The sequence below is a fragment of the Copadichromis virginalis genome, linkage group LG23 (assembly GCF_057382275.1).
Source record: "Copadichromis virginalis isolate Kocher_CV1m ecotype Utaka linkage group LG23, C_Virginalis_male_GT1.1, whole genome shotgun sequence".
NCBI classification, from domain to species: domain Eukaryota; kingdom Metazoa; phylum Chordata; class Actinopteri; order Cichliformes; family Cichlidae; genus Copadichromis; species Copadichromis virginalis.
The window spans coordinates 1,462,900-1,606,445 of record NC_140639.1 but is presented as its reverse complement, the minus strand read 5'-3'; the positions used below and the strand labels follow the sequence as shown (position 1 = coordinate 1,606,445).

The 143,546-nt window shown below is 43.8% G+C and overlaps 3 protein-coding genes and 2 long non-coding RNA genes across 13 annotated transcripts; 3 read left to right on the top strand and 2 right to left on the bottom strand.

Annotated features, from left to right (window-relative positions):
- Positions 1–29,791: 29,791 nt before the first annotated feature.
- On the bottom strand, positions 29,792–32,306 carry s1pr4 (sphingosine-1-phosphate receptor 4). The gene is made up of 2 exons (XM_085449460.1): positions 32,192–32,306; positions 29,792–31,538 (listed from the first exon to the last, which is right to left on the bottom strand). The coding sequence occupies exon 2, from the start codon at positions 31,384–31,386 to the stop codon at positions 30,142–30,144; it is 1,245 nt and encodes a 414-aa protein (XP_085305586.1). The 5' UTR covers positions 31,387–31,538; positions 32,192–32,306; the 3' UTR covers positions 29,792–30,141.
- An 8,590-nt stretch (positions 32,307–40,896) lies between these two features.
- Positions 40,897–96,608, top strand: myo9bl (myosin IXb-like). Of its 8 annotated transcripts, none has more exons than XM_085449492.1 (44): positions 40,897–41,499; positions 60,544–60,764; positions 60,904–61,123; positions 61,469–61,978; positions 75,001–75,095; positions 78,196–78,258; positions 79,271–79,370; positions 80,535–80,635; positions 80,947–81,076; positions 81,163–81,252; positions 81,398–81,514; positions 81,624–81,758; positions 82,080–82,201; positions 82,304–82,445; positions 82,533–82,728; positions 83,167–83,242; positions 83,656–83,748; positions 85,665–85,778; positions 86,534–86,573; positions 86,668–86,790; positions 86,882–86,962; positions 87,110–87,220; positions 87,385–87,510; positions 87,600–87,749; positions 87,831–87,991; positions 88,086–89,180; positions 89,274–89,340; positions 89,454–89,569; positions 89,701–89,813; positions 89,904–90,088; positions 90,171–90,278; positions 90,379–90,549; positions 90,642–90,683; positions 90,757–90,868; positions 90,963–91,036; positions 92,132–92,324; positions 92,402–92,530; positions 92,623–92,728; positions 92,866–92,997; positions 93,297–93,420; positions 93,592–93,642; positions 94,233–94,348; positions 94,446–94,582; positions 95,017–96,608. In XM_085449492.1, exons 2-44 carry the CDS (start codon positions 60,607–60,609, stop codon positions 95,571–95,573), a joined length of 6,882 nt encoding a protein of 2,293 aa, XP_085305618.1. In that variant the 5' UTR covers positions 40,897–41,499; positions 60,544–60,606; the 3' UTR covers positions 95,574–96,608. The 8 variants fall into 8 exon arrangements, with proteins under 8 accessions (XP_085305618.1, XP_085305615.1, XP_085305610.1 ...); XM_085449489.1 differs by lacking the exon at positions 83,656–83,748 and adding an exon at positions 94,693–94,747 and having other exon boundaries at positions 95,017–95,080; XM_085449484.1 differs by lacking the exon at positions 83,656–83,748.
- A 2,612-nt stretch (positions 96,609–99,220) lies between these two features.
- On the top strand, positions 99,221–107,784 carry use1 (unconventional SNARE in the ER 1 homolog (S. cerevisiae)). 2 transcript variants are annotated; one of them, XM_085448153.1, is made up of 9 exons: positions 99,359–99,396; positions 102,538–103,009; positions 103,189–103,238; positions 103,462–103,540; positions 103,641–103,793; positions 103,943–103,958; positions 104,089–104,110; positions 104,195–104,357; positions 106,364–107,784. In XM_085448153.1, the coding sequence occupies exons 3-9, from the start codon at positions 103,210–103,212 to the stop codon at positions 106,544–106,546; spliced, it is 645 nt and encodes a 214-aa protein (XP_085304279.1). In that variant the 5' UTR covers positions 99,359–99,396; positions 102,538–103,009; positions 103,189–103,209; the 3' UTR covers positions 106,547–107,784. The 2 variants fall into 2 exon arrangements, with proteins under 2 accessions (XP_085304278.1, XP_085304279.1); XM_085448152.1 differs by lacking the exon at positions 102,538–103,009 and having other exon boundaries at positions 99,221–99,396.
- Positions 107,785–131,461: 23,677 nt separating this feature from the next.
- On the bottom strand, positions 131,462–132,640 carry LOC146679900 (uncharacterized). Its single transcript, XR_014918158.1, has 2 exons — positions 132,306–132,640; positions 131,462–131,710 (listed from the first exon to the last, which is right to left on the bottom strand). It is a non-coding gene; the product is annotated as an uncharacterized LOC146679900 (long non-coding RNA).
- Positions 132,641–139,147: 6,507 nt separating this feature from the next.
- On the top strand, positions 139,148–141,568 carry LOC146679899 (uncharacterized). The gene is made up of 2 exons (XR_014918139.1): positions 139,148–139,502; positions 140,282–141,568. It is a non-coding gene; the product is annotated as an uncharacterized LOC146679899 (long non-coding RNA).
- The last annotated feature ends 1,978 nt before the right edge of the window (positions 141,569–143,546 follow it).

Here is a 143,546-nt window from a genome sequence, read left to right as displayed (position 1 = left end):
AGTGCAAAAAAAATAATAATATATAATATATCTAGTAATAATATGGTGCAAAAGAGCATTTACAGGTTGGTGTGTGCGATGGTTTGGTGGTGTAGGTCAGTGTGTTTGCGCTTTGTGTTGGTTAGTCAGTCCAGTCTCAATGTTTTGAGGTATTTGAGTTAAGCTGAGTGATAATGTTAGTGTATGTGTGTGTGTGCGTGTTTATCAGTCAGTCCCTTTTTGCTGAGGAGACGGATGGCTTGTGGAAAAAAGCTGTTGCACAGTCTGGATGTGTGTGCCCGAATGCTTCGGTACCTTTTTCCAGATGGCAGGAGTGTAAAGAGTGTGTGAGAGGGGTGTGTCCGATCAGCCACAATGCTGGTGGCTTTGCGAATGCAGCGTGTGGTGTAGATGTCCTCAATAGAAGGTAGAGAGACCCCGATGATCTTCTCTGCTGTTCCCACTATCCGCTGTAGGGTCTTGCGGTCTGATATGGCACAGCTCCCAAACCAGACAGTGATTTGCAGACAAACATGAACAACTACAGGGAAAAACCACTTCTGTAGCAACCAGTGCTTGTATAACATGTGGTGGACAATGTGCACATCAAGTGATGTCATGTAAGAAACACACTGAGGGCTAATCAGTGTGTGTGTGCCATGAGACACAGGAAACAGGGTGAAACCAATCCCTGACAGTGAGACAAAGGACCTCCAAATTAAAACAGGAAGTAGTTTAACAGGGAAACACAGAGATGACGACTTTACAACAAGAGCACAAACTCATGAGAAAAATCTCTTTGTTCCAGCTGCTAAACACTGCAGCCCCCTGTGGTTAAATGGTAAATGGCCTGTATTTGTATAGCTTTACTAGTCCCTAAGGACCCCAAAGCGCTTTACACATCCAGTCATCCACCCATTCACACACACATTCACACACTGGTGATGGCAGCTACAACCACCTCCAGTAGGCAACGGGTGAAGTGTCTTGCCCAAGGACACAACGACCAAGACTGTCCAAGCCAGGGCTCGAACCGGGAACCTTCCAAGTACAAGGTGGCTGCCCAACTCTTGAGCCACGTTCGCCCCTTACTAGCTTACTACTACTTACTAGCTGGTCAAATATTAATATGGAAAAGTGCTGTATCAATGCAGGACTCACCTCAGGACGCATCGTGGTGCTGCAGGTCAATTAAACCCTTGTTTATAGGCACCAATCACTTCAGAGTAATGTATCTCTGAAGCTAACACTGATGCACTGAAAGCCAGAAAAACATTAAAACAGCTCAGCATGTTCCTCCCATCATCGTTCAGCAGCCTTGTCTCGGGGTGCCCAAAGCCAGCGAGCAGTAGCCATTTACAGCATCGACTGTCGCAGGCCACAGAATGACAAAACGAATCACTGGTGCTCACAGATAAAATACAGACTATACTTCAATTATGAGATTGTCTCATTTTCATTGTTTCACAAAGAAAACCCAAAGTGAAGGAGTTCACGTATCTGGTGTACTTATTTCTGAGTGAGGGAGGAGGGCAGGGGGAGATGGACAGACAGATTAGAGCGATGCCCTCAGTTGTTGTACCGGTCTGTTAAGGTAAAGAGAGAGCTTTTGATTTACCTGTTAATCTACATTCCTGTTGTCACCTATGGCCCCATGGGCTGTGACACAAAGAATGAGATGGGAGATAGAAGCAGTGGGAATGTTTCCTTCCAAGGCTGGGCTCTCACTTAGATCATTTTGACATCTAACATGTCCTGGATTCCTTCTACTTGAGGTGTTTTGGGCAAGATTTGCTGGGAGGACACCCAAAGATGACCCAGGATACAGTGGAGAGATTAGGTCTCTCGACTGTCTTGGGAATACCTTAATGTTTCTCTGGAGGAGCTGAAGCAGGTGGCTGAGAAGAAGGAAGTCTTCTCCCCACAACCTGGATAAGTGGCAGAAGATGGATGGATGGCATTGTTTGGTTACTAATACAACCTTTCATAAAATTAAACGTAGAACAAAAAGTAATCCTCTACCAACTGCAACATTTCCTTGATTACTACTGTTGACTGTCCTTACGTGCTCTGCAACAGTAACGACAGCAGCCAAACCTTTGCTCGTGTCTATTTCTGATGGTGAGGGACTCCTACTGGATCACCCTGCACCAAGCACAGGAAAAATGATAAAAGGGGGTTCCCGCTGGTTTATAATGTGACTCCTGTTAAACAGTCAGTCTCCAGGTGCTGGTATAGCTCGCTGATCCAGAAGCACAGGTTTGATTGTGTCCTGAGGCAATTCCATGAGTGTCTTCCTAGTTTTCCTGTCGTATCCCAATAAAGGCTAAAAACGTCAGTCTGTGACAGCTGGAGTCAGAACATTGGTGGCGCGCACTCGAACAGCTTTACGAACCACAAACCAAATTGTTGTGTGGACGCCTGTGCAAATAAAACCTACAATGTGTGGACAGCGAGGTACAGCTGGAGGTAAATAAGAAAATATATCTTTATGTAATTTTGAGTGACTGTTGCAGAAAACGCCATTTGGAGAAACAGAGTGCACCAGTATCCTCCTCTGCTATCAGGTCAGCACTTAGAAAAGTGAGGACTGAAAACCCCCAAACTCTGGAGTCTAATTTTGTGCAGTGAAATGACAGATTGCACTGATAAAGTATGAAATTGTGAGTTATTGTAGGAAACAGGAGAACATTGCAGGGGCTGTTCTCGTCCTCCAAACTGCTGCTGTAAGATATTATCTAACTTCAAAGGGAACACAAGAGTTTAATTAATAAATGTTATGTCTGGACACGTAATACCCTCTGAAATACTGTCTAATCTTTGCTGCTGCCCTCTAATCATTTTAGATTTACACAGGGAGCAGTTGGAGCCACTGCAAGCTGCTTCCAGCTCGGAGGGGCATCATTAGTATGTCCTTGCTGCATTTTATACAAAACGTGTTCCTTATATCTTCTTCTCAGTGGCATTAAATCCTACGTTTTAACAAAGTTGAACTATTTTATCAAAACCTACTTTTTATGGCAGTGACTGTGCTGTAAAAACACTTCAATAAGGACAGGAAAGTTGTTTTGGACTCACTGTTTTGGGGATAAAAGTCGTGACTTTCTACTTACAAGATCTGCAGGGCCTCCTGTCACTCTGCGGTGTCAGACTGAAAGGCCACGTCCCAAACTGCTGCATCGTGCCTGCTGATGAAACACTGCCGACCCTCCGCCGGCTGAGCTGACAGAGTGATTTACTGGGTTGGACACAGAGATGCCTGGACTATAAGTGGAGGTCGTTCATTTTTTCCATGATTCTAAGTTACAAAATCGGAGATTAATTGCACATTACACATTGATTTAGGTGGATAAAGTAAACTTTGGTTTAGAGTTGGCTAGTTGTTAAATCTTTCCCTCTCAACCAATGAAAAGCTTTGTTTTCTCTGGTAGCACTTTCTATTACAGCTTGATAATAAAGGGGTAATAGTTGGGTAACAAGGTGGAAACAAGAGCGTAATAATGTGGTAATATCTAAGCAGCTGGACTCAAACCAGGAACCACTACACTATGGAGGCATCGCCTACAGCGGTAAACAAGCATTACTTTAAAAGCTAAGGGAAGGACTGTCTAAGTCACACTTTGCACAGATTCGCTCAGAGAGCAGTTAGCAGGCAAGTTGGCATCTCCTGTGGATGTGGCCACTAATCTGAAATTTGGTGGTTTGATCCCTGGATGTGCAGCAAAGGTTCGTTTTAGTTGCGTTCGTTCAGAGCGCGCAATTAGACATAGAAAGTGCTTATTTAAATGCATGTATAAGACGTGCTACATAAAGATCTTTGAGTGCTCAAGGCCCTACACATGAACTGGTCCATTCCCAAGAGAAGAAATAGCCCCGTATGCAAGAGGAGAGGCCTGACATCAAACCCATCGCTTGCTCACTACCAGTGGTTGCTGGGCCGGTGTGTAGGTGTGTGTAACAAGTTGATTTCAGTTGCAAAGCCTCAAAACCCTGTCGTTCAAGCATCTTCATATCTGGCTTCAAAGCAGCAGCCTATAACGGATTTTTTTTAAAAACGTGGTCTAAAGAACTCACATTTTCACACTGTAGACTGTACGCATGCCATCAAAGCACAGTAATTGACTTCATTTTTAAATAAAATGACTTAGCATAGTCCCATTATCGAGTGAAATGAGTGGGAACAACTCATCTGATCTTTCCTTTAGAATTTGTGAAAATTTGCTTCTTAATGTTTGCGACCATAAGTGGTTAAATGGCTTTTCTGCCCATTGCTGTTTCATTGATTCAACAGACTTATCTCCTGCAAAGGCACATTAGACCATTAGTCCCGTAATAGCGGGTAAACATTGGAGACAATCGCAAGGCAAACAGAGAAACACAATCGATGCCTCTCAGCTTCCAGAAACATAATCCTGCACCTGGACTCCCTCAGAGTACCCAAGCACCTGTGTGAGGAAAAAGGAAGGAAAGAAAGACTGTGTCCCTTTAAGGGATAACTCACAGAGGAAGAAGGAAAGGCTGCAAAGAAGGAAGGAGAGGAGGTGTCTATGCATACGTGTACATGTCAAAGTGATAGACACTTGGGCGAGAGATGGAGAAGGAGAGAGAGGGGGGAGAAAGATAAGCAGAGAGATAAAGAAGGGGAGACACAACATTGCATTAGACACTAAAAGCCATACATCGCTCACTAAAGGCTAATGCAATTGCCACACAATAAGAGCGTCTCAGCGGAGGCTGTAAAAAGAAAAAAACTAGAGAGGGGAATGTAAGAGGAGAGGCAGGGAGGGAGGGGAGGAAGGAGGAGATCTGGCAGCTCTGCCTCCAGACTCTCATATGGATCTCCTGGGACAATGGTTGAAAGTCTCTCTCTACTGTAACTCCTGACTGTGTGTGTGTGAGCGGCTGAGTGGCTCGCTGTTCTTGCTGTGTCTCCAGAGTGATTTATCAGGTTTGCAGGGAGGAGAGACAGAGGGAGAGAGGGGGAGGGAGACAACTCCAGTAGCAGGCAGGCAGCAGTTACCAACCAGCTGGCCGGGTGTGTTAACTCCACATCTGACCTCTATGGGAACAGAGCGATCTCCTCTCCTCTCCTGGCTGACTGTGGGAACGAGGAGAGATCTTCATTTCCCCCACTCTCGCTGCTCCTGGCTGGGCCATCGAGCTCGGGGACAGAGGAGGACATGACAGGACAGGACAGGACAGCTTTGGGAGCGAGATCTCAAGTGGGAGAGCCGAGCTCTGAGGATTTCACCGCCGAGCAGTGACTGGACCTCGCTGGCACCGCCTGGCTGTCGGTCAGGCAGCGATGCAGTTGTCTAGTCAGTCATTAGCCAGTCAGAGGGTTAGTTAGTCAGCCGGGGAATCGGTCAGTGGGGTCCTTCCCAAAGAGTCAACTCTTAGTGCATACCCTCATCTGAACTCTGAGGTGACTCAGACTTGCCATGTAGCTAGAGCGGACCTGTGGGCATGGTGAGTGGCAAACACCCCTCTCTGTCTCTCACACACTTTTTGTCTTCCTTCCGTGACTTCGGTGCTCCTTTTCCAAATGATATTAGTTATGCTCTCTTTGTGTTTTTCCTTCCATGCATCTTCCTTTGGCAGCTGACTTTTCACAAACGCGAGATAACACGTTTGATCAAAGCCATCGGTGTGATGTTACGGCGTTTATCCTGCCACGGTTTGATCTTTTAGGGAAGACGGTGCATCTGTCTGTGTGACAAACAAGTAGTTGGTTTTTCAGCTGGAGAGATCTCACACGGGCGGTTTAATCTGGCTGCTTGTTTCGGCTTAAATGGAAACTATCATCTCCCTTTAGTCGAGGCTACTTTAAAGCGCAACACTGTGGATTTTATGATGCTAAATCAATAAAGGCTTTTATAAAAGTTGAATAAACCTGGGTTTTATTTTTGATCCCTGCAAAGAGAAGAACAGATATTTCACACATACCTGCGTGCAGACACACACACACACCTGCATGACTTCAGGCTGCTGTAACAGCACTTTTTCTCAGAAAACTCATGACTGAGGGAGGTTTTGTACAACGCCATAATCTCAGCACTATTTGGAGAAGGAGTTTGATTTGATAAACTATCCCTAAAGCCAAGTGCACAGAACATTTTTGGACAAATAGTTCAAATATTTGAACCTGCTCCAAGGCTTTATCTGGGTCTGCTAAATCAGTCAGTTGTTCCCATGTGCAAGAGACATGTTACACAAGGGCAAGGCTAACGTGCTCAGAGAAGCTGTTTAAATGGAAATGTATAGTATTTAAATTAAATTCTGCAGTATATATGTGCGATATTGTCTTAAGTTCTTTATGGTTGATCGAGCTAATAGAAAAGAAATGAATAGAGTTTAAAGTTAATGGAGCACTTGCAACGTTAATCGGAGCATGAATTAATACCCGACTCTGCAGCTGTAAGCATCTTTTTGTGACTTTGTGCCATTAGTTTTGTTTTCCTGCCCAGCTGAGGCGTATAATTGAGTCTCGCAGCTCTCATCAGCCCTCCAGTATAAAACCAGCGACTATTTATCCAAACCAAGTGAGCAACACAGAGCCACCTGCCCAGCACGAAACAGAATATAACAACCCGGATAAATGAACATCTGGGAGAAAAAAAAACACTTAAAAAATAGAAATGTCTGGGAAAATGATCTCACACCAAATATTACAGATATTACAGATTTCTCACCCCCTCCGCCCGGAAACACGATCTGCTTTATGAAAGCCAAACGTTGGAAATGTATCAGGCCAGCTGTGTTGTTGCAAAAGAGTTAACTCTTAAAGCCTGCGTGACCTAAACCCGGTCAGACACAATCAAGATGCAGACGTTTTATTTTTACATGCGACGCATGGTTAAATTAAAGGACTTAAAGGGGAACCTGCTCTTATTCACAGCTCATCATTTCTTGGAAACCATCAGAGTCATCCTGATTATTCTGGGCCCTGTTCCTCCTCCTCCTCAGACATAGCCGCTAGAAAAGATGGACGTAGCTACCGTGATGTCACCCGCTGGTTTCTGGAGCCTTGAGATTGTTTTCACCATCATCATCATCTTGTTGTTTTGAAACCAGATGTGACGAGCGAGGGGCGGGACTGACAATGAAACCGCACGCTCATTTGCTAATGACTTGTCAGTCAGACGTTGTAAGGCAGCGCACGTTCCCTGAATAAAACTTTCTAAAGCAGGACTAAAACTGACCAAATGACCTCAACGTTTTATTCATTCTGCCCAAAATGAGCGACTGAGCTCATAAACCCAGCAGGAAAGTTGAAGTCTGCAGACTTTTATACGCTTTTTGAAACCGACGCGGTCGCTCAGTTCCCACCTTGGCTTCACTTTTCAGCCCTCTCCTTCTTGCGTCCTTTTTTTGTAAAGTCTGTCGACTCAAACAGGTTTCAGCTCCTCTTTTTCTAAGACCCGCCCTCCTTTTATGCCAACTTTCTTCTGATTGGTTGCACCTCAGAAACAAAAGATCGTGAACAATAAAGGGGTGGGGCTTCTGTCGTCACTGCCATAGCTGTGCCCTGAGATTACCATATTGAGGTTATCGCCTCTTTGTGATGTTAGGCCATGTTTACTCTGAGCAGCCACCTTTAACAGCTGTTTGTATACTATACATATAATTTGTATGTGTGTGATTTTAAATCCGGCCTTCAAACTCATTATCTGACTTTCATCTCCACAGACAAACGTGTCAGTAAATATTTTCATTCATCGGAGTCAGATGTGTGAGCAGATGTGTGAGTGCTCACTTAACGTTTGAGCAGCAGGAAATTAGGGGAACCCACTTGAACTGAAATTACATGCAAAATAATCGGGACTGAGATTTTTACAAAAATGCAATCAGCGCATTATCCTCTCGTCTCTGCCTCTGAGCGCGGTTTGTGACTCATTGCCAGAATAAGGACAGAGAAGTCTGAATGATCCACGGCTCCTGGCAACATTTGGACCATATTTCTATGCTGTATTGTTCCAAATATTTCACTAGAAGCATCAAGTAAACGCCGTCCGATTGCCTTGAATGACAACTCTTGGCTTAATGTATCCATAGCATGAATTAGTATTTGTTAAAGTGCTCTGATGGGATGACGCAGAGACGCGTCAGAGATGATTGTTGGGATTGAGCCATAAAATGAAGTTATTGCTGTGAATCATCAAAAACTAGGCTAAACGTTGTATAACCTTATATTAGGCCAAGTCACCGACCTTTTAACCATTTTTATTACATTCAAACAAGCGTCTGTGTGTGTGTTATGCATGCAGCTTTACCGTTGTTCCTGCTCTTTACTTGAACATCGGCCTGGCCTGGTTAGCTGGTAACTCCCCAGGGGTGTTACAAAGGTGGCCGCTTGGTAGCCAGACTTGCCTTTGAGGTCTTAGACGGCGACGCTGTAACTCGAAAAAGGCCGAACAGCTCAGATTCCTGCTCGAGGCAGATGTTGACATGGGCGTTGTCTCCTGAACAATGAGCAGATGTTTGTTATTTGGGCTCAGCTGCTAATTTTGTTGTCGTTTGATAGAGTCTGTGTGGGAGTGGGAACACGCGTGTGTGCGTGTGGTGTGTTTTCCCCTGCAAATGCACTCTGGTGTGATTCCACAGTAGTTTGTTGTGCACATGTGTGTGTGTCCGTGTGTGCAGCCACATGGTCCTTCTCTCTTCTCTGATGGTTTCCCTGCACTTTGTGTGCCCGCTGCTTCCCCTCAGATCAACTGCAGAATTTTAGAACGTACAGGACAGCATGGTTTCCCTCAGCTCTTTCAGCACAGCCGTTCGCCACCACAGAGAATTTCTGTCTGAACCGAGGCAATTACAGCGCACATCCAAAGCCATCTTAGCCAGGAACCAAATGAAGGAGCCTTTGATAGCGCTCCGACTGATGCATATTTTATGACCAACCAAGTAGTAAACAGCTTGCCTTGTTGGCGCTGGAGCGAGACTTTAAATGCAGGCCTGTTTGCACACAAGCGCACACATCGGCACGGATACATCAGCGCGCACACGCGTGCTTAAAAGCTTGTGCACAAACTGACAAAGACTTTTCAAAATATCAATTCAGCCATTTCCTCTTCTGCCCAACGACTTGGCGACAGCGCCAGCTCCATTTCTTTGCTGGTCACTGATTTCATAATCAGTTTTGTTGTGCTATGCCTGGCTGCTGCTGCTGCTGTTTTTTTTTCAGAGCTGCAGGCGCAGCAGCAGCGGCAGCAGTAGCCTTCAATTGAAGCCATGTGTGGTGGAAAAACAGGCCTCGGTTTGTGGAGGGATCGCATGCTTGGAGTGGGAGGGAGCTTGTCGGTTACAGAGGTCACAATCCAAACACGCCAACTCCTCCTGGCCTTCTCACACGCCATGCTGACGGATGCATCTCAGTAGTCAGTCGGGGCTCGCTCCCAAGCCTCCTTCGCAGTCGCACAAGCAGCTAGGTCAGGATTTTATTCTTCGAGCTGTCTAAAAGTACAGCGAGACCACTTCTAGGGTGTGGCACAAATTAAAATAGTGAGTGGTTTAGCTCGGAGCAGTAAGAGGCTTTATTAGAGTTAGCTTTATTAATTGCAGCGATGATAAATCCCGCCGTCCTCAGACGAACCCGGCAATCTAATGTCACCATGTCTGCGTTTATCTCCCCGAGTGCTGCGTCACCTGGCCTCTCTTCTTCCTCGAGCACCACACTGTGCCATCATTTGTGCGTCATTTTTTGTCTCAGTTTGCACCGATGCCTCCCCCAGGCTTCAGCTCCTCTCAGGTTCTTGCTGAGAGTCTTTCCCTTCCAGTCAAAATGTTATCAGTGCAGCCACAGCTATTAGCTAATAGCTGAAATAGCTACTACTATCAGATTCAGAGAGGCTTTAATGCAGCCGTGCCATTTCCGTTCATGCATTATAATCGATCATGTTCCTTTCAGAGCAGAGGACCAGATCTTTTGTCTTTTTCATTTCTGCTGTGTTCTTATGAGGTGAGTGAGCTCCTCTTTAAAGACAGCACTCATGTGCTTTAGCACCAGGTACTTTTTAACGTATAACTCCCAAATCTGTTTAGTCTCTGTCCTTTTTTGTTGCTTTTCCAAGAAAATGTCGGTAGTGATTGATTTTGCATGAAATTACATCTCTGCCAAATTGCATTAACGCTAAGCAAAGTGGATTATTGTTAATGGGACATGTGAAAAAGCTCCAGCTTGATGTCTGCTCCTTTCATCAGTCACATGTGAGGGCTGGTTTATTGAGAATGAGTGATCTAATGAGCTAAATAATGAAGCCCAGACCCAACGAACACTGGTAATGACTTTTTAATGCCCGTGGGGTCTTTAGTTACCTACAGACGATAGATTGGTTGAGCTCGGAGGGGGGGTTACCTGTCAGCTGTGTCCTATATGTAAAAAGGGGTTGGAGATAATGGTGGTGGAGACTAAAAGCCAGCGGTTACTGAGAAGGACAAGTTGCGATAGGTGTTGAAACGCAAGAATAACAGCGATCTTTCCTCAGAGGCGTTCACAGGATGTGGCTCTTGTTTGTACACAAAAAACGACACCGTTTCTTTTAAAGACGGGAAAAAACCTTTGGAAAGATTTCACAGCCCGAAGCTGCTTTGCTCAGCGACGTTGACCAGTTCCTGAGTAAAACGAGGAAAGTTACCGACACCTCTAAAGCAGAGGCATACTTGAAAGGAAGTGTAACATGTCAGATTACAAGTATTTGTTCCAAACAGCGACACTTGAAAGGAGAGGGTGAAAAGCTTCGTCTCAATGTTGTCGAAAGGCGGGAGCAGCGGCATCGTTTCAATATGCTGACAGTGATACATATTTAGGTCAAGTCGCTCCTTGAAGACAATGGCAGCGTTTCTCTTGGTTGCTCACACGTGAAGTCGTGTGAGGAAACGAAAAAAGAAGCTGAAATCCGTGACTGAGTGAGCTCGGTGTGGTCGTCAGTTCTGTAAAGTTGCACAAGTTTTAGATGGGGGGGCACACAGCACGCACTTTAATCATAGCTTAGTGGAGACAACAGTCATATTATAGACTGCTGCATCAAAAAGAGCAAGGGTGGAGCTTGAGCCTGACTATATGGCATCCATAAACCAAAACGTTTCTAATGCAATCTGTTTTATTTGCTTGTATAGAGAAAGCTTTGTAACATGAAGCATCCCAACACACCGCAGCCATTAGAGCCTGAGCAATGCTTGGGAAGCCTGTCTGCAGATGGGCTGCTAAAATATGCCTTCAACACTTATGCAAAGGTTAGTTAATCTGTAGAGAGCACAGATTGAAGAGTCCTGGGAGAAACTGTAAGTGCACGACTGCATGACTGGTCTAAAACGACCCCATTCAGTTCATGTTGTGTGGCTGAATTAAAAAAGCTCTAAGAGGAAGAATGAAGTCACCGAGTACTCGGTAAAGGTGATCATGCAGGCAGTCTTTTCAGAAAATGTCAGTTACTGGCCTTCTGTCCAGCATTTTATTTGCTTGGTCGTCCACCACATGGTGCTGGATTGTTGCAGATGCTACTTGTGACCGAGTGGTTACACGATAAGGAAACTGGCAGTTTGAAGCTGTTTGCAAAATGAAATGACAGACAGTCAAAATTTAAAGCTGTTCAGCTGCTTGTTAAGAAATATCTAATCAGCCAATCACACGGCAGCAGCTCAGGAATTTGTAGACTGAGCGTCAGAATGAGGGAAAAAAGTGACTTGGAACGTGGCACAGTCGTTGGTGTCAGACGGGCTGGTTTGAGTGTTTGATGAGCTGCTGCGATTTCCCCAAACTAAGGTCTGGAGGGTTCATGGAGGACGGTCGTAGCTCTCTGGGTAAAAAGACCTTCCTGGAGTCAGAGACAGAAGAATGTCCAGACTGCTTCAAGGCCAAAGAAAGGCGACAGTAACTCAAATAACCACAAGTGACAACCAAGACACGAAGAAGAGTATTACTGAACGCAAAACACGTCCTGCCATGAAGCAGATGGGCTACAGCAGCAGAAGACCACACTGGGATATTTTCAGGCACTTTTAAAAACTTTTTTCCAGCAGTTCGAGTCTCATGGTGAAAAGTGAGCATTGTTTAAATGCCGGAGCCTTCCTGAGTATTGTTGCTGACCATCTTTATCCCTTCTTCTACTGGACAACATGCCTTTTCACAAGGCTCAGGTCATTTTAACCTGGATTCATGAACAGGACATGAGTTCAGTGCACGCTAACGCCCTCCACATTCACCAGATCTCAATAGAGAAGTGGTTGAATTAGAGATTCAAAACATGGAATCAAGAAATCTTTTTCAAACCATGTCGATATGGACCTGAAGAACGTTTCTAATAAAGGGGCAAATGTAAGTCTAATTATAAATAAAGTCACCACTATGCTGAAAGAAACAGCGATATCCAACGCTGCACTTTCTCACACGATTCTTTCTTTCTTGTTTCCATGTTTCGCTCTCAGCACTTTGTCTGCGTTTTATAAGAGAAGGCTGACAGATGACAGCGGCACCAGCGTGTGAGATGCTGGGTGACGTCAGCTCAGCGTTCACGTGTGAAACTTACACCTTTGGTCACCACATGCATCACGACATCTCCCCTGCAAAAACAAAGCCAACCGACAGAGTAGAATTACCCAACAAAGTGATTGTTTTTAGCAGATGCTGTGGATTTTTTCATGTCTGCATGTTATAGATAAAGTGTGTGTGTGTTCCTGTCTAGCTATCTTTGTGAGGACCAACAGTCACTTGTGAGGACACACAACCTGGTCCTCACAAATTTGGAGACATTTAAAGGCCTTTTTGAGGCTCAAAATGTGGTTTTAGTGTCAGGGTTACAATTTGGTTATGGTTATGGTTAGGCATTCATTTTTAATGGTTAGGGTAGGGTTAGGGAAAGCATTATGTCAATGAAGGTCCTCACTAAGATAGCTGAACGGGGTTGTGTGTGTGTGTGTCCTCACCTGGCTCTCGAGCTCAGCGTTGCCTCCTTCAGCCTTTCGCCCAACAAGCAGATCGTCTAAACTGCGTGAATGAGGTCAGTTTGTTCGGCTGAGAGTGCACACCTTGCGCTTTCTAAATGCGGTGACTGGTTCACACCTCCAGCCTCACGCACAACGAGAAGCTCCTTGAGGCTGTGAATTATGTTTGTGGACACTCACACAACGTGGAGGCATCACATTTACACAACAACGACGATGGAAAGCAGCTGTTTTTGAGCACCTTCTAATGATTATTTTTGAGGTGACATTTTATTTTCACCATTATCGCGTCTAACTTCCGCGTGCCACCCTGTGATTCGGCCCGCTTGTCAGAAAATATATCACCAGTAATTTAAAGCTGACAGTAACGTCGACAGCTATTCTCACAACTCGAGCTTCACACCCTGCAAACAAACCGTGACTCACATTTGTTAGAGGACGTGACCACTCCCTTCATTCACTCGCACTCACTGTTTTCTCCTTTTCTCTCACACAGATGCACGCAGACACACACAGACGCGCTGCAGCTCATGCATGCAAATGAACGGCGCGCGCGCACGCACGTGCAGAAAGACAATCCCTCATTCCACTTTACTGTTCAGTGAAGCACAACTTTATGTTCAACGTCTCACAAGCTCGACAAACATATTTATTCATGATTCCTTAGCAGGGAGGGGCAGAGTGTTAACTCTGCCTGACAGGGCAGACATATTTCTCTGTCTGGAAGGATTCGACACGCCTTCGTTAGCTGCACAGCGTGTACTCGGGCTCCGCAGGCCATTTTTAAAAATGTGTACAGAGGCCTTTGGGGTCCTGTAATGTCTTTTGTTAGCCGTGGGGTCATTCTGAGACTTGTGGCGCAGATATTTTTAACCTCTGGTTAGGCTGAGCCATTAAAACAAGTACAAAGTGCTAAAAAACTACATTCATGTTTTAAAGTTCAAAACGGTTCCCATGAAACGTGGCATTCCCAAGTGACCTGTGCAGGGCTGGACTGGTCATCGGGCGGCCGCTCGTGATTTTTCGTTTTTATGGGCCGATGGTGTTTTATTTCTTTTCTTTTTTTTAACGGTATAAATGAACGGTGGTGGATTGGCCAGTTGGTCATGGTCGACTCTGGGCTGGACCAATTACAGCCGAGGAGGTCGAACTTTAAAGTTGAGGTGAAATTCAATCATGAAACTGATTAATGATCAGCTGATCGGCTTTTCTCTCTGCGCCAGAAAGAAGAAACCAGCAGATGTCGCGCTAAACAACAGCAGCACGTTTGATCAGCTGTTGTTAGAATTTATTTAATATTAATTTCTAGTATCAGCTGATGTTTGCTGGAGCCACAGCTGTAAAGCTGCTGGTCATGATGTCGGTTTGGATATGTGGTGAGAGGGAAACATGAAGATGAAACCAGGAGATGTCCTTACTGGATCATCAGAGCTGAACAGGTGATGGAGAAACAGGTTTACCTTTTAGGTGACATGGATGAGTTGAAGTTATGAACTGTTTCTGAGAGACAAATAACACCAGGATCCTTTTTTAAGCAGCTGACATCTGGTAACTGTGCAGGGGCGGGTCTAGCAAAGTGTTGCCAGGGGGGGCAGGTAGGGCATTAACAGGGAGAGGGGGGCACAAAGAAATACTTTCTTATTCTCATTTAAAATGTCTAGCTTTTGTTAAATAATTATCTGAATCTTACAAACAAAGTTTTTATCTGATGTAAAATGAAAAATTTACCGAGTGTATTCAGTAAATATTAAGTCTAGTATATATCCTAGTAAGTTATAGTATTCTTTCCTTTGGGAACGTACCATCTGTGCAGGCTGCGATTCTGCTGAAGAAAGATGTTGAATCTATTTAATTGCTGGAGAAAAATAATCGATTTCTTTGCATTTGTTTTATACGTGCATTAAATTAAAAACATTTTTGTCAGTTAAGCATCTCGAGGCAGAGGTGGGGGAGTGGTTCCCTATTTTTTTTCTTTTCTTTTTTTGCTGGGAGTTGGCAACCCTATTAGTGAGGTATATGTAATTATAAATTAGGTTGTTTTATAGTTTTGCTAAGTACTGTTTAGAATACCAGAATAGGGAGGATGGTGTAGGTTTAAGTTTATTATAAAGGCTTTATGGCTTTAATACCATGGTGGGCTGGTCACTAGTCAAAATGCTCGGGCTGATCTTTTGTCCCAGTCCAGCCCTGCCTGTGGGCTCATCATTTATTTATTTATTTATTTATGTAGCACAAACTCACAAAACTCACCTGAAGGTGCTTTATATTCTAACATAAAGAGCCTACAATATCAGGAAGAAACCCCAACAATCATACCCCCCTCCTATGAGCAGCACTTTGGCGACAGTGGGAAGGAAACCAGGCTCAGGGAGGGGCGGGGCCGTCTGCTGCGACCAGTTTCGGGTAAAGTTGAATAATTATTACTGATTAAATACAGTGGTGACGTATGAACGCAGAGTGAAGAAACGCAGTGCATCATGGGAATCACTCCGCAGCCTGAGCCTGTGATGGCGTGCCTGATCTTAAATGTAGAGAAAGTGTCCGAGGCTCTGTCTCTCATTCTGCTTTCATTGTGTCTCATACTGAGACTTATATTACACAATGTGTACTCAGCAGTGCAGGTTATCATCATCTCCAATCAAACACTGCAGCTTGTGCCCTTATCTAAACGGCGATTGCAACATCTGACTGCGGGTGTTTTGCAAAGATTTAGAGCTTGCTGAGTGTCTGACCCCGCCTCCTCTACACAGAACAGTTTGTCTCCATACTCCATGCCAAACAAACAGTAACCTCATGCACCAGTGGCATGTGATTTCATTTAACATACTTGTGTTTATTAGTTGAAAGCACCTTGATTGGTAACTTTGGTAACACTTTTTTCTTGGTTTACCGGAGGCGGTTGGGGTTTGGGTGGGTCGCCTAGCAGGATTGAGTAAAACATGTTCCACTTTTGAGTGAAGGAAGAATTAGAGACTGTAATGATTTACTTTTTTATTTCTTTTGACTCATCGCTTGTTTATTTAGTTATTTCAGAGTAACGAATTACTTAATTTGTTAGTGTTTCTTTCCCCCGCGTGTCTCTTTTGGTCTGATCAGTCACTTTATTGGTAAGTTTTACTCTGTTTCTTACTTCTTCAGCTTTTTGTCTCCATTACACATTCGAGTTCTGCTTACCTGCTTTTACTTAAACATCCATTTAACCAGGAAGTGAAACTCCTGGTTAAACAATCTCTTTTCATCAGCTGCGTTAACCTATCGTGTCGTGTCCCTGTGGTGGGAGAAAGTGGTTGGCGTGGTGCTATCATCATTTGTCATCACTGGGTAAAAGAAAACCTGCGTTTAAAAAACCCAGCAGTCCCTCAACAGTCCGCCTACTGTGAGGGAGAAATTTCCGAGAATTTTCTCCCTGAGAAAATTAATTGGACGGCAACTGTTGAAGGTGTGAAGTGTGCACTGTTCCACACTCAGGCTTTGGATCGTTACGGGTAAACCACACAGGTTCTTGTGGTGACCTTTGTGCAGCTGTGCTTGCAGTGTGCGCACATAATGGTACACAATTTGAGGCACAGCAAGTGTCTTTTATGTACCTGTGTTGGACTATTTTTCTTTTTGTGGCTCACCCTTTCACCCACCAGGTACTCCAAGAAGTTTCCAAGATGTAGTCTGACCGTAAAAGTGAGATTTAACAAACCAGCCATAACACGTTAATCAGCGAGGCTTAGAAATGCCTCTCCGTGAACTCGCTGCTTTCTTTAGCCTGAGAGTTAACGATCAGACACGAGGAGTGGCTTCAAGCTTCTCATCCAGCTAACAAAGGGAATGAGCATGAGACAATTGGGTTATATCGCTCATCTGATCTGGATTAGCATGATGGAGAAAAGTCTCCATGGTTTCGGCTCTAAAACTGAGGGAGAGGAGACGGCGGCGACGTACGAAAAGCAATAAAGGCGAAACTGTTGAGACTCTGCCCTAACCTCCCCCTCAGTGCTGCTCAACAATCCTGTCATTATTTCTTCCCCACCAGGGTGGGCCTGGAATTTTCCCTGAAAAACAGCATAAACAAGAACAACAAAGGATAATAATACACGGTGACGTTATCATTTTGCAAGAATAATAAAAAAAATGTTAAAAAAACAAGACAAAAAAACTTTTTTCTTCTCCTGTGTCTCGTGATCTGCACTTGGGGGGGGACCAAACCCTCCAGTTTAATTGGACACAAAGCAGAACCGAGTCCCTTTGCTGTACTTGTTGTTGTTCTGTTTAAAAAGGAGCAGATTTCCTTCTGGTGCCTGTTATCCTGAGCTGACATTTCACGGTGTGTATACTGACTCCAGGAGGACCAAACGCTCTGCGCTGCCTTTGCCATTTCAAACAAGCGATGTTTTATTTTTGCCCTCCAGTTCCTTTAAACAAACTGACCAGGTAGCTGGCTCTGCATGTTCCGACTAGTCTCCACATCTGCTGCTTCCTGCTGATCTGTGCAGCAGAAAGTCTGCAGAGTCATTCCTCTCACCCCGCAAATGTAATCTTTATTTCTTTGTCACAGATAAGCTGCATCATCTGTCACTCCAGGGTTACAAAAGCGAGATGAAGCGAATCACAGATTATCAGATCAGTTCAAGCTCTGATATACAGCTTTTATTCCCCAGGAGTATCTCAAATCTTCTTTTTCCCTTTCTCCACCTTTCTTTTAGGTCACAGGTGCTTCACAGCTGCTGTGGGAAAAAGGCATCTGGAGCCCACGAGGACGTAACCTTACAAAGGGCAGGGGAGGGCGGATGCAGCCTCTCTATCTCGGCTGTGGTGGGGAGGGTTCCTGGCACCGTGATTTGATGCACAAAGAGAAACAAAAATCACATTGCCAGGGATTTCCACTCCTTCACAGCTCAGCTGGTGACCCACCGCACTGTTTCCATCGCGGGTTGCTTTTGTGTAGCCGTCCTAGCTGCTCTGATTGGATTCAGTTGATTTCTGATGCTGGATGTTGCTATGGAGTCAAATATGGGTGAAGTTAGATACGGCGATCAACTCTCAGCAGACTTCTCACAAGGAGAGCTGTGACATAGCACAGAAAGTGTCGAAACGCTCACGAGGCTGCCGTTAAACGTGCAGCTGTCTGAAATTCAAACTCTTCACACGTCTCGTCTTTCAAATACGACAGGAAGTTGATGTAAATGCACGTGAGGGCCGTGCAGCTTTACGTGATAGAACTAACTTTTGGAGTCAGCTCACGTTTCAGCTCTCGGATTTTAGATTTAAACACACAGGGAAGCGGCCCTGATCCTACACCGGCAGCACGCTCCGAAACACAAAAGCGAACCTCAACATCCGAAGCACCGCAGGCGCTAAAGCCACCAACTTTACCGGTGAGCAGTCACGTAAAGGTCTGCGTGAGGCTCTGGTCCCTCGAAAGCCTGCCACCCACTTGCTAAAGGCACAGAGCTTAGCTAATTGGTGAGCATTGATCCCTGCTATGTGTTGTTCACAGTGGCTAAGTTCAGTGCCTGAGGTGAAATAGTGGATTCGACGTTGGGGGATTTGTTCCGCTGAATGGAAAGAACCTGATGATCTCGGATATGAGGAAAGAAGGAGGGAGGAGAAGGGGGGAGAGATTAGGTGGGAAAGGGAGAAGCTCGGCTCACGGCTCTAATGTGGGCTCACCTGCTTCTGTGGACCAAAGGCAGCGTGCTTGTGCAATATGGTCCAGAGGTGAGACAAGCTGTACTGTTTCTTCATTTGCCTGCAGCAACAACTGTCTTCTTACCTCTAACATCTGGCAAGAATCATGGTGCATGCCAAATATATTTGAAATTGTTTGAGCGAGGCCATGTGACCCAGGTTTAATGTGTTCTTGCAAATGCCTCAGATTGCATCTGGATTAGGAATGTGGTGCTAAATGTCAACTGTACCTGGGCGTGCCACTTCACGTCCGACTGAGGTAGCTTAGGACGTCAGTGCCAGTGTTTAGCACTAACCTTCCCACACTTTATCACCCTTAGCTGAAAGTCTCCCAGCTTTTCCTACGATAAACTAGCTGATTGATTTCATGTTGGTCTGAGCTGTCGCTTAATTTTTCTTGGGTGGATTTTTAGCAAATTAACACCAGTGCAAACTAAGAAGTAAAACCCTTTTTTCCTGAAATAAAAGTGTCTTAAGTGATCACAAATTCTCCTGCTGCTCACTGTGAGCTGCGTGACTGCAGTAAATTTGCCTATTGCTGCGTAATTCACCCCGAACTTGGTGCTGCTGTTCTAACGCTGCGTGCTGCTATGATGTGAGCAAAAATAAGCTGCAGCACTCAGTTGTTTCTGGGCTTTGCCCTCCTGTGCCTACTGAACTGGTATCAGTGTTATACCTGAAAACTGGCTCAGTTCAGCAGGAACAGGAGTGGAGCCTACAGACATGCGACAGCTTCGAGCGACAGCAGCGAGACCGAGATTCAGCTGTTGTTGGTTGCTGTGTCAAACTGACGTGATGCTCGCCTCGAGTCAAAGGCGGTGATGAAATCCAAACCAGAGTCCCCAAACCTGTCAGACTGAAGCTTGACGTCTCCGTGGAAGTGCGTCCCGACTTAGACGACTGTGCTTTCCTTCGTCGACGTGTAAATGTTTCATGAGCCGATGGGTTGGTGTTTGTGAATACTCGTACATGCTAATGAACCCAGTCCTGTTGTTCTGTTCAACCTTCATCTTTCTCCTGCATTCTCCTCCTGAGACGCCTGCAGACACGCCCCTCGAGCTTCACCTGTGTCGTCTCTCTGTCTGTGCCGTCAAAGGCCAGACTGAGACTAGGGCTCATTGTGAGCTAATCCCAGTGAAATGTCTGCTATGTCTGTGTAATGGATTTCAACCAGCAGCCCCACATTGTGAGCGAATGGGAGTGTGTGCAACTTGGAGCCACAAAAGGAAAAGTGCTTGAAAATTTCATATCCAGAGGAAAGTGGAAGCTCATCAGTAAGCGTGATGAATTTGCTCTTATCCGGCACCTCCACTGATCCTGGCTGCCGCCATAAAATTATGTTTCCATTACTTGAAATTTCTGCAGATAAATGTTCCATTCAGACCTGGAGGAGATTACCCAGTGAAAAGGTTAGAGAGGGGTTTCTCTCTATCGGTGATGCCGACTTCAGGGCATTGTTTCAGCCAGGTGGTACCACTGACAAGTTGGCTATGATTTGTGTAAGTGTTCAATTGAACAAAGTGTTGAGTAGAAATGGTGCATGAAGTGCATTCTTCTAAATGTCAGCATGTTCATTTAATGCATGATTTATTCTGATGTTGCAGGTGTTTCGTTCCAGCACAAACCCAGCACTGACTGAATGCAATAAAGTTTAAATGAGCCTGAGAAAGAATTCTGGCATTGCTTTATTTCTATTCAGTGTCAAAAGATAACATCGCTTATCCCCGGGTACAAAAAGCATGTTGCAGCAGGAAAGAACAAAGACGAAGACAATAGCGGCAATCGGGAAGGAGACGAGGCGAGACCTAAGCCTAACGGATGACAAGAAGAGGTTAATGGAAGATAATTACAGAGTTTTTAAAACAAAGAAAATAAAAAAGACGCACAATGTTTGGATCAAAGTTATTTCTGAATGACTGTGAATATGAAAGATGATATAGTCACGCTGATGCTTCTGAGCATTTTAACCACGTTGGGTTTTATAGAGAGAAAAGTGACCAAATTCTAGCAAGATGGCGAATTTTTAAGTTATTAGCTGATGATAGCATCACATGGATATCTGCTACTTAGTCCTGAGTAACGTACAAATATAACACAAGCATAAAAAGTGCAGTATGGGCTTCAGCACAGCAAAGCACCGACACCACAAACACGGTGATAATGCCTCTGGCTCCAGCCTCCTGTGTCAGCGTTGACCTGTCAGTCAAAGCAGGCCTTCCCTCAGTAATGCATGCCTTTAAAGCTTAAAAGTGTAGATCATAAAAAATATAGCTGGTCTTGTATCAGGCTGTAAGACATTTGAGTTTCCTTTCAGCCTCAAGCGGTTGTTGGAGGAACTTTTTGCCACTTCAGCACAGATATTATTTTTGTTGACACCCGGACTTAATCTTACGCTGCTGAGTCTCCCACTCGTTCTTCTTCCTCATCAAATTGCCATGCCAGCATTAACCCACAACGCACCTCCACCACTCACAGCTCCCAGAAAGCAACGGGCCGAAAGCAGACCACATCTGCTGCTCGCTTAAGAGCCACATATGGCCTTGACTCATGGGCTGGACTCGGGGTGAGTGTAGCTGTGTCACATAAACCACAGCTTCACCTTATGTGGTCCAGATGTCAGGTGTGTCCTGACATTTGAGCCACATCTGTCCCACGCAACATTTTCCATCGTCGTGACGGCGTAGCGAATGCCAGAAGTCACACGAACGTGTCTGCTGATTCAGTCAGAGGGTCAGAAATGTTATTCCTGTGGTGGAGCCATGAGTCGCACGCCTGAAGCAGAGATGTGTTAGTGCTCACCGAGGCCTGTGAATGAATCCACCTTTAGTGATTCAACGCTGTGTTTAGGTTGTGAATACAAACGTCGTCAGTAATCATTTTTAAACAGTACCGAGCTTTTAAACAGAGGAGAGATTCTTGATTTCGCCGTCTCAGGAAACACAATTTAAATGTAAAGTTGACTTAATAAATAACATGCTGTAAAAACAACAGTTTACATTTTAGCTCATCTTCTGTTACAACTTCCAGGCTTTTTACATTTCACATCAGTCCAGGTTCAACTTTCCGTCTGAATTAAAGCGAATTAAAACGGCTGCTTCAAAATGAAAAACATGAAAACACACAGGAAGTCTCAGGCACCCAGACCGAAGCCGCCAGCTCTCCTCTTAGTCTCCATAGCAATGTCAATATCCCTTTTATCTTCAGGCCTCAAAGGCTGACCAGATTTCATGATGTGGCTGCTTTATTGAGCCTGATCTACTTTTCTTGCCCCCTTCGCCATTCAATCAGCGTCTGTGTGGTTCTGGCCCATGGCTGCGAGCGCGGCTGGGTAATTTGGTTTAAAGCTGAGCAGGAACATCTGTTCTACAAAGCTTTAGCTCCTTCCGTTCCTCGGGCCTCATGGAAACAAACGACGCCAGCGGTCAGCTCGCTGCTACGTAACATCAAACCTGCAAGTCACCGCTCGGAGCCTCAACCCTCTCGTGAGATGAGAGAGTGACGATTCTTTGAAACACGACACCCAAATCTATGAAGTCGCGTAGGATTTATTGTTCGACTGACTAAAAACGCTTCATTGTTTTCACATGTGCCACAGACAAAGTGACACTCAGAACACGTCTATTATGGAGCTGCAGCGCGTGCACGGTTACAAACATGTTTATCACGGATGTAAGTCCATAAAAATGAGCATACTTGTGCAGGACGTCAGCCACCTTACAACCAGTGCTGGGGTTGTTAACGCAGGATGTTTATCGATTACTCAGCGCAGAGAATCGTTTGCTGCACTACTCGTTACATTTCGTTTGACGTTACTCCATAAAACGGCCTTTGCGTTAGCGTGCAGTTTGTGTGGACGCTTGTAAAGTTGCGTTAGCATCATAGCATGGCTGCTTATTAATTTCACCATTGTACTTTTGTCCTTTCATGCACTAAAACCAAAGTAATGCTCATATCTCCACTTGTCAAAGCTGTCGACCACTAAACCATTTCCTTCTTCGTGTGCACCAGACTGACTCTGTTTTATTTCCATTTTTTAATCCCCGTCCAGTCAGCTGACTGCAAGTTTTCACAGATCTTCAAAGCAGCCAAGGCAACAAGTTCACTGCACGTGTGCTTTCCACCATTTTCCTCAGTCTGACTGTAGTCCTAGTCTAAAAGTAAGCTTTGCTGTCAGGAAGCCAGATATACAGAAACGTTGTGTACAAGTGGTTTATGTAACTGTAACTGACCTCTGACCCTAAGTAGCGATCCTCCTCTCACAGTCGTCACATATGCACCTTTGTTTAAGGCATTAAACTCTGCACACGATTAACTCTGTAGTATCGTGTGCAGAGTTAATATTGTAAAGGAGGGGTGTTGTGAGCCAACCACAACATTTTCCTAAACCAAACCAAACAGCAGGACAGCAGAAGTTAATGTCACGTACGAGAAGGGCGACACAAAACTCAACATGAGCAACTTGCGACTCGCACGTCTGTGCATCTACGTAAGGTTCTCGTGTCAGCCTGTCAGAAGCTAAAGATTAGGATAAGGTTGCCTCCCTTCACAAGATTAATCCATGCTTACCTAGTTCTTTAAGTGTGAGCCTTTGTGAGCGTCTATATGCGACGAGTTGGTTGCTGTGAGAAACTCACAGAGAAACTCAAAGCCTGTGAAACCACTTTGGCATAACAGCAGTATCTGTGCCAGCGTGTAGCTCATATCCAAGGTTTTTGGATGGTGTTTGGAGTACCACGATATGTAGATCACACACTGATGAGGAGGAGGAATTGCAAGCCTCATCATCAAATCAGTATTTGCCTAAATCTGCTGCATTAGAGCAAAAATGGTAGCTATTCAGCGATGGATCGCTAAGGTTACCTACTCGACATCGACATGTTGAGCACGTTAGCCTCACTAAGCCTCAGATTGTTTTCCACATTTCCAAAGGAGTCTCCCGCAGAGCCCTCTTCACGTCCTCTCTTTGGAAACTTTAGGAAACCGAAGCCAAATCATCACCCTTGGAACATCTTGCACAGCACAATTAGTTAAGTGGTCACGCTACTCCGCCACAGCACAGCGAGGCCGAGAGAGAGGATTAAGAAAAGGGAGTAAACACGCTCACATATATTCCCAAGGTTGACGACAAAGTCAGCGCAGATGGCCGACATCCAGCACCTGAAGAGAGAACGGTTGTCTTTGGTCATTTTATTCCACACTAAACAAAGAAGGAAATTTTTGTCTGAAATTATCAAATTAAAAAGAAAAAAGTTGCTTAATAATTGCCTCTGTGTTGTCAGTGTGTGTGTCTGCATTCATTCATATCTCATAACCTGGAGCCAGTCTCCTTTGTGTCCGCTGTCCAGCTATCCAGAGTCTGATAAAGAGGAAACAGCTGGTCTCGGAGCGCCGTCCACATGTTGCCCATATTGGCATCAGATTAGATCTCTCCACAATGGCCTTTTCTCTTACTTATTATTTTGTTATGATACAGCGTAAAATGCACAATGAAGACAACATGCAGCGCATTCCCCTATAATTAGGAAGCAACTGAACACAATTTGTTGTTTAGGCGTCTCTTTGTTCTCCCTTGTTCCTCTTCGTCTGCTTTCTTTCCCAGTTTATAGTGTGTGGATGAGCTACAGTATGTTTGTGCACAGCTACAGACATGATTCATTAAAAAAAGAAAGAAAGTTGAGCGCATTATCATTGCAAGATCCAAAAGTGTTCCCGGATTCCTCCGAAAAGAATTCCTCAGCCAGGTGCAGTCAACAGAAACCACCATGTGAGGATAAAGAGGGCTGTATGCAAATGTTTGAGTTTTCCATCCGGACATGCAAAGAATACGCCCGTCGTCTTTGTTCTACTTGTTGACATGCCAAAAGGAAAATGGCAAGCACCACTGATTGATTGGGTGTAATTATAACCCCGACACTGGATATTTGCACAGCCATTGTTGATGTCTGGCTGCTGAATTGTAAGCAAAATTCTAAATAAATGGGATTCTTACTCCTATAGGGAGGCGTTTATCCCTATAGGAAAGGGCCTAAAGTTCCCTATTGCTGCCAGGTGTGTGTGTGTGTGTGTGTGTGTGTGTGTGTGTGTGTGTGTGTGTGTGTGTGTGTGTGTGTGTGTGTGTGTGTGTGTGTGAAGACGACCAGATACCGACTGTCTGGCCATTACTGATGTCAGCTCCGCTCTAAGAACTATACATGAATGTTCTCGCGTGCACGAGCACCTGCTTTGGCAGAGTGATATTTTCATAGTGCACGCTTGCACACAAAAGAGACGTGCTGCATAAAATAAATGCCGGGATCGTGCTGTGTGTCGGTTTATCAAAGGTTACTTAAACAGCAGCCACGTCTGTTACATGAAGTAATTATTACATTCATGTATAACACAGTTATACGTCTAACAGTTCCTGGCTCATACTGAACGTTACTGAAGTCGATGTAGTTTTATGATCTTATTGCAGCTACATTGTAACCAGTGTTGGGAAGGTTACTTTTAAAATGTATTCCATTACAGATTACAAATTACATGCCCCAAAATGTATTCTGTAACGTATTCCGTTACGTTACTCAATGACAATAACGTATTCTGAATACTTTGGATTACTTAATATATTATCATGCTTTTTACAACAACGTGAATGTACTATTGCTGTGTGATTTATTACTATTACTGAAGGTCCGCGACTCTGAACTGTAGTAAAGGGACCTCTGACTAATACGGCGGGGTCCCTGTCGGCTCGTAGCCGAAAACTAGCTTTACTTTGTTGTGTGGGTCAACTTTTCTTAAATCGACTGCCAGGTTGCGATTATGCAAATGTGTTACGATAGCAAAACAATGAGACAGTTTGACCGTCTCCAACTGGATTATCTCGAGTATTCTGATGTGATTTCCCTCCATATTCAGCCAGAAGGAAACAGAACAAGATTTTGTGGGTGTGCATGACAACATATCAGCACAACAGGAATGATAATCCTTCCCCCTCTCAACAGTGAGTCAGTTCGTTCCTGTAATTTCAGACATTTATTACATTAGAGGCGGATCCCACCCTGTCTTTAAACAATGTGCAGTGCTTACATGCTGCTGTCTGGACCGAAGCATCAATACGTCCTCATGTTTCTCTGAACAGCAGTGAAATCATATCTCTGAAGATCCTTTTCTGTAGCTTTGAAACAGCTGCTACACGTTTTTTTTATCCATTATGGGCTGAAATACTTTGTGGTCAGTTTGTTCACAGTGATAAAAAGCTTTAGACACACTCCTGGAATTATCTGTGTCCCAACAACATATCGTTTATCGTTCTCCTTCAGCCTCAGAGCAGATCATTTGTTTGTGCCCTTAGTGAAATGCATCCTAAGATGTTTACTGAGTTGAAGGAAGGCAGAAAATTGACTTGGCCCTCAACTGATCACTTCCTTAAATCTTCTGAAAGCACCATCTGGTTTTAAACTCCAAACGAACGCGGCTGTAGGACGACAGAGAGAAACCGGACGGTGCAGAATGTGAACCTAAACTCTGACTTCATGTACAGATTGGGTTCGTCGCACGAACACAAAGACCACCTCTCTTTCAGTCACACTCACTGATCACTCTATTAGGTGCACCTTGCATGCGTTTGAGGACGGTGAACTCATCGTCATGTTCAAGAAACCAGTCACATGGTGTGTTGTCCTGCAGGAAGCAGGTAAACATATCTTACATATCTATACTATTGCTAATATATATTGTAATATATCTATATCACTAAAGCACTTCTGGATGGATGCAAACTGCATTTCGTTGCCCTGTACCTGTGCATGTGCAATGACAATAAAGTTGAATTCTAATTCTAATTCTAATTCTAAACAGGTGAACACCAGCAAAGTTACACAGGAAGGCTGTGACATTTAAACCATGCTCAGCTGATACTAAAGGGGTCCAGAAGTGTTGCTACAGACATGGATCCTTGCCTTTGTTACCTGGGCCAGCACGCAGCTCTATCATCACTAGCTTAGCGTTAGCATGCTGTCAGAACAGATGCTTGCAAAGAGTTGCATTCACTGTATAATGCAGTTATTTCTGTCCTGGGTGCAGTTTGCACTTTACCATCGTGCTCGTGTCCTTTTGTGAAATAAAAATAACAGTAACATCCACATTTCCTCCCCTCAAAAGCTGCACCACTCCACCAGTTTATTTTTATTTATTATTATTATCATTATTTGTTTTTATTTGTTTGGCATGGACTTGCTGCCATGTCATTGGCCGATAGTGTATGCTGCTGTTTTTCAGGACTGAACTAAACTCCAAACTTTGTCTTGCTGGGGCAGAATGCATGAACTGTGCATTTCATCATATTTGGGCAAAAATGCAGGACTGGTTTAAGAGTCGATAAAGATATTTTGGATAATATGAAACTGGACTGATCTGCAACGTATCTTAAAAAGCGCTGACCTAGTGGAGCATGCTGCACACTTCTTAGATCCACCCTTGAATTCTATATATGACCTGTGACTCACTTTCAGAAGACGGGCCTTTGGGTGGAGTATTCCTTGATATTGATTTCTGTATTAGTCAGCCACGCATCTCTGCAAGGAAACTAGAAACGTGTCACAGAAATGACGTCAAGGCTGAAAATGAAAGACAGTTTATAAAACGGTGTCATTTCCCTTCAGCAGTACGGCTGTACGGACATGTAGCAGGATTGTCTTTACGAGCACATCCCGAGTGAGTTCCTGTTTTTCTTTTCTTTTCTGGGCTCTTCTTACACCCAGTCCTTCTGCACCACATGTGCCACCGAGTTGTCGCAGTGCTGATAGCAACCAATCACAAGCTCCCCCATGTAGCTTTTTTGCCTCACCCGCTGCCTTCCCCTCTCCTCAGACAGTACATCATTAGCTGTCTGCTGAACACCTGGAGGCAAAGCCAGCAAGGTAATTATTGAGGGCATAGCCACGTCTGCACGCAACCGTCATTAACCCATCGTACCTCATTTAGAAGAGTGAAAAGGCCTTGTTGTTGTAAGAGGAGAACGAGAGAGCAGCAGCATGGATTGGTGATCAGCCCGTGACACGTTACAGAAATGATACAACAAATGTCTCTCAGGCTCGAGCTAATAAAGCCTGGAATTTGCTGTTGCTTTTTCATCAGGCAGCCAGACCTGGAGCCATGCCAGGACCAAGGATGAGGGAGTTTTATCCCCTGCACTTAACGGCAGAGATGCAGGATTTCATGAAGAGGGGGGAATCACACAGACACACACACACAACTAGCTATAACTTGCTCGGTTCCCCAGCCACAAAAACAAAGCAGACGAGAGAGCTTAGGGTATCTGTGCATGTTTAACCTTGAGCGTGTGCACGTGCATCTTTTATGTGCACGACTACATGTCATTATTGGTCATTTTACATTGATTTAACGCTGAATAATGAGCGTGTGTGTGTGTGTGTGCATGCTTCCTGCATATTTTGCCACAACACAATCACCTCAAGCTCTGCGTGGGCGAAAGCAGGATTCTTCCTTCCTCACCTTCACCACTACATTTCCAGTCGACGCTGACGAGCCCGTGCAGCTTTCAGATGTCATGAACGGGAATGCCTGCATGACAGACTGCCAGGAGCCTGGAACATCTCTGAAATCGTTATTGATAAGCAAATGTTTTTAACTTCAGGAAGTCGTGCCAGGTGTGTGAAACAAAGAAAGACGAGGCAATAACTCCTGATCGGCCTAATATCATGTGTTATAAGACTGAAGTCTCACCCAGCATGAAATGTCTTTGAAAGACCGTGTGCTGGTGCAGTAACTACTTCAGGTCATTATTAGACAATAGACAGAAAATCCCAGTATCATGTTTGAGCTTTTAAACACACTTCCTGGGGAGCCTAATGGAACTGAGGCTAACTCTCGGGGTATAAGGCTTTATTGCTCTGGCCTACGGGGACACTTTGAGGCATTTAATGTCTGCAAAATCTAGCTTGGAAATTCTAGGAAAGGGATTAAGCCTATTTGCCATCTTGCCTAATCTTTTTTTTATCGCCAACACGGGTTTGTGACTCACTTACCACACTGGCTCTTATCAGTGCACCAATCCACTTGCAGTAATTTGTAATAATCCATCGTTCCTACTGTTTCAATAAGTCGTTCACTTTCTAACGCTGTACCCGTTTCATTTTTAAAGAGGTTTTTTAAATGCAATTTTCGTTTTAGCGTTGCAGGCAGACGGGACATGCTTCCCAGCTGCACCAAGAATGTCATTTTCGTGCAACAGTTGAGTCACAGCGTGATGACTGCATGTAGTCTGTGCCTGCTCAAACAACACCAGCCTTCAAACGATTAGCAGAGAATTGCTTGATAAATAATAACTGGAGATGCTTCTTTCCTGGTCATTAACTTTAAGAGGACTTATCATGTAAACAGGTCTTTCTTTTAGGATATACTTCAAAAACCTGAGAGAATTAACCATGATCTTATATTAAGAGTGGGAACTTCCAAATCTTTTGAACCACAGATCGCTTTGAGTTTTACAGCTAGTGAGAAACCCCCTGTCGCTTGGAGTGATTGCACTGATTCTTTTGTAAAAACAAATAAAGCACTTGCTGGCATGCTGCGCCTTTGCAGGACGGCAGACGACTACTTTTGATTTGTAAAAATACTTTCCTCCATCTCAGATCAGTGTGCGTCAGCAGGAGAAATACAGTACAGTACAGTAGCCTGTATAATTTAAGGGTACATACTATCTGCTGAACCTTATCTCCTCGTGCTGCCAGACAGTCATAATGAATTTATCAATTAGCCCTGGCTGGTATGCCCTTGGGGCTGCAGTCCCAGCCCTCACCTCCTCCACTGAACTCCAATCAGTCATCCTGTCAGAAACGCAGGAAATGGCGAGCAGGCTGGAAATGGCCTCTTGAAAAGCCTGTTAGGAAAAGCTTTTGAAACTACAGAAAGAAGCATTACATGTACAGCGACATGCCTGCAGAATACAGATTAAGCCTTCTTTAGGCAGACTAAAATAATCATTTAAACGAGCTGGAATTTGTATATTTGGTATATTTAGTAAATCTAGAATTGATATTAAGGTCTGTATAATGTCCGCTTTCAGTCTATGAAGGTTTAAGTGATACTGAATCATCTGATCATTTGCAGGAGGGGGTCAAAGCTCTGATGAGGTGCCTCCCTCCAGAGGTAAGCAGAGGTACTATCCTACTGAAAAGAGCAGGCACGCATGGATAAAGCAAAATAAACTTTATTTATATTTCTTACACAGAAGAAGTACAAAAAACAACTTAAACATACATATTTTATATTCACATAAACAATAAGTGCAATAATAGAAAAGTACGGTGAATGTAAAATATCATTTACAGTTACAAAAGAATGCATTGTTATGCAAAAAAAATAAAATTTCTTGTAACATTGTTGCAAACTGGAATATTTTGAGGATATTACTGGAGCGTTTAGTCAGCAGTGCATGTGCATTTCATGAAGCAGTGAACATTCAAACCAAAACTGTGAGGAAACGGTTAGATGTGTATCAGTGCACACAGGTTGGTTTACTTGGGAGGGGAACGTTGTGGTTTAACCACTTGAAACTGACAGGCAGCTGGTGGTGGTGCTCAGCCTATATTTTCTAGGTGCCCTGCGAGTTTTGCTTGGGGTGGATGGCGGGGAGGCCACACTCAGGTTCCTGACCTTATTAAAACTGTTCCTCAGACTGTCCCTCCTGCTCTCTGAGGTGCTGCTGGTCTCCTTTGATGTGAATGTGTCTGGGTGGCAGAAGCCAACCCTCAGGCAGCAGCAGCAGAGCAGCTCAGCGATGGCTTTTCTCATCTCGCTGCTGCCCAGGGCGTAGATGATGGGGTTCAGGCCCGAGTTGAAGACGGCCAGGGAGATGCAAAATTCAGCGCTGAACAGCAGTGCGCACTGGCGGGAGACACAGAAGAAATCTACCAGTAACAGCATGAAGAGCGGCCCCCAGCAGAGCATAAAGACCCCGACAATGGTGATAACAGTCTTCAGCAGAGCTAAGGAGCGCTTCCGACTGCGCTGGGGCGCTAGCTGAGCACTCTTGTGCACGTGGCAGTAGATGGCACCATACAGCACACCGATAGCCAGAAGGATGAGGAAAAAAATAATGAGAGAAAAAAAGATGTAAGTCTTGGAGTAGAGAGGAAGCAGGGTGGAGCATCCATCCAGGCTGCACACACAGTTCCAGCCCAGCAAGGGGAGAAAGCCAATAACCAGCGCCAAACCCCAACAAAGCGCCACCAAGCCATAGATTCGATAGTAGGTCTTTCTGGTTGACTTCTGGGGAAGTGGCTTCATCATAGTGGTGTAACGCTCCACAGCAATCAGCAGCAAACTGAATATGGAGGCTGCCAGGGCCACAAACAGCATGCCCTCTCTGAAGAGCCACAGAGCAGGCGTCAGGCGAAAGGTCTGGCTGCCAGACAAGCAGATGTTCACCAGGTAAGCGGCTCCGGTGAGGAGATCGCTGAGTGTGATGTTGGCAATGCAAACATATACCCAACGACGGCTGCGGCGGATGCGGGAGATGACGGCCACCAGCACCAGGAGATTCTCCAGGATGATGATAATGCTGAAGAACAGGAAGACGGCCACGGAGGCACTGATCTGGTTCTGGGAGTTCGCGATGGTCCTGTTCTGCAGACGGCCGGTGTAGTTGTAATGCCTCAGGATCACGTGGTTGATCCCAGTTGCAGCGCTGGTGGCATTTGGTGCCATGCTGTTGCTCTGGTAGGTGGGTATGTTGTACATGTGAGGGCAGGAGGAAGGGGACGTGAGGGAGGCCAAGGCACACATGATGGGAAAACTGAGCCGGCCGGTCGGATGAAGGTTTTGGGTGAGAACAGGCTGAACCGAGCTGCACGGGAATTAGTGCGAAACTCCTGTGAATAAACAGGCTATGGGCGCACTCTAACCACTGGAGCTCGCTGCCTGTGAGCAACAAACACCTGAGAATAAAAGCAGAAGAAAACAAAGAAACAATAGTGATTTCTGTATGAAAATCAAAGCCATGAACGAAATTTCCCTCACTCTCAGTACTGCACTCTGAGACGCTTCATTGCAAAGTTTCAGTCAGTTTAAAAGGCCTCATTTAAATGTCTCCCGAGCGCTACAGTCTCCACCTATCTGCGGTTAACACAGGATGAGTGAGAAATGGGGGCATTTAAATCACCACATGAAGGAAAAACATGGTTTTTCTTATCAAGAATGCAAAACAATAATTGCTTAAAATTCCCACGTTTAAAATTAGCGAAATTATAATAAATAATTACCAACAAAAAAAAAGTTTTTTTTCTTTATATATATATATATGTGAATATATTCAAAAATATTTGAAGAAATGCAGCTTTGCCGTTGTGTTGAAATTGTATTCAATAATATCTGAGTGGAAAAAATATATATTTGAACATTTTACACCAAGTTTAATCTTTATAGCAAATGTTATAATTAATTAATTGACTGGCGTTTAATTGGAATTAATGTTTAAAAGTTATGGGTGTAAATTGATTTTTTTTCCTGTTATAATATAAATTTGATTCGATTTGAATTTGACTTCACTGCAGAGCTGCAGTGAGGTGAAGGTGCAGTGGTGAGTGCTTACCTCTGGCCGTTCTTGGTGATGCTGAGTGTGTGATAGTGCAGCTGCTGTCGCTGACTAAAGAGTTTTTTGCAGTACAGTCTTACTTACATGGGGAAGTAAGCCCGACACACCCAACACACACACACACACACACACACACACACACACACACACACACACACACACACATTCACACACACATTCACACATGCATAACAGAGAGGCTGCACATGTTCCATCACTGTGTAATGAGAAAAAACAAGTGATCATTTACTCGTCTCCAACATTTTTTTCTGGTTTATTAACCTTCTTATTTATTGTTTCCCAGGATGTCGCACATTGTTACCGCTACTGCCAATCAAATCTATTGCTTAAGTCGCTCTATGGCCTGTAACGGGAAAGACGGTTTCAAAACCCGTGCCAGTTGTAAACTAGTTGTAAATTTTTGCTATGCAATAAGGATATGGGGAAAGACCCACTTGCACTGGCCTCTTGCTGAGTTATGACAATTTCTTTTCTCAAATATAAGTAAGTAAAATAAAAAGGAAAATACAAGAGAAAAACAGGAACTCAGGTGCCCCTCCCTGTAGATAGTGAGGTTTCATACTATATATCTTCTCTTGCAGCTGGGGCTGTTGGCTTGGGTGTGCAGGCCGCACTTGCATTGTTCACACATAGCCACCACGCATGAAACCCTTGTCTTCAGCAAACCCCCTACCATGCACCAGTGGGCCCCCAACCACATGCCACGAGGCAGACATTACTGCTGAAGCTGTGACCATTTTCAAACCATAAACACACAAACACAAGAGACGCCCTGCAAGAAGCAGAAAGCAGAGGCAGACCCCAGAATTAAGAAACCAAATTTCAGATATGAGCAAAACCAGAGCTCGTGGCCGAACACGAGTGACGTTTTCAAAGAGCTGTTGTTGTGCATTTAATGCTCCAGAGCCAAGCAGGCTGTAATTGTGCTGCCAAAAAAAGTCAAATGATACCAATCATACTGGCGCCCAATTATTCTTATAAGCAGATATCTCTTTTCATTCTCGCAGTCGCCTGCGTCTGCATGAATTATTCCAGTTTGCACGGTTTCTTTAACAAACGGCGAGACAAGGTCGCCCATGCATATATATTTGACCTACATTGTGTGTACTGTAATTAACTACATCATTTCTGTGCTGTCCCCCTGCGAGACTAACACAACTTCTCCTTTTTTAGTGTTGAAGACATGTCCTCCATCATGGTGGATAGAGGACTTGTGTTACTCTGTATAGATCTAAAGGTGGTGGCGAAACTGTTATTGTGAATAAACTGAGGAAAAAGAAAAACACCCGGAAAATGTACAACAAGCTACAACATCCTGAGGTGTCAACAACACCCACGACTGTTGAAAACGCCCTTACTCTGAAAATACAACTTCAAAGCACTCCATAACCACAATGTGCGTATCTGGCCACAACTGCATGAGTGTGTGTTTTTTCTTCTTCACTCATAAGCAGTCCAGCTCTGCAGGTCTCCACTTCAAGGGATTTAAACAAAAGTGCGTCCTCAACTATGACCAGCGATATTACTGTGTTTCCAGTGACAGCCACCAAATTACTGCCAAGCATCTTTTACTTGTGTGTGTGCTGCCTGTGCAGCAGACTCAGGCCTGCAGAGGAAAACCTATACCAGCATGCAAACTAAAGCTAAGGTGAAAATGCATGAATGCAGAGGAGAGCAGCTGATAGGGAATCAGTTATTCTAAAGAACAAGTCACCATGTTGCTACAATATCGTACTCACGAAATTTGTTCTTGCCAGGTCTTTGTTTACGGATTTCAGACTTCCTCTCTTTCTTCATGAGAAAATATAATCGACGGTGAGCACTTTCATGCCTTAAACACTTTGCAGAGTTAGGAAATCCACAACGTCCTGAAGGCCTATTTTTCTATGGTGAACTTTTGTGCATTTTTCAAGTTTTCTGTTGAAATTAACACAAATGTGGAGTGTGCACTTTGGCTTGTTTTTGTTGTTGTTTTTTTCCTGCAGTGGTTAACCAATGAAAGATTAAAAAACCCAGAAAATTGCTGTTGTGCCAGTTTTTACATCAGATTATTGACTGTTTTCACCACAGCCAGTGTCACTGACATCAATAACCTTTGATGAGTGATACGAGTGATTGAAAACACCTGCGCTTTCTTTGCTGAAGGCGTCATTCTTAAAAGCAAAGTAGTGATAACAGCAGTATTCGTTAGTAAGATGCAAGTTCACCCAAGGAAGGACTTGGAGTGCAGTTTCAAGACAAGCAATGCAGTGTTTCCATTTTATTTAAGTCCAAGTTCTTTTGACAGAAACCGACAGTAGAAAAGTCGTTTATAGAGTCACTGCACAAAGGAAGACAGACTGGTCCACAACACGGACCCTGTGAAAGATGTTTCTGTAACCGGCTGACGTCACCTGCTGATTTGAGAACACCTGTTGTGAAAGCTCGAGCTGAACATTTTACCATCAACATTTCGGTATTTCGAAAGTGGACCTGATGAGGAAGGAGCACATCTGCCTGTGAAAGCAGTGACACTCCATGCTTATTGGCTAACAACTTCTAATCAACAAGTCACAGCTGATGGACGAAGCCTTGACAGTCTCCCGTTTTGACTCCATTTATAACCAGAATATAAAAACTTATATTCACTGTTCCCTGAAACTAGTGACAGAGTCCAGCAATACATCAGGTTTATTGAAGTCACGGGTGGAGGGGTGGGGGCTCCCATCGATTCCTGTGCAACTACTAATCTTTTTGCAACCAGTCGCTCGCCTGCTGACCATTTAATAGAATGCAGGGGAAACGGGCAGTGCACACAGGAAGAGATTCACAGTGACGTGACCACCAGACACTATAGTGAGTCGATGACACTCGGCAGCTAAAATAACCACCTGTGATACAAACTGGGCAGGTTCCAAGTTAAGTGGATAGACAGTCTGTTGTCTAGCTGTTTATGTCACCCATCTCATTAAGTCCTGATTTGACCCTGATATTTGCTTCATCACCATTTTGGCTGTAAAAAAAAAAAAAGGGGGGGGGGGGGGGCATTTCTTTATATTTTGCTAGGAAATAATAAAACCTGTTCTTTTATAGCACTTTTCTACTCATCTGAGCACTCACAGCACAACTTGTTCATTCACCCATTTGCACAAGCACTTTGTCCTAACTAACATTCACACATCATTCATACTACGATGGATATTTGGCAGGTAGACTGGAGCAGACTAGGATCAGACCACCAGCAGTAGGTGAGCTGATCGACCACCTGAGCTACAGCCACCCCACAATGGGAAACAGGTGCAAAAATACATGGAAATGCAGTGTATGAGGCAAAAATATAGTGTGAACACTTCGACTGATCTTGAAAGTCAGTGGATTGGGTCAACTGCAGGGCTAGATGCACGTCTCAGGTAGAGATGGAACGATCCGATATTACGTATGGGTATCGGTCTGATACTGACCTAAATCACTGGATCGGATATCGGGGAGAAATAAAAAATGTAATCCGATCCATTAAATATCAGAAAAGCACCTCACAAAACTTGCAACACGGCGTAACTCGGCTCATAACCGTAGCACGTTGGAGCAGTGTGGTCACGTGATAGAGCGGCTGTGTGTATTTGTAGTCTCGCTACCAAACCAGCATTTCATCTCTGAGGAAGTGATCCCAGAGAGAAGTAAAGCAAGTGTGCAAGTTCATCTCTGAATGTTTGTAAAGCCCCACGTTAAGCTTAACAACCGATATATGGAGCGACTGCCTCTTCTTGCTGCTACTTCAGTCATGAAACTGATCAATGATCAGCTGATCGGCTTTTCTGTCGCGAGTCCATGTCTCTTGTTTGTTTTTGGCCCACTTTGCGCCAGAAAGAGGAAACCAGCGGCTGAACAACAGCAGCACGTTTAAGCTTGATCAGCTGTTGTTAGAATTTATTTAATATTACTTTCTACACCAGGATCTTTTTCTACAGCTGACGCTGGTAACTGTGCAGGGGCGGATCTAGCAAAGTTTAGCCAGGGGGGCCGATAGGGCATGAACAGGGAAAAGGGGGCACAAAGACATACTTTTCTTTCTTATTCTCATTTAAAATGTCGAGCTTTTAATAAATAATTATCTGAATCTTACACCCAAAGTTTTAATCTGATGTATAGAAGTCCATTACTGTATATAAGTCTAATATACCCTAGTAAGCTGTAGTACTTTTTCCTTTGGGAACCATCTGTGCAGTCTGCAGTTCTGTTGAAAAAAGATGTTGAATCTGTTTAATTATTCTTGAAAAATAATTTATTTCTGTGCATTTTTTTCACACTGCATCAAATTAAAGTTGATTACGTCGAGTAAGCATCATGAGGTGGAGGGAGGTTCCCTATTTTTTTTGCTGGGAGTTTGCAACCCTATTAGTCAGGTTGCTTAATATTTCTGCTAAGTACTCTTTAAAATACCAGAATAGGGAGGATGGAGCAGGTTTAAGTTTATTAGATTGATCAGTTTTGCTGAACTATGAAATATTTTGTTGTATTTTTTGCATACAGGTATAACAGAATAGCTTTAGTGTTGTTGTTTATTTAAACTTGAGTATGAACTTATACAAAATGCAGCAAGATATAAAAAAAACAGTTTTATTGATTAAAAAACACCATATCGGTTTCGGCAGATATCAAAATTTATGATATCGGTATCGGACATAAAAAAGTGGTATCGTGCCATCTCTAGTCTCAGGTCCCGCGTCAGGTCTTTTTCATACTTCCTTGGAACACGACTCTCATGTGCTGTTTTCTGCCTCTGTAAAGCACTTTGTGGTTTTATCTTGAAAGGTGCTATATAAATAAAATTTTACTTCACTTTTACTTTATCTGCTGTTGATCATTTTTAGGGCTGACACCTCTTTTCTTCTCCACTTGTCCTGTTTCCTCAGTTTCTGTAAGAACACACTGCATCAACATATGCTGAGTTTTCAGCAAACAGCTGATTGGGAATCACCTTGTTGGTGCAAAAATACCATTTTGCGCCTGTCAGACTGTTTTGGCATTTTCCATAGATTCAGCCAGAGAAATGGAGACACATCATGTGTTTTTGCAATAAACAGTCTAAACATTTTAAAATGTGTTCTTTGCAAAGTTGTCTGTTATGTGCACTCACAACACTGATTTATCCCTTCAGTTAGGTATTCACAGTTACTCACGGCAAACATTTCTTTGAAGATAGTCAGGTCCAAAGACTGTCTAAAGAAAACTTCTCCAGAAAGAGCACTGTAAAAAGATTAGCAAAATATAAAGACATTGGGTGGCTCAAGACTTTTGCACATTAGTGTAAATCTGCACAAGATAAAGCGCCTTGAGGCGACTGCTGTTGTGATTTGGCGCTGTGTAAATTAAATTGAAGTGACTTGAACACCGTACTGCAAATTTGGATTAGCTTAGATATTGGTTAACACTTGCCTGTAACCTGTAGCACTCCACCAGCTAGTTCAGATCACATACTTGAATCATTGTTAGACTCTACAAACTGACTGAGACCTGCCATCCTTCTAATTGTTGGGTCTTTGATGTCACCTTTGACATCTACGAGATAAACGTAGAAACAGCTTGATGGTGCAAAGAGCCTGAAGGAGCAGAACGGTGAGTGTAATGACTCATGGCCTTTATTTGTCACCATAGATTATGAAGGTGACACCAGCTGGTGTCACAACAGATGTTTCAGAAGGTGAACATGACTGTTTGGTGTTGAGAGAGCAACATCTGGTGGTGGAAAAGCAATGTTCCTGCTAAGAATAAAAGAATCCAGGAAACGGCTGGACTGTGTGAAGAACTCTTATCTTAAAATCTAATTTTATCATCTCAGTTTTGAGTAAGTTATCTCAGAATTTTGACTTACTTACTCAAACATCTGAGAAAAAAAACTCAAAACTGAGAAAATAACAGAAAAGTTTGAATTACCAAGTTCAAATTTTCAGATAATGAGCCACAAATTTGGCTTTTTGTTGTTGACAGAAGCAGGTTGGCACTGGACTGTTTTAGGATGCTGGAGTTATTTAAGCTGTGGATGGCAGATTTGGTTTTGTTTTTTAAAAAGGTCAATTTTAACTCACAGTTTCACATCTGTATATTTGGAGCAGTGGTTTCATAGTAAACTCAGCACACTTTCTATCACACTGTGGGAAAATCCCCCCACAAACCGCCACACTCTGACAAATAAAACAAAAAAACAATTAAAACAAATGCACAATAGAGCTATGCTAAGCATATTCCCCCATAAAGACTTAAGGTTTGTGTTTAAAATCTTTGTTAGAGACAGCGATAAAATGGTAAAAGAAAGGATGGTCACAAGTTTGAACAAGTTCAAAATGGGCCTGTGGAACGGGGACAATACATCTGCTTTACCTTACTCAAACGAAGTCTGTGCATTTTTCATTTTGTCATTTAAGTGAGGAAAACGTGTATTTTGTGCTTTTTTTTCTCGTGTGCATTTTTATTCTGGTGATTTTCCTTAATCTGGAAAATCTCTGTGCTAATAAGAATGAGGTGCCTGCCAAGTAAGCTAAAGCAATGAATAAAGGAAAATAAAAATAAATGAGTTTTGTTGTCCCTCCTACCAGGAAGTAGCAAGCAGAACAGAACGTACACAACACTGTGTTTAATGTCAGTCTGTTGTGAGTTGGGTTTTCAAGCTCTTCTCTAAGTCTTCTCCAGCTTCTGGTGTTCCTTCTTCCTGATGTTGCTATCACTTGGTATAGCTGCACCTTGGTAGATCCCACACTTGATGGTGATGTCTGCTATTGGCTTGAAGTCTGAACAATTGCTCTACCAGCAGCTGGTTTTGGCCCCTCTGGTATTCCTGCAAATTCCTTTCTGTGCTGAGAACTGAGCCACGTCCGTCTTAGCTCGGGTCCTATGCAGAATACAGTGAACCTGGGCTCTCAAACATTAGGCCTGGGAGCCTGTGTCATTAGACTCAAAATGTGTTTTTCAAGAGATATCTGGCCAAGAGAGCAGCAGGAACTGAAACAAATATAGCATAACAGTTTATTAAAGATCATTTAAGTGGACTGAACACAGAGTAGGTACAATAACCTACATGTGATAATCTAAAAATAAATTTATTATAGCCACTTAGCCATGTTGTCCTGTTCAGCCCTCTTATCATTTTTAATTAAATAGTCATAAAAGTTTTTCTTAACTCACAAGAATTGAATACAGCACCTTTGCATAAGTGTGAATTATTATATGAATAGTGTATTTGGGCAAATATATGAAAATAATTTTTTAAAACTAAAGTGTGTGGTTATTGAAAAGATAGAGTTTAATATTTAAAGTAAAATGTAATATAGAATAAAGAAATTGTATTATTTATGTTTTATTTTTATTTTATTTTCTCATTTTGTAACCGGAAGGTCGCCGGTTCGATCCCCCGGCTCTCTGTCCTGGTCGTTGTGTCCTTGGGCAAGACACTTCACCTACCACCTACTGGTGATGGCCAGAGGGGCTGATGGCGCAATATGGCAGCTTCGCTTCTGTCAGTCTGCCCCAGGGCAGCTGTGGCTACAACTGTAGCTGCCTCCACCAGTGTGTGAATGTGAGAGTGGATGAATAGTGGCATTGTAAAGCGCTTTGAGGGTCTCAAAAAGCGCTATATAAATGCAATCCATTATTATTATTATTATTATTATTATTTAACATTGATATTATCCTATCTCTCTCCATATATGTTTATATATATGTTTGATGGATTTATCATTAAAATTATAAAATAGAGGCTCAGTTCAATTGTATTACTATTATTTATTTATTTATTTATTTAATAAAATTTTTGAAGCCTAAATTGTCCTCTTGATCCTTGAAAGGTTCTGCTATGTGAGCAGTGGCGGTCCTAGCCTGTTTGGCGCCCCGGGCAAATAAAATAAAATAAAATTCAATAAAATTCAAATAAAAATAAATAAATAATTTTTTTTTAAAAAAATCAGTTAAAATGACAATCAATCTAATTGAAACAGTTGCATGTTATGGACTTGGCCTCAAGGATTCGTAGTTTAGATTTAAAAGCACTTAATGAAATAAATTCAGTCATTTTCCTTCTGCAGTTTGTTCCAAGCCGAGGGTGCTAAATGGACAAAAGCTCTTTTACCAAATGGAACAGAAAGCAACAAGTAACCATGCGGACGAAGAGAATACCGACCAGCATGTTTCATTACAAGCAGGGAACATAGATAAGAAGGCAGCGACCCAAGAATCGCCTTATATTTAAAACTGTATAAATGAGAGTTCCTCCGACTTACCAAAGCAGACCGTCCTACCTGAGAGTATAACTCACAGTGGTGAGTCTGAAATTTACGGTTAGTGATGAACGTCAGAGAAGCCGTGATGCCGCCCCCCACCACGACCGTGTCGCCCCTATCAAAACCCGCTACTGTATGTGAGGCCAGGTGTAAAGGTTTTGGAATAATAGTAAACGAAAGATCACCCAGCAGCAGATACATACGGACTGTACAGAGATGACGTCCAAAGAATCCCGAGTATATTTATTGGGTAAAAAAAATCAGACGCTGTTGCTAGGACAACGGAACGCTCCACTAAAACTAGTGGTGTCAGAATACAAATAATACAAAACAAAGTGGAGATTAGCTATTTTAGCTGCTATTTAGCTGCTATTTGCTATATAGCTGCTATTTTATGTAGCTTACGTGAACTAGTCAATTGTGCCTCCTCCCACTGAGGCGGAAAAAACAAACAAACAACAAGAAAACGCGGGTGAAACACAAAGCCTTTGTGTGACACCTGTAGTACCACCGCTAACCCAGCAGGGGGCGCTGCTCTCCTACAAACCCCTGTGAGCAACAGGGTGTCTTTATTGTATAGAATCTGGTGTGTGTGCCTTTTCCCTCAACTTTTTCAGCTCAGCCTGCCGCTGCTGTTATTTAGGCACAGAGAAAGGAAGTAGCGACAGGCTAGCTGGTTAGCCGGTCTGAAATCACACCGCCGGCGAGGAAGGAGGAATTTTTATCCCCCCAAACGATTCTTTGCTGTTTAATGAGCGCGTTTAAGTGGTCTTCGCGTTCCCCTCTCTTTCATTTCAGGTTCTTTTCTCCTCGGATTGAAACCTTCAAACTGATTGAGCTTTGTCTGTTTGGGACTTCACCGTTCTTAGCCTGCGTGCTGTAAATCAGCCTTATTTTCACCAGAGGAGAAAGGAGAGGGGGAAGAAGAGTAGATTATTATTTTGTTTTATTATTATTATTTGTCAGCAGTTGGTTGAATCGCGGGGAATGCTTTTGAGGATTACACCGCGACGATGAGAAAAACAGACGGCAAAGGTACGTTAAAGTCAGTTTGCTTGAGCTCGTAGCTTTTTACGAGCTCCTTCTTTCATTTTGTTTAATGAGAACGTTTTTACAGTAAAGTCCTAAATGTGTTGTAGTGTTTTTACTTTAGTTGCTGTTGCTATGTGTTTTATTTTTAGGGTTACCAGGAACATCATTGACGGAGCTGTTATAGGAAGTTAATGTGAGGCGGCTCATAATGCGTTAACCCTTTCACCGTCCCCCTTCAAAGCCCCATTTTAAGACACGCTATCAGGCAGTATTCCCAGTTTTTGGACCGGTTGTGGTGATAGCAGCATGTCTGTTTGTCAAAGCATGTCAGTGACACCCAGTAGCGGAGCTGCATCCGTTGTGTGAACGTCCGAGAATCGAGGCAGACTCGTTGCAGTGCAGTGTCCGCGGGCCCGGTTAGGTTTCTGTCACCGGGCTTCTCACAATGAAAGGATCCCACTTGTTTTGTGTTGGGTGACATAAATCCAGCCAGAATGATCCAGGAAGTGTCAGCTGTTGTTGCAAACTGTCGTGCATGTGGCACATGAAGACATGAGAGATTGTAGCCCTAATTCATTATTGTTGCACAATCAAAGGTGACGTCTACTCGTACACAGAGCTGTGCTAAAGCTCGAGTCGACCCTCGTTTCTTGTATTTTGGTAGGAAAACGAAGGAAAAGTTGCAGCGATTTATGGAAAAGTGCAACTGTAAATCTAAGTCCGTTATACAGGGCAAACCACAGATGGCCCAATTTTCTAATGAGCCTGAAAACCAGTGTTTGGTATGATTTCTTTAAAGTAGTTTCAGGAATAGTTCTCCAGGCTTGTTCAGAGTTCGTCCTTGGATGCTGATCGCTTTTTATTCCGTTTTTGTCCCGCGGTGTTTCAGTAATGTTCAGGTTCGGGCTCTGGGGTGGTGATAGTGGTTTTTGTGACTCACCTTGTTGGTACAAAAATACTACTTCATGCTTGAAGAAATGGGACCAAATGACATGTTTTTGCAACAGGCTGCTATCAACAAGTGCCTAAAGACACAAACGGCTTCTTTGCCAGGTTTGCTGTGTGGGGATGATACTGATTCATCTTTTGAGTTATGTACCTTTTTTATGCTTTAGTGATTCATAGGTCAGTGACACAACAAAGAAACAATAAGAAGATGGTCTGGTATGAAGGCTGCAGGCAGCTCCAGAAAACTTTTATTTATTTATTTAGAAATTGAAAGTCTAGCTCCTTGGAGACAAAATATAAAGAAATGGGAGATGACCGCATACTTTTTCTGTAGTATTAAAGTATTCTGTGGTACTTTTATTTTCATATCAAGCTTAAATATTGCCTTTATCTCAGGACTGCATTGCAGCGAGCCAAGATTCAAACAGTTAACTGACTGTCTGGCTTAGTAATATCACTAATCACAACCCCTGCATAACTTTCCCACCTCTCATTTGCATCTGCTTTGGGGAACTACTGTTAACTCAGTTTAAAGGAAATGCCTGGTGGTGTTATCTGGGTAACATTTATAAAGAGGTTTCCCAGTATTGTTTAAGTATAGTCATGTCCAAATGTGTGCAGAACCTTAATGAATCCTTTCAGATCACTGCCTCTGTGACGACTGCTACCGTCTCAGTGGTGGGAAAAAGTAATCATACAGCGCAGTATTTACTCCCTCCTTGTTTCTGTCTTTCCATTTCTCATTTACTGAATTGTGGTTTAACTAGAAAGTCCTTTGCTGCAATTTTGCATTCACACTTCCTTTTGACACGCTGGTAATCACATGCTCAGGAATGGGTTGAAATAAGGGGACAGACCAGAAAGTGGAAAATTATAGCTGTCAGCTGGTGTAGGGGTGCGCAGCTTCAAGTTGTTACCTTGTGACCCAGGCGTTATAGAAGTGGGTGGGGGGAAAACTTGTTGACAGGAGGCTTTCAGTGTTTTCATTGCATGAGCAGGTGTGTCACAATTTTCACATGTTGTTAATTAAAAGGTTTAGTATAGAAATATTAATAATGTTGCTGTACGTGTTAAATGACACATTTGGAAACGGTCCCAATGACATGTGTGAGTAGCTTTTACTCGCTTGTATAGTATCATTAGTATAGAAGTATGAAGCTTCTGCATGCAAAAAGAAAGTGTCAGAACAGCTCTTGGACCCTTTAAGAATAGACTTTATATTTATTATTAGTTTTATTATTTAGATAAATATCTGTCTGAAGTACAGACTGTGTGGGAACTGCGGGGTCTTGGATCATTATATTTGAAAATTATTTGGGGATAGAAGGAATCATGACTGGAAGATGAGCTTTGTATGAACATGTGGATTTAAAAAGAGAAATGGAGCCCTTTCTTTATCTCGTATTGGCTGATCCCACATAGACCTGTGACATTATCTCCAGTGAATTATTAAAACAGGTCCAACATGCAGGGGACTAGTGCTTGTTTGTGTTAGTCTGCATCACCTGGTTAGCTGAAAATATAAACTATAATATTGAAGCTCAAAATTGATTACAGTGCAGTTTTTTAACCCTGTAAATTTCATCTGGTTAGGTCCTTTACGAGGCCACAAAAATGCTTTAGTGACAGCCTGTAACCAGTTTTCAGAGTAAGATTACAACAATGTGCACGACTTCATTAGATTTAATGTTGTTTATTGTGCCGCTCAGCCGATAAACATCACCTCATAATTTTATTCTGTGCACAGTCACTGCATGTGTAATATTTTGCTGAAACAAGGTGTTAACCACATTCTCCAGCTGTAATGGGAAGCTTTTGTGGGTGTGTACAGCAGATCTGATTATATGGGACCTGCTGACCGCGCAGCGATGCCAGTTAAACATCAGGATATCGTTGGTGTCCCCGTCTGTCGCGTTCAAAATTAAATGAACCCCCCGATCCCCGAGAGAAAGCTCAAAGATTCGATTTGCATTTATTAAAAATGCTTCCTGTTTTATAGCTATTCATAGAAATGTTGGCTATTTCCAGAAATGGGATGAATGCCACTGTGACTCAGATGTGAACACACCGTGCTCTTTATTCTCACATAAATCCAAAGCAGAGATGCAGTATTACTCGGACTCTTCCCCCACTTTACCCAACTTAAATTTTTGCAAACGGCCAAACCCCCCAAAATTATACAGACCTCCTTAAAATGCATGTAAACGTTCAGCCAGTCCACAGAATGGCCCTCTGCCATCCTTTGAAAGAAAAGAGCCATATGGCCCCCACTAATGGTTTGTTGTCTCCAAACCCCGCTGCAGATCTGACAGTGGTTCAAAGATGGGGGAGGGGACCTAAAGCCAGCCACATCTCCAGATCAGCCTTCAATTTTAATTGTCTAAACATCCTGTTGGATGTAATTGCGTAAAATTGTGAATGTAAAAGATTTGCTTCGATATCGCTGAGCTGTTATTTCTCACGGACTGCGGGAGAGCTAGCTTTCATATTCGGCTTTGACTGATTAAATGTCACTCGGTGTGTTAGTTCTTCCCACAGATATCAGTTTGTAAACCGATAGAGCTGTACAAAGCCATTGGCCTACTTATTTTAAATGTATGTAAAATAAATGCAGAGCTGTGGCTGATTGGGATCATTAAAGTGAACCACATTACAGGAACTTTTGTTGTTTCTAAACGCTGCGCTTATCAAGCTGTTTTCTGCAGCGACACCACAGCCAGGAAGTTGTTTTTCAAGGTTACGAAGGGGTAGAAAGCAAATACAAATATACTGGTATATTTTTACATTGATGTGATGTAAGATTACTTGTGGTTAGCTAGTTACTCATAATCATCTTATTTTGAACTGGTGACTTGAGACGTGTGAGGCTATTTTCTCTTGGCACTCGGCTAAAGCGGCAGTGTAGCTTGCAGAGGATCGGCCAGCACCTCTGCCTAGTATATCTTATCTCAACTGTTTTCATGGTCACATGTTTTGGGGGAGGGTTTCTAAAAGTGAATTACTCAGAAGCTATTTGGTTTCTCACACTACTCATGATCAGAGTGAGAAATTGGGTTAAAATGGCCACTGCATCCACTGCGTTTTCAGTTTTTCAGAGTGTGTCTGCATCCTTCTTTTACTTTTAAAGTTTTCTGACAGAATGAGGACAGGAGAACAGGTTGAGCTATAGCGGGCTGTGGTACCGCTGTGTTTGCTAACAAGTCACTGTTGCAGCATGCGTCGTCTGTACATGCAGCTGGTGTACTGGCATATACAGGCTACCTGTGAAATGATGCAGACACCTGCAGTCCCGTGACACTGCAGAGCAGCCTCAGTAGGTCGAATAGATCAGCCACCGCGGCGATCTCTATATCCTGTAAGCAGTGGGCAAACTTGAATTGAACCGAAAGAATCACAGATTTATTTTGGGGACTTTTACTGTGGATAATAAAACTGTACTGTACAAACTGTGATTATATATAGAGGAAGTTGTTGCACCCACAGCAGATGTTCCTCACAGGAAAATCCCTTACTCTCTCCTCATAAGTCGTAATCAAATCTCATTACTGGTTTTGTTAGCAGGGATTTGATTTGTTTGAGTATAATATCTGTTCATCAACAGGTCATGAATAAAAGGAAAATGCACAGATTTCTGTTAAATGCGCTCACACAATCACTCTTATTCTCTAGCTGTTGAACATGCTCGTGCTGTGTGTTGTCACCCGGTCTACATACTGCAGCATAGTCACGCAGTATAAAACCTGAATGTTTTATACTGCGTGAGGTGTAGAAGGCACTGGTAAGGGCTTGGCCAGGAGAGCCTGACATGTAGAGACGTGCGTGCGCGGGCGTGCGTGCGTGCACATACAATGCTACTGAAGAGGACGGGCTTCACTCTGACTCTTTGTGGGCTCAGGCAGTTTTATAGCATCATCACTCAAAGATGACATACCAATCAGCTGATTGTGATGAGTCCGACTTTCTGATTCCCTTTAGTGTTACTTTTTCACTTGGTAAAGCAAACTGGGAGTACGAATCCATGCAGAAAGAAGAACTGGGACACCAGCATGCGCCCATGTTTGTGCTTTCTGTGCATTGCAGTCTGTTACAGAAAAGCTCCGGCCTCTCTGTGGCAAACATCAGGCAAAAAGCTTTGCTTTCTGCAGAAACTGTTAGCTGACATTTGTAGCATGCAGTCATGGTTTTGTTGAGACTGAACTAGGGAGTGAGTGAACAAGTTGGTTTATGTAAGCAGCCGAAGAGACGCAAAATGAAGGCGAGTGGTGGAGTGTTTCAATTCCAAAAAGTCCTTGGTAACTCTCCTAGTCTGCTCTTTCAATGTGGTAAGCTCAATTTATGGGCTTTATAAATAGTCCCAGCTGTAATGATAGGGTACAAGTGAGGAAAAGGCAGGCTGATCGTTTATGGATGGCCTACTTACAGTGCATTTGTTTGCTGCAACTTATTCTTCTCTCAGTCATCACTGCAGCTGTCAAACACATCACGTCAAGATGAGAAGTCTAATTTGGATTATTATGATTATGACGAATGTGCCAGTTTATGTTCTAAGTGTAGGCGCAGTAATAATCTGTTGGTTTATCCAAAATATACAAATCAATAATTTTCCATAGTAAAAGTGCAAATTGGTCTAAAAGGTGCACTTAAACCTCCAGCAGTTCAAGTACAGTGATTTCGTATGCCATTGGGTTCAAGTCAACGTGCTGCATCACGATTGTTTACATTCAGAGACTGTTTGCGTCACCATGGCAACCATGCGAACAGGCTTTTAGAGACGCGGCAGCTTTTTAGCCCAAACCCGGATCGTTGTCTTAACAAACTTCGTAAATTTTAATGACAATTTGTTAAGTTCATAAGGTGATAAAAGTGATGCAACTAAGGAAAATAAAACCCTGTGGCTTCTGGTGTGAGCAGAGAAATGATTCATGCCATCAAATGTGGATCTTTTCACTCTCTGAGTAGAAAACATACAAATCAATAGATTAGAGGCTGTGTTTCTCTCACAAACTGCTGTGAGGCTGTTTTGTTATATTAGCCGGCTTTCTGATTTCCAGTCTGACATGTCTGGCTGGAGTCTTTCTGTCACTCCTTCCTGTGTAGGAGGTTACTGTCAGCCTGACTGGTTGATGGCTGCGGCGAGCTGTAACCTCTCCCTCCATCCTCTGCGTGGTCACTGATCCCGTCCCTTGGCTCTGGATTATGGGCGACAGGGACACACCCTGAGGCTTTATTTGCTGTTGCTCTGCGCCTGAGTGTCAAATGTTATGGTTAAGCACGGTTAATAAAAGCCGGTCGCATTCTGTGTTGAGTGAATCTATGGTGTGTTCACAGTAGGGCCGCCACAAATGATTATTCTGATAGTCGACTAGTCACCGATTATTCGACTAATCAGATCATCATCCATTGGACGTACAGCATACACCAGCAGCATCTGCTCTTATCTAACTATCATTAGCTTACAGCTTTAAGTGTTTACGGTGCTAACTAACAATAAAGACAAGATGATAGTTTATTAAATGTTAATGAAATTTGCAGATTGTTTCGGTGAAGTTTAATAAACTCCTTGCTATCTAAACTATAACAGGACACCGGAGTAAATTCTCAAGCATCTCACACTTCTGATAATCAGCTGTCTGTTTGACGTTTATTCAGCTGTGTAAAAACTATAACTTTGATCTCAGCCAAACCGATTTACTCAGGAACAAATAAAATTTTAAAAAAAGCCAAACAACAACATTTTAAAGTTATCTAAGTGACTCATATGTCATGTTTAACCTGAATAGCGAAAGACGGCGGTGGGTTTGAAAACGATTAGCCGGGAGTCCGGTGTTCTCACGGGGCTAGTGACCTAGCCCCCGGCTAGCTATCGAGCTAGTGGGTAACAGACGTCTCCGAAAACGTCGGAGCGCTTTTGAAAATATGTGGTGTCCTGATAAACTGAGCAGATATTTGAGGTTTACACAGCTACATTCTCGCCTGAAAATATGTTAAATGTTTATTTTGTGACCCAGAAAGAATAATAAGAGTAATATTCAAACTAACTAGCTGCCGCCATTGTTGGAAACTGAGCTGGGCCGCGCTATGAATTCTGGGACACAGCTTCTTCTTTGGTGTTTAACGGCAGCTGGCATCCTTGTACTTGCAGTGCTGCCATCTTCTGTTTCAGTCCGTTATTACACTCTTAAATCCTGCTACTTATTCCTGCGTCTTTTGTGATCTTACAAAGCTTCAAACGACGCGTCGACTATTAAATCAGTCGTCGACGATTTTGATAGTCGACGTAATCGTGACTAGTCGACTAATCGTGGCAGCCCTAGTTCACAAGGTGAAATCTTAGTTTTTCTACCCGTTTGGTTCTCCTGTATGCTCACCAGCAGGATCACCTTTGTCACGGATACATTTGACTTAAAAATAATACTTAAATAATCTTAATTGCTGTTTCCAAAAAGCACGTTTGTCCCTTATCTCAAGTGCTAAATGTGTGTCTATTGCCCCTGTTGTACTGAAGGCACCTCTGTAGTTTAGCTACCACGAAAGGTCAGTTTAAATTGTTTTTCTTTTAGTTTACCATTTTAAAAAAAGCTCATTTTAAACAACTTCACTCAGATTCTTCAAGTTTCAAAGAGCAAAAAGCAGAAACTGGGTTGGACTTGTTTATATGTTGGTGGAAGAGGACGTTAGCATCATTCCTTAGTCATTCCTTTTGGAATGACCTGAGGGGAAAAAGAAAAGGATTATTTCATCCAGGCTGGGCAGTCTAGGTGACAAATCATTCCTGTTGCCTGTGCCAGGGTAGAAAGAAGCCAGTGTTACAGAGGACATTGGGAAAAGTGGCACAGATTGAGACTTTTGCTTACAGCTTTCCTTACAGCACCAGGTGAAGCACGGGGAATTTTACACAAGTAAAATCCCGTTTGTTCAGTTTGAGCAGATGTCCATTTAAACATGACGTAGTTTGATCTTTGGAAAATGCAATACCACATATCAGAACTGCATTTATTTTTTGGTACAGCTTTTCTTACGTTTGTTAGCTTTTTATTTCATTTTCGTGTGTGTAGCGTGGATGTGTTGGCACAGCTTTGTAGTTTAAGGGTTGAACTGTGTGTCCCATTGTGCCGACTGCAGCTTAGTCTCACCACTGGATGCCTGAAGGGCTGTGGAGAGTAACAAGAGAGGGGAAAGAGAAAAAACCAAAGACAGAAGAGCACAGACGAGGGAGGCATAGAAGAGCCAAGAGATGGAAAGAAAGAGCCGAGCCGAGGGCAGGAACAGTAGACCTCGGCTACGCTATTGGCTGAACTCCAGTCTGCCGTGTTTGTTTTTGCTCTATTTTTACCGTGCAGTCTGACACTGGTCACTGATGAATGGCTCTATATGTAAGTTGCATTTCATCTCACAGAAATCATTCAGGATGTCTGGCTCAGGTGGGAGTGTTAGGAGACATGATGCGGTCCATTAAGGATGGAAGACGAGGACTGGAGAAGAACATGTGCTGTTTGGAAAATAGCTTTAGTGTCTCGTCAGTTGAGCGTAATCCGGGGTTCTTGTGGCAGTGGTCATAAATTTATGTCGTTTTGCTCTTACGTTTGTGTTCGTTAAGCTTTGCGGAAATGTACGTGGGTTGTGTTTGAACAACACGATTCTCGAAGTTGAAACTGAGGTCAAAGCGTGTACGAGACACTGGATGAGTACTGTTAGTGGCTTTAAGGTGCATCCAAATGGTTTAAACATGCTGTTGTGAACCACAGACACTACATCTCACTTTCTTTCCTGCTGTGTTGTTTCTACTATGATCAGCTTTGTAGTACGTGGCATTGTTCCCACCTGTCTGGCTGTTTAAATTTCACCTGATGAACAAAGGCATGCGTCTTGAGTGTGGCATGTGAACTGGCTGTGGGAGTAAGGGATTGTACATATAGTTGGTGCAGAGCAGCGACTATTCTGGTGTTACAATGGAGTCATGTGTTTGGGAGGTGTTTTTAGTGCTGGTAGCCCACATGAGTGAGCGTGTACAATAATCCCCTCTGTTTGCCGCCTTCCCTTTGCTTCCTTTTCTCTCCTTCCTGATTTCTGTCTGCAGCTGCCCCACATCTCCAGATGACATACTGTAGGTTTGTGCTTGCGATAGCAGTTTATTGCGCTAAGAAGGGGCGAAGCGTTTCCTATCTAATAAACACAAGCGAAATGGGCTTGTGTAAACCAGGTTGCATCCAGAAGGTGGACACAGCAACACAAAGCAGCATATTTCACACCAGAAAGCCCCTCAGAAAGATGCTAATGATGACTTCCTATTTTAAATGCGGAAAAAGTCCAAATAGAAACTTTTATTGTGAACTCGGGGTTTTTCCAAGTAAATCTCATTAAATGCTCAAACCTTATAAACCGGTCCATGACATGGGACACAGTACAGTAAATTCATGGAGGTCAGCAGATATTTTCATGAATGATTCGGAGTAATCAGATTATTAATCACTTGGTGATTCAAATGTCAGCAAATGGTGAATAATAGCTTCTGAAATCAAAGTTGCATCTGATCAAATGAAGCGAGTGTTTGTTTTTTAATAAATCACTAAAAATGTAACAGAGTGGAAACATTTTAGCGCGATCTTACTTCATTATTAGTTATTGACCATTTTGTCAAATGTAGAATATATTCAAGGATTAAAGGAGGTTATGCTGGTATTTGTTGTTCTCTTCACCGTAATAAACTTTTTTAGTCTAGGAAGGAGAAACAGCCAGCATCCTGGAAGAGTTCACTGCCGACCAAAACTGGTTTATTAGTCGTACGTGGCTCCAATGACTTGTCCGGAAAGCCCTCCGGAGTAATGTGTCGCCACCAGCCAGCGTGGTTCCCACAGCAAGCCAATCGCACCGAGCAGCAGCTCCTGGGTTGCATTATGTCAGACATGCAACAGCCTCATTGCAGTGCACACGTCGAAAGCTGGGATACTCTTTGCATGTTTATTTGCATTAAGATCACGTTTTCGCTGTTGCAACTCAATGCCCGAGGTTTGAAAAATAAAAAACACTCCTAATATTTTGTGTTACATTCGTAACTGTTTTGTTGACCTTTCTGCTTCACTCGCTGGTGCTTGCCCTCTGGTCTGACCCGCCCGGGTTACAGACTAGTAAAGAGGCATTACATGTAAATCAGAAACACCTGAACACGGGCTTTTTATAGTCCGGAGCGCTTCCTCAAGCTTGTCCGCTCTCCTCTACTCGAGGAGACTTTGCATCTGGACCGAGTTAAACCAGCAGCACCAAATGTTAGACGGTGGGGAGCAGAGGGGGTGACCAGCAGGGGGTCGAATGGGAGGAGCTGGAGGTAACTCTCTGACAGACAATGATAGGACGGAGGCAAAGGGGCACAGCAAAGGGAGCGGTTACAAACCCAGCAGTGCAGATCAGGCTGACGGTTGGTGAGACGAGGGGGAGTGTAAGGCCGTGGCCTGGGCCTCCTGGATTATTGCGGCGCTGTGAAATGTACATGAAGTAATAGTTTACAAATGTCAGCTCTCCTCCACAGCACAGGACGAGAGACGAGGAACACAGCAAAGACTGTAACGTTGTTTTTAAACCTCTGTGGGGGATTTGGGGTCATACCTTCCTCCGAGGGATGTCAAATGAACAGCTGCCCGTTTGTCAATACATGACTCAGACACATGATATTGGGAGTAGCAGATCAATGCGGTGCACTCAGATGACCATGTTATAATTGATTAGCACCGTCCATCACAGCTGTGGACTGCTGGCTAACTCTCATTTGGTTATGGTTTTGAAGAACTGGGCGCTCGCTGTCATGTTAAATATTTATCATCTCTCAGCGGACTTTGAGTTTATCATCTCTAATAATGTCTTCCTCTTCTCTTCCGTGTAGCGGGGAAGATGACTGTGACTGTGAGCTCTGTTGAATGAATGGGATAATATCATCAAGTCAAAGACTGGATCCCTGTGGCTCCTCTCTCCTTTATCCTCCTCTTTAGACGGAGCAGCAGATGCTCCTCGGCTCTGGTTTTATTGTTTGTGGCTGGCCAGCCTGGGAGCTTAAAGACGGAGGGGGAGGAGATGAGCTTTCAGTGCCCTTTTCTTCTTCTTCCTCCACTCTCTCCACAGTTCTCTCTCTATATCTGTGCTTGTCTTATTCAGCCCAGTTGGTGACTGTTGGATGAGTTAATTCCCTGATTGAGGTTTTTGGCCCCTTTAAACAAAAGGCTGTGTCTTTGAATAGACCACATGGCTCTAATAGGAGCCATTCACTGCCATTTTGGGTGCAACTGCACCTCCTATAGAGCCTCAGCCCTGAGGCTGATTTACCACCACTCAGCAGCAGCAGGAGCAATCTCTGTCTGTCTTTCTGAGTGCGTCTGTGAGCATTAGCCAGAAACCACATTCAAAGTTACAAACGCACACACACACAGTGAATCTGAGCTTCCTTTTCGTCGGTGTCACAGAGCACAATGCTGCCTCGCTTTGGCAAAGAGCCAGATCCTCTCATCCCCGTTAGGTCATGCAGAGACAGCGTAGCGGTGATGGATACCTCGGCGGCCCCAGCTCCGCTTTCCCTCGGGACAGCAAAGGCACTTTTCTCGACAGCATGGAGGCCAGCCGCGCAGATGCTCCCCGTAACGGCTGCACGTAGACTCGAGAAGATAAAGTCATTAGAAAATCATCGTAAAACTAATGATTACATTTAAGTTCAACACAGATGTTCAGATTGTTCAACAATTTCCTTCACTTCACAAACACATCTAAAAAAAACAAAACAAAATGCAAAGCTTTATTTAACGTTTTGTCGAGGTTTGGGGATTGTCAGGATATCTGTATCAGAATTATAGATGTCAAAAATAAAGTGGTCGAAGTAAGAAATCAATGAACCTGAAAGGAGAAAAAAACTCCCACCAGCAAACTATACAAACCTAAAGTACACAGTCACGGTTTTGTGGAGGGGGTGTAAACGTGTGCAGAGCTGTATGCAACGTTTTTACAAAACTGCAGAAAACGTTTCATTGTGCTTTGATTGTTTGAACCTCTCTGACCTTTCATGAGTTTGGTTCCACTCTGAAACGTAGACGTATGAATCTGCCAAAGTCTCGTTACACTGTCACTTGGTGAGTCACATCCACAAGCGTCTGCTTTTGACACTCACGATGAGCAGTGTAATCTTCGCTCATTGCAACAATCACTCAGTACGTTTTATGAAGCCAGTAGGTGTAGTGCGAGCAGCTCATGGGTCTGCACACGGTGCGTTCGAGCGCAGCACTGAGCTGTAGGTCTCGTATGTTCTGGTCATCATACATATAAGATGTATGGAGTGCAAATCTGTTACAGCGCCACTGAAGCGTGGCGTCACTACATCTGTATAAGAAGATGCTAAATCTCATGGTATTGTGTGTGTGTGTGTGTGTGTGTGTGTGTATTTAAAAAAACAAAAATCCCAGATATGTAAAGCAAATATCTTCTCAACAAACAAGAATAGCAATAGTAAAGTGCTGTGTGTGATAGACCAGCATAAAAAAGATAACGGAGACGATGTAATATAAATATAATGTAAACAACCTGGTTGTTCCAGCTCTGAAAAAGAATCCTAAGGCTCAGCTTCAGTTCAGTCTCCTCTAACGGTCATGTCCGTGGAGCGTCATGTCTGAGGTGGGAGCTGCTTGCAGCTATGACTCATGGGAAGCATCAGGCATCTTCTCATGGCGCTGCAGAGGAATGTTGGGAGTCCACACACACACTGCTGACATCATAGCCTGCGTCCTTGTGAGTCCCATAGTATTTGAAGTTCATGAGCCTTCTGCCTCATCATATGTGTCATTAAACCATTCACTTCCTGTCAGCTCGTGTGTTGTTACTAATTGGCTGAGATGTGTGTGTCCTGTGAGGGTGTGTGTTGGTGTTTGGAGCTCCATTAGGGGTCAGGTTTACCGTCTGTAGCGCAAAGAGCACAATGTCCACAAGTTTCCAAGTAGGATTATAAAGGCTACACTAACTTTCCATATAAAGGCAAAATATTTATTTTCTCTCTTCACTAATCAGCGTCGTTCCTCGTCTTCTCTGGGTGGACCTTTCTTTGAATGTGGCTGAAGTGGATGGAGGCAGGCGAGGGACTAAGACCTGGATGGCTTACTTCACTTTTCCAGCAAAAATTCTTGTTTTACTGCCAAGTCTTGCTTCTGTTATGATGAAGTGCTTGTTTTATTAAGCTATTTGGTCTCTGTGCAGTCTGTCACAGGGGTAATCGACTTCTTCTGTACTCTTTCCTGGATCGTGTTTATCATCGCTCTTTTAAAATCGTCTGAAACATGACGTATTAGAAGAACCGAAATATTTAGTATAAACAGCGTAGCTCAATGAAATGTTAACCACACAACTGACTTGAATAGTTGTGCAAGCTGTGCATGAACATGTAATGAGTGGGCGAGGAAAATAAATATATCAACATTAGAAAGCCTCTTGGCTTGAGATACTGTAATATCTGCAGGAGGTGGTTTATTAAATAGATGTTCCCCTGGATGTCCAAACCTTTGCACCTGCTACAATTACTTATGAATTTCTATTTGTTATTTTCCCATGAAATGAAGATTATTGGGCTCCTTCAGTTTTTAATATGATACTGATACCTTGGCTGTGAGTATCTGCAGATACCAGGGTTAAATGAATGACTTAACCACTGCTTTCATAATCGTTGTTTAAAATTAAACAAAAGATAAATGCATTGAAAATTAGAAAATGTAGAGTTGTTTCATTATTTAGATTTATTTGCATTGGTCTAGTCATAAGGCGGTTGTGTACTGCTGTCATTTACAGACATGATAGCTTCTGCTTTTGGATGTGACAAGAGATGACTGAGGTGAAATCCTTTTAATCGTCTTGACAACCGAGGCTTCGATTCCACTTATGTTACCATAAGTGGAATCGAAGCTTCCTGAAAAGCATGTAAAGGAGCAATTGAGCAAGAGAGAAGTGTTTTTGAGTACAAAGCTGCTGCAAACAACCAAAGAGCTCTTTGTGTAGCAGCCTGAAATGTCTGCTTTGCTGTTGGCTTCCTCCGCTGCTACTGTAGCTCCTGCTAACACCTGAGGTAGTAACCACAGGGCCCACGTTAGCCTGCCTAGCCTTCTGAGTGAGGAGGGCTGCATCCCTATTATCAACATTTGATGCGAGCCTCCACTTAAATGTCTGCCGGCTTCTTTTCACTAAAAAAATGGGTCACTTCTCCTGGGTTTCTCATGCTTTTGCATGCAAACAAATCAGCTCAGTCACATTTTGCTCGTGCAGCTGAGTCAATTTACTGCAAGCCCATTTTCAAATTTTATTTGTGACATACACAGTCATACACAGTACTGTATGCAGTGAAATGCTTACACTTAAAGTTAAAAATAAAATAACTGTACAACAAAATACACAATATAGAAATATATAAGAATATATGAAGAAATATAGAACAATAACAGCAGCTGTACGAGTAATAAATGGAAATGAAGAAATATACTGTCCAGGGTTGTGCAGTCCACATGTGTGTCTTGTGCAGTGCAAATATGCTTAAAGTGATTTATTTAAGTGACTTAAGTGATAAAGGGATTCAATCAGATGACCACGCAGTGTAGTTGTGCAGCAGCCACTAGTGTAAACAATGTCCAGAAAGTCCAGTGTGTGTGTAAGAACCATATGTGTGGGTCAGTACTGTGTGGTGGTGTGATTGAGAGACCGTATCGCCTGCGGGAAGAAGCTCCTCCTCAGTCTCTCTGTGTTGGTCTTCAGGGAGCGGAATCGCTTTCCTGACCTCAACAGAGAGAACAGTCTGTTGTTGGGATGGCTGAGGTCCTTCACCATCTTCCTGGCCTTGGTCCAGCACCGCCTGCTGTAGACTGAGTGCAGGTCAGGGAGCTCGGAGCGGATGGTGCGCTCAGCTGACCGCACAACCCTCTGTAGAGCTCGTCTGTCCTGCATGGTGCTGTTCCCGAACCAGGTTAAGATGTTTCCCGTCAGGATGCTCTCTATGGTGCACGAGTAAAAGTTCCTGAGCACCTTGGAGGGCAGTCTGAAGTCTGTCAAGCGTCTGAGGTGGTAGAGACGCTGTCGGGCCTTTTTCATGTTGATGTGACAGGACCATGACAGGTCCTGCGTGATGTGAACTCCGAGGTATTTGAAGCTGTATTTGGTATTTGGCTGGACAATGCAGAGGTGGGGGTGAGCGATGTCTGATTTTAATTAGCAGCAGAGCTTGTTATTACTGTGTTCTGCTGCCCACAGTAAGCAGGTAAAAAGCCCCTCTCTATCAGCCCCTCGTAAGCAGCTGAAGTGCCAGGCTAAGCCTACGCAAAGCAGACGCCCCACAGTCTTATCTGAGGAATGCGTGGCATCGTCACCGAGGATCTCCTCTGCAGGGAGGAAGCTTTATTATCTCAAAGCCTCTTTCTCCTTTGATTGTCCCCTGAGACCACTCGTAGATGTTTACTTTTTCCTGCCTGTGTCTGCAGATTTTTTTCTTCTCTTTTTTCTGTCACTACCTTTTTATTTTAAGATATATTTGATTTTCCTTCTGTGCACTGCTGCTCAAATTGAGCTGCAAATCTTCGTGCCTTGCATACGGATACTGTAGCCGTGTGCTTTCTCTGTTAAAGCTAGCGTAGAGAGAGCCGCTCAGGAGTTATTGAAAGATTCAAACCAGACGGAGCTCATGATGGAGGATAATGATTGTGCTGTCCTTTGTGGTCTCTAAAGTTTTGCATGCCTTGGCATTTTACAGGCTTGCATGTTTTTGGGACTGTGGTCAGCAAGCCTGGCAGAGCCACAAGCTCATGAGTCTGAAGTTGCTCTCCTTTTCCTCTAATTCTCAACTGTGGCCTCGATAATTACAGACTTGGCTTCATGAAGATGTCTTTATTGTTGCATTTTTGTATTTCTCCATTTTATATTATGTAGTTTCTTTTGTACGCGTTATAGAGTTAATCCCTGCTGTATGTTTTTTTTCCAGTTAAACTTAAAGTGAACAGATGATGCTCATTTATCACAGAGGCAAAAGAAAACTGCAGGAAACACAAACGACCAATGAAGGCTCCAGATTAACTGGTTAGAACACATCAGTTGCTGGGTAGCCTCGTGTGGTTTGCTTTGCTTTCTTAGTTAATCCAAAACATGAATTTCTTCATGAGATGCTAATTGTTGTGTAATTATTCTTTCTTCAGCAGATACTCCTGCAATTAACGAGTCAGGGAAAAGCCAGAACATTGGCTTTGCTACCGTTGCACAACTGGATTTTTGTGCACATGAAATGCGATGTCATCTTATCTGAGCTAGCCAACTATCTGCAGACTGACTCTGTATTCACGATTTTTGTCATTCACCAAAGAGTTTAATTGAAAACAAACTTTATGATGGGGAAATTAATCATTCATAATTGAGAAACCTCATGTGTCAGTGCCTCCTTTCTGTAGCGGTGCTTAATTTGGGGATTTCTGTGAGTAAAACTTTCCCTTTTTTTGCGTCTGCTTCAATGACAGAAATGATAAACTATCCGTCTTGGTACTTACAGGACTCGAGCCAGGATCGGTTTACCAAAGCCGGCTGTTCACCCTGCAGCGATTTAAGCCAGGTTCACGTTTCCCCAAGAGGGGGCTCGCAGCGAGCGCAGCGTGCATTACTGATGCACAGCCACGCTACGTGATCCATCACCTGCAAACTTTACCCAGCTGCTTCTCCTGTGATTCACACTCAGCTGACCTGTAGATCACTGTTCTGCATTACGTTTGTGATAGACAGCATTAACTTGGATTATATTCTTTGGCTGTGACCCAGCTGGATGTTACAGTGAATCAGTGCTCAGCACTACTTCAGTTCTGCTCCAGGTGACTTCTAATGAATCTGCAATAACAGCCAGACTTTGAGTCAGTGATGTAAAGCTGTCATCGTGCCAGCCTGAGATACTCATACATCTCCAGAGTTGTTTTAGTCTAAAGTAAACAGATTCAAAGAAGTGACACTTTACAATGATTCGGATGCAGTTAGGCTCTGCATGAGTCTGTAACGATGCTGTTGGGGCGTGGGCGCTGTTGACTTTAACAGGGGAACCGCCAATAGAAAACCCGGGTGGCAGCACGTGCGGTCCACCAACTGGAGAAGTGCTTAACTTGGGGGTGGGGTTAAAATAATGTCCCAGCTGATGTCATACAATTCACTTCAAGATACAGCTAAACACACACAAACAGATTTAAAGCCATACAAAGTTTATTTAAAAGACATCAAGGAACCAATAAAAACTCTGACTGAAAACCTCAAACTTTAAAGAAACTTTATTTCTGAGAGAATTCAGATCACCATCTTTTCTTTTCTTTTTTTTTATGATGGTCACAGCGATGTTTGTCTCCAGCAGCAGGAGTAATAATGTTGTTTTTCTCCTGTTCCTGTTTGCAGTCACGCCTCCCTTCATATAGTCTCACACATGGACACTATGTCACTTAAATAGTATTTCTTTGCTTTACGGGCGATAAAGCCCATGATGGAGACAGAGTTTCCATTAAAAGACTTAAACTGCCAGAGCACTAAAATCATCATCATCACTTCATGGTGCAACAAGAAGTTGCAGAAAGTTCCTCTCAGGGTCTGCTGTGTGGGCAAAGCTGTTGCTTTTAAATAGATTTTAGATTGAAACATGTTAATGCAGGTAATAACCTACCTCCCATACTTACAGCCTAAATACACATATCTTCTGCTGTGATAAAAATAGGCAGGTTTCACTGGTTAATATACTGGTAACCTGAAATGAGAGCGTGGTTTCTTCTTTTCTTTTTAAATAAACCTTTGGAACGATGAGATGATGCTGTTGAACTGCAATATTACATCTAAACGGTTTAGCCGATGCTTTGAAAGAGCCGGTGTCTGACTGTGTTGCAGTTTAACTGCAGTAAATGTTACTGCAGTTGTGCCAATCATGTGATTCGTCATGAAGACGTTTGTCCCTTACAGCATGAGGGCGAGTCTGGGAGCTTCCCCGTGGTGATGAAGTCAGTCAAGTCCATAGTAAGGAGTGAACAGCTCTCGGTGATCTGCTGGAAGTTGTGCAAAGACTGTTTTGTGTTGGCAACATGTCAGCAGTGAAAATCAAGTCATTGGCAGATAGAGATGAGTCGTTGTGGTCCAGAGTTGCTTAACTTAATTAGACCTGAACCAAGTGGTGCAGCATACATTACTGTAGTTGTTTTTTAAGACTGAATCATGTGCAGTCATTAGCCCAGTTGTGGCTTGCCCTAAGTGCTCTCAGCATTTGTCTTTGTTGCTATCACTAAGCGGAAGGGTTGAATTCCTGTGCAGCGTCTGCAGCTGCAACTTATGGTTTCCCTAGCAAGGCCGTGTGACGTAAGTGATGTGACAATAATATGCATCTGATGCTTGACAAACGCGTCGTTTTCTCTCTCGTTGAAATGGATGTGTCTGACCTACTTAGATGACTGAGCTGTTTTTAAAGACCGCAAACATGGAAGGGCTTTTTTTTTTTTCAGTCAAATATATTTAAATCAACATATATTGACCTACCAAACTCTTACATTTACTTATATAGAGCTGTCTGCTAGGTTAATCAGCAGGATACTTGGAGTGAAATTCTGTGGGTGAAATTCCACAGATGAAATCTGATACTGAAGAGAAACTATTTCACTTTGTGCTTGATTCATTGTTTAGACCTGTGAAACGCTAAAACGATTTATATTGGAATTCAAAAAGTCATGTTCGTAAATAAGCTCTGGACAATGTGAGAAGAGTTTTTATTTTAACATGTCACGTGTGGGAGGAGGTGGCCTCTTTCACATACTTTGTGACTATACTGGAAATACTTTGACTCCTGTGTGAAGGTGTGCAGGAGGCAAACTGAAGATATTTGCCTGCCACACTCAGATTGAGGCAAATGGATGCGTGCAGTTGTGACCATATGATTGGGTTGGACACATGCACCATCACCTGTTAATGTCTGCAAAGGTAGTGTCACTCCTTTCATCCTTGCACTGGAACATGCCTCAGCTGCACAAGTGTAGTCTTATTCTGTGGGAAACTCAGCACTGTCTTCTTTAGGCTTGACACCAATGTTTATCTGTAATCTGTCTTCTTCAGGTGCTGCGTAGTGAGAGAGAAGCGGTGTGTGCGGCATGCTGAGGCCACACCCCCTGGCTCAGAATGAGTGTCAGAGATGGCGCTGCCAACATGGCAACGACTGCAGGTGGGGGAGGCGGGGGAGGCGGGCAAGCTAACCCTGTCGATCAGGATGGCCGCTCATACATGCTCCAGATCTATCCGAGGTTGGCTGCTTACCCATCCACCTGCTGCAACCTCAAGTGAGTATCTCACCTGGAAAATAAACATCAGCATCAACGGTTTAGTTAGTTTGTCGTTGCTTCATTTATTTTTATGCGCACAAACTTATTGCACAACTTATTTATAGTTGTTTTTTTTAATCTGCCCTGCTTCTATCAGAGTGCAGAAGGATGCAACGGCTGCTTCGGTGATCTCGGACGCCGCTACGGCACTGGGGCTGGACCCCAGACGCCTGTACGTGCTGGCAGAGGTGAAGGAATGTGGTGGGGAAGAGTGGGTGCTGGAGGCCGGAGACCTGCCGGTACAGAGGTTCCTGCTGTGGCCTCGAAAAGCACAGGAGCAACACCCTCAGAGCCTTGGCTTTTACTTCTTACTACAGGTAGAGTTGACAGCACACGACACGTTACAGTCAGCTCAGTCAACGTGCTTCTACTCTCTGTTTCTCCTTTAGTGAGAAAAAACAGCAAGTTGTTAAACCCTAGATACAAGTTTGCAGACTATTTATGGAAAATGTAACAGAAAAGGCGAGAAAATCATTTCTCCAGCACATGTAACAGCAGCATGTGTGAGACGAGTGCTGTTTGGCCCTGGCCTTGATGATTTTGGCCGGTTTGAAGGAATGCAAACAGCCCGGAATATTTTTAACAGTCTCAAGAAATCAGTGTGTCAGTTTGACGAGTAGACGGCTAATACGTGCTGTTTTTGTCTTTATAATTTAATCCAGGAGAGGAATCGTGATGGCTCAATCCGTTATGTCCACCTCCCGATGTTGTCCAAGGAACAGGAGGCACAGCGGCTCGCTGCCAGGGGCTTCCTTCCCCCTCCCCAGGATGATTTTGCAGACCTCTGCAACCTCCCCGTCCTCAATGAGGACAGCATATTAAACAACTTGCGCACACGGTTTCACAAGAAAAAGATCTATACCTATGCAGGGAGCATCCTCATCGCCATCAACCCCTTTAAGTTCCTGCCCATCTACAACCCTAAGTACGTCAAGATGTACGAGAACCACCAGCTGGGCAAACTGGAGCCTCATATTTTTGCTATCGCAGATGTGGCCTACTATGCTATGCTCAGGAAGAAGGTCAACCAATGCATTGTCATCTCTGGGGAGAGTGGCTCAGGCAAGACCCAAAGTACCAACTTCCTGATCCACTGTCTGACTGCTCTCAGCCAGAAGGGCTACGCCAGCGGGGTGGAGAGGACCATCCTGGGTGCTGGACCAGTTCTGGAGGTAAGATGCTATGTGTGATGGCTGGGTCTGTCTCTACTCCAGTGGACAATTTAATTGAACTGTAGCTCAGCTAATTTGAATTAGCCTAGCCTTGCCATGCCTTAAACCTTAGCTGATCCAGCTGCAGGGACTAAAGAAAGTATATTAAAAATGTTTACATAGACCCACGGGTGCAGAAAAAAGATGGTTTGGACTGAGAGCTGAAGTCCACACAGGTTGCCACATCATTAGGCATACGCTTCTTTGTCATTTTTTAATCTATATTGGACCATAATTTACAAAATGAGCATCAGTCTGTATTGAAGAAGACCTGAAATTAGTAATCGAGACTATAAACTCGTTAGGAAAGTGTTTACCGAAGTAATGGGTCACATAAGTTTTCCCATAGACTTCTACACGATCTCACTTCCACTTCCTTAGAACCACTGCAGGTTTAAGGTGCCTCCACATGGGCGTCGCTCCTCAGAGTGCCATACTTATTTACTGCACTGGTTTCAGTCAGTTGCTCTCTTGATTAGGTCACATCGAGTGGTGAGAGCACTTCCTCAGAAGTGACTCATGATTTTGCTTAGACGTACAAAAGCACAGACACGAGATGAAAAAACTGCAGCGAGCTACATTTGGAGATATTTCACAGGTTTATATGTCTGTAGTTATGAATGGTGAAAACATCTGAGCTCATGTCGAACTGAGGAAATCTATTTTCAGGCTGCTGCGTGGGCTAACATGACAGAGCCTGTTTTTGTACAGTGTAAATGTCTGTGGCATAAAGAAAGAAGAAATGAAAAAAAGGGAAGTTGCTTTATTAACACCATCATGTTGCTTCATTGCCTTTGAAAATGCTGTGGGAAGCCAGGCAAGATAAAAGGCTTTGTATTGGTTTCCTATCTGCTTTTGAGCGCACAGATGATTTTGATTACATTTGCAGTGCTGGTTTACGTGGCTGAAGGTAAAACACAGCTTTTCTCTGACTTCTGTCTTTGACAGGAGAAATATGTGCCCGTTTAATTTGGAGCTAAACTTTGACCAAACGGACTTTTGTCAAAGTTTCGGTCAGGTGACCGTACGTGTTCCTGCTTTCTGCTGTGAGAAACTGGATACTTGTACTGACTCGCTCTACAACCGCTGACAGCTGAGACTGAACCAAAACGATAAACAAAGTGAAACGTAGCACTCGGTGTAAGTCGCTGGTGGGTAATTACGAATGATTAAAAAAAAGAATTTTCCATAGTATAAAAACAGCACAGAGGCGTGGCCGGGTCTTTGAACAGCGCGTCTCAGGACAGGAAAGGGCGGTGCTAATCAGATGAACTGCACGACATGCATGCACATATTCAAATGTCCACTTTGGAGCTCATTACACGAAGTCTTCTGTCCGTCAGGCTGCTATCACAGTTTAAAAAAACAACATAAAAAACATAAATCGTGCAAATATGTAGGTAAACGCTAACAGCTGCCTACTTTTACATTGTTTTAACAAAGCGCTGCAGCATAACGTGCAGCTGTTGCCTCTGCTCGAGCTGAAACTCGGAGCTACGTGGCAAAGAACAGAGTCGACTTGGTTTTGTTTATTTTTCATCGGCGTAATGAGAAACGGGGTCTCCTCCACTTTCACATATGGAAGAATTTACCTCTGGTCAGACCTCGAGCAGCATTATTATTGTCAAGTCATTTTCAGCATTCACATCATCGTCTCTTTGTACTCTCTTATAAGCAGTGAGTGTTGTCTTACATTGTATTTTGTAGATTAAGTCAGCTTTGAATATTTTCCACAGTGTGTTAGCCCTGCAGCATCGACTGAATTCACCATGATGCTGTGTGCAGATGATGACAGATAAAAAGCTTCTGTCTGCGGCTGCAATGAGATTTCAGGCTGGAAAGCCCTGCTGCACATTCACCTAAATGCCAAGTAGACAAAAAGCAGAAATCCCACTACTTGTTTTTAGTTTGATAGCCTTCGTCAGAGTGGGGAAGCGATTACTCTCGGTCCTGATTTGGAAGTAAATCTCTACATATTTTTCAGTTTTAATGTTGCAGAAGTGGGGCTAAAAATAAACCTCTAGTCAGAACAGCCGCATGTGGAATGTGGTTTATTCAGAGCACAAAATGGTGCAGAGAAGCGAACCCCCCACCCCGATCTCTGAAAGTAAGTCTGTAGAGCACGCACTGCTTGGAAACAGAACTAAGTAAAAAAAGAAGTTTAACAAGAACTGGCCACAAGCTGTTGGCTGAATGGCAAGAACAGAGGGTTTGCCATAACTTGCAGTAACTCAGTGTGTTCATCTATCATCTGTCCCATCTCTGACGCCACCCCTGACTCAGTATTCGAGCTCTTCCTCACAGAACTGCTGCTGCTTTATTCAGATGCATTTGAATGAGCGCAGCCTGGGTCCCTTGATGTGTGTCACTCTGTCAGAGTCTTTGGTTCTGGATGGCAGGTTGAGGGAAGAAGGGGAGGAGGCAGCAGAGGCTTTTCCCCTTCAATCAGCAGAGTTCTGGTCCCTCTGGCAAACACAGTGCCTCTCTGCCGTTTACTCCCAGAATGCAATGGGTGTGTGCTATGTCAGTCCAGAGCTGTGGTTGCAGGGCCAGACAGGGAGACGAGTTTGGCCTGGTCAGCGGAGGAAATGGCGATCGGGTTGGGTTGCATCTGGGACCGGTCACGCAATCGCCCGGGATATTGACCAGCTGTGCATTTCCTCTTGGCATCATTACAGCAGCTAAAGATGGGTTTTACTTAGAGACGTGGAAACTTTAGTGTTTTTAAGGTTTGCTCCTTAGCGTTAGCCTGCTGAAAGACTCTTCATGTGAAAACGGCTGAGATGGCTGACATGAAGCAAATGTTCTTTACTCAGAAATCAAATGTTCCCTGTATACCAATACCACACAAATGTAATGGGAACCCTTTGGATTTCTGCAGTATTTACTTATTAAATATGGGCCAAATGCCATGCATCCATTTTTCTCCTGCTTATCAAATTCAGGGCAGGTGGCAGGATATGAGGCTAATAGAGGAAGGCGGCCAGTTTCAGATCACCTGTTACCTTAATGTGTGCGTCTATAGGTTGCAGGCGTACCAGGCACATGGCGAACATGCAGTCCAGGCTGAATTGTTGAGTTGATCTCTGTGCTAACGACTTCTCTAAAAGCTTCTTGTAGTTGTTTGTTCCAATTAAGGACATGAGGTTGAATGTGTGAGGTGTGCTGGCGCAACAACTTAGGAAGGGTCTTAGAAAAAGTGTTACAACGATAGCTGAAACTTTTCTGTAGAAAATACAGTTAATTTGTAAGAAGGTGTTCTTTAAACATGAAAAACCTCATGAATAAAAATATCTGCAGCTTGCTGAAATACTTGTTGGTCTGGCCAGTATGGAAAAAACACTGGTTAGGAGACCACAAAGGAAACCACCGTGGCACAAACGGCCACCTGGCTGTCCCGCATCACAATTCTCTTTGGACAGATGAGACAAAAGTCGAACTTGTGGCAAAAATGTACAAAGATGTTTGGAGGATCTCACCCAGCTGTGAAGCACGGCGGAGGCAGCATCGTGGTTTGGCTACTCGGGCTCTCCTTCTACAGACTTGATGTCTCGCCGTCTTTCAAGGAATAAGTATTAAAAATTGCATCCAAACTAGAGCTGGGCGATATGAGATTTTTTCATATCGCGATATGTTTTTTTCATTTCAGGCGATAACGATATCTATCACGATATCAGCCAAATAACTATATTTGTAAGATTTAAATGTGCCGTTGCTCACAAGTAAAATGTGAAATAACCAGCAGCTTGTTTTTATTAAAATATTTATTTCCCATAATAAGTTCAACAGGGTAGATGTACTTAAGGAACACGAGACTTTTTCAGATAAATAAAGGCAAATATTGCAAACTACACAAAAGGCAGCCGCTAAAGCGTTTAAGTTTCAAAATAGAACAAACAAAACAGACTAAATTGTCAATTCCACTTAGAAACAAAATATTAATTCTAAAAATAAATCTTAGTTTGTTTTACAGAAGAACAGACAAAACTGACTAACTTTTGTCAATATCAAATAAACTGAGAACTAAAAGGAAATTCTCAATCTCTCCTTGTTGTATAGCTGAGCTTTTCAAACAGTTGTAACAGTTACTTTAGTCTGACAAAAGCCGAATGACGAATCAGCGCTTCCAGTCAGAGACTGAGCTGCACCGCTTTATTGTATTTCCAGACTTGCTTTCGGCACATTTACAGTGCACGCTGCTCTGTTTTTTGTCAGACTTGAAATAGCCGAAACACCTTCACACTACGGGACTTCTGTGGCTCTTCCGTTCGACAATCTCTCCGGCGTTGGAACCATCATCTGTTTTCTCTTCGGTAACCTTAAATCAACCGAGAGCGTGACCGTTCTCTAGTCGGCGCACTCATTTCCTCCATTACCCGGACGCCACGGCGGCTGGCTGCTTCCCAAACAAATACGCATGTGCGGCTTGGCACTTGTCCTGTACGTAACAAGTCACGTGACGTGACGCTGCGGCTGTGATTGGTTCGGCTCTGCGCTACTTAATTTGGATTGGCTGTTCTTCTTTTTAAGAGGACAAGAGCGATGAGGTCTATCGCAATAGTTACATTTTTCTATTGAGAAAAAGTTATTTCGCAATACATATCGTTATCGTTCTATCGCCCAGCTCTAATCCAAACATTTACAAATTGTCAGAGCAGCAGTCCAAACCCAGAAGCTTAGGAGTGTTTGGGTGAGTCACCAACATAATGACACAAAGCACAGAAGTAAATCAATAAGGTGATTTTTGACAAAGAAGGCGACCCAAAGACGACCGTTCATCCAAGAATTCTTAATAACTAAACTGTCATAGCGTAATAGTTCCTCCTCTTTATTGTTTTACAAGAAGAATCTGGCCTCAGTAATCTGACTGGTCACTCACCCTTTCAGCCTGAGTGATTATTCATCATCTCTTTTACTTTAGTCAGGTTGTGTTTGAGCTGGATGAACCTCCTAAGTAATGAGTGTAGAAGTTCTGGTCGTTTTAAGGTTCGTAGCGCTCACGGCTCTGTCGACGTCGTTAGAGGGTTCTATACTATTTTTAGTGTTTTTGCCCAAATGGAGGAATTTTTACAAAAGGATTTAATTTGGTTCCTTTTTTGGAGGCTGGTCAGGTTACAGCAGTGGAAAGTGTGTGACTGTGTATCTGAACACGTGTGTGTCATCGAGCTATAGGGGAGGCCTAAAGGTCCGGCCCACATTTTGACGAGGTGAGATCATCATGTGTGGTGCTGGCTGCGTGCTGTTGCTGGCAGAATGAATGGCCACAACCTGAAACCATCTGCAAAGCTCCTGTCCTACTTAGGGCCCCCCTTTTTCTATATGCTGCTCTGTTCTTTAATTTTTCAGCCTCTGTCCTGAAAATAATGGAACAAATAAAAGCTTCAAGCTGCAGAAAAGCAATAAAGCTGTGCTTCCACTCGTGAACCGGTTCGACTGGTTGAGCCTCTCTTACGTGGTTCTTTTGGCTTCTTTGTTTTCTTTTGCCAGACTTTAAAGCCATCTTTTTCTTTTTTTGCCAGTAGGGCCTGGCTCTGTTTAAGCAAGATGGCTTTCATATAGGAGAACTGTGCGTTTGAAAGCTGTGGTTAAGAATGATCTTATACTCCTGAGAGGGTGAGATATGCAGCTTTAAACTTTAGAACAGACAAAATATTTTGATTATATTCTGGTGCAGATTCATGCATGCTGGAAAGAGAATTAAAGTCTCTCAGTTATTTAAAAAAAAGTGATAATACAAACAGTTTCTAGTCCATTGCAACACTTTGCTGAATACTTTTCATTTCAACAACACAAGCATATTAGCAGTTAAGCAGCTTGCTCAGGATAAAAGCATGATTGAGTCAATCGTGGTCCCGCAGACGGATGCAGAGAAAGCCAGGCAACGCTGTGCAAACAGTTTTTCTCATGCAGATGAAAGCTCCTGATATGAGAGACTCCATTATTCCTTAGTTATGTCATAAATGTTGTTTCTCTAATGGTCAGTCCACTAGTGAGTGCAAGATCCTAATTTTTAATGCTAAAATAGAATTGTTGCCATCTGTGAATTTATAGAAAAATAGTAAAGCACATTGTTATTTTTAGATACCAAATCAGTTATTTACTTGCATTCCTAAACAGAAAAATGTGTTTTTATGGCAGGTGGTCTAATGAATATGTTCAGCACTGTAAGTAGCAACAGGATGTGTGCCTGCTGTAACACACAATGGATAATGAAACCAGCAGAACTTCAGTTCTTCTAATTGAAGCTGCCTCTGAAAGTGAGTGAATTCCTACAGACGCACAATGCTGCACCGCTCTGTCATCACACTAATAATCATACAGTTATTATCGTGGAATATGTGCTGGCTTAGCTTGTATTGGACCGTACGGTGTGGACAACAACTGGCAGTTATGGCAAATAGCTGTCTTTTTGTGGCCTCGGTGTCTTTTGATGCAATTATGTGATGAGTAATGTGGGTCGTTGTGCGATTAATCGCACAATCAGCCCGTCTAAGAAGGGCACAGATCGGCGTTCGAGTGGAATTCTAGTTTTTTATTTATTTTAAGTGAAAGTACCAGCTGAACGTTTCACCTGTCACTCTCTCTTCTAAATGTGGTCGTTTTAAAATGTGACACATATTCAAAGAAATTAGTTGAGAAATGTTGAACAGTTTAAATAAAGGCGTGAATATAGGTGGCCTGTTGGTTATGTAATATAAAGCTCTGTGCTGGAAGCTTAACATCTTACTCAAGCACATATGCCTTTTTCAGATCCTAAGCCTCCTCCTGCCACGCTCACTCTTTCAGACAGGAAGTTCCTGTTATCCCGAAGCACCAAACAGGAAGTCGCTACGACATGGGAAGTAGCAGCAGTAACTCTGTCTACTGTTAGCTCAGAGTCTTGAGGGGTGTGGGCAGGCCAGAGTATTGTATTGTAGTTCAGGAAGTGCAGAGGAGGCCATAGCATCTGCTGATCCATTGTTTATCTCTTGCTTATGAGTAGTTATTCAGGCTGGGTGGCATTGTGTGTGAGTCTGGGGAAAGCTGGCATTACTGTGATTAAGTCACAGTGCCAGCCCATGAGTCAGCCGTCCTATAAACGCACACGTATGCAGAGGCCTCCTGTAATCATACCGTTCAGCATCTTGCTGAAAAGCAGAACATGCTTCGCCCTGCAGTCCGCACACAGCTGACATGTAGCAGTACATGTCAGCTGTGCCACTTCAGGGTCTATTCGTGTGTTGTGACCACACCACAGGCTGGGGTTTGATGTGGTCCCCATCTAGACATGGGTGGAGTGGCTTAAAATGACTCCAATCTGGTAAAACACCAAACCACAAGAGGAGCAAAACTGGTGCATGAAAACTTTAACATACCTCTTGAACCTTTTCACTTCATGTCCTGCTTAATGTTACTTTTCAGTCCGATGAATCAGCCTTGCCGACTCACATCTATTGTTTTAGATGGACCCAAAAAGGCTCTGAGGTGGGAGCAGCACTTTGGCTTTAGCAACATTTTTTTTCTGCAGAGTGCAACACTGGAAAAAGTTTTATGACCATCAAAGATGATCATCAAAAATTATTCAGCCTGAAAAAATAAGGCATGTCAGAAATCTGATGGCTGCAGTGGGAGGTTCCTCTTGAACTCGGCGCCGAGGCTCTGGACCAAAGGCCTTCCTTCAGAAGCTGCAGATGCGTTATCAGTTATGACAGCAGGCTTGATACCTTCTGTGCAAGGTCATCACACAGACTGGACTGACTGTGGCATATCGGCCGTGATTATCAGAATGAACTGCTGTGGGTTTAGATTGTCTCGTTAAATAAAAGAGGAAATAGTTCTGAAGTCTGTGAACCCTAAAAGCGCTTTAACTTACATCCTGGATCCAGGATCCGGCTCTGTGCAGATCTTTGCATCTGCCGTCCAGGACTGTAGCTCTGTGATGGTGGAGCTGTCATGGATTTCAATATAACCTTCTGCAAAGGGCTGATAGGTTTCTGTGCTCATCAGTCATTGTACCCTTCAGAGGTTTGAGAACCTTAATTAGGTTCTCCAGTATCCTTGACATAGTTTCTGTGCATGAGACTCTCCTGCTGTTCTACATAGCGCTCCAGCATGTCACGTGCTTGTGAACAGGCCATTCCAGCTTCTCCTGCTCGGTTTTCAGGGCACGGCTGGCTGCTGTGCTTCAGTGGACAAACAGGAGCCTGTTTTACTGAGACACACAATCTGACGCCCCAGTTCAGCTGCTGCATTGATTGCATTTGTTGTGTTGTTGTTTCGTCTGTAATAACAGGGATGTGCTTTTGCCCTTCATTTCCATTCCGTCACCGTTTGTCGGCGCGTCAGCGAGACGCTAACGTGTGTGGCCGAGCCTGCAGAGTGACACGGTCCATCTCCGCTGCGATGTAAACAGAAAACTCAGTGGTTCTGCAGGTTAGGGTCAGAGGTTGCTTTAGTAAGAGCTCCACGTGGTGTGGTAAAAATTCCTCATTGTGTCTTTTCTGAAGCGTCATCTGGAGGGGATATTGTTACTTCATTGATACCCTGAAATCCTGAATGCTTTGCAGCAGCTTTAGGCTGCATCCTCAGCTGTGAAACCTCCCACACTCCTGCTTTGGTTGTAGCTTTTAGCCCTGACTGTTTAAAAGCTGCAGGGAGTAGACGTTGTTCTTTCCTACCCGGCTGTCTTCCTTGCGCTGCCAGTAAACACACCGTGGCGATGTCTCCGTAGGTGCCGTGCCGCCGATAGCATGAGCCCCACGTGTTGCACAGTGGTAGCGCGCTCAGTTTATCCGCCGTCATCTTTGGAGAGCACAAAATGCTCCCGCGCAGCAGACTGAAACGATGTTCCTGCTGATGCATCCTTTAACTCTGCGCCTCCTTCATCATCACCGCTTGTTGCCGTTTCCACGACCGACTCGGCAGCTGCGCTCGTCACTTAACCCTAGTTCAGACTAAACACACTTCACAAAGATCAGAATTGCTGACATTCTTGCACTAAATGAGAATCGGAGAAAAAGTCGTGTGTGCCCGTTTCCTCCTTCATGGATTGTGCAGAATGACTCCTCGTGACCCCGCCGGTTGGTTCCTCTCGTGGTAGCTGTTCCTGCTTGCAGATTCAGTATGCCTGTGCTTCTGCGGAGGTGCCAGTATTTTTAGATCCTGTTCCTAAAATATAGACAATTGTGCAGTTTATTGTGAAACTTAAGTTGGGCGCAGATGGTTTAGAGTTAAAAACGACTTTTTACACCAGAGCAAAACTCCATCATTTAGCTTTTAAGTTGGTTTCTGTCAGTTTCTGATTTGCTTTCCAGGCTTTGCTAATAATAGGGAGAATTTGTTACAATCAGCCTTTGCATACTGAAGCGATTACTTTTTCCCCTCGACCACGACTACCACCACCGCTTTATTACCACCATGCATCCAGGAATTGATTTAGTGCTGTGTAGCTGCCAGGTGATAATTGCCCTACTTTTTAAAAGCATAAGTTGCCATTTCTGTGTGTGATTGTTGTAATAATCAATAAATCTAATTAGAAAACTCCCCAAAAATTACTTCTACAACTTTTCTCTGTCCAAACCGGCATCATTGTGTTTGTTTTGTCTAGAAAGATTACAGGAGATGGAAGTATTTGTTTCTGACGTCGACGGCGTTGTGATGCTTGAAAGAATCCGTTCGTTGTCGGCGGTTCAGACGAGCTCGAAGGGTTTAAGCGTAGTCAGTGGGATATATTGGCAGCCTGAAGCCAAGCTTAGAGCAAGAACTGTGCAGAGATGTGGTTGGATTCAATCGCTGCCAACATCATGTGATCTCTCCAAAGCATTTCTCACATTCATGTCAACAACAAAGCGATTATTTTGTCTCTAAGCACCGATCAGCCTCGCCTCAGCGTTATGCCAGCGATGATATAGATCCCTGCTGCTTGGTTTTCCAATGTAACCGGTAATAGATGAGTGTGTCTAAGGCTTCAAAAACATGACAGATATAGTTTTTAGTTTAAACTTTCTGCTGCCAAACGAGTAAACATGTCCACCTAGCACTTTGAGTCATTTCTGCATGAGTGACTGCCGTTGTCCGCTGTGAATGTGGGAACTGGCAGTTGCTGTAGCGAGGTGTCGGTGTCAGGGCCTTGGCAGCGCCTGTGGAAACTTTAACTGAAGCTCTTTTGAACTGTAAAACCTGAAAGGATGCAGCGATGCTCCGGGACACATCTTCACTGATTACAAAGTTGTCTTAACGTTCCGCTTTGGCGTCAGTGTGCACGCTAAAACTATGCAGAAAATGGGGAAATACAACAACTTTCAGGGCAGCAAAGTCACAAAACATCCAATCTTGTGCAAAATCAAACTTTCCCTCCACGCTGGGTTTTCTTTTGTTTTGGTTTCTTCATGTTTATGCAGGCTTTCACTACATCTCATGTTTAAGCTGTGTTTAAATTATATCATGTCACACTCGCTTGTTGAGACAAACTGCTCATAAACTGCACAGTGAAAGACACTCCCCCAGTGTTTTGTGTGTGTGTGTGTGTGTGTGTGTGTGTGTGTGTGTGTGTGTGTGTGTGTGTGTGTGTGTGTGTGTGTGTGTGTGTGTGTGTGTGTGTGTGTGTGTGTGTGTGTGTGTGTGTGTGTGTGTGTGTGTGAGGGAGGAGCTTGTCTAAATAGGGATGTGAGTCTTCAGACTGGTAGGTCTGGCTCTCTGATAAAGTGGGAATGTACGGGGAGTTGGATACCAGTGAAACCGGCTCTCTGCAGGTCGAAATCAGTGAGAAATGTGCGCTGTGTGATGACACGGTCTCCCGCGTATGTTTTTCATTTTTGAGGGACTGTTTTAAAATTCCATTCCTTATGGAGCTGATTAACCTTTAAAGGTACCTGTCTGGCTCTGCTGAAGCTAACATAGGATAAGTCCCAATGATATTTGATGTCCAGTCACTGACAGCAGATTTTGCGGCCTGTCGAAACCACATGTTTTTAAACGGTTCATATCAGGTGGATCGTTTCACCAATATTAAAGCTTGAATGTGAGAAAGGACAAAAACACATCACAACCACTCTGAATGCTTATCTAAATGTCTGTCTGCTTCGTCTATTCACATTTGGAGTTCATACTTTGGATGTGGGCTCATTTAAAATAAATGACTAAACACACAGAAGTGGGCTGAAAGCTCTCTGTATGCAGCGCGTGCACTCGCTGTAGATTGCCAAGGTCCCTTTCACCTAGTTGTGCCTTTTTTCCGCCTCGTTCTTTTTCTGCTTCTTTTATGAACTTGTTGAGGGCAAACCATATTGCGTAAGAGTTCCTATTAGGCCTCGTCTTTCCATAGACAACGTGCAGCGAAACGGCTGCTGTATTTCCTCATACCTGCTGCGCTTCAAACCAATCAGACGAGCTGATGAAGGGCATGTTTGAATACGAATGATGCTGCAACATGTTTAGAATTCCCTCCGTGCAGCAGCCTGGGTCCTGCACAGATTTCCCAGGGTTTGGTGCTGGACACCGAACACATTTACTGACCTTCATATAGGGAATAGAAGAAATAGAAAGAAAACCATTTAAGCAAACAGAATAAAAACAACTGCATGGTTGATCTGAACAAGCAGACAGCTTGGATAAATTGTGTGCAGAAAAAAAGGGGAAAAACCTTCGTGAGTGGGTGAGTGGAGGCCCCGTCTGAGCAAGTTCAGAGCTGCAGACTGTTCTGGTCTCTCACACACACACACACTCACGTGCACACACACACACACGCACGTGCACACACACACACACGCACGCACGCACGTGCACACACACACACACACACACACCTCATGTGAGCATCTTTCATCATCCATCAACAAGTAACAACTCTTCCCTCACTTCCTTCAAGGCAATATTAAAATCACATTTTGAGTTCTTTTTTTGCACTAAAACATAAAAATTGATCAAAGTTGTTCTTGCTTAAAGAACAAAAAAGAGCAGATGAGCGTGCACGGACAGAGCTGAAGCACAAGGGGTGTAAATATGCAGGAGAAAAGAAAATGGGTCAACGGTTCATCCTAAGGAATCTCAGTCGTGTTTGTGTGTGCGTGTGCGTGCGTGTGCGCGTGTGTGCGTGTGTGCGTGTGCGTGCGTGCGTGTGTGTGCGTGCGTGTGTGTGTGCGTGTGCGTGCGTGCGTGCGTGTGTGTGCGTGTGTGCGTGCGTGTGTGTGTGTGCGTGCGTGCGTGTGTGTGTGCACTTGCAGTCTTTTTTCCAATCTTCCCCGACACCAGTGTATCAAATTCACCCTGCGACCGCCTTACAAAACAGAATGTACTTCCTATTTAACATGCATTGAGTCAACTTCCCCTGTGGTGGCCTTGTTTTGTGTTTGTGTGTGACCATGTGAACATCTCATCATGAAGAGGGGGAAAACGTGCTATTCTCGTAACGTATCCGTGCAATAAACAAGGCGCCTCAGAGAGGCTGGGTGAGCCTGGGGTCGTTGCGCCTCTGGCTGGGTTGCAATTGGCCCGAGACCTGGAGAGAAACGTTGGTGTGACACGGCCGTACAGAGGGTCTGCCCCAGCCTCATTTATCATTTCTGACCTAAGCTTTCTCACACACATTGACCCCGAGGAGGTGCAAAGAGCGATTCAATGAGAGTAAGAAAAGGGCAAATTCAGATGAGTTGCAGATGCTTACCCCACTCACTCCCACCCGCTTCTACAGTTTCAGCTTCAAAACAAGGTTTAACCCAGGACTGTGCAGCCTCTTTGTAGTTACGGAGGGTTGTTGTGACTTCAGCAAAGGTCCTGATTCCACTGATGGCTTGAAGGTTAACAGTTTAAAGAAAAGCTGCAGAGGTTTAAATGACTTTGGTAGTGCTGTGTGTTCTGATGTCTTCTCCTGTACACAAGCCCGACTGCAGTTTTAACCACTTAAATTCATTTTTTCTCATTATTTGACCAGAACATTGGGCTAAATTGTTGATTGGTTAGATCGATGCGCTCTGTGTAGTTGACTTTAATCCTCTTCTCTCTTCCAGGCCTTTGGGAACGCCAAGACAGCCCACAACAACAACTCCAGCCGCTTTGGCAAATTCATCCAGGTTAATTATCTGGAGAGCGGCGTGGTCAGAGGGTAAGTAACACCGTGTGTGTGTGTGCGTGCGTGCGTGTGTGTTCTCTACAGCGCTGCGTCTTCCTCTTTACTTTTCTACCGCGTCACATGGGCCTTCCTATGTTCACTGTGTGTATATGGACTGAAACTTGCAACCACTAGCATGTCCTTCCTTTTTCTCAGCAGCCAGACTCTGGTTAGGAGCTGCATCAAAGTCTGGTCAGCCGTGTCACTTCCTCATTTCCTCATCAAGGCAGAGGAACAGATGCTCAGCGTCTTTAAAAAAAAAAAAGGCAACACGTCGAGCTTTAACAGGGCTCTAGACTAACTTTTTGCCATGGGCGTGCCGGTACGCCTAACTTTTTAAAGTTAGGCGTACCGGCACAAAAGTTAGGCGCACACAAATTTTCTAATAATTTATGTAATATAATGTGTTTGTCTGGATACACTGTGCTTTTTCAGCATTCAAAGATTGATGACACCGTGTCAGAGCACTGGCTATGAATTTCAGAAGGATCAGGCCTTAACAGAAAAGTTAGCAATAGTTCTTTTCCTATTACAGCTACATCCACGTCTGTCGTGCCTAGGCTGCTCACTAGGGCTGGGTATCATCACTGATTTCTATAATCCATTCGATTCTGGTTTTCAAAGTCCCGATTCGATTCAACTTAGCCAGAAGAGTCAGAAATATTATAATTCTGATCATTTATCAGTACTGACTTCATCAGAATTGTGAACATCACAGCAGATGCCTTTGTGTGAAAGTAACTGAGAATAAAACACAGAAAAACATGAAGGAGATTTTCCTGGTCTGGCTTTTTATAGCAGATAACCTTAAAAATATTCTACAATGTTCTGCATATAAAGTTTAAATTTCTTCAGTATTGAACAACAGAAAAAAATAGGCTTTCTTGTCCGAGGTCATTTAACTGAAAAAGAAAAAGAAAAGAAAAAGACAGCAGCCACAGCGCTGTGAACAGCGGTAGACTGGTGGGTAATAAGCGAATGAATAATACAGAAAACAGAGATTGGAGACGGAAACTGTTCTTGAAGTACAGAGAGAGAGAGAGAGAGAGCTAGCTGTGCATGAAGTGTGATTTTAATAGTCGTGGAAGCAAAACAGCAAAATTCATGACGACATTGATCAAATGTGAAGCGCAGTTTGCTGCTTCTTTTGCTGCTGGCTCTGTGAATTTTGGTTGGAGAGACAAAACCTGCAGCTCAGAATCAGCGCAAAAAGACGTAATCACAGCGCGGACCGGACGCATCAGGATCGCTGAGCTCCGACAGCGTGTCCGTCTGCGGGCCGTCGGATGAGAAAGCCGAGAAAGACAAAGCTGATCCTGATGCGTCGGTCTGTGTTTACGTCTTTGTGTGGAGTCCGTGTACCTGCTCTCATCTGCTGTTTGGTTGTTGTTGAAATGGTTTTGTGAGCTTTAATCTGAGAATCTGGCGTTTCTGGCAAAACACAGTTATTTAAAAGTCGATTCAGGATTTAATGAATTGATATCGCTTTATTCAAGCTACTCACCTCCCACTTCCACCTGCACTTTCAACTGGACCACGGCCAATCAGAGAGGTCCCGCCCCTTACTATCTCTGATTGGTTTAGTCCACGATAGGGGCAAAATGTGTGTCTGTTGACCACAGGGAAGGTTACAGATTTTTATTTATTTATTTATTTATTTTTTGCTACCCGAACATTTGGTCGCACAGGTGCAACCAAATATTTTTTTTTAGTCGCACCACTGAAAAATTTGGTCGCACTCTAGAGCCCTGTTTAACTGCAGCGAACATTTAGTACAGTGTTCAGACTAATGACTGACACAGTGATTAATTCTCTGGTCCTAAAAATAGGCGGTGAATAAACACGTTGATGCCTGTGCTGACGATGTTCAGCTCCACACTAGGTGGGTATCCCCAGCCTGATAGCACCAGCTCTCGTTGCTCAGCCTCAGCTCTGTAATTCGATCCGAGGAGTCGATTTTAGCAGGCTGAGGCTTTTCTGTGATTCCCACCAAAGATCGTTATCTTGCAGAACATATCATATCTACTCAAAGCACACCGCCCAGCATATTTCACCACCATTATTCTTTCTAGTGTAGACTCTTCTAGGCGGTTAAGGACTCAGGAGGCCACCACAGCTCTGCTCTGTAGACTTGACAAAGGCTGTGTGTCTCTCCGTCTCCAGTGGAGTGGATCAGCAAAGAGGAAGCTGCTGCTCGCCTCGGCTCTCTGAACTGACCGACAGTCTGCATGTTTTTATGCTCTCCGTCTCTCAACCTTCTTCAGCTCACGTTCAGCAAACATCAGCTGTTCTCAGATCAGCTAATGAGTAGGGATTGTTATTGATGCACCATCTGTTGTATTGCTTGGACACCCCTGCATGCCTGTGCACATTCAGACGTTTGCAGAAGCCTCTAACAGGTTCAAGTGCAACTTACCTCAGTATCTGTGGGCAGCGTGATCAGGATTCCCGTCAGACGATCTTGTTTGTTACAATAATAATGATAAACAGCATTTTGTGGGTGTTTTTGTGGTCATGATGGGCACAACTGATTACACCCCGACGTCACAGAGCACGTAAGCTAGCGTTTGAACTTTACGTTGTCTGTCTCTAGTCGAAGCTGCAAGCCGGTTTCTCACAGCACAGCTCTATTCTTAGTGTCAGGACTGGCGTCAGTGCTGTTTTTGCTTGGCTACTGAAAAACCAACTTTGACTTATAAAATCTGATTTGGCAAACTTTATGGCCTTGGCCTGGTGCAGCAGGTAAATAAAGCTGCGTATCTGTCGACTGCAGTGAAAACACAGCCTGCTTTTTCACTGCCCTCCGTCTCCTATTCAGTCAAATACATGAATCCTAAGCTGTCTGCGGCCGGCGTGTTGCTGTGTGATGACACACGTCCAACCATATCTGAGAGCTTTGTTCCCTCTTTGATTGTTCTGACCATCTGCCCTCACTTCCCCTGCTCCTCCCCGCAGTCTTTATTAGCAGCCCACTTTCACAAGTGACCTGGGAGACACAGACACAGCCGAGTGACCTTTTTTAGATCAGATGATTCATCCTCCTTCTGCTTTTTCTCATCCTTCCCCCCTCACTGTGTTTTTCTCCATCTTGCAGGGCAGTGGTGGAGAAGTACCTCCTGGAGAAGTCTCGTCTGGTCTCTAGGGAGAAGAATGAGAGGTGAGGAATGACGGGGTCTTGACCCTCATGAGGTCGTCTTATATAACCAGGACCTGCAGTTGTGTTTATTTGCAGATAATAAACACTGAAAAGCAAGTTTTGACCAACAGTTAAGAAGATTCGTTGCTGCACATTGAAACCAACTCGTCGCCTTGACGCTGCCTCTCGTGTTGCTCACTGCACTGTTTCCTACCAACTAGACTGCTAGTCTGTCGCTGCTTGTGTGACTAATATGCAAACAGTTATTTCACTTTGGTAACTGAGAAACGCAGTCAGAGCGACGTAATCCTGCTTCATCATTCTGTTTTCTCTGTGGGATCTATCAGTGAGTCAAAGGAAGAGGCCGACTGTCACAGATAAACTGACATTAACATCAGTGGTTCCTGCTGAATGCTGATGATGATCTTTAAAAGAAACACAAGATTAAAAGAGTATAATCTAAAAAGTGGGACTGACACTAGTTTATCCTTTGTGTATATGTGTGTCTGCCACATGGAGGTGTGCGTATCTGTCCTTAAAAACACACTTTAAACTCTGGAGCTCAGCTGATGCTTCGTGTGTGTAGAAAAGCCTCCAGTAGCTGTTTTTAGGTGGGAGACGAGCTTCCTGTCGAGGTTTTCACAGCTAGTTTTGGAAAATCTGTTCAGCTACTGCTGCCGATTACGTCACGTTACCCCCCGCCCACTGCCGCCTGCTCCGTGTGCGCCGTTAATCACATAGTTGCAGTTGACGGTGCGTCTGCTGGGTGGTGTTATTGTTTCTTAGTGATAAGTGTGGAAACTCATTACTCCCGTGTGCTCATACAACAAAGCTACCTGCTCGCTGATAGCGCCAGTGGAAAACTTCTGTAAACAGCACCGAGCTTCAGACTTTATAAAGTGTGTTGACTCAGTCTGTTTGTGGCCATAAGCTCGTACATCTACTAATGAACAGCAATGGTATAAAAATGAAGGGAACTTTTTCCCTCAGTAATAACTTGGTGTAAAGTTCATATTTTTTTTTCCTTTTCCAGGAACTATCACGTGTTTTACTACCTGCTGCTGGGCGCTTCAGAGGAAGAACGAAAGGAGTTCAAATTGCTGCCGCCTGAAGACTATTTCTACCTCAAGCAGGTACAGAGTCGCTGCTCCGGCGCCACAGGGGCCTCAGTCGCCCTCCTCCAGGGCCGCCTGTGACAAATGTGATAAATATGGAAATGAACAACATTTGTTTATTTAAAATATTTGTCTGGTGTTTTGGCCCACAGCATCTGCTCGATCTGCAGCTGGGCTTTAGCTAAGATAACATTTAAAGCAGGTTTTATTTAGGAAGCTGCCTGCATCATTTTAATGTTTCATAGCAGGCTCACGTTTTGCTTTTGGTTTTTTCCACCAGCAATGGAAATGTTTCTTAAGTATTAAGGAATCAGATTTGAGTTACACTCATCAGGACGGCTGATGAGCTCATTTATACCTAAAATGAAGCATTTTCAGATAAAGTGTGACGTCTCTTTTGATAGATCAGGAATCAGCAAGCTTTCCTATCTAAACTATTTTCTCCATTTAATTTCAGTCTCCTGTTTTCGGCCCACCAAATAACTTTCCTGTTGATTTTTAACCTTTGAACCTGGTCATGGGCGTGGCCTTTACAGCAGGGGTCAGCCACCCTGAGCACTCGAGTTAATCTGAGAAGGTGCATCAAAAATAAATGGCCGGGCCAGCGGTGCACATCGCAGATTAGCTCGCGTAGACACGTTAGTTGTGCCGCTTCTTAATGACGCTATCTCAGCTAACAACCCCAACTACCAGATTCAGCTTGTAATTGGCTAAAAATCACTCCGCCTACCGGTGACAGAGGCGTTGCTAGCTGGCAGTTTTTACGCTTCAAACGCATCAGGGATCTGTCTGCTCAGCATCAGCACCATGGAAATACACACAAACACAACCACTGATATAGAGCGTTATTACATGTATTGCTAATGCCACGGTTGCTATGGCGCAGTGACGTCTGAGGGAACTTTAGACGCCACTCGTCATCAGAAAGGTGGCCGACCCCTGCACTACAGTCACACCGTGCTTCCCTTTGAGTGACCTGATATATTCATGAATGCAGCCAAGCTGCAGTCCGTGTGTCCTGCATGTTAATGAGCCGCTCTTTGTTCTCTCTCGTTGTTATTCCCCTCTCCTCCACCTGCTTTTCACACGCCTCCGTCCTTCACCCGTGTGTCCGTTTTGCGCTTCACCTTTTTATTTCCATCTCCAAACACTCGATAACTGCCTCGTTCTTGTTCCTCGCAGCAAAATTTTAAGATTGAAGATGAGGAAGATTTGCGTCACGATTTTGAACGGCTGCAGCAGGCGATGGAAATGGTCGGCTTCCTTCCCGCCACCAAGAAACAGTAAGTGAAGTGAAAGCCTCGCTGTTCCACGCAGAAGCATCTTTGCCTTCAGTCCTGTAAACACGAGTTATGTTAGTGTGAGCACTGAGTCACATTACCAGCCCCAGATTACAACAAAGATACTTTTCAGAGCCTGGCAGTCTCTGCAGCTAATGAGCCAATCAGCCAGTTTATTAGAGACGGCGTGCAGCTACTACAATGGCTCTATTCAGTTCACAGCTCAAAGGGACGCTCGGGCTGAAGACCAGCACCACACGTGTCTCATGTTTGTCTTCTTTCTAAAGTGTGTCATTGTTATTATTGTGTCGCAGGATCTTTTCTGTGCTCTCCGCCATCCTGTACCTTGGCAACGTGACCTACACGAAGAAGGCAACGGGCCGAGATGAAGGCTTGGACGTGGGCCCACCAGAGGTCCTGGCAACCCTCTCTGACCTACTAAAGGTAACTTGAATGTGTGTTTGTGACTCCGTGCTTCAGTTTGTGTAGGTGTGTGCGGCTGCCACTGTTAAACTGCTGATGTCACTCAGGTTAAAGAGGAGCTGCTGGTGGAGGCGCTGACTAAGAGGAAGACGGTGACGGTCAACGACAAGCTGATCCTGCCCTACAGACACTCTGAGGTGGGCTCAGGAGCATCAGTGCAGTCTCTCATTAGCGTCTACTTCCTCTTTATTCGTGCTTTGGATTTCTTCTTCCTGTTGGTGTGTTCTGGGTTTTTCTGCCTCTAACGCTCTGTGCATCGCCCCCTCTTTTATCTCCTATCAGGCCATCACAGCACGAGACTCTATGGCCAAATCTCTGTACAGCGCCTTATTTGACTGGATTGTCCTGCGCATCAATCACGCACTGCTCAATAAGAAAGACATGGAGGAGTCTGTTCCAGTAAGAAACACACACATCAGAAAGTGCAAAGACATGAAAAGTCCAGTTAGGTCGCCTCCCTTTGTTCGCTTGGCGCTGGCGTTCACTTGGCGTTCTGGTTGTTTTCCAGTGCTTATCCATCGGTGTCCTGGACATTTTTGGCTTCGAGGACTTTGAGACCAACAGCTTCGAGCAGTTTTGCATCAACTATGCAAACGAGCAGCTGCAGTATTACTTCAACCATCACATCTTCAATCTGGAGCAGGTGAGACGTGCAGTGGACGCTGCACTGTCAGGAGGTTTGCCTTCGAGCGCCTCAGACTCTCTGTTTATAATAACGAGCGTGTGAAGGATGACTCATCCAAACATTACCCGATCTCCGCGGAGGAGAACCGTTATGTGGGAGTTCGTGCTGGTTTATAAATCAAGTTATTGTAATAATATTGCATTTTTGTAGTCAAACATAACTTTGCAGTCACACGATGGTGCAGTTTGTTTCTTTTTGAGACTAAAAATCCAGATATTTGGGTTAAAAGAGCAGCGGTGACACGTTTAACCTCTTAATGCTCTGTCCTGTCGCATCCAGGAGGAGTACCAAGCAGAGGGCATCACCTGGCACAACATCGACTACATAGACAACGTGGGCTGCATCCATCTCATCAGCAAGAAACCCACTGGCCTGCTCTACCTCCTGGATGAGGAGAGCAAGTAAGAAAAGTTTATTTTAATCGACGTCGATTTATCCTGGTTTTCTTTTTCCCTAATCTGTGCTTCTCTCATCGTTCCTTCTTCTCTGTGTCTGTGACCCAGCTTTCCACATGCCACAGATGAGACTTTATTAGCCAAATTCAAGCAGCAGCACCAGTGCAACAAATACTTTGTCCCCACGCCGGTCATGGAGCCCGCCTTCGTCATCCAGCACTTTGCTGGGAAAGTAAAATATCACATCAAGGTAGGGAGTGGAGACAAAAGGACGATTGGACCTCGGTTTGAGTGCCAGGGTTTGTGTCTCACTCGTAACTGCCTCTCACCTCACCAGGATTTCCGGGAGAAGAACACAGACCACATGCGCCCGGACATTGTGGCGCTGCTGCGGAGCAGCGACAGAGCGTACGTGCGGCAGCTCATAGGCATGGACCCGGTGGCCATGTTTCGATGGGGCATCCTGAGAGCTACGATCAGGGGCCTCGCTGCTTTCAACGAGGCCGGTCGCACCTGGGCAGCAAAAACTGCAGGTGTGTTATTAGTGTGAAGACATGCCAGATTAATTATTTAGCACATGATTAATCTTAATAACTGAAATGAATCGTCTGCAAAATAATCTGAATTCTGCAGATGAATTAATTGTTAAGCTGATAATTATAAAAGACTGCATTGGTTTCAGTGAAAGTAAGCGATCTGATGACTTTCACTGCTGCAGTGTCTCTGCTCCGTCATTGTGCACATAGAAGTAATGCAGCCTGCAGAGTTGAGGCTAAAGTTTCTCCAAAACTGTTCCCACAAGTCTGATTTGCTGCCTTTTTATTTGCATTATCAGGATTAAATATACTAAACACACAAAAAAGAGTCATGTGACTTTGATAACACCTTTTTCCTGCCAGAAACTTTGAAATCGAACGGCTTTCCCGATGTTAATAATGATTTTTCTCTCTTGTGTTTGTTCGGGGTGTCAGGTGTTATCCGTCCAGTCACCAGAACTCCTTTAGGAGAGCTTCAGCGGTGCAATACCGCAATAGAAAGAATGTACAAGTAAGTAACGTAATTCAACACGAAACTATGAAACTCGCCTTCTGGGTGTCGTGCTCGGGCTGGTTTTTTAACCTTCAGGCTCTTCTGGAGGAAATCTGTGCCTGTGGACGTGGCAGCTAATAACGGCGTTATTGTCACGAAGCACAGACTGATTATTTTAAACGGGATCAACATAATGTTCACCCTTCATGAAGCTGCCACACACACACACCAGCTTCCTGTTGGAGGTGAAAGATCTGGACCTCCACATTGATCCTTTCTGCTTTGTTACTGTCTAATTTGAATTGAATCCTCAGCACTGGCACAGACGCATCTCTCACCAGCGCCACTAAAGATAAATCCTCCTTCACTTTACCTCCGTCACCCATATCCTCTGTATGTGCGGTTCTCTCCTCTCCGTTTCCCCTCCACAGACGAGCTTCTATGCTCGATTTCTACTTTGATCACTCAGAGGAGCGCCCTCTAGAGGCCTTTGAAGACATCTTTGCTAGCTTTGACAGTAAGAAGTAAGTGAATTTGTTTGGCCAGGGGAGAGACGTGAGACACCAGAGAGCACGAGGCCAAACACGAAGGAACTGCGTTTTGTTTTGTGCCGTTTTCTGAGTTTGCTCTCGTTTACAAACAAAGCGATCATCCGAGCTGTCCAACCACAGCACTCGGATACGTTACATGCTAAAATGTCTGCTCCCTTAAATATGGAGTCAGCCCAGCACAGCAGCCGAACTGAGCTCAGCAGAGTCGTGCTTCGTCTTCCCTCACTGTAAACCCCCAGCTGCAATAATCCCTCTTCCTCGTATTTATTCTTGCTGTAGAGCGCAGGACAGTGTTTGAGCTGGTCCGCTCTGATTAGCCACCTGGATTACTTGCATCAGGAAGCACTCGCAGACACTGGTGCAGGTGCCGACAGCCCTGCTCTCACACACAAAGACGACTGAGAGCTTTCAGAGACTGGAACAAAACCATAACAGATATTTTGGTCTGCTGAGACCTCTGCCTCCTGCTTGCAGGTCTGAAATTATGTTTCAAAAACACCCTAAATTCAGTTTTCACCAACATTCAATCGCACGACGCTTTCCAGATGTGCAGCAGTGAGCTGCAGAGGTTATGTTTCACTGGCACATTAATTGTTGTTCCTTCACTGTCTGACCTCCTGTTCTCATGTCCAGTCGTGGTAAGTACTGCAAAGGTAATGCATGGACTAGATCTGAGGCACGGAAAAGCCCCGTGTTCCATTAACCTCACCGGCCTCTGTTGAAGTACCAGAGGACGTCCAGCAGCCACACAGCCAGTAACAGCCGCAGCATGGAGACAGAGGGAACAGCAGCTCTGCATGTGATCTCACCACAGTGTGTGTCCCCGTGTGTTTGTGCGTGCGTGCATGTGCATGCGTGAGTGTGTGTGTCTCTGTGCGTGTGTGTGTGTCCGTGTGTGTGCGTGTGTCTGTGTGTGTGTGTGTGTGCGTGCGTATGTCTATGTGTGTGTGTGCGTGTGTGTGTGTGTGTGCGTGTGTGTGTGTGTGTGTGTGTGTGTGTGCGTGCGTGTGTGCGTGTGCGTCCGTGTGTGTGTGTGTGTGTGCGTGCGTGTGCGTGTGCGTGCGTGTGTGTGTGTGTCTCTTTGTGTGTGCGTGCGTCCGTGTGTGTGTGTGTGTGTGTGTGTGCGTGCGTGTGCGTGTGCGTGCGTGCGTGCATGTGTCTGTGTGCGTGCGTGTGTGTGTGTCTGTGTGCGTGCGTGCATGTGTGTCTGTGTGCGTGCGTGTGTGTGTGTGTGCGTGCGTGTGCGTGTGCGTGCGTGCGTGCATGTGTCTGTGTGCGTGCGTGTGTGTGTCTGTGTGCGTGTGTGTGTGCGTGTGTGTGTGTGCGTGCGTGTGCGTGCGTGCATGTGTCTGTGTGCGTGCGTGTGTGTGTGTCTGTGTGCGTGCGTGCGTGTGTGTCTGTGTGCGTGCGTGTGTGTGTGTGTGTGCGTGTGTGTGTGTGTGTGTGTGTGTGCGTGCGTGCGTGCGTGCATGTGTCTGTGTGCGTGCGTGTGTGTGTGTCTGTGTGCGTGCGTGCATGTGTGTCTGTGTGCGTGCGTGTGCGTGCGTGCGTGTGTGTGTGTCCGACCCTGTATCTCCCGACCTCTGTGTCCTTTTTTTGCTCTTATAGGGCTTCATAGCTTCCTGGTTGTGTGTCTGTGTGTTGTGGTTTCCTTCTACATGAACACTAAAGGTTTTGTGGGTCATTCTTCACAGTGTGAAAGCTGACGTTTCTCCTGAGTGTGTGTTTTTGGTGGTTTGTTTTCCTAACAGAGATGTTTTGTCACACCCCGCTTTACTTCTTTTCCTTCCCTCCTTCTTTGCCCCTTCTCTGTTTCCCCCCCACCTCTCCTGCTTCCCCTCCCTCCCCCCTGTTTACGCCGATTGTGCGTGTGCGTGCGGTGTGATCAGAAACATGCATGCAGAGATCATCAGCTCCATTAAGAACTTGCAGCTGGATGGTGAGGACCCTCGCAAACTGCTGCAGTCCTGGGGTCGCCTCCGCTTCCCGCGACACGTCCTTCAGTGAGTCTGCAGACAGACCTGGCATCAGCTCCTGCTCAGATCAGTGCAGCTCAGGCAGACCATGCTCATGTTAAACTTTATTTAAATAATAAAGTAGATCACACGTGTTTGGAGCTGGAGTCGATATTTCCAGCAGTGACTAGTTTCCGCGGTCACATTTAAAGCCAGATGATTCCAGTCTGATGTGATTTGATCAAATAAAATATTCATTATTGCGTTTTCATATTGTTAGCTCTGGTGTGTAGGTGCCGAGGTTTCTTGAAGGCTGAAACGCCATGAATACTTTTGCTGCTGCATGAATTTCTAGACTGTTGGCATGCAAGGTCCTTCAGAGCATCTTGTGACGTAATGGCCCAGCAGCCTTGCAGCATGTTACATTTTACAGCAGAAGCAGCGGCGAGGATTTGAAGTTTAGGGTTTTGTTTTTATGCAGTGATGAAAGAGAGAGTACGTCTGAGTACGAGCCTCTGCTGGGCTCATTGTGTAGAGTTACATCCCGTCTCCTGCAGCATACATCCTCTTCCTCTGTCTGTCGTCCTTCCCTCGTCACTCACCTTCTCATCAGTCTTGCTTCTCGCGCTCGTCATTCATCCGATTCAGGTCCAAGCCTAATGTTCATCACTGTCTGCGCATGAAGGAGTCACCCATCCATACTAACCTGGCCTTCACGTACATCATCCGCTTCCTCATTAAGTCGTCAGGCGTTCAGCACTTCTGTCCGTCAGACTCAAAGTTTGTTTCTTCACTTTTTGCAGGAAAAACAAGGGCATCAAAATAAGGCAACCCATCCCAAAGGTAAAGTGTAAAGGCAGATAAACCTGAGATTGTGCTCTTCCTCAGTTTGAAGATTGCAAGCAAAGGAATTCATCTTCCATTTATTGCTCTGCAGAGTTTGCTGGATTCTCGATCTCTAAAGTTCATCGTGAGCCTGACGTTGCAGGATCGCACTACCAAGTCTCTGCTCCACCTGCACAAGAAGAAGAAGCCTCCCAGCATCAGTGCCCAGTTCCAGGTAACTTTACCTGTAACCTTATCTGCACATTGTGCTTGCAAACAATCGCCTCTGCGAAGCTTCGGCAAACCGCTGTTTTTGTTGTCCTCAGACTTCTCTGACCAAACTCTTAGAGACTCTAAACAGAGCCGAGCCTTTCTTCATTCGGTGTATCCGCTCCAATGCTGAAAAGGTAAGCGCGATTCTTTAGTCGTTGATGTTTTCTTTCCTTTTAAATGCAATAACAGCGTAAATTCTTGGTGCTTTTAATAACAAGAACTCGTCACATTGTTACCACTTTGTAAATGAGGATCGTGGGTATTTATGTCAAACTGAGCAGAAGGAGATGCATCTGGATGAAGCCTTGGTGCTGCAGCAGCTGCGATACACGGGTATGCTGGAGACCGTTCGCATCAGGAGGTCCGGCTACGGAGCCAAGTACACATTCCAGGTATTGCAAACGTGCCCTTCCTTTGGGAAATTTACTTCAGGCGCGGAGTTCATATTTTCATGTTGATTAGATGTTAATATTCTGGTCTGTGTCAGGGCACATGTGAAAAACAGAAGTGGAAACTGCTCCACCTGCTGTATTCATATGCTTTTCTGTTCCTGCAGGACTTCATGGAGCAGTTCAGGGTTTTGCTGCCAAAGAACGCGACTGCCTGCAAAGAGGACATCTCAGCGCTGCTTGAGAAGAAGATGGGCCTCAACCCGACCACATACCAGATAGGCAAAACAAAGGTACAACCTGTTACGCTCCTATAAACGTGGTCCTGCAGACACCAGCATCCACATTCGTGATGCCACCCTGGTGTGTTTTGTCCTTTCAGGTGTTCTTGAAAGAGCTCGAGCGACAGCAGCTGCAGGACGTGCTGCACAAGGACGTAATGCGCAAGATCATCTTCCTGCAGCGCTGGGTCAGAGCTCACCTGCAGAGGAAAGAGTTTCTAGAAATGAGGCAGGCGGCCGTCACGATCCAGGTAAACACAGACCCGATTCCAAACTCTGGGAGGTATTTTAAGAACGGTGCTGATTGTTTTCACCGTCGCCCTCTCTCTCAGCGTTCATGGCGTCGGTACCGCAGAGAGGAGCAAAGACGGCAGGCGGCCACTCTGATCCAGGCAGTGTGGAGAGGCCACAGACAGAGATCGGCGTACGCCAAGCAAAGAAGAGGCGCTACCAAAATCCAGGCCCTGGTCAGAGGACACTCTGCACGCAGAAGGTAGAAAACACACTCGGCAGGGCTGCCTGTGTAATCTGCTGCGTGAGAGGTGACGCTGACAGTCTGGTGTCGCATTATCTGCTGTGCATTTCAGGTGCCTTTCAATCCGTGAGGAGAAACGGAAGAAAGAGGAGGAGGAAGAAGAGGCTCGGAGGAGGGCTGCAGAAGAAGAGAGGATGCGAAGGGAAGAGGAGGAAGAGGCAAGAAGAAAAGCAGAAGAGGAGCAAAGGCGAAGAATGGAAGAAGCAGCAAGGAGAAGGGCAGAAGAGGCAGCCAGGAAAGCAAAGGAGCAACGACTTGCAGAGGAACCTCAAACGAGAGAGGACTCGGATATAGAGCTGGTCACTGAGGAGATGCTGGATAAAAACCTCAATGCACAGGGTTTAGAGGAGGAAGAGGAGGGTGAAGATGTTAATAGAAGTTCAAATTCAGAGGAAGAACGTGGCAAAGAGAAAGAGTTGGAGCGTGAGGCAATGCATTCGGAAGCTTGCAGTAACCAAGCTGAGGCTGGACCCCAGCTGGATGAGGAGGAGGAGGATCTGGAGAGCCAAACACTAGAAGAGTCAAAGGCTGATCTGCCCTCTGATAGGCTCATCTCCAGTGCACTTACGCCCACATCTCCAGCTGAGGGCGAGGATAAAGAAGCTAGCACAACCTCCACACCTCCAAACGCTGAACAAAAGAGACCACAATCTTCGACTGTTAACAGGGGCCTGTCAACCAGGAGCCAGGAGAAGAGGGAGCAGAGGAGGCAAAGAGGGCTGGAACACAGCCGCAGAGAGTCCGAGCGAGTCGCCTCGTCTTCATCCACCAACAAGGATCCCACGACCACGCCGAAGAGCAAAAACCAGGAGCCATCGAAGCTAAAAGAGCGCTCAGACAGCAAGGAGCTGGACCAGTACACCTTTGTGAACTGGAAAGTGAAGGAAGACAAGGGAGCGAAGAAGGAGGCAAAAAGTTCTCCTCCCTCCGCCGGTCCTGTCCGTCCGTCTTCATTACCTCTGGCGCCCGCCGACTCTTTGTCGGAGAGAAACGGCCTCAGCGAGAATGTCGGCGCGGTAAATCTGCAGCGTCGGCCTGGGGCGATAAAGGAGAAGCCGGAAAAGTGGAGGGGGAGGAGGAGTAACGGGGAGCTCTCTGAGAACATCAGCCCTTCTCCACCTCAAAGCAGAGAACAGACCAAAAAGCTGTACGTCTCATTCTGCTGGCTGAAGCTACTTTACAACAGTTGGTTCAGTTCGGCTTTTCTTTAATCGATCTTCCTCTTCTGTCTGCGTTTCAGGAATGAAACATTCTCGTCGATCGACAGCTTGTCTCCCGGCTCTGATGCCGGCGCTTCCATCAAAGAGGTATTTTCCGTCGATTCAATGTAAAGTGACCGTTATAGAGAAACGTTTGTCAGTTTGTGGAAACATCTGCGCTCTGATGTCGTGTAAGTAACTGGATATTCTCTGCTGAACAGCTTTCCCCGACTGACAGCTCTGGTGATGTTTCAAAGGGAGGCTCCGTGAGAAAGAGACAGCAGGAGGCTGCCGGGTACCAGGATTCAGCCCACTCAGTCGCATCCACACCTGACAGGTGCCACAGCTGCTGATGGAGTGCAAACATATGTTCTGGTTGCATAAAAAGAAATGAATGAATGTCAGGCGTGTCTGTGACGTGAACTAATGTGTGGTCGTTCTTATGTGTTTTGCTTCTGTGGATCGCAGGCCCAGCGGTTTCTTCAGCAAAATCTTTAAAAAAGGCAAAGATGCCCAGACTCCAGACAACGGGGAGCTGACCTTCGCTCAGACTCTCAACGAGAAGTCGACCGCATGGGAAGGTAAATCGCACAAGAGGAGTAGCTGAAGCTGCTTTGCTCACCTGCTGTAGTTTCTGGCCTTAACAACTCGGGACGCATTCTCTCTTTCAGCCCCGATATCCGGACACGCGCCCCGATCTCAATCCGGTGACCGCGGCGGCAAAGCTATAGGCAGAAATCCCAGCATTAAAATCAGCCGAGCCACACGAGTCTCTGAACAGTGGAACGCCTCGCTGGATCGAGAAATCACCAACGCCAACGAGCTGCGGCACCTCGACGAGTTTCTGGGCAACCAGGTGAGCGAAAGGCGACAAGATGACGGACTCGATGAAGGAAATGAGATTCGCACGTTTCTAAAAGGGTTTTATTCCTCTGCAGGTGAACGATTTCCGCTCCAGGAGCAAGACGCTGTCAGAGACGGAAAACATCTTTGTGACAGCCACCATGCAGTTCAGAGAGAACATCAAAGCCATGTATTCTCTTCCTGTAAGTCTCTGAGCTGCCATCAAAGCAGCTTCATCACACGATCAACGTTCACCCTCACCATCGTCTCTTCTTCCTCGTTTTCCCTCCCGTCTCCTAACAGAAACCCACCATCGGCTACAAAGGTCTAATGTCAGGCTACCAGAACAAAGTGATGCACCTGGCAGGGAGCAAAAGGAAGGAAGAAGTCCAACTGGTGGTGAACCTGTTCCAGTCGGTGCTGGATGGTTTCATCAGAGGAGAGATGAAGAAGGAGGAGGCTGAACCTGCAAAGGTAAAAACAAAGCAACTCGACTTGTTCAGCCTCGTCACTGCGAATAAGAAAAACAGTGTTCACACCTGTGATTTGTGCCTGTCTGTCGTCAGCCCGCCAAAGCGAGAAAGAAGAGGAGGAAGAAAGACAAAAGTGTAAGTGATGCAGCGTTTGACGTCTTTTATCACAGTAATGATTTTGTCTTTAATTGATTGGTTGTCTTTTCAGGTGGAAAATCCGCTGGATCACATTTTCAGTAACTATCAGGTCAACATTATGCAGTCATGTGACCAGTGTACTTCCTACATCTGGGGCATGGAGAAGGCCTACATGTGCAGCAGTGAGTGAGCCCGACGAAGCGTTTTCAGCACAGCATGCTGTAAAAGACTCAAGTTCAGCTTCGACTGAGTTCAATTCTTAATCTTTTCTCACAGATTGTAAAATGGTGTGCCACAAGAAGTGCATCTCCAAGATAAACATCGACTGCTCCACCTTCTCTGCCAAAAAGGTGGGTTTTCATCATAGACTGTAAGTAAAGGATGGCTGGTTTGCATTTGCCCACCAAAGGTTAGACCTGCACACTCCTGCAGCATGTCGGTGCAGTGGTTCTCCTCCTCCCACCGTCTGCTAACATTCACATCTGGTTAATCCGTGATTTGAAGTCGTGGATGAGAGGAAGACGAAGTGTTTAAAGTTTGTGGAATACTGTAAACGAGTTAATCCAGTGTTTTAAATGATTCTCATCTACTTAAAATTACCTGCTGTTCCTGTTAACTCAATTTAAAAAACACAAACATAATAAAAATGATGTGCTAGTTGACATTGTGTGTAAATGTATGTTCAAAGGTGGTGTGTAGTCTAACCTGCACGGAGAGGTCAGGAAGACTACGAAATGTCACTCCCTTTCATGTCATAGCCACAAAGTAGCCACGCCCAGAATCAAACCTCACTTTGTTTTTAAATGTAACCATAATTTCCTATCATCATGAAGAAGTTTGAAACTCATGTTTGGGACCATGAACTCATCACGAGACGTTCACTGAACTAAAGTCGAGTCATTTTTCTCTCCAGTTGAGGTTTGTTACCATCAGCGTTGCCCTCTACTGGCCATTGGAGAGAATGCAGTTTTAAGAACATTGTCTTCGATTTGCAGTGGTATCCATCTTTTATATACAGTCTGTGTTGTGCATTAAATAAAATACAGGGCTGGGTTAGTGATTAGTCATAAACACTGTGCATAAAAAGTTTTCTAATCCAGCCCCTGTTCCACTAGCTTTGAATAAAAAATAAAATTTTCTAATCAAGTCATTTTTTTTCTGCTGGTCTTTTTAAGAAGCATTTTTGCACTGTCGCCGTCGGCTGCATATTTATCTTTGATCATAGACACGCAGTGTTTGAAAACGTTAAATAAAGTTAATGAAAGCGGCCCTTCGGGAGGAAGCAGCTGCCTGGGAAGCACGCTTCCACGTGTTCAATAATATTTGGGAACATGTTTTTATATATAACAGCGCAGTGAAGTTTGTAGTGAAGAATGTGTGATTCGGATGTTGTGGGTGGATCATGGCGAGGTCCGACTGACCGCTGCCGTCTGGTGACTCCACAGAATGATGACGAGTTTACCGGGCAGCACTTCGGGGTGCGTGTGTGTCACCTGCTCAATGAAAAGAATCCGGTACCGATGGTGCTGGAAATGATGCTGGAGCACGTGGAGATGCACGGCCTCTACACGGAGGGCATCTATCGCAAATCGGGCTCTGCCAACCGGATGAAAGAGCTTCACCAGAAACTGGACACAGGTCAGACATCAACTTGGTTTCTGCTTTTTCTGACTCCTAAAACGACATCGCTGAGCTGACGACGACTTTGTGTTTAGACCCCAACTCGGCCTGCCTCGAAGACTATCCCATCCACACAGTGACAGGCTTGGTAAAGCAGTGGCTGAGGGAGCTGCCAGACCCACTGATGACCTTCACACATTACAACGACTTCCTGCATGCAGTCGGTGAGGAGGACGTTTCTCACTAGTGCGCTCGTGTCTTTGCATTTTTGTCTGTTTTTGAAGAATTGATTTTTGTTGCATTTTCCTCTCGTCAGACCTTCCAGAGAAGCAGGAGCAGCTTCATGCCATCTATAAAGTGCTGGACGAGCTCCCGACTGCAAATTACAACACCTTGGAGAGGCTCGTCTTCCACCTCGTCAGGCAGGGATCCTCGTTTGTTTGATTCTGATCACTTCTCCTGCGCTGAGATGGCTCATTGCGTCCCGTCTTATTTGTTATGCGTGTATTCAGTTAAACGGCGAGGTGATCATTTACAGCAGTGTGTGATTCTCCTGCAGGGTGTGCAAAGAAGAGGCTCACAACCGCATGTCTCCCAACTCACTGGCCATAGTGTTTGCACCGTGCATCCTCCGCTGCCCGGACAGCGCAGACCCACTGCTCAGCATGAAAGACGTTGCCAAGACAACCACGTAAGACCGCCAAGAAATCTCATGAATGTAATATGAGGGTTGAATTGGGTGGGTGTGGGGTCTTTGTGTTCACTTGGACTCTGAAAGAGGAAATATTTACATTTTAATTTGTTCGGTTAAGTCAGTTTATTTTATATAGAACCAATCCTCAAGATGCTTTGTATTGTAATGTTAAGCCGCTAAAATAGTAGAAAGAAGCCCCACCAATCACATGAGCCCCTCCCGTGAGCCATCTAATCGGTCCAAAACCTCCCAAAGGCTGGAAGGAGTGTGGGTCCTGATCGCTCTTTTGTTTGCAGATGTGTGGAGATGCTCATCAACGAGCAGATCCGGCGCTACAACGAGAAGATGGAGGAAATCGAGCAGCTGGAGTACGCCGAGGCTCTAGCCGTTAACCAGCTGAAGCTCAAGAGGCAGAACACGGTGAGGAAGAGAGCGCCGCTCGCCTCTGTCCGCGTCCTTGTCCATTTAGACAAATTAAGTCGACACTAAGAAGCTAGATGAAGGTCACGTAATAAAGTCGACCCCACTGTCAGAATCTGATATCTTTAGCTTCCGTGCGTAACGTGTCCAATGTTCCTTGTCTCTCTTTAGCACTACTGGCGTTTACCGCTCAGGCTACCAGCTCCTTACAAAGGAGCGGTGGTACGTATCATCGATTTCTCTTGGTAGAGTCGACCTTGTAGTTGTAGTTTGTAGTGGTCTGCCATGTCGAGGCGCCTGTGCATGGCATGTAAGATGTGGGTCAAACTTTGGCTGTCGTGTGTGTGTTTGGGGGTTTTCTTTCCTTAATACTGTTTATTCTTCCATACTAACTGGGAATAGACTGCATGTTGCTGTTAACTGGTTTGTGCCCTGCTTGTGATGTGAGAGCACACCGTGGTTCTGGGTTTGAAGGACTGTTACTACCTAAGAACAGCTGTTTTGTGACTGATTTGTTCAACCTTAAGAGGAAAGAAGGCCACAGAGCTCTGAAGGTGGTGTTGTCTACAGAGCAATCACTCGGCAGCACATTTTGGTGAAAAGAGTAAAAGTGTGTATTCACTTGGATCTCTTTGAATACTTTCTGTAAGAATTCATATGCAGGTGCATGAAAACCTCCCCATCGACCTCACTAACACCTTTTGGTTCAGTTTCAGGTTTGGGTTAAAGTCATGTGTGTCTGTTTCTTTAGCGTTTGTTATACTGTGGACGTTTTCAGTTTGGGTGAAGGTGTGATCCTCTGTCTTGTGCAGATGCACGAGAAGGTCAGCACTGATCTGAGCGTGGTCCCCGAGAACGAGCCTCTGGATTCGGACACGGAGGCCGAGAAGAACCTGATGGAACGTATCAAGTCCATCAAACAGGAGAAGTAAGATTGCGCTCTCAGCACTTTTCAGTTCCTCAGGTGTGCTGTCTTCATTGTCCAGTTCCTAATGCATGTGATTTCCTCTTCATCTCACCTTCAGAGAGGATCTTGCCTGTCGCCTGCCAGAGATGGAGCAGCCTGGTTCAGACCAGGAGAATCTCGACTCCGAAGCCTCGCTGAGCTCTGAGAGCCTCTTGGACGAGCAGCAGCGCTCGGCTCACAGCTCGGAGCCTGAAGGTCAGTAGTAAGGTACAGTCTGGACTTCCTACCTGTTTCTGTCTCCTGCGGGTTTCTGACCAGACCGCGGGGCCTGCTGGGCGGGGCCCTTCCTGTCTTTTGTGGCACAGGTCTGGACCAGTGATGGTGAAGGTGGGCGGTGACGTCTGCTCTGTAGCAAAGCAGGTCGGAGGAACGGCAACCGTGTTTTTGTGTGTTTGTGTGCATGTAAATGCATGTGTGGCACGGCTACATGCTCACGTTTCACCCAAAGTTGATTTGCTGAACATTTGGCGTCCACATCAGATCAGATGCTTGTAATTGTAACTCACTGGGTGCATTTTGATTTTTCTTCTTACCTAACATGGTTGCATGATCTTCCTTTTGGCTTTCACTCTGCTGTGAGCCTCTTGGTTAAATATTCCTCATCCTTCCTCTATCCTCTTCTCTTCCAGGACGCGGTGCTCATCAGCTGAGGAGATCCAAAGCGCTTTGTCTTCCCAAACCTTCAGATCTGACCCAGAGGCCTAAAGTCCCCGGTGGACGCATCTCTGTGTCGACCCTCACCCCTGCTAGCTCCACCTCTTCTTTGGCTAGCTGCACTTCTTCAACTTCTGAATCCTCCAACGCCTCCTTCAGGCATCCGCTTCAGCGTCGCAACCCCATCATCCCAAACACGGTTAAACTCCCGCAGGGAGTCTGCTCCCAGGCGCCAACCTCGAGTCCACCTCAGTCTCACGCCCCTCCCGGAAGCCGAGCGCCTGCCTTCTCGGCCAAGAGACGAGAGCAGCCTGGCCGCCGTAAAGACAGCACCCAGTCCCTTTACCTCGACGGGTCAGAGTGCGACTTGCTGCTGCGTTTTTCTTCCTGTCCTCCTTCAGCCGCCTCTTCCTCTTCTTCCGTCTCCACGGCTGCGCCCACTCCTCAGCTCCAGCACAGCGACATGAAAGTCTCAAACGTCCACAGACGGTTTTCTGACCCAGACATCCCGTACATGGATGATGAAGTCTGAGCGGGGAGGAGCACAAACGACTGGAACGGTGAAGAGGATTAAGGACGGCGACCCACAAGCAGACAAACAAAAGGAATTCAACCGCTCTCGGATTCGACGCAGCAGAGCGCTCGGACAGGCTGGAACTTGATGTGTGTAAAGGAAAGGAGAGACGCGACGCAGGCGCAGCTGCTGCGGCTCCACATGCATGAACCCAGCTCGCACAAACTGCAGCTGCTGCTGTCTGAGGGAACTAACGTGTCGTTAGTCAAAAGGACTGGACCACATGTTGCCAAGCACCTTTTCAATCTTTTTAATATGTTGTCCTCACTGTTGATTACTTCAGTGGGACCAGAGGCAGTTTCCTCCCGTAGCCTCATAATGATTTTTTTATTAATTTGTGCTAATTCAAGAAAATATTGCAGGTTTCAGTCGCACTTTTCATTTCTTAGTTCTCCCAGTGAGTGAAACCCGCTCGCTGAAACGTTAGCTAGTGCCTTGATGTTGTACATTGACTTGTTAAAAAGCTCATTCTCATGTCACGATGATGGAACGGTGCTCGCAGAGGGAGGGATGTGTTTGTCGTGGAAAACAAGGACCTAAACCTGCACATTGTGACTGTTGCACACACACAGCATTCTCTGTTCGCCTTCATGTTTTACCCGCCGCACAACACACCAAATAGGAAGTCATTGCATTCACGCAGCAAAGGGAACGGGAGCAGCACACGCCACTTTCTCCACGGAAACCCACACAAACCCAGCCACGATCCAAGAGCGGTGCCACCGCGTGTCCTTGAACTTCCCCTCCTCTAAAATCACTCGGTCCCATTATTAGAAAAGTCTGCTGAAGCACAGCTCCGGCCAACTTTGTATGAGATGTAATACTAATGTTCCTCTCTGACTGCTGATGATGATGATGATGTATGATGATGTTAGTTCGTCTGGATTATGAGGAAGATGTTCTGATGTGTAACAGAGTGCATGGTGACTTTGACTGAATGAGCTGTAATGTTTCTTAGTATTAACATGAAAATACAGTACATGATGCTTGTAACGTGCGCTGCTCTGTGTTTCCATCACGCACAATTAGAACGATTTTCTTTTACGCTGGAAACAGAAGCTGGTGATAAACAAGAGTTATTAAAATAAAACTGTAGGACGTTTATAAACTCTCCAGGAGTTAGTCTGCTCCAAATTAGGTTCATAGGTTGACTTGGACCTTCAGCACAGACAATATGTAGTAACATGAAACTAGAAATACTGCACATCATGGCATTACATTAGGTACATGTTGCTAGTACTGGGTACAGACCACCTGGTGTGGTCTCCTGCTGGTGTAGCTCATCTGCTTCAGGGTTTAACATGTTCAGAGATGATCTTCTGCACTCCTATAAGCTCCAAGCCGTCGGGCCAGCCTCTGATCTTTAGCATCAAACTGCCGCTTGCTGGATATTTGCTCTTATTTGGATCTTTATCTGTAATCCCCAGAGATGGTTGTGTGGGACAATCCCAGCAGATCAGCAGTCTTTGAAATCCTCACACCAACAACCAGCCCTGTTCAGTATCACTTAAATCCCCTTTCTTGCTCATTTTGATGCTCATTTTGAGCTTCAGCAGGTCGTCTTGATTATATCTGTGTGTTTAAAAGCACTGACTCGGCTGATTTGATATTTGCATTAACCACTAGGTGAACAGGTGTACCTAATAAAGTGGCCGGAGTGTGTATGTTTAACATTTTGCTTTAAGATGGCTAAAACTCCCAGAGGTGGGTATAATTTTACAGTCTCACGGAGCCATTCCTGCCTTAAACAGTCATTACAACTCGGGTCAGGTCTTCTTAAATGAGCCGCTTCTTTGTCACAGTAAACTGCAGCCGTCTGCACAGACCTCGCTGCTTTTGATTTTGTGTGGAGTGGAATTAATGCACCTTGAGCACACAAAGGCTCCACAGTTCAGGATCAGCTGCCACAATGCAAGATCTGTTTTTCAAGTGATGTCATACGAGTCATTTCTTCAGACTTCATAAAGCTGCACCAGAGCCGCGCACAGGAAATTACACCAACATGAGTTTTAACAGTGTCACGCAAGCGCCCCTTGAAGTGGTTACATTTATTTTTGCCGTTTTTACGCCCTGAGCTGTGGTCAGCATTTTCCTTCCTGGTCATGGGTGATTTACCAGCCTCGCACACCATCCACTGTTAAGCAAATTAAAGTTTATGTTGTTTCACGTACCTCCATGCGGGTTGGGATACGTGAGTCTGATAGATGATTGTTCTCCTCTCTGCACCACCCACACAGCTGGGCATGCTCAGGTGGAAGGGCGCTGCAGTGATAGGTATGTGGGGTCTTTGAACTAGGTTAACAAATCATTAAACAAAGTCCTGAACAGACTGGGACTATTTTTTTGACATGAAGACTAAAATTGTTGCTCTGAAGATTTGAACAGGCTGTGTCATGTGACCTGCCGGATGACCTCCTTCTTGGACTTGATCCACAGATGCCTCATATCTGGAAAACGCAGCTCCAACTTCAGCCCGTTGGTGGTGCAGAAGTTTCCGGCTACAGATTAAAACTTTGGTGAGAAGATTCAGTCAACTGTCTCCAATCGGTGCTCCACGTTGCAAAAATAGTTATGATTCTAGGAGCTGTAGATGATGTAGACCATAAGAAAAGGTCTAAACACTGAGTGCCCTGACTCATCTTTGCTGCGCCACTAAATAAAGTGATGCAGACCGTGCACTAAATGGGCTATTATACTTTACGCACTGTAGTGTAGTGATAAGCACAACATGACTTTATATCCAGTGCTAATCTTTCATTCCATCTGTTTACATGTAAAGCAGTTTGAGTGTCATAGATACCGTACAGCAAAATAACCCATGTATTATAAAACAAAACATAATCAATACAGTCAATATAGGCATACATGGATACTTGATAAACTATCAGGCCACCACCCAGTGTAATGTTTATGCCACAATTACCCTAAATTAACAGTACTGAAAATATCAAACTCATTTTCTATGTTTCTGTAACGACTGAGACGCCAGTTTGTCCAAGCTTGTCAGTCAAAACTCATATTTTTAATTTTATTTATGTAATCTTTTACAAAAAAGCAGAAAAAATAGGAAAGCTTCTTATTATTATTATTATTATTATTATTATTTACTGGCATTGCGTAAAATAAAAAATCGTTGTGCTTGACTCTCAGAGAAGTCCAGTATGGCGCCTCAAATTGGGGTATAAAAAAGTGAATTTAGTGTTTTATTTGCCCAATAAATAAAATTTACAAACAATATTTTTAACTTTGTTTTCTTTTAGTGTTTTTATGGCAGTATTTTTTTTAAGAACTGTATATAAACACATGCAAAACATACATAAATAAAAAAGTACTACATACAGACATGTTGTGGGTTTCGTGCCAGAATGATGTGTTTTATATTTATTTTATTATTTTATTTCTCTCGAATAGAGAGAAATCGATTAAGATAAAACTTTGGGATCTGGCGAGATTATTATTATTAATATAATTAATATAATAATTAATGTATTATTATTATTATTATTATTATCATTATTATTATTATTATTATCATTATTATTATTATAAGTCTAGCTTTTTAAAGTAAAATTTTCATTGACAACGTAAAAAAAAAGAGGCGGGGCGACGCTCCGCCCATAACGTCTGCGCCGCTCGGCTTGACGTCAAACTGCTGCGCCGCTGTGTCGGCTTCAAACCAAACATGGCTTCCAGACTAGAAATCAATTTCATCAGGTTATTGTCTCGCTGTGAGTCTTTGGCGTCGGAGAAACGGGGAGAGACGGAGTGGAGGCTTGAAAAGGTAACCCGGCACGGCTCGGAGCGGCTGTAACGACCGTGTCGTGATGACGTTAGCCTGACTGTTGTTGTTGTGAGCCGCTGTTAGCCACGTCGTCGCGCAAACCGCTTTCTGTTTTTGTCGGGAGGCACATTTAAGCTGTTCGCCCCTCAGGCACAGGTTCAGTCACAGCCGAGATGTCACTGTAGCGACACACGGCGAGTCTGCTGCAGCAGATTTGCTGTATTTTAGTGTTTAATCTCGTTTCCGAAGCTTTCCTTTCACCCATGTTCCTCACAGAAGATCCTCCATGTGTTCATATCTTTAACAGTAACTGTATTTATTTATAGCTTCTTCTTTTTTTAATAAGAACGATCGGCTGAGAATCAGCTGCAACCCGAGTTTTCCTCCAGCCGTCCAACCCCTGCTGCCTCATAGACAGTTAACCTAGTCAGGAGCTGCAGACTCAGCTTATGCGCACCAGCGGGGTGTGATGCAGCCTTTAAATTACATCGCGATATTTCAGAGAAATATTTGCGACAATATTTATTATGCTATGGAAAATAGTGCGCATCATGTTGGGTGAAGGACAGCCATCCTTTCTTCCTTTCCAGTGAGCTGGTGACCTTAAAGTGTGACTAAGCAGCAGTGACACAGCAAAAGTCAAATGTAAGCACACAGGTGCTCTAGCTAGTCCCAGAAAGCTGTTTCTGTTCATCTGTTTGTTTTCAGTGGGAGAAACATTTCATCACTCACCTGTGACTTCCTCATTCTCAGCTCACTGCAGTTTCCCAGCCTTTTAAACATTTGCATATCAGCCAAAACTAGCACCAGCCAAGTTTCATGATCTTCAATATACTGTTGTCATACTCATTGATGGTGGGCATGAGAACCATTCAGAGGTCACAGGGGAATGGCTGCAATCACAGCATTGTAAGAAAGTGAAAGACGTGCTCTTAGGCCCCCTCCTCGGTTCAGAGATGGACTTTCCCTTTTCACATAAATGACCTCCTTTCCTCCTCACTCCTTTGAAAGCCGCAGAGTTGCAGTGAGATACTCTGGGTCGAGTTTTCTCTGGAAGTGTAGTTTTAGTTTTTGTTAAACTAAAGTAACTTAAACTTGTAATTCTTAAGTATCTGCACAATCCATCAATATTCCTCGGGGGGGGGGGGGGGGGGGGCTAACCTTAACTGTCAAAGGATGAGGGGGAGGGTACATCCTGGCCAGGTGAGGTGTGTCACAGGGCTTACATGGAGAGACAGATAACCACTCACACCCACACTGTTGATCTGTGGAACCAGCACCCCCAGTACAGGAAGTCTGGATCGACTCCCTGTCTAACTAATCTGATCTCTGAGTCTTAACCAGTAGGCAGTGGAGATCTTAGAGCCGATGGGTGAGGGGACTGGCCCGATTTAGAATCACCAGTTAACCACAGATGCATGTCTTTGTGCTGTGTAAACTCCACACAGAAAGGCCCCACACTGGATTCCAACCCGAGACACCAGCTCCTGGCGTCTCCTCCTTCGGAGTATTTGTGCCTCTAGTGGTGAAACATGTTTGTTGTTGCCATTTTCATCAGGAACAGCTCTTTCATGTTTTGCAGAGCAGTGAGGTTGTTGAGTAGCTCCCTCATTAAGTCCTCACACTGCTCTCGTACTCAGATATGCTTGGGCGGGGCCTCAAATCAAAACAATTGAACATTTTACCTCGATTAACATTAACGAAGGAGTTTCCTTTATGTACTTGTTCTTGCCCCGACAGTTTGCTGGCAGGGTTTGACCTGTAAATGCGCTCGGCTGTAAAGCTGCGATATTGTGATTGTGCTCCAGCTGTTGAAACAGATTGGTGGTATTACGTTTGGACGCTGAAACTGTGTTGAGGTCTTTTTACATCATGCTTCATGTCATGGAGACACGTTACTGTGTGAACTCTCATTGGGTGAAATGTTAACAGAATTAAAATTTAAAACAAAGATGACATGGACCAGATCACATCTGTTGAGAGTTCAGAACATCAGTTTTGATTTATTTTCAATTAATTACGCGGCTCTCTGTGCGGCTTATGTGCTAGGAAACACAAATGCATAGAGTTGCTATATGATCGATGTCGTGATGTGACACTTCTGTAACGTAGAGATTTGTACCACCGTTTTCATGGACGATTGTGGTTGTTCGGTGATGGGAAATTACGGCTAACTTTTGTTACTAAAACTTTGACCACCAGGGGGCAGCACTGCTAACAGTTTTCTTTTTAGTAAAGAGCCTCGTGAGATCTCGTCTTTTGCCAGGCTGTCATATAAAACAGCGCTCTCCAACCTTTTCTGCGCCATGGACCGGTTTATGCCCGACAATATTTTCACGGACCGGCCTTTAAGGTGTCGCGGATAAATACAACAAAATAAAACTAGTACCGGTACCGAAAAAAAGAAGATTTATTCATAACACACGTGTTACCAAGTTAACGATAAAAACCCTGAAAACCACACATTTCACACCCGAGCCTCAACTCTCGCGGCCCGGTACCAAACAACTCACGGACCGGCACCGGTCCGAGGCCCGGGGGTTGGGGACCGCTGATTTAAAATACACAGGTTACGGTGACACACTGCACTGCACCCTCTTGTGGCGCAAAGTGGTCTTACAACAAAGTGCAGCTTTTATCTTTGACACACACGTGTTTGGTTAAATTCAGAGCATTTGCCTGTTTAAATTCCACTGAAAGCTTTAATTTAGTTTATGAGGTTTAATATTTTTTACACCCAAGAATGAACAATAAGCAGCTTTAAAGGAACAGTCGCTGAGTTAAACGTGTGACCTGTAGCTTTAACGCAAACGAGTAACAACAGGCGTCGCCAGGCCACTTGGGACTGAATAAATCAAGACGCCTCTTCTCAGTGACCTCGTGTCACGCTGTACCGAGTGGCTCCCTACAGCTGAGCAGTGAAGACCCTTTAATCTGAACCAGCAGGATGAACCAATCAGCTGCATGGTTTTTACTTTTAGAGTAAATGAAAGGTTAGAGTAACTAAAGTAAGAACAGTCAGTGCGACTCTGACAGCTGTCAAACACGTTCATCTTGCACTGCTTCCTCCTTATTACATTTGTCATTAGACCACATGCACACTTGGTCTGATGTGGTGAGAGTCTGTTTTGTTTCTCTCAGTGAGCCGACTCGCTGTGACAGCAGACGTCACCAAATCAACAATTTGACTCATCCGTGCCAGCGTGGCTGGAAACTGCAGCTTGACTGGTTGGTGGAGATCAGCAACCACTGGGCGTTGGTGGGAGTTTGAGATACGGTGCATTTTGCCGTGACTTATTTTCTAACAGCTGCAAACTGAAGGTGTGTTCAGTGTGTGTGTTAGTGTAACCTCAACGATGCTTTGCTACAAACAGGAACTATTAAAGATCAATTTAAGGAGCCTCCACTTGATGCTGTTTACTGCACAGAGTCATTTGCTTTTCTCAGGAACCGTCTCTGCAGCGTCACAGCTGTTTTTCCGCATTATCTGTGTGTGTGTGTGTGTGTCGATGAAGACTACACTAGTGTCCACCTGCAGCAGTGAGTGTGTGCTGTCATCAGTCATCCTAAGCTGGTCTCAGTGGCTTCTGTGTGGCTTTGTGACCCACCCTCTGTAAGAAACTCAGCCTACTTTTACAAGAACCTCGTCAGTTAAACTCTGTTATTTGGCCCAGTGTAGTCTATGATATACAGATGTTTATTTAACATTTGTTACTTTGAAATAAAGATGTGATTGATGAGATGAACGAGAGCATGTGAGCAGCATCACTGTTTCTGTTTGGTCTCCTCCAGTATGTGGGCGCCCTGGAAGAGATGCTGGTGGCTCTGAGGAAAAGCCTGAGGTAACACCAGCCTCCACTTTTCTGTCTCAGTGTTTTCTTTTTTTGCCTGAAATGTACATATATTACTAAGAACCTATTTTAAACATGTTTGGTGTTTAGGGAAAAGAGTATATCTTCTAACAGGTCACATCAGGCTTACGTGTTATGAGCGCAGATGTTTGATCTGCTCGTTGCAGCTTAATAACACAAAGCTTTGTCAGTAAGCGGTTGTGTGTCCTTGCAGCAAACCAACACCAGAGGTCCTGGCTGAATACACGAGAAAAGTCAACTTTCTGAAAGGAACTCTAGAAGCAGAGAAGCTGGTCAGTTTTTCCTGTTTTTAACACGACACAACTGTGTTTTCTTTATTTTGAAGTGAAGCGTTGAGTTTTCTGACTTCCTGTCCCTCCCGCTCTGCTTCAGTCTTCACCAACAGAAAAAGCTTTAGCTAATCAGTTCCTCGCCCCCGGTCGGACGGCCACGATGGCCAACGAGAGGATGTCTGTCACTAAAAAAGTCCACACGCAGACGAAGGCGCGGTGCACGGGAGAGATGAGGGACGAGCTGCTCGGCACGGTAGGACGCTCTGACCGTACTGCAGACGTGACCTCTTTGTACGAACTGCAGCGCGCCTCCTAAACTACCACAGTGTGGTAGAAACATCTAAATAAAACGTTTCCCACATTTTGTCTTGAACTCATAAATGTTCTTTTCTGTCACTGCAGGGGTCGTCGGGAAAAGGTACGAAGTACTCGGCCTCTTGGATTTAATAACATCAGATGGAAATATGACGAATTATATTTCGATAGGATTGTATTTGTTTGTTTTTAAGACGAGGTGATTTTATTTTTCTTTTCTCTTCTCACGTTAGACGGAGACTTGAGGAACCGAAGGTAAAGTCGAGCTTTTCTAAATGATCTCGTGTGTTGGACTTGTTTTTGGGTGTAAAAGCTTCAACCTGTGTCACCTCTGCGCAGATGTTTTCCTCTGGACGAGCGTCAGTCTGCCGCAGAGCTGGACGCCGTCCTGCAGCATCACCACAACCTGCAGGAGAAGCTGGCTGAAGACATGCTGAACCTGGCCAGAAATCTGAAGAACAACACTTTGGCTGCGCAGAACATCATCAAACAAGACAACCAGGTAAGCGGACAGATATATGGAATAAATAACTCACAGATTTGATGCAAAACTGTTTTTGAGTCTGTGTTTGTGGAAAAAAAAAGTTTAATGGCAGATTTGTTTCCAGATGAAGAAGTTGAAAAAATTCACCTTTTAATTTGCATCTCTAAACCGAATGCATGCACAAATCTAAACGCACAAAATAGTTAGCAGTTCAAATAGACGCTTTTCAGACCACAACGAGCTCTTGCACCTGGCTAATCGAGCCAAAGCACGCCCCCAAGCTGCAGCGCGTTCAGCCGAAACAGTGCGAGTCCTCCAAGAAGGAAATGCAACACATGTTGTTTGCTCCCAGTCAGCTGTGTCTAAACTCAGGAGCAAAATGGGAAGACTGTGGGAACATATGGTCAGAACAGTGAGTCAGTGTGGCGCTGAAGCTAAACAGGAAGTCAGCTCCCACACTTAACAGCAGAAAACACACAGTGGGCTAAAGAGAAGCGTCCTGAATGTGCAGATGATTCTGGAACTTTAGCTGTGTCGAGGTGAAGCACAACCAGCACAGTTCTCATTTAAATATATATTAAACTCGCCGATCGTGACCAGTTCTGACACTTTGAGCTGCTTCTGTCGATTTCTGTAGGACACGGGGGCGACACATTCAAAGCCTTTCTTCCTGATTCACTTCTGACTCTGGGAACAAACTTTTATGATGGTTGGGTCGGTAAAAGATATGGGAATGATTAGCTGAGGTTTGGCCACTTTCCTCAAGTTGTTTCAGGGTGATCATGCATCCTGCCCAATATAAATACAAGCTGAAAGTGAGAAATTAAATCCAAATAAAGTGAAGTCAGAGTATACAAAGCCCAAGCAGAGGGGTGTGCTATGAGGGGAGGTTAATGGTCAGAAGGACCTTTCTTTTTACTAAATCACAGAGATCACTTGTGATGAAAATCTCTGTGGGAGCAGAGGATGCTGGAAGGGCCAGATTTCCACTGACTTATTATTTACAACAGCCATTTAGTGCAGTATAGACCCTCTGCTGTACCCATATACATTTTGTGTAGGTAGGCTGTTAAGCCAAAAACTGTCTCTAATCTGCTGCCGAATCTCTTTTACGCTGCTGGAATTGCAGCTGCTGCATCAGGTTGCAGGACAGGAGCAACGTTTAAGCTGTAATGCTACAAATAAGCAGCAGCACTAAAAGCGCACTCAGAATAAATCTATTAAGAAGAACAGCTTTTGGGCTTTTTTTTAATGTTTGACATAGATTTTTATCATAATTATCCGCTAGCTTCCCTGATTGCAGTAGGGAACACTCGTAGGGATCGTTTTGTGCAGAGGAGTCACATGATGTTTCATGTGAGCACGCCCAGAGCCTGAAGAAGAAAGAGGCGGGCTTCCAGCTGCTCCCAGGTCCTCCTGCAGAGTCTCTCAGCAGCTGGGGATCAAAGCTAAAAGCTGCCCTTTCCAAACCTTTAGTTACGTTAATAAGAAGATTTGTGCTGAAGGACCTGATGTGGCCGCCAACCGGCCCAAATCTGAGTCTTATGATGGAAATTTGAAAAAAACTTGGTCCATAACAAAACTTGTTTTAACTGCTTATCGGGAAAACTCGAACCAGCTTAAATAAAAAATAGTTTTCCATGAGTGAAGCCCACACTTAACGAATTCAGGGCATCATAAAAAGGTGACAAAGTGCTAATTGTGATATTTTTATTGAAGATCCTTTTTTCCCTCCTCTCGTGCTGGCAGTATTTACATTTATTAAATCTTTGAAATCATTTATTTTAAGATTTATTTATTTATTTGTTAGAAAGAAAAAAAGTTGTGCAACCTCTAGAGCTATTTCTGCCTCTCTTTGAGAAACTTGGAGGAGTTTAACTGATTCTGGCCACAAGGGGGCAGTATAGGCCAGCTAACAGCCTTTGGAGCCACACTGTGCATAAAGACTCCGAGTGTTCCCGTCAGCGGGCTTGTTTGTCTGTGGTTTTGATGTTTATATCGGCGACGTCTCCCTCTGCCTCCAGACTCTGAGCCAGTCCATGCGTCAGGCGGACCTGAACTTCGAGAAGCTGAAGACGGAGTCCGAGCGCTTGGAGCAGCACACGAAGAAGTCTGTGAACTGGCTGCTGTGGCTGATGCTCATCCTAGTCTCCTTCACCTTTATCAGCATGATCCTCTTCATCAGAATCTTCCCCAGACTCAGATGATGACCGTGATCATCCTCTGAACTCTTAGTCCCGACACGCTCCCGTGTTTACAAGAGCAGAGTCTTCACAGGCCTCCGTAGAGCTACAGCGATACAGATCAGTAGCTGTCAGCACCAAAACAAATCAGTTTCACGGACTGTCACTTTACACTTTTGAAACTGAAATCTTTCTCCTCCACATTAAAGTTTAAATCACGACTCGAAGCGCCAGAATTCTCTTTTTTGACACAGCAGAATCTGCTGGGAGCAACAGCAAAGTCTTAATGCACGGACGGCAGGACCTGAGCCTTAACTATTTTAACCCTCATCAGGACGGCTGCGAGCCAATCAACACATGTATGCACTTTGTCACCAAGTGAAACTACAAACACACACACTCGTCTTTGGTGGAGCATCTGTTTAGTACCCGTGCACACTGAAAGGCGTTCATGGACCGTCGCCGTCAGCTGTAACTCAGTTTGTAACAAATGTGCCATCGTTTGCTAATGCTTTACCTTAAATCCCCAGTTTAGTATATTTGATTTAAACATCATACTGTGATGTGGCTGTAAGCAGATAGAAACATGCTGTACATTTTTATGCTTGGTCATGTTTCTACACATCCAGTTCTGACCTGAGGGGCTGAAAAATGAAGAAGAGTCAAAAACTGCAGTTCCACCAGTGGCCACTTGAGGCCCACTCCCAGATTGAGTCATTTACCCACAGACTCGCATGTTAAAATGCAGCATTACAGAAGAAGTAAGCACATTAACAGCCTGCTACTAGAACCAGTTTCATCTTGACCTTTTTGACAACTTTACTGTTTCTTTTCTTTCTTACCTCACTTGTTTAAACTTTGCTGAGGCTTAAAGTCGGGCCGAGGTGAATGTGTGACAGGCAGCTGCAGGCCTGTGTCTGTGATTCACCTCCAGTGAAGTTTGCTCTCACATGTGGTGGCTTCCAGTCCAAAAAACAACAACGTAGTGATGACCAAAATCACAAACCACAGGGTGATGTTCTTTAAAGTAAAGCATCACCAGCTGTTCACTGAAAGCAGCTCGGTAAACTCGCACTGGTGTTTATCACTTAAATGTTTAAACGTCGTTAAGGGTCAGAGCCAGCGTCGTCAGCCCTGTTATAGTCGGTTTCCTGCGTCAGGTGATCCTGTTTGTTCACGTCCTGTTTGACGGCTCACGTGTTGTGCGTAGTATCACTAAAATGTCATCTGATTCAAGAGAGAAATAAAATAATTTAATTTCCCTCCGTCGTTGTCATTGTGAGTCCAGAGTGCGTTTTCCTGATAGATGCCTGAAGGCGTCCTCTTGTCAGTGTGGAACTAACTAATGCAGTGGCATCACACGGCCAGTGTGCGTCAGTCACGAGCTTTGAGTATCAACGCACACAATGACCTCTGTGACCCCGGTGGCCCGAGCGAGCGGTGATTCCCAAATTAAACCTGCTACTCATTTAGGAGTGCCCCAAGGATGAAGTAAAGCTAAATAAGAGCCGCTGGCTGCGGAGGGGAAAGCACACGGCGATCGTGTGTGAGTCTGTGCGTTGTCAGCTTTTGTTCCTCCTTAATTTAGCCTGACAGCAGCTTCAAGTCTGAACGTTTCTCACAGGTTAAAGTTGCTCTTGTCAGCCTGACTCTTGTTTGAGGTCTGTGAGGCTGCAGCTCTGCCCCTAGCCCTTCCCCTCCCAGCCTGCTGCTGAGACCTGGCCTGCTGTGTATTTTAGGATCCCTGGGGGGCATTTCGCCTGCTGGAAGCCAAGGTATGCAGGCCACCGGGAGACCAAATGAGGCTGTGTCTCAGCAGAGGATCGTCATCCCTCAGTTTAATCACAGCTGTTTGCGCCTCCATTCTCAGGCCTTCGCTAATGCTCTTGGCCGTGTGATCAGCCCTGCGAGCGCGCGGTGCCGCTTTTGAACCGAAACGGCAGCGCATGACTTCATCCTTGGTGCGGTTTCCCATGTTCATTATGGTTTTACCCCGACGGCCGAACGAGACCGGAGGCTACGTAGAAAACCAAAGTTCAGCAGGGACCGAGACGTGTGAAGTTCCTAAAGTCAGAAAATGTATCTCCTGTGACGCCTGTTGAGGGCGCTTTTAACCTCTGACCCAGGAAAGCTGAATGGGTTCCTTCCTGGAGTCTTTTCCCACAGGGATGAGCTGAAAATAGTGTTAGACTGCCTGCACTCACACATGTTTAGTAAATTTAGCTTAATTCAGTGCCATTTCCTAATAGGGTGCTCATTACAGGGGCTTAACCAGCAATCCTTTAAAAAAAAGCTACAAAACACAACTGCTTCACTTTTCACCCTAATTTATATACTTCCCTTTCAAACTCTACAAAGTTCATTTACAAGTGCAGATAAGCATCGACGGCTGCAGAAGCACTGAGTGATTTAATGGCCACGCGCTACCAGCAAAAGCTACTTTCTTCATGGGTGTTAATGGGTCACGCATTTCAGACTTCATTTCAAATGACTGTTTCCAGTCAGCTTCCAGCAGAAGGAGAAAAGCAAACAACAGTGAGCACAGCTTCTAACCCTGCAGTTACTTTCTGATATAAACTCTCCAGTCATTTGATTACTTGTTATTTTATTTTGTTAGTCGCTGGTAACGTGTTGGACCCTTTGTGCCCCTGGAAATGCTTTGAATCAAAGGTTCAACAAGGTGCTGGAAACATTTCTCAGAGATTTTGGACCAGTTGACTCAACAGCATCACACAGATGCAAATCTCCTGTTCTCTACTAATCTGTTGGAATGACATCCGGTGAGTTCATAAAGGGACAGACACGGTTACCAACAGTAGTCAGGTAGTGTGTAAATGATGCTTAACCCCCCCCAATTATTACATCATCACCAGCAACATGAACCAATAAAACAGGCAGGATGGATCCAATCTTTCTAATCAGATTCTGACCCCACCATCCAAATGTTGCTACGGAAACCAGGACTCATCAGATCAGGAAGCGTTTTTGTGATCTGTAGCTCAGATTCCTGTTCCTAGCTGACAGGACCCAGTGTGGTCTTCTGCTGCTGTGGCACATCTGCTTAAAGGTTTGCCGTGTGATGAGAGATGCTCTCCTGCAGCCTGGTTGTGATGTGTGGATTCTCAGCCAGAGCTGCTGCTCACTGGATATTTCTTCCAGGGTGATTCACAGATCACGCTGCGCTCTGGCAGCGACGGTGTTACTGTCCAGTTGATTTTGGACTCTGCTGGTGGGTCTATGACGATGTTTTCTTATCAAAATCTGTATCTGAGGTTTACTTTGTGTTGCAGTATGGTTGTCGTGTTGCACGGCCGATGAATTGTGGCTTTTATTTTGGCCATTACATATTTTACAAGCGCTTTATAAACCTTGACGCCAACAATAACTCCTGAGCCGCCGAAATTAAAACGAAAGCTGCTTGAGCTCAAACAAAAGCTTCACACCCTTCAAAGGGCTGATTGATATCTGTGACTCGGTTCTGGGTTAAGGTTGGAATTAGCTGGGAATGCGTCAGCGAAAGTCCTCACGGAGACACGAAAAACGTGTGTGCGCTCGTTTTTCTTTTAATTGGTGTGAAGCCCCTAAAAGCCGGAGAGCACGGGGACAAATGGCGGGACAACCTCCGGCCGCTCAGCTCAGGGCTGCGCCTGTCAAACATCCCAACACTCCGGTCTTTTTAATTTGGCTTTTGGCCGCAGCCTCGGCGAGGATTTGGGTTGCCTACAGAGATGAAGGAGCTTTTTATTTCATTCTCTCTTTTCTTTTTTCCATGCACTTCCTTTGAGGGAGCAAAAGAGGTTAAGAGGGATTTTTCTCCCCCCTCCCACCAGCACCCTCCTCCTCCTTTCTGCCAATGCTTTGAATGTGCTGTAACGTTAATGAGCTAATGGGAGCGCAGAAAGCTGCACTTATTAAGCTTATAAACTGACTCACTGCCTTGAACACACACACTCAGCTCCAGGCCTCGGAGCTGCAGAATTTATACATTTTATAGCGGAACCTCCACCAGTCAATAAAGCCCTTCAATGTGTTTTTTAGTGATTGTTTGTTTTTATGGTTTCATTTCCCAGCTATTAGCGTTAATTTAGTTTCATGTATTTCTTAGATCAGACATGGGAAGCCTGTGTGAGTGTTGATAAAGGCTGGTGTTAAAACCATGACAGTAGTTTTCATCGTTCTGTGGCAGAAAAACAAGTTGCACGAAACAAATCTGTCAAAAAGCCTGAATTTGGTAAACGTGCATTTTTGTAGAACAACTTTTCTTTTCCACACCGTGTCTTCTGATGTGAGGCGCGCTGATTACAATCTCATAATCTCTCGTCTACACAGGTGTCGTGGAAGTTTGTGCGCTTTCATTTTGCCGTTACTGTTTCCCTCGGCAGCACCCGTCTGACTGTGTGGTTGTGTTGTGTCTGTGGCTCTTCCTCAGTCTTAACAGCCTAATGAGGGTTCCTCTCTGAGCACACACACACACACACACACACACACACACAAAGCTGTGTTGTGGGTTTAGTACAGAAAACATCTAGAAGGACACTTTCACCTACAGTAAGACTTCCACAAGATCACCCAGACAGACATAACCTTTCTGCTTTTGGTCTGTTTCCGTGCATATGCACATATGAATTGCAGCCACACGTCCTTCCCTGCAGCCACCTATCGCCCTCCGTCTCTCTGCTGCCAGCGTCAACATGTGGGTTAAAGCGCTGAACCTGGCAGCGCTGAGCAGGGAGGTTTTTCCTTCCCGGCTGGTTTCAGCCTTTGATGTAAGGAGCTCAGGTAGTGCTGCTGCTGGGAGGCTTAATTTCTTGTTTCTTTGCTCCTTCTCCTTTTAGTGATTCGGGATCTCCCAGTGGGAGTGCGGCTGCTGGTATTACTGGTGGCTTTGAGGCTTAAAGCAGGCAAGACAAGCTTGTTGGCCACAAAACAGCAGATTTCATTGTTAACTATCCAGGGAGAGAGATTATTATCAACTTGCCAAAACAAAGAGATGAACTAATACAATTTAATAGGGGACTACTTTAGATTAGCCTAGCAAAAAAACCAAATCACAAAGGGAAACTGCTAGCTTAAGTTAAAGCTTATTTATTAACACGTCTCTCATTTATTCATTCATTTTGAACCAAAGTGTAAACACAGCAGGTTTGTTATCTTCACTAAGCTAGTCGTTTCCCACTTTGTCCAGTCTGCAAGCTAAAGTAAGCTAACAAGTCAACCGGTGGACCAAAACGTCAACCTCCAGACCAGAAAATGAAGCTGAACGTACCAAATGTACACAATATAGACACAATATCAACACAGACACGTGTTAAAAAGCAGAAACCCACACATAAATAACAAAGGCTCGAAATTTTGACTTATGATTCGCATGAACTGTTTACGTATTGCTATGTAAGGATAAAAGGATCTAACAATGTACTGTGTCTGAAAAATAACGAGTAACTAAAGCTTTACAGTAATAAATATGGTGGAGTAGAAGTAGAAAGTAAAATATTACTCTGTAAAGTATTCCTGGTCCATCCATGCTCTCATCCAGTCCGTGGTTTTGGGCAATGCTAGCTTAGCTGTAGCTAAGCTAGCATTGGGGTCAGTCATATTTGGGGGGGGGTCAGCCTTGGAAAGTAGCATAAAGTGTAAAATAACAAAAACAAGTTTAGTTTTTTGTTTCCAACATTCGATGGTACCAAGTTTACACAAAACGAAAACGTTAGCCTTCCTCTGTAACTCTCGTAGGAAAAAGACGCTGTTTCACAATCTGGTGATTTTTTTCCTTCAAATCTAGAAGTAAATGCGGCAGGAAGTTGCAGTTGGCTCAGATTTATGGGGCGCCGTTTGTAAAGTGAAACATGCTGAAATTAACGGCAACATTTTTCCACATTTAGCTCAAAACCTTACAAAAACATATTTTTTCGAGTAATTTTTTACAACATTTAGTAAAATATTTGTAACTTTTCATCAAATGTTAAATCCATCCATCCATCTTCATCCGCTTTATCCGAGGCCGGGTCGCGGGGGCAGCAGCCTAAGCAAATGTTAAATGTTAAACCTAAATGTTTAGGCTAATATGCAAATTTATTGTACGGATCAACGGAAATACCAAAATAAAAGCTTCCCGAAAACCTCCGGTGCAAATTTTTTTTTTATTTTTTTTTTTTTTTTTATTAGTAATATAAACATACAAACAAAATGCACCATATATTACAGATTCAGAGAATAAACATTTTTACATATTAGCAACTTTCATATATAGTGAAAATAAAATATAAAGATGGGGTCACATAAATTAACAGATTATTAACTCACTAAATCAAAATCTTCTACAAAGGAAACAAAAAAAGCAGCCTTTTTCTTTTTAACTAAAGTCAAAGATTTAACCAACAGGTTTAGGTCGTTTTTCCAGTGAGCCAGTGTTGGTTTAATCTTAAAAAAGCGACATTTATGTATAAAATACTTACACAAGATTAATAACACATTAACACCATAATTAGCTTTCTTTTCTTTCAAAAACACTCCAAACATTATCATATTTAAGGTAAATGGGGTAATTTGAATCCCACTGGAATAAAGCCAGGTATGAAAATCCAACCAAAATATTTGTATAAAATTGCACAAAAAGAATAGATGGTCCAAATCCTCCTCTTCTGTTTCACAAAATACACAATTACCCGTTTCTATTTTGAATCTATCACCAAGGAGTCTATTTGTCGGGTAAATTTTATTCAAGATTTTAAATTGGACTTCTTTCCCTTTAGGAGGGATAGGGAAGGTGATATAATCAGTTCTTATTTTTTCAATTTCTTCCCTTTGGAAATCTTTTAATATGTAATTACGTCTAAGTAAATTTGGAGAATAAAGACTCCTTAATGAAGATCTAAGAAACTTATTGTTGCATTTAACATCACAAAATCGAATACCATCTATATATAATTGCCTTAACTTGGGGGAGATGTCAGAATATATTATATCATTTACAACTATGTTTTTAAGTGACAATGGAATGGATTTTATAACCCGATTAAATTTACTTTTAGAACATTGGATATTAAACTTTTGGCAAAAATCTTGATGTCCTAGAACATGTCCTTCCTCATCTACAAAATGGGCAATTGCCCAAACACCTTTTGATAACCAATCTTAAATAAAAATAGATTTTCTGTTCATCAGTATATATCTATTGTTCCAAATTGGGCTATTATGTGGAGTGAAATTATGTTTAAATAACATTTTCCAATAAAGAAGGACCTGTTTATGGAATTCAGAGAGTTTAGCAGGTAGCTTAGTAATTTCAAAGTCACACTTTAGGAGAAAGTCGATACCCCCTAGTGTGTTAAAGACCTTACTTGGTATAAAAAACCAAATGGAGTGTGGATTATTTAGGAAGGATTTTAACCATTTAAGTTTCAAAACACCATTCATTATGTCAAAATCAATTGCCTCCGGTGCAAAATTGTGTCTGTTCTCCTCCTCACTTCTTCCCGCCATGTGCTGCTTCACTTCTTGCCTACGAGCATGTCCAGCGATTTTGCTGGACATGTGCTGCAGCGATTGTGAAGTGGAGACTGCAGCTGCTAAGAGTGCACTACTGCTAAACCTTTGGATGGCCGACAAAACGGATCTTCCGATGTTTTCAGCTAAATCGCCGGACGTGCTTTTTCATGGCTGGGTTATGGCTGAATTCCAGTGGAATGACGGTCCCGCCATGTGTTCCAGCCCTAAACCTAACCTTATCTAACTATAACCTTATTCCTAACCTTTACTAGCAGTTAAATGACGTAAAATAGTGTTTTCCAAAGCGATTTTTAGAAAATGAACGACCGTGTAGATTGAGTCCAAACGGTTCTCACGTGCTCTCCTTTTTCCGTTACCGTAATTTAGGAACGTGTTGGGTACCCGAAAGCATAAAATGTTGACAATTTGTCACCTAGCGAAAATTATTAGGCTTTGGGAGTGAGAACGTGTCTGACCACTACCGGCACACTTTTGCACCGGAGGTTTTCGGAAAGCTTTTATTTTGGTATTTCCGCTGATCCGTGCAATAAATTTGCATGTTAGCCTAAACATTTAGATTTAACATTTAGATTTAGATTTAAATATAATATTTAGATTTAACATTTAAAATTCTGTTTTAAATATGAAAAGTTACAAATATTTTACTAAATGTTGTGAAAAATGACTTGTTTTGAGCTAAATGTGGAAAAATGTTGCCATTAATTTCAGCATGTTTCACTTTACAAACGGCGCCCCATACAGATGCCACTCTCATTTGTTTGTGGGTACACTGGGCCTCGGACTGGGGATTTGTGCTCAGACAGGGAGACGACCTTGAGGATAAAATCTATCAAATGTGCTACAGATGGGACGAGGTGGGGTAGGAGGTAGGAGGAGACGGCTGTGTATGCTGTGGGGTGGCGCTGAGGCCTCAGCCAGACTGGGCTGTGTGCAGACACACCTGCGCTGGGCCCCCTTTTCCGAAACCCCCAGTGCCCCAGTCTACCACACTAGGTGCTTCTCCTGACATGAGGGAGGCTGCTGATTAGGCAGCTTTCTGTTTTTGTTTTCATCTGTCAGGTTTTGGTTCCCAGCAGAAAAAGACCAAATTTGTTCGGAAACAAATGTTTGACATAGAAACACTAAAACTGACGTCTTTGCATGGATGCAAAACACTTTGTTGATACAAGGACCAAATCCTTGGCTGTGCTGTTATTTGTGAGGATGTTTTCAAGCCAAGGTTTCTTTCAAGGTTAGCGTGAGCGTCATTCATCAGACGTGGTATGTCGAGGCCGGCCAAACGATCCACGATTAAATACAAACATGCTACATTTTCACAAAATTCTTCTCCAAGGTTTTCAACAACTTGTCTCTTTCTCATGTGAAGCCTTCGAGAAAGCACAGATCGAATCATGAATGTCATTTCAAACTCAACAGTTCTATTTTACAAAGCTCAAATGTTGTACTTGGTCATATTCTCAGCTTTTCTATCCGTTCGTACCCCAGCGAGTGGAGTGGGCAGCACAGTGTTCACCACAGTGAGGTGACTTGTTCAAACGTTAGACAAAAACCAGCTCTTGTAGTCTGGTTTTTATTCTTCTCTCTAAGTATTATCAAATGACTGGATGTATCAGAAGCAAATGTCACAGGTGCAGTCATGTCAAAGAGGAAGTCTGCCCTTTTGTGTTTAGCAAAGACAATAAAAAAAATCATCTGGGCCTTACCGGGTTAGTACCAGGCAACAGGACCGAAAACCCAAATGAGAGGATGAGAGCGACAATAACAGCAAAGAAAACATGACGGTCTGTCAGCGAACTCACAAAGTGATTTGGGAATGAGGAAGAGGTGCTCATCTCTTCCTCATTCCCACAGAGTGGGTGTGGGAGTTACCCAAAAATCCCGCTGAGGTGTTAGTTTGGCCGAAGGCTTTCCTGGAGGCAATAACGACATCTTCAGCTCGTGTCGAAAACACCTCTGCTGAAAATGTAAATGCATGTAAAGCAGCAAATACTTTAAATACAAATTTCTGTTTGTAGTATTTTGATGTCGAAGTTGGAGTATTTTTAAGCTCTTTCACCACAGACTTTATTAAGTGTCTTTTTGGGGGCTTTCCTGCACAGCCTGGTGAGAAATTCTCAGTAAATGTCACGCTGACCTCGACCACTGCTGCCACTGATCTCTCATCATCTCTCCACCTGCGTCTCCTCCACCTATGCCGTGCTCACGTCTCTCTGCGTACTTTTACTCTCTACACCGTTTGTCTTCATCTATCTCACATCGCCGCACAGCAAGAAGGGAAATGTTAAAGCTAAATAGAACTTCAAAGGATGAGTGAGGAGGCTGGAAGAAGCCAAACAGAGTGGAGTGTTTTTAAATGTAGAGACTGAGAGATCTTCAGGTTAAATCCTTACCAGGGCTGATAGCTGAGCACATACAGACTAACTGCACTCCTGCCACGATATCAAATATTCAGAGCAACTGAAACAGGCAGCTGCTCAAACATGCCATCAAACATCACCTTGCGGTGGAATATTGAGGTGAAGGAGGTTTTACTGCGTGTCCAGTATTCGTCAGACACTTGATATTTTCTCCCATTTAAAACAAGAACAATATAAACAAAGTTGAAATGTTTTTTCCCCACTGTGTGTACGAATGTTCCTCAAATGGAAACACAGGTGAGTTTGTTCTAAAGAGAAGCCTCAGGAGCTGCAAATGCAACGTGGAAGTAACAACAACTTCCTCCTGACGCCGGCTCCTGTTAACATCTGTAAAGTGTTAAAAAGCAAACGACACACAGTTTTCACCTCCACAGGAAGTTTCTGCCTGTGTCACAACTCGTTACTCTTTCCTGTGCGCTATCGGAGCCTTTGGAGTATTTCTGACTAATGTCACGGCTTAGTGTTCAGTTCAGTTCAGTTCAGTTCATTTTTATTTCAAACATTTCAAACATGTGCCTTCACAATCATTACAAAATATCATTCCATTATTTGTTTGAAAAGGAGTAGGCTGAAGTATTTACTTATTTGTCCCTACCCCCTCAAGTTTTACCTCTCATTCATTAAATTTTTTTTTTGTCTTAAATTAAACAAACAACATATGAAACATATAAACATATGAAGTAAAACAAAACATAACATACATAAATCAAAAACAAGAAATTAGCAAGCCCCACCACAGTATAGTTTCTTTCATATGAAAAATACAGAATGTGTATATTTGCAGATACACAAGTTATGGAAAAACAACAAACCAAAACAAAACAAAAACCAACCAAAAAAGAACCGCAACACCATTACCAGCAACATTACCGTCCTGGGTTAACCCCGTTTTCTTCATTCTTATACTTATTTAAAATTAGGTTTTTATATTTTACTTTAAACTGTTTTATGTTTTGACTGTCTTTTATTTCTTCTGTTAGACTGTTCCATAATTTAACTCCTGCAATTGAGATTGACATAGTTCTTAAAGTTGTTCTAGCACTTTGTATTTTTAAATTCCATTTCCCTCTTAAGTTATACCCACCTTCTCTTTCTATGAACAATTTACAGATTTCTTTGGGAAGCAATTTATTTCTGACTTTATACATTATTTGCGCTGTTTTAAGCTTCACCAAGTCTTGGAATTTAATAGCTTGCATTTTGACAAAGAGTGCATTTGTATGGTCCCTGTACCCTACATTATTTATTAATCTAATGGCCCTTTTCTGTATTATAGTTATTGTTTGTGTGTTACTTGATAGACGAGCCAGCTAGCGCGTACTTCAGCGCTGGTGAGGTATCTAATAGCTTTATTGTTTACGTGGCACCGAGGAGCAAATACACATGCAGCTGACATCAGACGTTTATCTCCATAAACATGTTCTTGCTGAGTTTATCGTCTCACTCGATTGGGTCATACTGCGAAAAAGTCCATGTTGTAAATTTTGGTAATTGCAGGTGTCCGAAAGGAGGAAATGACCCACGCCTCGTTGCCACGCCCAGTACCAAACCTGCGGGTGGTAGCTTTGTCCAGCCTCGTGCGTGTAAGTGTCCGTGCACTGGACTCTTAAACCTGAAGAAAGCACCTTTCTGACCGAGTTTGGTAGAATTACTGGCTAACACAGCCTTCTTGCTGTCAGTTTGGGCTCCAAAATGTTAATATTCAGGATATTCAGGCTTCACAAACCAACAGGTGAAGTCGTGGTGGCTACGTCCGTCTTTTCTACACAGTCTATGGGCAGTAGTCAATGTTTTTGTGACGGTGACTCTGTTTTGGCCACTGCAAAAGCCATTTGGGTGTTATTTGATAGCACTCTGGCTAAAATGTAACCGTAGAATCTGGACTTGTGTGTCGTATGCGTCGGGAGCACTGCAGGGAGGTGTGACCTTTGGGCGTAATCAGGGCGCATTTTGTTTCAGACAAATAAGTGAATTTCACAATCACTGTGTCACAGAAAAAAGTTGCCTAACGCGTCAGTATTTAATGAACGCGGCGACGCCACACTCGTGTCGTAACAGCGCGCTCCTCAGCCTGCACGCTTGGTCAAAGCGCTCGTTTTTGCACACTCTGAATACTTATGTCCTAATTTGAGCTATTTTTCTCTAATGTTTTCAAACGGAGGTTTATTTATAGTTGAGCAGACACACTATACTCACGCAGGCGGCCTCTTTCAGGCATGCGAGCACCACTGCCATTGCATTACAATAATTCCAGCTTGCGTAAGTCTGCAGCCGCAGCTTGTTTGTTGACTCTCAGACCTCTCGCTGAACTTTTACACTCACCCTACTTCCCTGATCCCCAACTTCCTCACGTCTCTTCCTCTCCTTGTGAGAACATAAACAAACAGTGTTTTTATTATAGTCATTCTTGGAAGTTTCAAGACCCCCCCCCCCCCCCATCCGTACCGTGGTCCCTCCCTGTTCCCAGTGTGCGGCGTGCTGGCCCTGGGGGTCATAGAGCAGCGCTGTGGTCAGTCAGGCCTGAGTCGCAGGATGTTGAAGTAAGTTGCCTCCAGGCTGTGTCTACAAATAGGACCTGAGAAAAGTGAACAGTTAAAGCCTCGATGCCTGGCTTCACCTCTTCTGTGGGTCAGAGAATAACAGACCCCCCCCCCCCCCTCTCCGTCAAAGAAGTGACGTGAGCTCAGGGCCAGCACTTAGGCTTCATTCCTCAATGTCAGTAACAACAGTAAAAGGCAAACTGGAGGAACTAATCAAAGACTTTGGCCGATAGTTTGGTGATTGAGTTTCTTCTAACTCTGTTTGTGGAACAGAGTCCGTGGAGGAAGTAGCTTTGCAGCCACTGGGCCCATGTTACAATCCAGAGTAGCAGTTAGTCTCCTGCTGCCCTGTAATTGATGCTGTCGTGAACGCTGCAATCTGTCTTTGATCCTCGGAGAAGTACAAGTTCTCACCTTCGATGTGGCGTTTGCAACGTCCACGATGGGTGGTGTGCGCTGGGTCTGTTTCCTCTGTAAACACTAATACAATGCTGCTGCATTTATCCCATAACCATGCCTCTGTCACTCAGGAAGCAATTAAGTGTTTCCCCTTTCTCTCATTTGGACTCGATCGTGTGAGAGAAAACTCCCACCGTGCTCAGACCTGCAAACGCCCGCCGGCTTTGTTTTTGTAAATACATTTCAAGGAAAACTTGACTTTTTGTATTATTGTTATTATAGTTCTTTCACGACACATCTCTGCAGTACACAGTGCAGTTTGCTGTCAGGAGCAAGCTGTGCTATATTCCTTTTATTATTATTAGATGAAGGATTTTAAAAGATCTTCTTAACTTCCTACTCAGGTCGTGGATCAGGAAAACACACTGATAAAAATGCTTTTTAATGAATATTTAGATCTTTGTCAGTGTTATTGCTGCTGCATGAAGTGATTAAAAGAAAACAGAAAACTGCTGCCACATGAGAGCAGCTGCCCATAGACTGTACATGGAAGATGGCCACAGATAGCCCACTGGTTTTAGTGTCTGTGTTCTGAAAACTCAAAGCTAGCACTGTGTATGCACACTGCATGATTCCAGTTCACACACATATATAACAGACATGTAAGGGAGGAGAGCCCCTCGCTGTCCCCCCAAAGCCTGGGGAGAACACAGAGCTCTCACACAGACACGTGGGGAGAGAAGTCAAGAGAAAGAGCTCTCAGGTGGACTGGCCAAGATAGACCAGAGCCAGCTCACCGGCAAGTGTAAGTTATGGAGCTACAAGTTCATCCTCGTTCAAAGAGGGATGTGGCCTCTGAAGATGAGCAAAGTCAGAAGATACAGAAGATGGGCTGTTACATCCAGAAGTGTCTGGGGCTGCTGAGATGTTTCTCTGACGTTGGCCTGGACTGTAGGGAAACCACAGATCAGTTGGTAAGAGCATCTAGCAGCCAGGTATGAACAGGGAGGACATGGAAAGCTGAGGAAGTTGTTGACCAAGCAACCAGTAGTCGTCAGTCCCAGGAGGTTGTCGGAAGAGTCCAAAGAGTACCCACCAGAGGTTGTAGTTCAGTGAATTGAATTAGAGGATATATTGGTACACCTATCACCCAAACCAAAAAACCAACGACTGAACAGATGTTACAAAGAGATATTTTAAATTATCCAGAAATAACACACTTTTTAAGCTGGTTTAGCTGTCCATCTGTGGGGACTGACTTTTGGAGTCTCAACCCTGGAATCTGTCACTTGGTACTTCCTGAAATACTACAGGTAGCCGTGTGCCGCTTAAGACGTCAGCCACACAGGCCTAGACTGGTCTGCGGCCCCTTGGGAATCTCCTGTGAGGGGAAAACTGATTTGCAAGTGGCTGCTGGCAGTCATCGACTGAAATCGGTTGCAAAGAATGTGCTCCACCAAAAACCTCTTTATCATTGGTTTGGCTGCTTGGAGCGTGCTGGTGGCCACAGATAATGCCGACTTCTCTGCAAACATTCACCAACTAATCACCAAGTGATAACTTGGAAAAAGTGCTACACAAACTGGAAACAGAATGTTCACTTTCAAAGTAAAAGTTGTCCCTTGGAGCTGAAATGTACTTCAAAAAGCTTTTACTTTGAAAGCACATGGTCTCTATTTACAGTTTGTGTGACACACTTCACAGTTTGGTGCAGGTTGGCAGACAAGTCAACATCCTAACTACCAACTAACTACTAACTTTAGGCAGTGGCGTCAGTCTGGTCGTATACCTTGTTGTGACCAGTTTCAACTAATGATTGCCACCAACCTCTAGCGACCAGTCAGTCAAGGAGTACACATTTTTCCCTGGCGACCAATGAAATGCTGGAAAAGCTGAAAAGGTGTTGGACATGGAAATGAAATTCCTACCCTGATCATCAGGGACTTGTTGTATTTTCTAACGTCATATATACTCTTATCGTAGTGGATGCTCATACATAACAATGGCAAAAGTTTTGTATGATAAGGTCGGTGTTTGTCTTTAGTAAAGCTCAGATGTCAAACTGCTCCAAACACACAAACTCAGAGGTGTTGTGTCCTCTTAGATGCCATCGAGAACATGTATCCTTAACATGGTCACTTCCAGCACACCCATGTTCATATCTCCTGTTTGTACGAAGCAACCAATCACAAAATAGGAAGAGGAAAAAAATATTGGTGTTTGCACCAAGGCTCAATATAAGGTAAATAAGGATTTTTTTAAAAACTGTGAATCATGCAGAGCTACTTGGTGCTGGAAATGAGCACGATGTGTTTTTTGGTTTGAGATTTCTTTCTGCAAATAAACACCAGCTTCAATTTGCGTTTGCATGCTAAGACATTTATTTAAGACCTTGAAGTGCAGGATCTGTCCATTTAGCGAGGAGACAGTGGGTCATTGTCAGGTCCCCACGTCACTGGAATCCTGGGAATTTTTATCCCCACTCTGATCTGCACTCACAAGTCTCCACACTGCTAATTTCAAATGCAGTTGAGGAAAGAGACTGAGGGGGGAAATGACACAACAGACGTTTGATCACTGGACTTAATGCAATGAAAAAATCAATTCAATTCAATTCAATTTTAATTATACAGCAGTCACCCCAAGGAGCTTTGTATTATAAGGAAAAGACCCTACAATAATACAGGGAAACCCCAACAAGCAGACAACAGCCTCTGAGCAGGCATTTGGTGACAGTGGGAAGGAAAAACTCCCTTTTCTGAAGAACAGGAACAGGATGAAATGTCTGGTAGAACCAGGCTCAAGGCAGCTGTGTCCAAATTCATAGGCTGCACCCTCCAGAGGACCCGGCCTTTGAGGTCTATGTGGGCTGGGTCCTCCGAAGGCCGGGTAGGCTGGAAGTGATCAGCGTGAAATGGGACTAGCCTTCAGATTTACGTCACCGCTGTCTCGGTGGAGTTTAATAAACTCCTTGCTATCGAAAATATAACAGGACACTGGCGTAAACTCTCGGCCGTCTCACACTTCTGATGATCAGCTGTCTGTTTGATGTTTATTCAGCTGTGTAAAAACTATAACTTTAATCTCAGCCAAACCGATTTACTCAGGAACAAATAAAATACTAAAAAAAGCCAAACAATAACATTTTTAAGTGACTCATACATCATGTTTAACCTGAGTAGCGAAAGACCGCGGAAAACGATTTGCCGGGAGTTCACTGTTCTCGCTGGTGTTCTGAGAAACCATCCTACTCTGACAAAACGTCCTACCCGTATTATAGTTTGACGGTGACTTGTGACTAACCCTAAACCTACCCCTACCCCTAACCTAACCTTAAGAAGTATTCCGGATGGGTGAGAGATAAAGAAGTTAATTCGGCGTTGGTTTTGTGCGCATGCACCGCGTCTGCGCAGAAACATTGGGTAGGATGTTTTTTCAGGTAGGATGGATTCCCAGAACACCGGCTCTAGTGAGCCTTGAACCCCGGCTAGCTATCGAGCTGTTGACGTCTCCGAAAACGTCAGAGCGCTTTTACAAATATGGGGTGTCTTGATAAACCGAGCAGCTACATTCTGGTCTGAAAATATGTTAAAGTTTATTTTGTGTAATAAGAGTAATATTAAAACTTAGTAGCTGCTGCCATTGTTGGAAACTGGGAGTGGCTGAGCTGCGCTATGAATCCTGTAGGATTACATCGCTGTGAAGTAATCCTATGGTGGCCCTGCAAAAACGAACCAAAACATGCTGGTAAGTGTGTTTTAATCTCATGAGTCATATAATACTGATGACGGATGTTTAGGCTAGTTAGGTTAGCACACTTACCTCTCATCTTTTCTTTCCTCACAAACCGATAGATCCTCCACTTCTTTTAAGTGTCTCCCAGCGCAATTCTTAGAATATTTTGGTTCCTTCAACTGGTCCGTCGGATTATTGTCTCCCCAGAAACACTTCCCTTGTGCTTTTGGAAATCAGTTTTTTCCTATTTCTGTTGTGTTTTGTGTGCTTTTGCAGCGTTTTTCTTATTGCTGGTGTTTTCTTAAGCTCCAGTCTGTTTGGCCTCTGTAGTAATCGGCCTACAAATGCGGCCTGAGGAGGATGCAGCCTATGAATGTGGACACAACTAGTGTGTGAAAAACCCACTGCACCCTTCCTGCATACATAGAGATTATAAGAGGGTAAGCAGCATAAGCAGCAACCAGGTGCTGTTAATCAAATGCTCTTTATTAACCAATTATCAGCAAGTGTGAGGATCTCTATAAAAATTGAGGTTTTGGCAGTTTGTCATGTGTTTGTTAACATGATGCCTGGACCCTGGTGGGTCTGAAGTCCATCATTGTGCTGTGTGAAGAGAAGAGCTCCATCTCGGATATCTGGTGAAAACAAAACACCAAACAACACAAACACCTCACAGCAGCTGTCAAGCACTCTGGTGAAGAGCTGATGGTTTGGGCTTGTTTTTCAGCCACAGGACGTGGATATTTTGGAGCCACTGAGTCAACCATGAACTGCTCTGTGTGCCAAAGTATTCTAGAGTCAATATGGAGGAAAGACAAAAGAGTCAAGGTGCTTCAACGGCCAGAAAAAGTCCCGGACCTTCAGAGGGCTGTGCATAAACAAATGTCTGCGAACTTCATTAAAAGAAGCCAAAATGTGTCCGCTGATGAAGTCAAACAGGAAACAGTGCTGCTAATCTGGTTCTAATACTGACTGAATCCTGGGGTGTACATGGTTTTTCACATGCGTGCATGGAGTCCTGTGTAAACCTTCATTTTCACATGACCGTCTCATTTTCTTTTTCATCACAGACAACTCTCCTCTTCACCTCTTTGTGCCTCTTCTGACTATCTCAACTCTTTCCGGAGGAAACGTTTCCAAGAACTGAGCTTGCATGCATATTCACACGTGGCAAGGAAGTAACAAAACAACACTGTCCACAGATTCCCAGTGCGCGAGGAAGTACATGGCCATACGTTGATGTTGTGCAGCACATACTAGTTTCCTGCAGCCAACACACATTTTCCACTCAAGCCTATGCTGGACCTGTAACTCTGAACTGACCTTGACTGCGCTACGCATTTTCTCTGCCTCTTACCCTGGATGTGCTGCTCTTAATGTCACTGTGACAATACCTGGATAAAGCTGTCGCTGACACATCCTCTAAGGAAAGGCATCGAGGCGCTGCTCCCCAGTTCCTTATCTATGTTCAAGCCTGCGCACTGCTGAACTGCCCATCAGTGTGAGACCGTTTTTCCTCTTGTGAGTAGGAGGAGGGAGCGAAGAGACAAGGAAGAGAGATGAAGGAGCAAAAGAAAAAAACAGAAGACAAAAAATAATTCAGTCTTGGCAGTACGACCGGAAAGAGCAGGTGATAAGAGCTGGAATGGGGAACTGCAGAGGAGTGGACAGCAGAAGTGACCTTGACAGTCTAATCTGTTTATAGATAAGTGTGTTGTGATGCATGTGTGGGAAAACAAGGCACTCTGGAACAAGCGCGTGACCCAGGGTTAAGTGTCTTACACACAGACGGGCCTCTATAGACACAGGAACATGCAACACACATGATGGAGCAGGTTATAATCAGAGTGAGGCCGGTGACACTGTCAGAGACAGCTGTGTGAAACAGGAAGTAAAGTCTTTGCTTTAGAAAATAAAACTCTTCTTTTCTTACCTCCAGAGGGATTTGACAATTCACTTGTTCAGCATGACACGTTGAGCGATGGGAGGTTGGGACTAATTTCAAATTAGAACCTACTGAAGCCGGAATAACCACAAAGACAGTTTTGGCTGTGATAGTGTCACAACTCTGGAACAGTCACTAAACCTCACCAGTGTGAATCCAGTCTAAGCCACGAGTACTAAATAAAGGGCGTATTTGTGACTTCCCATATAAAGTATCTTCACTCTTACCAACCGCGGCAGCATAGCAGACATTGTTTTCACCTTGTGAGTCTTCGTGTGTGTCATCGTGGCAAAATGTGGCGCTAATGTACGTGTTTGTCTGCGGACAGATTTTGGCATCGGGTTGGTGTCACAACTGTGCGAGATACATTGACGACACTTCGCAGGTGTGTAGCTGACACCACAAACTAGGCTTAACTTAACAAACGGTGTAATCTCATTCGGGTCCAAGAAGGTCTCCAGTTACCACGTTGTAAACCGACGTCCATCATAAATTTGGCAAACGTTCGGACTGAAGCACAGCCGAGGGTGATGGGAATGGTTTTGTAGGTTATACATCCTGACAGTGGACTAATTTTCAGCCTCACGATGGCACCAGTAAGAGGTGATCGAGGTCAGTATTGATTCTGAGCAAAACATGAATGAATGGGAAGTTTACAGTCACAAAAGTCCGGATCTACTCAAAGTACAGCAAAGATATTTCAGTCTGGATGAAAGCGGTTGGCCATTCAACCCAGTGATAATTCCATCCTAACCTCTGGAGATTTGCTTAACCTGTACAGGTCTGTGCCTCCCCGGACAATCACTGACCCAGCACGACGTTCTCAGATCTGTCACGTGGGCTCTGGTGAACCTGCTCACATCTGTGGAAAGCCCACGGTGCCAGTGGTGGACCTGCCACTTCTGGCATTATATGGCAAATGCCCATCAGGGTCCACAGTGCTTGGCAGTGAGCACAGGGCCCACTAGTTTCTGATTGTTTGGCAGAGACATTCACATGCTGGAGGTCATTTGTTAGGACTTGCAGTGGTCGTCTTGTTCCTTTTTGCACAAAGGAGCAGATACAGGTCCTGCTGATGGGTTAGCTCTCCTGTTCAGCTCTTGTAGAGGACCTGCCTGTCTCCTGGAATCAACTCCATGCTCTTCAGACTGTGCTGGGAAACCTTCTGCCATTCTGGAGAAGTTGGACTACCTGCGCAGCCTCTGTAGTGTAGAGCTGATTATGTATTCTCCAACATGAGTGTAATAACACAGCTCATTGTTTTTACGTGCTGACAACAGCTGAACCTCAGTTACTTCACTTGTGCTATGAAACAAATGGAAATCCACTCGTTTGATGCACATCTGTTCTGCAGATGCATGAAAACCCACCGCATCCTATTTGAACTGATAATGTGCATGCACGGTGTCAGGCATATATTATGTTGTATTTACTTTTGGAAGCACACTCTCTCCACATCACAGGAGTTTTCTCGTGTGAAGTGGACATAAGAGGGAAAGGTGTGGACTATTTGGCTTGAATGATAGTAAACTGTGTGTGATTATGCTGTGTTTGTGTGAAACGACATGTGAATCAGATGGTGAGAAATCCTGCTGTTTGTCTGTTTTGTGTTGGTTGCAAGCTGCAAGGCCTGAAAAACTAAACAATCCGAATAAATAATAGTGCAGGGAGCCATTCGAAGACGATTCTCCAGGAACACTTTGTCCGTTTAAGCTCATGACCCCTCTCCTTTGCGGTCACAGCCCATCTCACACGCAGAGCCAGATGCCCTTTTGCATAAACTCTCTGACACGCCGAGGCTGAATGGAGGCTCATGCTTCCTGGCTCCTTATGTAGCCGATTACTGAGCCCTCCACGCCAACAAAAAGAAAAAGCCGCTCTCCGTTCAAACACCACTCTGTTTGCATGCTGCAGCAGAGGCGGCTGCTGCCAGAATAAGAGGAAGTTTGTTTTGCCTTCTTCATCTGCATCTGTGACCAAATGACAGCCCAGTTCAGTTTTTATTGTCATAGATTAAAAAGATTTTAAATTAGTAAGAAATAATAATCAAAGTGTTTTTATTGAGTTTTCAGAAAGCATATCATTCATACAGAAAAGCTCGAACTCAAGTCCTACCGCACAGTGTAAGACAAAACTATACCCAGACAGAGGAAGAAAAGAAAAGGGGGGAAAAAAAAAAAGGGGGGGGGGGGGAGTTGCCAGTTATGGAGTGGAAGGAAACTCATCTTCAAAATAGGAAATGAAAGGCTGCCAGACCTTAAAGAATTTCTTGGTGTTGCCCTGTATAGTAAATCTGAGATGTTCTAATTTGAGGTGTGCCATCACCTCCTCCACCCAGCGTTTATGGGATGGCGGTGTTGCCTTTATCCAGTTAAGTAGAATCAATCTCCTAGCCAGCAATGAGGCGAATGCTATTGCCTTCCTCTGAGAGGCTGTTAGTTGAGTTTCCCTCGGTGCCACACCAAAGATGGCTGTCAGAGGCATTGGTTCCATATCCTTATTAGAAATGAATGAGAATGTTCTAAAGATGTTAGCCCAAAAGTCTTTCAGCCTGGAACAAGACCAGAACATGTGGCATAAGTTGGCTGGTACCTGTTTACATCTGGGGCAGGTCGGATCGGCCCCCTGGTACATTCTTGCCAGTTTCTCCCTTGACAAATGCAGTCTGTGCAACACCTTGAACTGTATCAATCCGTGTCTCACACATATAGAAGCAGAGTGTACTAGATCTACAGCCCCCCCCCCAGTCAACCTCTGAAATGTCCAGCCCCAATTCTTCCTCCCATTTCCGTCTTACATTGTCCAGGGAGGGGGAAGCCACATTCTGAATATGTGTATATAGCGTGGAGATTGTCCCCTTAGCAGTCGGATCTGTGTCCATCAGCTCGTCTGTCCATCCGCTTTGTGGAAGCTCGAGGGAGGGGCTGAATGACTTTTTCACAAAGTCCCGAACCTGGAAATATCTAAAGTAATTAGTCTTGGAGGAGATTCCATAGTCCTTTTCCAGTTGAGCAGCAGACATAAAAGTACCATTTTTAAAAAGATGTTTGACACATTCCACCCCAGCTCTATGCCATTCCCTAAAGGCTGTTCCCCCGAGGGCTGGGGGAAACAAGTGATTTCCATAGATGGGAGCAGACAGGAGGGCGGTTCTGTTTTTAAAATGTGATCTGAATTGAGTCCAAATTTTCAGAGAATGAGATACCACCGGGTTGTTTGTGTAAAGATGTTTGCTCAAGGGTAGAGGAGCGCAGACCAGGGAGCGCAGGGACACTGGACTAGAGACATACCTTTCCATATGAACCCATATTGGGGTTTCATCTTCATCCAACTCTTTGACCCAAAATAACAACTTATGTATATTAGCAGCAAAATAGTAGTGCATATAGTTCGGCAGAGCCAGACCTCCCTCTTCTTTCTGTCTCTCAAGAAACTCCCGTCTTATCCTGGGGACAGTTTTTTTCCAAATAAAGGCAGACGTACATTTGTTCAATTCCTTAAAAAATGATTTAGGAATGAAAATCGGTATCGTCTGAAATAAATAGAGGAGCCGCGGCAGTATAATCATTTTAACAGAATTTACCTTCCCTGCTAATGATAAGGGGAGCGACGCCCACCTTTCCATATCTAATTTCGCTTTGTCCAGTGCAACTTTAAAGTTATAGTCCAGTAAATCTTTATACTTACTAGTTACATTAACACCTAAATATGCGAATCTATCCTTATGTATTGCAAAGGGATAGGCCCGGAAAGAAAGTTTCCTCGCCTGTTTATTAATGGGGAAAAGAACACTTTTGTCTAAATTAATTTTATAGCCCGACACCCTCCCAAAATCTTTGATAATACCAAGGGCCACCGGGATACTAGTGGCAGGGTTTGACAGAAAAAGGAGGAGATCGTCAGCATACAAGGACAGCCTATGGTTTTGTGTCCCCCTTTGTATCCCTACCAATTCAGCAGCCTGTCTCAGCATCATTGCAAGGGGTTCAATTGCCACATCAAAGAGCAGGGGTGACAAAGGGCACCCCTGTCTTGTTCCCCGGAATAGAGAGAAGGGTTCAGATACGATATTATTCGTTCTCACCATAGCCTGGGGGCTCGAATAAATTATTTTAATCCACGAGCAAAATGTTGGACCAAAGCCGAATCTTTCGAGGGCCGTAAATAGATAGTAATACTCTATTCGATCAAAGGCTTTGTGGGCATCTAAGGATATCACAATCTCTGGCATAATGTTATCTCCAGCAGTATATACTACATTGAACAGACGGCGGAGATTGCTGGAGAGTTGTCTACCTGCAACAAACCCTGTCTGATCAGGATGTATTATCTTACTTATGACAAGCTCAATTCTAGCTGCCAGTACCTTGGTCAGTATTTTATAATCACATCCAAGTAAACTTACTGGGTGATATGACTCACATTTAAGTGGGTCCTTATTCTTCTTAAGGAGCACAGAGATCAAGGCCTGTGACATTGTTTGGGGCAGAGCTTTTTTATCAAGAACTTCCTTAAATACTCTGCAAAGTAAGGGAATCAGTGCGGGAGCAAATGTCCTATAAAACTCACTTGGGTACCCATCAGGGCCCGGCGCTTTTCCTGTCTTCATACCCCGAATTGCTTTGTCTATCTCCATGACAGATAAGGGTTCCTCTAACCTATCTCTATCTGCTGCCTCTAGTGGTGGTATTTCAAGGTTTTCAAAAAAATTCTTCACTCGGTCCCTATCATTTATTTCTGAGGTATACAAGTCCTCATAAAAAGATTTAAATTGATTGTTAATCCCCTTCTGATCTGTAATTTTATTACCCACATTGTCTCCTATCTCTACTATCATACCAGCAGCTGCTGATTGTTTCAGCTGGTAGCTCAGGAGTTTGCCGGCGCGCTCACCATGCTCATAGAGATCTTGTCTCGACCTAAGGTATAAATCCTCCTCGCGCTGACTTGTCAGAATGTCATATTCAGTCTGGAGCAAAATCCTTTTTCTATGCAGCTCCTCAGATGGAGTCATAGAATTTGCCCGGTCAACTTCTTTTATTGCTGTCATTAATTCTGTGGTACGTTTCATTCTTCTTTTCCTTTCATCAGCACTGTATGAAATAATTTGTCCGCGTACGTACGCTTTTAATGATTCCCATAAAATGCCACTGCTTATATCAGGAGTATCATTAAGATCCAAGAAAAAAACTATTTGCGAATTGATGAATTCTTTAAAATCATCATCAGCCAACAATCTACTATTAAGACGCCACATCCTCTGAGGTGGTGTATAGTCAGGGAATTTAAGTTTCAGTGTGACTGGGCTATGGTCAGATAGTACTATACCAGGGTATTCTACATGCATTACCATTGGGGTCAATTTCTTGTCTAACAAAAGATAGTCGATTCTAGTATAAGTTTGGTGTGGCGGGGAATAAAAGGAGTACTGTCTAACAGTTGGATTTGCATATCTCCATAGATCGAATATACCATATGCTTCACAAAAGGAGTTAACGCATTGAGCAGATTTACTTAGCACACCGGGTGTTGGGCTAGAGCGGTCCAGAGTTAAATCTAGGACACAATTCAAGTCTCCCCCCAAAATCAAATTATGTGTGTCCAAGTTAGGTAGTAACGAAAACAAATCCTTAAAAAATTGAACATTATCCCAGTTGGGTGCGTATATATTTGCCAACACTACTGGCATATTGAATAATTTCCCAGCTACAATAACATATCGACCGTGTTTGTCTTTTATGGCGGTTGTTTCTATGAATTGTACATTCCTGTGTATAAGGATGGCCACTCCTCGACTCTTACTATCGAAATTTGAATGATAGATCTGGTTGAAACCCCCCCTACACAGTTTAAGGTGGTCCCTGTTTAACAAATGTGTCTCTTGCAAATATACTATCTCCGCTCCCTGGTCTCTTAAATATGAAAAGATTTTACTCCGTTTAGCCGGTTTGTTGATCGCCCTTACGTTCCAGCTAATCAAGTTCGTGCCCATTCCGCTCACAGCCATGTCCGGTGCCATGCCAGGAGTCCACAGCCCAACATGTCCACTACGCTCCCATGTCGTCCACACAGCAAATCCAGCATGTCCAAATTAACACTGTTGGATTTGATTTCAACACTATTAAAGTGTCTATATGGGTCCACACCAGAGAGTGTTAATTTAACTCTTTTTGGAGAGTTGGTACGTTAACTCTGATTTAGTGTTAAACACCAAATCTGTCTGGAGTTGATAATTTAACACTTGGTGTTAAGAGTTTATATATTAACTCTCAAAGAGTATTTTAGTTTAACTACGTAAGAGTTATCTTCTAATTCATTCTAAAAAGCGGGAATTTTACTGTTCTGAACTTCTAGAAATTTCTTTTGGAAATAAACATTTACTAAAAAGATGCAATGGTTTTTGAAAAACATTTATTCTGAACTGTGCACCACAATTTCAAAACATTTTCTGAAAGATGTAACAGTGTACATGTTCTCACTTTCATTAGAATTTTGTTTATCAAAAGGTCTGACATGGTAAATGCAAATAACAGCATTCTCATCACTTATTTCTTTAATACAATATGCATGTCCTTCATTCATCCCTTTGTGGAACTTCAACGCACTTCTGCTCTCCTCCATATTCCATCTTCACAAGCATATCCTGTGTGGAGATTGAATAAAAATTAGTTGACACTAATTAATGGCACAAATAATCCAGTAAACAATTGCAGCACAGTAAAAAATAAAAAAGGAATCCTCTTTGAGCCATTACTTGTGTAAAGTATTTTCCCAAAAGACAAGGACACAGGCAACAGGTAATACTGAACTAAATGTAAAACCTCAACCTTTTTCATTTTTACCTAAACCGTGTGCACAAAACTCTGGAGGGATCTATGCTAACGTAGAATCCAGTCAGGACGTCAGCTACTGCTGTTTGCTCGTTTTTTTGTTTTTGTTTTTTAATGGGAAATCGTTTTCAGGCTTCAAGTAGCACCATTATACCAACATTTCACATTCTAGACATTGTTTTAGGCGTATTTGACCAAAAGTTTGACTGAAAATTCACATGCAAGCTTTTTTCAAGGCTGTGGTATTTGCCCGCAAACAATACCTTTCAGCTAGCTAAGACAGAATATTATGCTATCAGCGAGCAACATGGCTAATGCCTTTCACACAGCTTTGTCTCAACTCCAAAGAGCCACAGAAGTAAAAGCTCATAATAATAATTGAAACAATCTTTGAAAAAAATGACTTACCAAGCATGGCAAACAACTCAAATATGTAGAGCAAAATGTTCTGAAACGGCTTCACTTCAGCTTCGATTGGAGCCGTGCTGGGGGCGGAGTCTGTGAATTTACTCTGTTGGTGTCATAGCCCCTGTAGGAGTTCAGAGTTAAGAGGTCAGGAGTTAATGTTTCCATTGTAACACCTCCAGATTTGACAGAGAAACACTCATTTTTAACACTCGATTTTAACTACTGTCATTTTACACCTCAGAGTTACATTAAAAGAATGTGACTCTGCTTAGAGTAAAATTAACTCTACTTTTGCAAGGAGACTATTAACACCAAAAAATTTAACACTTTTGAATTTGCTGTGCACCATCTGGATCACACCCTGAAGGTCTGGCAGCAAAAACAGAAAAAATAAAGGGACGGTGTCTGGGAAAAAATGGGGAAACAACACACACACATACACAAGTAACACACAACACATTGCATATATGAATACGAACCCAAACACAGTGCTCATTAACAAGCACCCTCGTGGCCAACCGGTCCACCATCTCCTACACACCAAGCCCACCGTGTGCGGCTCCGTGCAAAATATCCCATGGTTCTAAAAATATAATATCACCCTCTAAGCTACCCACCTCCTAAAAAGAGGGGGGAGGGGAAAAAAAACAAAACAAAAACAGTCGGGGGGAACTTGTAGCAAAAAGATCCTTGAAAATAAAATCCAGTAATACAAAAATAACATGTAAGTAGTATAAAGCAATTTCTTAAACAAAATATTCAAATATAAAACAAGATGAGGTGGTACTTCACCAATATTGCAAAATCCAATCACCAATATCTTTCCTGAGACATGTAAGTCCTTACACCAGTGTAGCCCTTATACGTAGCCAAGCTCAGACCAGCCCATATGTTTCACCCGGGAGTCAGCGTCTTCTTGATGAACTCCATGGCGTCTTTTGGGGTCTCGAAGGTTTTCGTTTGTCCCCCTTCTGGTGTAATCACCAGCGTTGCCGGATAACGGAGCCCATATCTGACCCCCCCGTAGGTACGCAGGAGGCTCCTTGCTTCTTTGAAGGCTGCTCTCTTGTTGTTTACTTCCTGGGTGTAGTCTGGGAAGATATGAATTCGTCCACTCCGACCTTCCGGCGTTCTCTCCATTTCCCTCGCCTTCCTCAGTATCTCCTCCTTCTCTATATAGTAGTGGCATCTCACCACGAACGCTCTCGGTGGAGCCCCGGCTCCGTCTCGTCTCGCGCCGAGTGTTCGGTGTGCTCGGTCAAGCGTCGGTGTCACCGATAGCCCCAGTTTTTCTTTCAGCAGTCCAGCTATGAACTCCGACGGCGTCTTGCCCGTCTCAGCCCCTTCTCTTACCCCCACGATGCGTATGTTGTTGCGTCGTGATCTCGCCTCGAGATCTTCACTACGTCTCCTCAGCGTCAGCATCTCCTTCTCCAATTCTTTCAATTTCGTCTCCATGCTGGTTATACTGTCAGACTGGTCGTTCAGCGTGTCATCCACTTCTTTTTTCCGCGCTTCCATCTTGTTAGCCAGACTGACGGACGTCTCGCTTACCAGTCTCACCTCCTCACGTAGCAACTCAAACTGAGCTTTAGTGTTATCTTCCACACTCTTAGCCCACTTTTCCATCTCGGCTTTTGACTCTTTTCTTCCTTTTTCTATTTCCTCCTTGCATCTCATGATCTCGGTTTTTGTCTCCTCTCTGTATTTTGTAATCTCAGCATTTGTTTTTTTGATCTCGGACATCATGTCTTGAGCCCACTGAGGCATGTTGTCGGCGCGTGCTGGGTTAGCAGTGGCCTTGCTAGCTGCGGCGGCAGTGTTGCTATCCGCATGCAACTTTTCTACGCCGGCACGGGTCTGTCGGTTGGACATTTTCGGTCATAAATTGCCCCGTGAGCACCCTCATTCACTCCACAGCACGAATCGTATTAACCGAGCTTCCTCAAAATGGTAACAAACTGGCGATATCACTATTTTGACTACTTTTACACGGAGCCTCCGCACACACGTCATCACACGGCAAAGCACATCCGGAAGTCTTAAATTAGTAAGAAAGAGGACTATAAGTATAGTGCGGGAGGTTTTGCAGTCGTTCATTATCAGTCGTGTTTCTCTCATCACCCCTAACCAATTACGACAGATGGCCCCGCCCCCTTGTTCTACTGGAGGTTTCTTCCTGTGAAAAGGGAGTTTTTCCTTTCCACTGTCCCCAAGTGCTGGTTCAAAGGGGGTCATTTGATTGTTGGGGTTTCTCTGTGATATTGTAGGGTCTGCCTTACAGTATAAAGCCCCTTGAGGCGGCTGTGGTTGTGATTTGGCGCTGTATAAATAAAACTGACCTGAATCCTGTGTGTAAAAAGGACCTTGAACCACTGTTATGCAATTTGAGCCCAGTGAACCGAGGTATTGTCAACTTCAAATATGGCCATGCCATCAGGGGGAAAAACATCAGTTGACAGAAAAACCTGCCATTCAGTGTTTTCAGGCGGTCAGCTGGCCTCAGCTTTTGGAAACATGATGTTGCTGAACCTAAGCTGACCAACCTGCTTCCACAAGCTTGTACAGTCGGCACCAGGCCACATAACCTTCTCCATTGCAAACATTGAAGATTTTTTCAATAAGTGTCACTGATGGTTTTCTTAAGGCTACACAGCTGTTTAGTCCCAGCTGCTCGATGTATCGTGTGTGTGGAAATGGTTTTACTGTCAAACATGGCCGTGAGTTCTGCTGTTGAGTTTCTGTGATTTCTCTAATGACAGTCACTCAAAACTTCATTCTGACCACAATTATTCCCTGAACCTGTGGTTCATCACCATCCTTCTGGCGTTACTAATGACTTGGATAGTTCTTAGCCCAGTTTTAGTTGTAAATCATCACAGTTGTTTTCTTTGCTTGACTCAGGTCAATAATTTGCCCCACGTGAAGCTGTTTTTGTCCACGACCATGTCTTCCAACATGGTTGTTTGAGAAACTATTCACTGCATCAGTTAGAGTTACATAACACAGCTGAAACACATTAATGAATGCATTAATTATCCAATGAAAGGCCCTCATTTGTTTGTTTAGTTAAATCCAGGCAGTGGCTTTGAAAAACTGCAGCAATTTTTTCTCCAGTTTTCAAAAAAACTTGTAGATTTTTGTAAAAAAAAAAAGAAAAAGAAAAAGAAAAAAAAGACATTTTGTGGCACAAAAGATAAGATTGATCCCATATGATCGGGCAAAACAGGTTATCTACTAATGAGAAAGTTGGTTTTCTGTGTGCCAAAGTATCCTCGGGAAATCTGAGTTTATTGGTGAGTAAGTGTGCGCGAATATTAGACAGAAAGAGATGAAAAGTGCTCGTGTGAATGACACATGTTGTATAAAGGGCTAGAGTATAAAAGTGCTGTATAAGAACCAGCAGATTTCCCACATGTAACATCATTTCCTCAGGGATTAATAAAGTATTGTGATTCTGATATATATATAAAAAAAAACCTATAAAATGTATGAGTTTCAACACTCAGTGTGCGTTTGTGTGTCTGTGCACAGAACGGCCTCTGTGCTGTTTTTCTTTTCTTTAAATTCTTTATTCGATACACGTGGATCCACAGTTTCCCGTTGGACATCGTGCTGATAGACGGCGTGATTCGGACACAGATGCTACGTGTGCTGCCGTCTGACAGAGAGGAGGCGAGCTTGAAATGTTGCAGTTTCCACAGTGAGTTCTTGCATTTGCTTGTTTTTGTCCTTCTTTGTACTTATTTTACACAGAGTCATCTTTTTTGTAAACATACGGTGAGCAAGGTATTGTTGCACAAAACCAGAATGTCCACTGCTGGGTACAAATTAGTCAGCAGCAACTTTCCAACTGGCTTATCGAATGAGAAGTATGGGCAGAAATCTGTGCCATCAGAAACTGAATTTGAATAAGTTAAATTTGAATTTGAATTGCTCAGATTGAATCTGAATTGTAACTTGAATAAATGCTTTTGAAAACTGAATTTGAATTAGTCTAATTTGAAATTGAATTTATGGTTTGAAAATGAATTGATTTGCTTTGAAACTGCATTTTATCCTTTAAAAATTCAGCTCTCGAATACATTCAGTTTCAGTTCTACAATTCAATTTCAGTTCCAAAATTCAGTTTTTTGGAACTTACATCCGGTTCCGGTTCAAGCGCAGATTAATAGAACTACGTTTTACTAGCGGACCGAAAGTGTTACTGACGGGAATCTACAGCGTCTTGAGCTGAATTAAGACTTCAGAAGTCATTCGTCATGTCGAATGACCAGCAGATAAACTCTCAGGTTGGTGATAAATGTACTACATGTATAAGAACAAGCGTCATGTTAACAAATGATAGCCGTACGGTAACTTTTATGCTTATTGCAGCTGCTAGCTAAAAACGCTAATTTAGCGTAGTTTGCCCTGAATTCAGCTTTGACAACAAATATGATCGACTGTTTCTAGTAGAATTCCAAAGTTGTCATCTTGGACCCTCTCAGAGTACCCCCTCTGTATGCTTGCAGAGACCCCTACAGTAGGGAAACATGCAAAACGGTGTCCAAACCTTTGTGTTTTAGCTTTATTTATGTCTTACACAGCATCCCAACTCTTTAGCTAACTTAATAACTTTAGCTAAAGTGAATAGTTAGTCTAATTCATTAGTGCAGCATTACTGGATCATCTCTGTTTGAAGTGATATACAAATATCACTGTGTTTAACTACCATAATAATTCTTAGGGTACTGAGTGCATGCTTAATTAGTTTTTTTTTTTTTTTTAAACATACTGCTCCATTACTATGTTTGACAGGCTGAAGTTGTCGGGTCACCTCCTAAATCGACCATCTTTTACAGGAGTTTTGTGCCAGAAATGGAGTGTCCACTGAAGACTGAAGATACTGAATCTCTACGCCTTGCCATTGATCCTTCTTGTGCCTTCATCTAGACAAGAGACATTAACTTAACCACTCTCATATGCTCTGTACCTACATCACCTTCCCTGACAGTCGTAGCTTGGCTCATCTGAGGGTGAAATTATAAGAATGTGTTATTTTGCAAAGTGTTCTCTAGGGTTCCTAAATAAAATATGGCATTGAGGTCATTTCTTTTGAATTAATCCCTTCTTCTGAAATATAAGAACCTCTCCTGGTTTTAATGGCACTTTGGATTTCTTTACTTTCTGTTCCACTTCCAACCCCAAATAGATGCTGACACAGTAACATGGAAGAGGGAAAGACGTTGGAAAGGACTACTACAAATAAACCTAATGTCTAACAATGAAAAGTGTAAAATAAGAACAATAATAATAATAAAGATAAAAGATGAAGTAACAAGTTTTTAGTTTTGTTTATTCCAAATGATCATCCAGATGTCTGTGACATGTGATGACAAACACCATAATGGAAGGCCTTAGTCATCACATGCTTAAACTCATCATATATTTTTGCATATGCTGAACAAATATGGAAGCCCCAAACGCAATTTCATTGTTCTTGACAATGACAATAAATAATTAAATACTAAAAAATACAGGCAGTCAGACATGCTGTAACTGTGGGGTAGAAGACAGCATAAACACCATACAGCAGGGGTCTCAAACTCCAGTCCTCGAGGGCATGGAAAAGTTGCATGACACTGGCCCTTGAGGACTGGAGTTTGAGACCCCTGTCATATGGAATATGACAGGTGTGGTTGAACTGCATGAAGACTCTGAAGTTTCTCTTCTCTTCTGGCAGGACAGGAATGTGGCCTTGTCCTGTGAGCCACTGTAAGGATGTACTTAGAGTAGAACTGGACTGTCACCGGCCTCAGGCTCTTCACCCTTTTCAAAGACAAAGCAGTCATTTAGATAAAATATTAGGTATTGTTTACCTGTAAATGCACAAAGTCAATTTAGAAATGTAATTATTGTCAAGAGTGAACAAGCACTGGTAGTGTAATCTACAGCTGTGGCCAAACGTTTAGAGAATGAGAAGTGTTGTTTGCTTATTTACAAAGTTTGCTGTTTCAGTGATAGTTGTATATCATATTATATCACTTCAAACAGAGGTGACCCAGTAATGCTGCACTAATGAATTAGACTAACTATTCACTTTAGCTAAAGTTATTAAGTCAGCTAAAGAGTTGGGATGCTGTGTAAGACATAAATAAAGCTAAAACACAAAGGTTTGGACACCGTTTTGCATGTTTCCCTACTGTAGGGGTCTCTGCAAGCATACAGAGGGGGTACTCTGAGAGGGTCCAAGATGACAACTTTGGAATTCTACTAGAAACAGTCGATCATATTTGTTGTCAAAGCTGAATTCAGGGCAAACTACGCTAAATTAGCGTTTTTAGCTAACAGCTACAATAAGCATAAAAGTTACCTTACGGCTATCATTTGTTAACATGACGCTTGTTCTTATACATGTAATACATTTATTACCAACCTGAGAGTTTATCTGCTGGTCATTTGACATGACGAATGACTTCTGAAGTCTTAATTCAGCTCAAGACGCTGTAGATTCCCGTCAGTAACACTTTCGGTCCGCTAGTAAAACGTAGTTCTATTAATCTGCGCTTGAACCGGAACCGGATGTAAGTTCCAAAAAACTGAATTTTGGAACTGAAATTGAATTGTAGAACTGAAACTGAATGGTGAGAAGTGAAACTGAAATTATTCGAGAGCTGAATTTTTAAAGGATAAAATGCAGTTTCAAAGCAAATCAATTCATTTTCAAACCATAAATTCAATTTCAAATTAGACTAATTCAAATTCAGTTTTCAAAAGCATTTATTCAAGTTACAATTCAGATTCAATCTGAGCAATTCAAATTCAAATTTAACTTATTCAAATTCAGTTTCTGATGGCACAGATTTCTACACTGAAAAAAGTCTAACATGCAGTCATTCATTCAATCTAATAAGTGCCATTCAAAACAGAATAAAATCATTGATTTGATTGTGAAACCCTTTCTTTTTGCATTTTAAAATACCACTTTTGATTTGGATGAAACTAAATATCTGTACAAAGGACACAACGCAAAGTTTTTGATTTCTCTCAAAACATATATTTCTTTTCATGTTGAACAGATAATATCTTTAATTTGAGTCAAAGTGATTTGCACTTGAACACGCCCACCAGAAATAGACCGGGACCCATTTTTATTCTGCATGGCTGCTGGAAACATCATGTCACATCTTTGATTAATTTCATCTGAAAATAAACGTAAGTAAAGCCAAGTGTGTTACAAAAGCTTTTATAATTTGTATTGCCAAAATCGCAGAAAATAACCCCATTTAAGCTGGGTCGACAGCCACCCCTAATTTTTGCATGATTGTAGCTGCTAGCTACAAGCTAGCTAGCTATCCTGCGCAATGTTAGAACTGGTTACCAGAAACCGACCATCACAGTCAGGAATGCAAGTTAGGCAAAAAGCCGTTTTTTACCAGTATACTAACTAGCTAGCGTTACCACGATGCATCGGTGGTGGATACAGCTAGCTAGCATAAGTTCATAGTTCATAACATTCATAGTATAACTCCGTGCTCCGCTTCGTTTGAATTTTTCTGGTGAGCTCGCGGTTTCTAGACACAAGCTTGTGTTTGTGCGCGCACGTTTGTCTCTCTTCATATAAATATCTGTGTGTTATGTGTGTGTACACCGAGCGCAAAAGATAATTATTAATGTGCATGATTTAGAGACAGAAATAACACGCCAGCATATAAGATCAATGACATAAGACTAATTCCTTCAATTGACTTTCAGGCGCGGCTCGGAAAAATGTGCATTTTCTGAAGAAATTTTAATTTTAACAGCATTAAATTGACCCTATGCCAAACTTAGTTGCTAATGGCTGGTCTGTAGACTGTTTGGTAAACCTAAATCAAATTATAGTACTAGCTTTTTATAAGGATGTGTATGTCATGTTACGTATTTCTTGGTTTTTCTATGTAATGTGTTTTATAGAGAAGTAACATTATTCTTTTTTTTCTGTATGCTTTCAGAACCACAGATCGCTCCATCCATTCCATGGCTGAAGCATACATTTTCATTTAATCTGAACAGGTATCATTTTGCATTTACACTGCACATCCTTTTTAAACATTTCATAATAATCTAGACCCTCCATCATTATCCTCTCATTCACCTTGCTGATGTGTTGAGGACTTGATAAAAGAATACATGGTATGTCCATATCTGTTCTGTCTCTACATGAGATGCAGTCTCTTGATGTAAATTTGACAACTCTGCTATTAAATGCAGTGATTAATGTAGGACAGCAACGATTAATCAACTCATCAAGTTAATATCTTAGGGTTCTGTATTGTTTTCTTTTTTTTCTTGGGCTTTGTGGAACATTTATGAAAATTTTCCACCATTGATTTAATTTAATGATTATGCAATTCACAATCTGATTAGTCAAATAATTGTTCTAATAGTCTGTGACCAAACAACTATCAAAATAGTAGTTTATTATGGTCAAAGATTTATCAGGTGTGCCAGACTTCAGTTCTTCACTTGTACATTTTGTTCCATATTTTACCTCAAGATATCCCAGAAAGATGAAGCTGAGGAAGAGCTGCAGAGTAACCACCATGGCACTCTTCATCTTCAGGGACAACTCAAGCCTCCTACATCAGCGTCGAGACATCGGGATAATCATTGATGGTGTGGAAGTCCTGAATGAGTTGCCTTCTGTGGCAGCTGGAGTGGCAATGGTCTTTGGACTCTGTTATGCTCTTAATATGGAATATCCACGAGGATTCAGGTTCACCTTTGAGGCTCTTCAAAAGATTATGATGGAGCTTGACTTTAACAAGATGACCTCTAAGATTCGCAAACTTAATTGTGAACTTAACACTGCACAGTGGTGTGTTTGCATGCATGTGTGCATGTGTATGTGCACATGCATGTGCATGTGTGCTTGGTTATTTTCTTGGTTGGCCTGCAGTGGTATTCTACATTCAAAAATTATAAGAACACCCATTTGAAAGGGAGATTTAAGTTGATTTCATTGATACATGTGTAGATTTTTTTTTACATTGTACAGGCACAGTGCACATATAAACATTTTTGAGTACTTGCAAATTGGTTTAAAAAGAGTTTTTATAATGGTTTTATGCCAGTTTTAGACAGGTTGCAGGTTTTATACTGGTTTTCAAAAGATTGCAGGTTTTATAAAACAAACATTTCTCTAATCATTTCTGCCGTAGCACTAAATCTGTATATTACTAATCCTCTCTATTGATTATAGTTAAAATGGTTTGGAACAATAAATAATTTTGAAATAATTGGTTGGCCAACTGTCTTGTTTTTTATAGGAAATGCAGAGCATTTTTGAACTGAAATAAAATGAAATGTAAAAAATATAGTTTGAATATATGTAAATCAATTACCTGGCTTCAACACAAACATATTAGTTCATGTTAATTTGGTTCGATGTGAATACATTAGGTTGGTTAAATTTCAATATATTAGCTTGGTTCAATAATTAAAATATGGTTCTATGTAAAAAAATCAATTTGGATCAATGCAAAATTTAAAGTTTCAGTCAAGTCTAGTAATATTGTTTATATCAACATAAAAGTATCAGGTCAAATCAAGTGACTCAATTTGGATTCTCTGAAGCCAAATATTTTGGATGTGACAATTGGACATCATTTTTTTTTATTTGAATAGGGTTATTCTTTTTACAGTGTACCCATAGAGAAGCTTTGCAGGAGTCGTTGGTAAACCGGAGCTCTGGCCTTCGTGCTGAACTTCGGCACAGTCGCCTCCTGCTTGAGGACATTTCTGTTTTGGGTTTTACAAAGAAGACTGTCTGGCTGAAAATAACACTTGACTTGTTTATACTTCAGATACTGTTTTAGAACCTGAGTGAACAAAACAGACCTTGATTTAGAAAAAAGAAAGAAAGGAAATTCTTATCTTTTGTTGTGGCAACACTGACAGTTTTCTATGTGGATATGGGAGCCGGTTTTCCAGAGGAAGAAATACAATAAAGAAGGAGGCTTGAGGAATAGTGTTTCTGATGCAGTGGGAGTCGAGGTTCAGCCATGACTGTATGTCATCTAGTCTGAATGACAGGTGGAAACTCAATTTTTCCCTGACATTGTGATAAAAAGAGAAATGTCACTCCATCCACGGCAGGCGCTACTGCTTCACAATATCTCAGTGGAGAGCTCTGACTGTGAGCGAGAGGTGAGAAAATAAGGAGGAATTTCAAAAGCTCGGAAAAAAGCCTTACGACCTCAGAAGTGTGTTACGTTCATCCGATGTAGCACAAAGCTCCGTTCACTTGGCCTCTCGGGTCAGATTTAATCCTATTTGTTCACAACGTTGTGTCCCTTTGTCCTTGTTTGACATTTGCAGTTGGCGGTTATTTTTGGTGCTACTCAAATGAATTCATAGTACAGAGCAGGAGCTGCATGTGTAGACTCATCTAACAGCACTCTAGGTAGGTTAGTGGGATAAAAAGCCATTCACTCAACCTATTCTGCTCCCACTGAAAAAGAAAATAAACTGGCGCTACGCACAGCACCTGAGAGCGAGCGGGACAAGCGTGAGGAGAGGAGGCATGTGCGTGCCTCCAGCTGGCGTCAGACAGCGTGACCACCACAAAGAGATCTGTTTGGAGTAGATTCCACAAACTTAGTCCTTCAGACCTGTGACATTTAATCTCACTAAGACCTCATTTACTCTGTTCACCGGGTAACAACATTCCTAAGATTAACAACGAGCCCGCGCCACAAGCCTTTAGTGGAGCAGAGCAGTTTGTACCCATCCAAGCACACACACTGCACCTCTGTGTGATAAATAAGAAGCCGTTGTTCTGCTCTATACAAATATCAGCCCTGGTTTCAGGTGGATAAAAACTGTGGCAGAAGTCGGCTTTCCCGTAGGAGGAAAAGGAAAAACAAAAAAACTTCCAGGTATTGTGTGAGGACAAGCCTCGTCAATAGTGCTGGTTTCATTATAAGGATATTTGCTATGCAAACCTGAGGGAACAATGTTAGCTTTCTTACTGCAGGTATGTTCTGGCTGCCAAAACCTGGGCAGCGTGTAATGTTTACACTCCTCGGTGCCAGACTTTGTTTAGCCCACAGTGTCACTGGTGTATGACAATGGGACCAATGTTCCCATCAGGCACTACGATCCTGTTGTGTGATGTCTTTAATAAGCGCTGGGCCAGCTCAGGTAATCAAATATAAATGTGAGTGTTTGCTTGAGCAGTGGCTTTCATGAGTGAGGTGGAGGGGTTCCTGATCA

Coding starts and splice junctions, on each gene's coding strand:
- myo9bl (XM_085449492.1), top strand. CDS start 60,607: ATGAGTGTCAGAGATGGCGCTGCCAACATGGCAACGACTGCAGGTGGG. Junction 78,259..79,270: donor TCTAGGGAGAAGAATGAGAG/GTGAGGAATGAC, acceptor TTCCTTTTCCAG/GAACTATCACGTGTTTTACT. Junction 92,531..92,622: donor CGACTTCCTGCATGCAGTCG/GTGAGGAGGACG, acceptor TCCTCTCGTCAG/ACCTTCCAGAGAAGCAGGAG.
- s1pr4 (XM_085449460.1), bottom strand. CDS start 31,386: ATGTGTGCCTTGGCCTCCCTCACGTCCCCTTCCTCCTGCCCTCACATG.
- use1 (XM_085448152.1), top strand. CDS start 99,298: ATGGCTTCCAGACTAGAAATCAATTTCATCAGGTTATTGTCTCGCTGT. Junction 103,541..103,640: donor CTCTAGAAGCAGAGAAGCTG/GTCAGTTTTTCC, acceptor GCTCTGCTTCAG/TCTTCACCAACAGAAAAAGC. Junction 104,358..106,363: donor TCATCAAACAAGACAACCAG/GTAAGCGGACAG, acceptor CTCTGCCTCCAG/ACTCTGAGCCAGTCCATGCG.